Here is a 125,643-nt window from a genome sequence, read left to right as displayed (position 1 = left end):
TAATTTATTTCCTTTCCTTTCTGTATCTTAACTTCTAATCAGCAAAGGGACTTTGGGTCAGTCAAAACTGAAGAACTGAAGCCATGGCTGGGTATAATCCAGGCTTGACTTTACATAGAAATAAACCAGTGATAGTTTTGTATCCCAGATAAACAAGCCATACTTGTTAATAATGTGTGAACACAAATTAGTAGATTGAGAAGGACACCGTGCTACCGCTTTCAAAGTGTGAAATTGTGTTTATTTTTAAACTAGAGTGCTCTCTTTCTCTCACAAACATAGAGGGAAGAAAACAAGTCGCAAGAGCAACATTGAATTTATAAGCGTTCATCAGAAATCAATAGGTGTTTTTGACAGGAGCCCCTTCTTAAAACTTTGGTTTTTATTCTACCTCTGCTAGCTTTATGGGGAAATAGGAGCAGTTCCAAAACAAAACAGGCAGCCATGATGAACAGCATTGCAGCATGTTTTAAAGACTAAAAAACAAACAGCTAGTTGACTTACCTAGAGAAAGATTGTTGGATGCTGTAAATATTTGTTTTGCTTTGAAACAATGAAATGTAAGGCAGCCTCTTGTGAAAAGGAATTGGTCCAAAGGCTTTAGAACAGATTCTGATCTAATTTAGGCCATTTCAGACAGTACAGTGAAATGCAGGGGCAAAACACTAGTATTCCTTAGATCAAAATGGCAAGCACTGTGTCTTGTATTTTAAAACACCCCTCTATCTTAATATGTTGTTAAAGGAGGAAAGTGGAGTTCTGTCACTGATGAAAGTTACATTTTTAAATCAATACCCTTCCTGTGCAAATTTGCCACGTCTTAATCGAGCCTGGGAGAGGAGTGCTGGGGGCCTTGTTTATAAATTTGACAGGATGAAGTGAGATGAAAATGGTTCTTGTTAACCACTTTGCCCACTTACATTTTCAGGAAGCATATAATTAATATGTGGAGCCATGGACCAAGTTAATAAAGTAATGGACACCGGCCAGTAGGCGCCAGCGACACTTGCATGCACAATCGCTCTCCACACAGCAAAACCAGGGAGGGAAGCTTGCCAGCAACATAAGTGCTTGTGGGGCACCAAACAGATGTAGGGATTCATAGTTTATGAACTTAATCCATTCCGGAAGTCCGTTCTTAAACCAAAACCATTCTTAAACTGAGGCGCGCTTTCCCTAAGGAGGCCTCCTGCCACCGGTGCCCTTCCACCGTTCGGATTCCGTTCTTCGACCGAGTGAAGTTCTCAAACTGGGACACTATTTCCGGTTTTGCAGAGTTTGTAAACCAAATCATTCTTAAACCAAGCTGTTCTTAAACCGAGGTACCACTGTACTTCTAGAGCAGGGGTCCCCAAACTACGGCCCCCGGGCCGGATGCGGCCCAATCGGCCTTCCAATCCGGCCCGCGACGACCCCCGCCGCCCGCTGCCGCCGCCCGCTCTCGCGGTGCGCGGCGCGGCGGCGATCTAAAAAATCGGCAAAAAATCGCCGAAAATCCTTTGTGCGCATGCGTACGGGCCTCTCCCGACCCGGAAGAGGTCATTTCTGGTGCACTTCCGGGTCGGGGGAGGCCCATACGCATGCGCACAAGCGATTTTCGGCGATTTTTTCCCGCCCGTGTACGTGTGCGCATGCGCACGGGCGCGCCCTCCCCCGCCCTCCGGCCCGCTGCGCGCGCACTCCCCTGCCGTCCGGCCCACCGCGCGGTCGGCGCGCCGGGCACCGGCCCGCCGCTCGGTAAGTCTGGGGACCCCTGTTCTAGAGCCACTTTTGTCGCTTGAGGCTCAGGTGGCCCAGAGTGCCCTTCCATCAGCCTTGGCTGGTGGCCCAGCTGCACCCCTATCTGGACAGGGATACCCCAATTTCTCTTATCTGTGCTCTGGTAACTTTGGGTTAGATTAGTGCAACACATACATAGGGCTGCCTCTGAAACTTCAGCTAGTGTGGAATTGGGCTGCCCGGTTGCTCGCTGGGGCAAGACGGTTTGAGCATATTAACACCAATCCTGGCTCCAGTTTGTGAATCTCATCTGGCCTATAAAAAACTGAGGTTGCTGAACAGACTCTTGGGCCAGGGTGTTGTTGGTAGGGATATGGTTGCTGTTGGTTTTCTGTATATTTTAGATCTTGTTGTGATTTTTGTGGAGATTGTCCGTCTTGGTTGTGTAATTTTTAATGTTTATGGCTTACTGTTTATGACTATTTTTGTTCTGTCATAGTTAATGTGTGTTTTTTTATGTTGTAAGCTGCCTTGAGCATGCTTTGAACTATGGAAAGGTGGTACACAAGTAAAATTATGTCGGCATGTAACAACAACAACATCAACAACGTAGATCCCACAAGCCTGAAGTATGTCTCTTGCTGCTTTTTGTGTGTGCATTGAGTGGGCGATATCTAAAGTGAAGAAGCTATTCACAAAGCCTTTCTATTTCCTTTTCTTTCAATGTTGCAATAGCACAAACCATACTGCAATGTGCTCTACGTGGGGCTACCTTTGAAGGTGACCCGGAAACTACAACTAACCCAGAATGCGGCAGCTAGACTGGTGACTGGGAGCGGCCGCCGAGACCACATAACACCGGTCCTGAAAGACCTACATTGGCTCCCAATACATTTCCGAGCACAATTCAAAGTGTTGGTGTTGAGCTTTAAAGCCCTAAACGGCCTCGGTCCAGTATACCTGAAGGAGCGTCTCCACCCCCATCATTCTGCCCGGACACTGAGGTCCAGTGCCAAGGGCCTTCTGGCAGTTCCCTCGCTACGAGAAGCCAAGTTACAGGGAACCAGGCAGAGGGCCTTCTCGGTAGTGGCGCCCACCCTATGGAATGCCCTCCCACTAGAGGTCAAAGAGAACAACAATTGCCAGACCTTTAGAAGGCATCTCAAAGCAGCCCTGTTTAGGGAAGCTTTTAATGTTTGATGGATTTCTGTATTTTAGTGTTTTGTAGGAAGCCGCCCAGAGTGGCTGGGGGAACCCGGCCAGATGGGCGGGGTATAAATGGTAAATTATTATTATTATTCTTATGCATCAAGATGGATAGATTCCTGGAAAGAGAAGAGATCTTTTCCCATGAGGAGTTACACACTTCCTTCCTGCCTTTATTTATTTATATTTAGTGCCTTCCCTATCACATGAACCCAGGGCCTGGGGTGGACAGCTATTTGCTTCTTGTTTCCTAACATTACGTGTCATTGCAGAGACTAACTTGCTAGAGTAATGATGGCAGCATTATCATATTCCACAGGCTGACATATTGGCCGGTGGGCTTTGCGGGCAGTAGAAGAATGAATGCTTTCGGAGGAAAGTTTTTGTTGTTTTTAATGGAACGTTTTAAAGCTCCAGTCCCATGCAAACTACTGGCATGCACTTGGCAGAGCCCTCTCTTCCTATAGGCAGTCAGGGGACCAATCCTGTGCATGCCTAATCAGAAGTAAGTCCCCTTGAGTTCAATGAGCCTTACTCCCATGGAAGCAGGTACATGTTTGCAGCCACAGTCACACACACACACACACACACACACACACACACACACACACACACACCCTGGTTGCAGTACAGTGCTTCACAAAAGAATCTGGTATGGAGATCCCAATATATTAAAAATCACTGGGTAAAAATGTACCCCCATATAAAATGCATCAAATTAAAAGGATGGATTAAGGATTGCCGTGGATTGCCGTGCGTAAGCTGCTTCACAAACCAGCAGTGGGAACAAGGTGGGCAATAAATCTCATATTTTCCGTCTTCGTTGAAGATACAGCACAAATGACTCTTCTTTGGCGGTGCAATTCATCAGCCAGTTAAGCAGTGCAGTTAATGAATGGTGGTTATATAAGAATGAGGCAGAATGAGCTCCCAGAGGGAGATTCTCTGTCCTGCTTGCTTCAAAACAAAAACGCAGCATTTTCTTACTACGGTGGTAAAATTAAATCAGCGGTAGCAACTCGGTTACAATCCATGTAGTAATCTTCCCCGCTTATAGTTGCATGGAATACCCCTGTGTGCATGGTGTAGCTTGAATTCATATTTTCTGTTTAGAAGCTGATCTGCCTTCATTGTGCACAGCTGAATTGTCATTAATGAACTGTGTGGGGACAAGTGGAGTTATGTAATATGATAACTTTCATCTTTAGCTGCATGCATGAATGTTTAGCTGTTTATTGTGTAGGACAAAGAAGCGGTCATTGGTGCTATCAGTGCACACGGCACATTAGAAAGGGCATTCCTGATGAGTCCACAGTCTAAAATCACATCGTTATAGCAACTGGGACATAGCCTATGAAGCTGCATTGATGGTGAACTTTATAACTCCCAAGACATAAAAAATAGCACTATTTCCAAACATCTGTTTGTCTTCCATTATGCATGTACACATAATTGGTTGATTTGACCACTGAGGTAATGATCAATATTTTGAATAAATAGCAATATTTTGTACTTGAGTGATAAATCATTCTGGCTATATTAAAAGGGGAGTTAATTATTTCGGTATCTTCTGGTAGTTCGTGCAGGTATCCAAACATAACATTCTCCTGGTAAAGCTATAAATTCTTCAAGATGCTTCAAAAACGAAAGGCATGTACAAAATCGAAAGGCATGTACTACAAGATTATTATATCTGAACAATTCCAAAACACACCAACTATATCTGGCTGCTAACATGTTTAATATATATTATATTGCGTATTTTTTTAGTTCCCCAAATGTAGATGGCTTAATGTATTAGGTAAACAACAGTGAATGAATTAGGGAAATTGTAAAACATATGGTATTATAGTATAACATATACTAAAACAGTATACCTGAAGGAGCGTCTCCACCCCCATCATTCTGCCCGGAAACTGAGGTCCAGTGCCGAGGGCCTTCTGGCGGTTCCCTCGCTGTGAGAAGCCAAGTTACAGGGAACTAGGCAGAGGGCCTTCTCGGTAGTGGCGCCCGCCCTGTGGAATGCCCTCCCATCAGATGTCAAAGAGAAGAACAACTACCAGACTTTTAGAAGACATCTGAAGGCAGCCCTGTTTAGAGAGGCTTTTAATCTTTTAATTGATTATTTTATTCTTCTGTTGGAAGCCGCCCAGAGTGGCTGGAGAAACCCTGCCAGATGGGCGGGGTATAAATAAATTATTATTATTATTAGCAAATAGATAAGAGTTCATATATTTTGGAGTTGTCCTAACATTCAGATCAGTGAGATTTACTCCCATGTAAGTGTGTAAGCGTGCCAGATATGCTATGTGGAAGCTTGATTTTACTGTTAATTAAAAATGGTCTCATCATGAGACTCTTGAGAGTCCCATGGACTGCAAGAAGATCAAACCTATCCATTCTGAAGGAAATCAGCCCTGAGGGCTCACTGGAAGGACCGATCTTGAAGCTGAGGCTCCAATACTTTGGCCACCTCGTGAGAAGACTCCCTGGAAAAGACCCTGATGCTGGGAAAGATGGAGGGTACAAGGAGAAGGGGACGAAAGAAGGATGAGATGGTTGGACAGTGTTCTCGAAGCTACGAACATGAGTTTGACCAAACTGCGGGAGGCAGTGGAAGACAGGAGTGCCTGGCGTGCTATGATCCATGGGGTCACGAAGTTGGACACGACTAAACAACAACAACAAACAATATCATATTCCATGTGCAGCAGGATTCTTTAGAGATTTCATTTAAGGAGGAACAAGTGGTTAATGTGCACACTATAATATTAATGGTTTCCTTCTAAACCCTCTGCAAAACCCAACTTTTTGTGATATCTTTGACCCCACTTCCTAATCTTCATAACTAGTGCTAGCCCAAGACATCATCCTACTTGAAGAAAAGCCCTAATGCCACCCCCCACCGACTCCCAGTGCCAGGGCTAACATTTGCAAATTATTCCTGCACCATTCAGACATGACTTACTGTCCCCATCTATGTTCTCTTCATGGTGCTGCTGGAAGCAGGGCACATCTCTCTGCTTGTTGTGTACACACCATACATTTAAAGCACTTCCTTCACAAAAGACCATATAACACTGGTTCTAAAGGATCTTCACTGGCTCCAAGTACGTTTCTGAGCACAATTCGGAGTGTTGGTGTTGACCTTAAAGCCTTAAATGGCTTCAGCCCAGTATACCTGAAGGAGTATCTCCACCCCCATCGTTCTAGTTACAGGTAGGTAGCCGTGTTGGTCTGACGTAGTCGAAACAAAATAAAAAAAATTCTTCCAGCAGCACCTTAGAGACCAACTAAGTTTGTTATTGGTATGAGCTTTCGTGTGTACATGCACACGAAAGCTCATGCCAATGACAAACTTAGTTGGTCTTTAAGGTGCTGCTGGAAGAATTTTTTTAATATTTTGTTTCCACCCCCATCGTTCAGTCCAGCTCCAAGGGCCTTCTGGCGGTTCCCTTGCTGCGAGAAGTGAGGTTACAGGGAACCAGGCAGAGGGCCTTCTCGGTGGTGGCGCCTGCCCTGTGGAACGCCCTCCCATCAGATGTCAAGGAAATAAACAACTGACTATTAGAAGACATCTGAAGGCAGCCCTGTTTGGGGAGTTTTTAATGTTTGATATTTTACTATGTTTTATATATGCTGTAGGAGGGACGCGGGTGGCGGGTTAAACTACAGAGCCTAGGGCTTGCCGATCAGAAGTTCGGCGGTTCGAATCCCCGCGACGGGGTGAGCTCCCATTGCTTGGTCCCTGCTCCTGCCAACCTAGCAGTTCGAAAGCATGTCAAAGTGCAAGTAGATAAATAGGTACTGCTCTGGCGGGAAGGTAAACGCTGTTTCCATGCGCTGCTCTGATTCGCCAGAAGCGGCATAGTCATGCTGGCCACATGACGTGGAAGGTGTATGCCAGCTCCCTCGGCCAGTAAAGTGAGATGAGCGCTGCAACCCCAGAGTCGTCTGTGACTGGACCTAATGGTCAAGGGTCCCTTTACCTTTATATATGTTGTAAGCCGCCGAAGGTGGTTGGGGAAACCTAGCCAGATGGGTGGGATATAAATAATAAAATTATTATTATTAATAATCCTGGGAACTGTAATTTGTTAAGGGTGCTGGGAATTATAGCTGCATGAATGGGAAATTATAGCTCCCAGAATTCTTTTCATGTATGTTCTAACTGAATATGTAACTAAGATAATTATATGATCTTTCCCCCATCTACCCCTTTCCTGCCTCTGATGCGTCCCCTTGTGTTTCTATTTCTTGTAATGCCTATGAGACAAGGACCCATCACATTTATTTATTTTTAAGAAGCACCACGTACATGGCTTTATGGATTGATGTAAATCGCCCGTAACAAACATGACATTTTATAGCAACCTCTAGAGATAAGCAAAAACTGCCAGTTTTGATCCGTAATTAATTTTAATTCAAGATTCATTTTCCAGATGACACCAGTCACCTAAAAAAACAAAAGAAAAGAAAGAAAGAAAACTACTAGAGTTTGACTTAATTGCAGCGTTGGGTTGTTAGGTCCACACCGATCATTTCATCAGTGCAGATCAGGCCCTACGTGCCTTATAAGCAAGTGGGGGCCTGTACAATCTGACTCAAGCACTGTAGTGGCAGACAGAGTGAAGCTCTTGTGTGCTCCAAGAACCACTGGAAAGAAGAAGATAAATAAATAGTAATTGGTGATGTACTGGCATTTCATTTCAGATTGCCTCTCCCCCCCCCCCCCACCAATCCTTTCCCTGATTATGAGATATCCCTGAAGAAAAGCACTTTACAGCTTGCAAAACTGCAGCTAATAAATGTCAGGAGTAATATAGCAACAGCAGAACGGTATTTAAAAAGTCCCCCAAAACAGTACTCTTTCTATAGTCCCATTGATTAGAGAGCAAAAAGGGGAGAACAAGAAAAAAAGAGAGCCTAAAACTAATTTGATAGGAACTCGAACGGTGCCTGAATAATTAGCATTTAGAGAGACTGGGTCCTTTCTGTTTAATTGGGTTTGCTGAATCCATTTTAGCTGCTTGTGACTGCTGCATGGATTGAGCATCCGCAGTACTCCCCCCCCCCCCAAATGAAAGAGTAACCCTTGGAAACTAGTTGGCATGTAATGCATTTCTGTTTCGTATAATAGGATAGTCGTGCAGGACTCTGAACTGAACGCTACACATTTTCTTAGTCATTCACTAGCGGCTGAAACAACTGACTGGGATAATACCAGGCAGCTTTCGAAATTCTGTTGAGATATTAATATATTTCCAGTCATGATAAGAGAAGGAGGTCTGGCTTTCTTTGTTTGGCATTTGAAATACAAGAGCTGTTACAAATTCTGCAGCGAAATGAAGTGGGAGAAATGAGGGGAAACACCATTCCTCTTGTGTTCATAAAGTAATTAAGGCACTTGATCCGCAATTAATTTTTAACTGGGCCCATCTTTAGAACCGAGGACTGAGTAAAGGGCCAGCAATATTGGCCTCACCCGCTGACCCACTCGGATGCAAATTCAGACTGTGGCAAAAAGGGGCTTTTTAAATTCCTTTCTCCTAAATGTGAAAAGCAACAGAGACTGTCTTGTGTTAGAGCAGCCCAGAGCTGTAACTACACCTTTCTTTAAAACCTGCTACTGTTGTCTCCCCCTCTCAATCTCTTGAGGGAAAAATGATATACACCCATACCTAGCCAAGGAGATAAGTAACTATACAACCTTTAGAAGACATCTGAAGGTAGTCGTGTATAGAAAAGCTTTAAAATGCTTAATTTTGTACTATGTTTTTATATATGTTGGAAGCCACCCACCCAGAGTGGATGGGGCAACCCCAGATAGGTTGGGTATTATTATGATGGAATAAGACGTCCCTGTTTTCATCAGAGAAATGTTGGAGGGTATGCAATTCAAAGTGTAGACCCTACATGGCTTGAGGCCTTCCAGAAAATGTTCAACCTGCAGCTTCTAGATGCTGTCAGACTATAAGTCTCATAATGCCTGGCCATTGACCACACTGGATGGGACAATTGGAGTTGTCCAACAACATCTGGAAGGCCAGTTAAGGCCTGTCTGGTGCTTTTGCTAGTGCTTTTTAGGCACCAGGCCAGACGAAGGTGTGTGGGTTTATTTAGTTTTTTTGCATTTCCAGTCTTTCAGCTTCGGTTGCGATTGTTTCTGCAGTTGCCTTTTAGGGCTGTCAGCTGTTCTTTAATTGTGTGTGTTTTACACCCTGCTGTAAACAGCCCTTAAAAATTTTAATGGAAGGGAAATAAATAAAGATAATGAATTTGGGGGAGAATTCCACCAATTCCCTTCACATATGAAGTGCTTGCCTTTGCCTGTTTTAGCATGTTATGGGAAAACCTAGGAATAGTACAGTGGAACCTCGTTTTTTGAGCATCTTGGAAGCCGAACATTTTGGTTTTCAAAACCCGAAAACCCAGAAGTAGCTGCTTCTGTTTTCGAACGTGCCTTGGAAGTCAAACGGCTTCCAAGGCACGTTTCTCCATTGAAATTGCCGACCGCCCATTGCGCCTCGGTTGTTGAATGGTCTTCCGGACAACCAAAGTTCCGCTGTACTCAATTTCTAGACAACAACCGGAGCCTGGTTGGAAGCCACACCCCATAATACCAGACTGGTATGCAGACAAGTGTGTGACATGGCAGTAAAGACGCATAAATCTGCCTGCATTCATTAGGTGCGGAGAACAGGTTCATGTGATACGAGTGTATAGGCTTCCATGTTTGATTTGGACAGGGAGACAAGGGTTAAACCTCTGCTTAGCCCACTGTGACCTTGAGCCAATCACTGTTTGGATCACAAACTTCACCTGCTGCCCAGGGATTGGGTTGTTTCGCAGATAAAAGTGGGGAATAAAGTGAATACTAGGGAAAGGTCACCTGAGGTCCTAGGAACGAAATAGAGGATGTTCAAATGTGCAAATGAAATAAAATAAAAATAACAAAAACTAGTTGTGTGGTGGGAGGGGCAAGTCAGTTTAGCACCTCCTCTCATATATGGTTTGATCAGACTTAGTCTGGGAAGCCAAGCCTAGGAGAACAATCCGCCATAAGGTTAGGCAAACTAAGGCGGTCACCTCAGGCTGATGATTTTGGGTGTTGCAAAATGGCAGGAAAAAAATGGTAGTTATAATGAACAACCATTTCGCACCAGCAACCATTGGGGGGGGTCCCAATTTATGGTCCACCACAAACTACATCTGGGGATATGTGGCCCACAACAACTGAGAGCTAGAACCACAATAACTCTCCACACCTCAGATGCTTATCTGCTTAGTTCTTGATTCCTACTACTACCCTCCCCCGTTTTTACTGACATAACGATTTTGGCTATCTTTTCTGCTTCACAAGTAGAAACCTAATAAGAAGTTTAACACTTGGTCTTAAAGATGATTCATCCTTTGTAAGGGGATGGATAAATTCATATGCATGCACACACACACACACACACACACACACACACATGGTTGTATCTATTTTATGCTGTATGAGCTTATAGCTGCAATAAATTTGATCTGATCTGATCTAAACAGTTGATCATGCGCTAATGCTTTTGTTACGTTACGTTCCTATTTAGGATCGAGGCTGATCTATTTTTAAAACGATGCCTTTGTTATGTGACATATTGTTCTATTATAAAGTTGTACAATTAGCTTTTCCCCTCTACTTGCCCAGAGGAAGAATGTTGAGTCAATATGTATACACTTCTCTCAGACAAAATGATTTCATGGTGCTTTGTGTTTGTTTTTTTCCAGTCTACCTCCTTATTTCCTTCCAGCTTTTCTGGCACTGCAGTCTTTTGTTCTGAGAATACCGTTATCCCCATATATTCCAAATTTGGACTGAGAGAGTGAATGCCTTGTCTAGAGCCATCTAGTAGTTTTTGTGGATGAAAAGAAATACCGATTTTATGGTTCTCACTAATACTACACTACACCACACCGGCTCTGGGCCATAATTTATACTGTGTAGATCTGTGTTATCTCTGTGTGGTTTAGAGATGTCATTGGGTTGGAGCCAGGGCTAGTCCTACTCAGATTAAACCAATTGAAATAGACAGGGGTGACGTAGGTGCATTCATTTCAGTGGATCTCCTGAAATTCTCTGAGAAGGAGTAATTTTGGATACAACCCATGGTTGTCAAGTTTGGCATTTGTTGCCAAGTCTATGCTATGCACATCTTCTTAATCCATGTACTTTTATCCCAGTGTAGTCTGGTTTTTAATGCATGTGTAGGCAAACTAAGGTCCAGTGGCCAGATCCAGCCCAATCGCCTTCTAAATCCGGCCCACGGACAGCCTGGGAATCAGCGTGTTTTTACACGAGTAGAATGTGTCATTTTATTTAAAATGCATCTCTGGGTTATTTGTGAGGCATAGGAATTCGTTCATCCCCCCCCCCCCCCCCGGCAAAAAAATAGTCCAGCCCCCCACAAGGTCTGAGGGACAGTTGACAGGCCCCCTGCTGAAAAAGTTTGCTGACCCCTGTTTTAATATATGCATGCCATCCATATTTTGGACATGACATTTGCACATAGAGGCCTAAGCGCACAAGGCAGGATTCGACTGACCAGCTTGTGCAATGGGGCTTGGCCCACTCTCTGGTCCCTCAGAATTGGCTCTGGTGGGTCAGAACTCCCAGGGAGAGAAGCAGGCAGATCATTGCCTGTGGTAAGCTGAAATGCTTGCACAGATGGAAGAGCACAACACTGAATCTCTCCCATAGGCTGGAACTATGTGGTAATGTGATGGTGTTGTGGTGATGATTAAGAATACCACGTCCATTTGGCTGGGCCTCCCCAGCCACCCTGGATGGCTTCCAGCAGAATGTCAAACGTCAAAAACCTCCCAATACAGGGCTGCTTTCAGCTGTTCTAAAAATTGTGCAGTTCTTTATCTCCTCCTCCTCTGATGGGAGGGCGTTCCATAGGGAGGGCGCTACTGCCAAGAAGGCCGTCTGCCTGGTTCCCTGTAACTTCACTTTTCACAGTGAGGGACCCGCCAGAAGGCCCTCGGTGCTGGACCTCAGTGTTTTGACTGAATGATGGGGGTGGAGACGCTCCTTCAGGTATACTGGGCCGAGGCCGTTTAGGGCTTTAAAGTACCAACACTTGCTCATTGGTATGTTCAATGGTCTGTTCATTCCGTTTGTACAGGGTAGAGGTTGTACAACTGGAGTAGTTGTGCAACCTCCGTGTAAATGTGATGCTTATCATGGGCATCATCATGTTGCTGGCCAACATTTCTCTTCTCCTCATCCCATGTGTACATTAGAATTGTCTGCATTTTGTCTTTAGAAAGGAGATGGTTCTGTACACTGATTGAAGTGTGTAGAAGAGGGAATTTTGGCAGGTACAGTGGCACTGTCTGAAATGGAAAATTTCCACCCCACTGCTATATAGTTACAATAGTTACAACAGCTTTATCCTCCTCTGATGTTGTCATCTTTCCAGGAAGGTTTAAAACTTGGCATCTCTCCAGAAATTCACCTACAGAGTGGAGCAATAACAAAGGCACAGAAAGCTGACGATTGTAATCAAAACTTTAGATAAAATGAGATGCGATTTAGGTTTTGCATTGCAGGTTTCCAAGGTTTGCTGAAGAGTAAGAATAACCATTCTCAGCAGCAAAAAAAAAAAAAAAGCTTTGTCTTCAGAGATTTTTGCCAATGGAATAGCATGTAATTGGCATCATGAGAACAAGATAATAAATATTATTTCCCCCAAGGGCTTCTTTGTACATTGCTTCTTCAGATATGTAGATGTTTTAACTAGTATAAGTAAAATATTTAAATTTTACAACGGAATAGATACAGGACTATTTTTCTAGCAAAAAAGAGGTGTGGGAACTCACCATGAACGCCTCTCTTGTTCTCGTATAATGGCAATGGTGCCCACCTGAGAGGTGCCGGAACTGATTTCCGGTGAGTTCTGGCAGAAAAAAGCCCTGGATAAAAAGCTACGGTAGACTTAACTAGTTTATGTAAAGTGTATATCCTTGCATACCTAATGTGTGTATCCTACAAGCACAACTACTGTCGAGCTAGAATTGGTTGTGGTCTTATGCTGAGTGGACACCAAATAGCAAGTCTGTGTTGGGCACCATGCAGTGTGTGACAAGGCCCTGAACATGGCAGATGTAATGTTTTCTTCTTGAATTCTTCACATCATTTTACCCGCAGGACAGTTTCTTCTTCTTGGGCTTTTGTGATTCTTTCATCGTAGCACTGTTATTACACCTCAGGTGTTATTAACTCTTGACAGGTGTGTTTATGCGAACAAGGACCAGAACACTTATTATCAATCCAGTTATTAGCTATTCCCTTCGGGGAGCATCTCTGCACACAACGGGAACTGAAGTATTAATCGCCACCCATGGATGCAGAAAATAACTACAAGTAGGAATGTGATCAACAAAAAACAGGTGGGAAGTGCCGCCAGTATTCATTCACCTATGGATGTGTTAAGGTATGCAATGTAAGAAAACAACCTTAAACATTTAAGCAGTGCTATCTAATCCCCATTTTCTGAATCCACCACTTTGAACTAACTCTCTGCCCTCCAGTTTTCATTTCCTTTTTAAAAAATTTGTTTAGTTCCCCCCCCCCAGATTTTGAAATTTACAATTATCAAACAACCAACATAGAAAGAGAATTCCGGAAAATCTCCTGGACTTCCCTCCTCCCCTTTGTGAGTCCTTATCTTAACCTTTTCCTCCTGCATCTTGTCTATTAAACCAAAATCTATTAAATCTCCATTATAACTAAAATTCAACACTAAACTACAAGTGTTATTCCAATCCTACTAATAAATTTAATTGTTTACAATGGCTTTTAAGGTTAAATTATATATTTTCCCCGTTCCAGTTTTTCTTTCCTATGTAGCCATCGTTTGTTCATCTCTTGCTATCTACAATTCTTCGCCTTTAAAGAGCAGTCTTGTACTGAATTTAGGGGGAAGGTGTCTAATGTTGGCCTAAGACATGGTGCTTCCTTAAATGGAGCCCAGACCCACTCCCTCCCCATCCCATAAGAGGCTGCTTTATACTGAGCCAGACCATTGTTGGTCCATCTAGTTCAGTAGTACTGCAATGGATGGGTTGAATGCAGAGGAAGTGATGGGACGTACCAGCTGGGGAGCCCACCAAGGGAACCGCCAGCGGAAGAAGGCTCTGAGCCAGGGAGTTGGTAGTGGGACAATGATGAGTGGTCAGAGGGAGAAGAAGGAGCCGACTGGGAGGAGAAGGTGTGGAAGCTGAAGAGGTAGCAGGGCTTAGTGAGCAGGAAGAAGCTGTGGCAGAAGCAGGGGCTGGTGAGGAGCAGGGCCAAGAGACAGAGTGTAGGTAGGGCTGCTGAAGACTCTAGGGCAGTGGTTCCCAACAGGTGGTCCGGGGACCCCCAGGGGTCCGCGAGCTATGCCAGAGGGGTCCGCAAGATGCTATTAGAATAAAAAATATATTAAATATATTTCGTATGATAGCGTGTCAGCTTCATTTGTGCGCTACTGCGCAGGTACCCTGTCTTCTCCATTCCCCTCCCTTCTCCCTGGACTCTTATAAAAAGACTCTTAATTTGGCTCTCACTTTTTAATTTTAGGATTAGGAATTAATGGGGGTCCTTGTCACAATAGTGGCTCGATGAGGGGTCCTCGAGAAAATTTTGTTGGGAACCCCTGCTCTAGGGAGTCTCCCCTTCCTGCTGTAACCAGCTCCCCTCCCCCTCCCCCCCCCCCCGGTCTCCCAGAGCACAAAGAGGAATGAAGAGGGTGGAGCAGAGATAAACAAGACAAAGGAGCCTCAGGTTGCTGGGGAAGGACCTAGGGGAAGACCTTGTTGGGCAAAGACCTACTGGGAAGAGTTGCTGTGGTCACTAGACCTGAGCTGTTTTGGTTTCTTTGACTAAAGAGATAAATTCACTGGCACTGGGTGTTTAATGATGACCTGCTCCTGACTCCCAAAAGTTGGACTAGATGTGGCCCAATTGCCTTCTAAATCCAGCCCACAGACGGTCGGGGAATCAGCGTGTTTTTACATTAGTAGGATGTGTCCTTTTATTTAAAATGCATCTCTGGGTTATTTGTGGGGCATAGAAATGTGTTCATTTCCCCGCACCCCAAAAAAGTATAGTCTGGCCCCCCACAAGGTCTGAGGGACAGTGGACTGGCCCCCTGCTGAAAAAGTTTGCTGACCCCTGGACTAGATAATCCTCAGGTTCCCTTCCAACACTACAATTCTATGATTCTACGTCTGAGCACTTTTTGTTGTTGTTATTGTTGCTGCTCTGGAGCTTTCCCCATGAAAACCCGCTCTTTAAAGCTGAATTGGAGCAAATGGCAATCTGCAGAAAACCCAGATTAACCTCAAAAAACAAAGCTCGGACACAGAGCTTTAAAATGAGGACCCGTGCTTGGAAAATGGGGAGCAAAAGGTAATTGTGGAGAAGCCCTGAGTCGCACTGCGTCAAACTGCAGAGAATGGCAGTTACAAAACTGAACCATTCTCTATATACATTTTTTAAAAATTGCTTCGCCTACTGTTAGTTTAGTAGATTATCAAAGGTGATGAATTCTAGATACCAAGAGGTAGAAAATAATTATGATTTAGAAAGGAAGACTGGAAGACAGAGAACTAATTAAAGAGGAAGGATTCGGGGAAACTTGGTTGGAAGAGTATTGCTTAGAATTTTAAGAAATCAAAAGCTATGCAAAAGCATAACCTTGTGTCAAGGTATTTATTATTTCAGCTCTGTATATATACTGTTTAAGCCCTAAAGTTTCTAAGTGGTCTGCGACAAGATTTCAAAAAGCACATACAGTGACTAAAATCAATTAAAATTAATTGCCGAAAGAATAAACTTCCTTGCAATGTCTGCTGAAAATAGAAGGGTCTTTGTCAAGCACCTGCAGTTCAACAAGGAGAAGATCTGACTGATGACAGCCTGGAGGGAGTTTGATGGAATTAGGCCCACAATACTGTATGCATGACTTCTAGTAGATGTGAGCTCCATAGCTGAGCTGTAGAACATCACTTACAGAGACTCCCTGGAGGGTGCATTTCTTATTGGACTAGGGCAGTGTTTCCCAATTATTATTATTTTTATAAAATGTTTATTTGGTTTTTCACATTAAAATTATACAGTCACATATCCAACATACAACATGGAAACAATACTCCAAAGAATCTCCTGGACTTCCCTCCTCCCCTTTGTGGATCCTATTGTTAATCATTTCCTCCTGCATCTTTATAGTAATCCAAATCTTTTACCTCCTCATTGTCTCCAAAATTCACCATTGAACTACTAGTGTTATTCCAATCCTACCAACAATTTTAACTGTTTACAATGGTTTTTTAAGATAAATTGTAATTTCTTATTAAAACTTTGCTCTTCCTGATCTCCGATTCTTCCAGTCATTTTAGCCATTTCAGCATAATCCATCAACTTGGTCTGCCATTCTTCTCTGGTAGGGGCTTTATCTTCTATTTGTTTCCCAAACTTGGGTCTCCAACTGTTTTGGGACCACAACTCCCATGATCCCTTGCTAGCAGGACCAGTGGTCAGGGAGGACGGGAACTGTAGTTCAAAAACAGTTGGAGTCCCAAGTTTGGGAAACACTAGACTAGGGACAGAAAGGGTCATACTTCGTAGGAGACACGGGTGGCGCTGTGGTCTAAACCACTGAGCCTCTTGGGCTTGCTGATCAGAAGGTTGGTGGTTCAAATCCCTGTGACGGAGTGAGCTCCCATTGCTCTGTCCCAGCTCCTGCCGAGCTAGCAGTTCAAAAGCACACCAGTGCAAGTAGATAAATAGGTACCGCTGCAGCAGGAATATAAACAGCGTTTCTGTGAGCCCTGGTTTCTGTCACGGTGTCCCGTTGCGTCAGAAGCGGTTTAGTCCTGCTGTCTGTGGACAAATGCTGGCTCCCTCAGCCTGAAAGGAAGATGAGCACCACAATCCCAGGGGTCCTTTACATTTACCTTTTACCTTGATTTTCTCTGTGCAGGATTATTTTAATTTGTGAACGAATATTCAGATGTGGGATTCCTCACCTGCCATGTGAAGGTGTAATAGTCCAGGGATTAGGTTCAACACCTCATTGAGAATTACGGTAAGCCTGTGTTTGCACTGAGACTTGGATGCAATATTACAGGAAAGTAGGGAGTGTTCATTATTATTTCTTTTTGGAAATCACTTAGGCTCTTTGGGTGGGGCTGCTTCACAAGTCGGCTTCAGGCAAGACCTGCTTCACTTCCAGCTGGAGGGGGATCCTTGCGTCAGATTTTCAAAGCTTCAGATGTTTCCCCATTGAATGGCTATATGATGACCGCTGCTGTCAACACCAAGTAGGAGCTGCTCTGAGGGAGCACATCAGGGCTTTTTGACAGCTACTCCCAGACATGGCCCCAGAGCAGGGACTGCTCCAAAAGCTCAGGCTGCCCGTCTCAATAGCTACAAAATTCTGAAGGCAGTCTGAAGCTTCAGACTCGCCTCAATGCTTTGTGACTTAGGTTGGTGGTTTGCTCTGCTTCACTTGAATACTCCAGGTTTTTTGCCCAAAGTGGATGGACATCCCTATAGCAGAGCCACTGGCTGGGTACCAAGATTAGAGTTAGTGATGACTTTTGCAATAATCTAGACTGCACTGGAGCTGAGCTGGTTGCCAGCCGCTCAAGTTTCATGTGAGCATTGGTTACACCGAGGTTCCACTGTAGTATTCTGCAGCACACATTTCTTCCGTCATAACAAAATAAGGAACTGAACAGCAAGCGTTATTGGAGCAGACCGTTATAACTGTGCAACCCATTTCAAAGTCAGATCTGTTGAGCTACTGAAATGTGTATTCTCTTTAAATGAGGTGATGGCAATAGCCATTAACATTCATTTTTATGTTTCTAATCCCATCTCCTACCCTGATTTTGTGGAAGAGGTAGACAGGCTTCATGGTACTAATTGGGTAGTACATTATTTTTTTTTTGTAAAAGTCATACAGACAGAGAGAGAGAGAGAGAGAGAGAGAGATCATCATGCAGTGCAAAATACAATTACCACGGCTTTCTCTAACATCTGATAATAAAAATAATAATTCTTATGAACATTACCAGGTTAGCCAGAAATCCATTTCTAACCAGCAGTAAGTCCCATTTAATGGTGCTCACTCTCAGGTAAGTCAAGTTAGGATTCCACCATGATTGCATTTTTCTGCCCTCCTTACCATTTTATTGCTTGTTTGGAGAACATAGTAAGAAAAATATATATTTGTGATTTGAAGGGCATGGGATTGCTCTGTTGGAATGGCACTAAGCCGAGACCACCACAATACAAATTGCAACCACTGGGGACATGCAAATGGACGCTTGGGGGGTGGGGTGGGGTGGACAACTATCAAAAACAGTAGCAGGAATGCATATAGCAAAAGCCATCACACATGGAGTTCACCCAGCCCAGCCTGGAGAATGGGAGCCAATTACATCATTTTTGCAAAATGCCAGAGTAAGCTGAGCTGATGTGCATTGTACAAGTTGCAAATGAGAAGAAGAAAAATGAACAGGTAAACGAAACCCATCACTAATCAGATGAAATATTAATAGTTCTCTTTTGATTTTCTATGAAGTTGACAAGGGGCACTGCCTTCTCTAAATCATTACAGTGGTACCTTGGTTCCCAAACTTAATCTGTTCCGGAAGTCTGTTCCAAAACCAAAGCGTTCCAAAACCAAGGCGCGCTTTCCCATAGAAAGTAATGCAAAACGGATTAATCAATTCCAGACTTTTAAAAACAACCCCTAATACAGCAATTTAACATGAATTTTACTATCTAACGAGACCATACTGATCCATAATAATAATAATAATAATAATAATAATAATAATTTATTATTTATACCCCGCCCATCTGGCTGGGCTTCCCCTGCCACTGGGCAGCTTCCAACAAACATTAAAATACATCAAATATCACGGATTAAAAACTTTCCTAAAATGAAAGCAATAATCAATGTACTGTTCTATATAATAGAATCATAGAATCAAAGAGTTGGAAGAGACCACAAGGGCCATCCAGTCCAACCCCCTGCCAAGCAGGAAACACCATCAAAGCATTCCTGACAGATGGCTGTCAAGCCTCTGCTTAAAGACCGCCAAAGAAGGAGACTCCACCACACTCCTTTGTAGCAAATTCCACTGTCGAACAGCTCTTACTGTCAGGAAGTTCTTCCTAATGTTTAGGTGGAATCTTATTTCTTGTAGTTTGAATCCATTGCTCCGTGTCCGCTTTTCTGGAGAAGCAGAAAACAACCTATATGGCACCCTTTTATATATTTGAACATGGCTATCATATCACCCCTTAACCTTCTCTTCTCCAGGCTAAACATACCCAGCTCCCTAAGCCGTTCTTCATAAGGCATCGTTTCCAGGCCTTTGAACATTTTGATTGCCCTCCTCTGGACATGTTCCAGCTTGTCAGTATCCTTCTTGAACTGTGGTGCCCAGAACTGGACACAGTACTCCAGGTGAGGTCTGACCAGAGCAGAATACAGTGGTACTATTACTTCCCTAGATCTAGATGCTATACTCCTATTGATGCAGCCTAGAATTGCATTGGCTTTTTTAGCTGCTACATCACACTGTTGACTCATGTCAAGTTTGTGGTCTACCAAGACTCCTAGATCTAATAAATAAAACAGTACTGTAGATGATAAAAATTAAAATTATTATTTTTTCTTACCTGCACTGATCATAGTCCTTGTTTGAATGGGGGAGGGGGGCTTTTTATCCATTTCCACAGTCAATCAAACAATCAATCAGTAGCTGAACTGGGATCCACACAGTCACAAAAACAAATTAACTGAAAAAATCCTCAAAACAAAAAATGCAAAATCAATAGCAAAAACAAAAGCACCAAATATAAGCTCTAAATATCACCTCAGAACACTGCAATTGGAAACGGAAGGCTTAAATTACAAGGGGGGGATGCAAATTAGCAGCGCAACAGGAAAGACAGGGGACTAAAAACGGAGTACATTCAGCATCCGAAAAAAGTTCAAAAACCGGAACACCTACTTCTGGTTTTGCAGCATTCGGGTTCCAAATTGTTCGTGATCTAAGCTGCTCGAAAACTGAGGTACCACTGTAATACAGGTCCTAAATCTCCGAGTGGATCTGCAGTTTGAGTTCTTAACCCAGGTGTAGGGAACCTTTGACCCTTCAAATGTGGCTGAACTATCATCCCTGACCATTGGTCACGCTTGCCATGACTGACGGGAGTTGTGGTTTAGCATGATTTGGAGAGACAAATGTTCCCACTTCTGTCTTAATGGAGGCATCTCTCCAGGGGTGTCAACTTGAATAAAATACTGGAGGGTGGCAGGTAAGCCCCGCCCCGCATAATCAATCACATGATGCAACACACACATACCATTTGAATGGCAATACCCATTAACTTGGGGGGCGGACCCCTCAAATATTTTATTGGGGGAGCAGAGACCCCTCGGCCCCTAGGAGTTGGCTCCTATGAATCTCTCCAATTCTGACACGCACACACACATCACCACAAAACCACCCTACTCCGATCCAAATGTCTTCATCGAGTCATGTTGCTGTAAGAAGAAACTGGAGCCCATCAAAGATGCTATTAAGTATGTATGATCAACATAGTTAGCTGAGACTAGGGCTACCTCAGTCCAATGGAGATTTCCCCTAAATTTGAGAATTGCTGTAGAATAAAGAGAATGTTTTAGCTGCTGGCATTTGGTGAAAAGCACTTTAAATTTAGCTGAAAACAGCTGTCCTAGAGAGACTGAAAATGCCCCCCTATTAGCCAACGTGTTTATGATGTTAGCACTCTGCTTCCCAGCAACTGTGAATACATTAATAGATATATCAACAATTAAACAGTACTTAAACATTTCATTAAACAGTGTCCTTGAAACCTCGCTCCTCAATGCTTAAGTGTCATCATAAAAATTGTATAAAGCGACCTTCCCAACACCATTCCCACACCAGTCTAGTCAGATTCCTGCTGGGTTGCGAAGGTTTCTTTATTATTATTATTATTATTAAAAAATATTAAACTGCTTCCCAGGCGTAATGTCCCCTGAAGCAGTGAACAATGGGATCAAATAATGAAAACATTAACAAAAATATACACATTACATTTCCTATAACCATCAAATAAACTGTCTATGAATCCACCATCAGAGGACACAGCAAAGACAAAGGACAGCAGCAAAATGTAAAGAGCATTGGAAACAGAAGTGAAATGGCAGCCTGGGTGAAAATATTATAACTCCCTCCATTTGAGTACAAACTGAGCATGGACAAAGGCAGAGTTTTACCAGCATGTGCACACATTTAAAAAAAGGGGGGGGGGACTAGCAAGGGAAAATGGCAGAATGATTTAATAATGATTTATTTTCACTGCGATCCTGTTTCAGTGGTACCTCGGGTTACAGACACTTCAGGTTACAGACGCTTCAGGTAATAGACTCCACTGTAGAAATAGTACCTCAGGTTAAGAACTTTGCTTCAGGATGAGAACAGAAATCGTGCGGCGGCAGCAGGAGGCCCCATTAGCTAAAGTGGCGCTTCAGGTTAAGAACAGTTTCAGGTTAAGAATGGACCTCCAGAACTAATTAAGTTCTTAACCCGAGGTACCACTGTATTTATTTTGCTACCTACTTTGTTATTTCTCCTAGTGTCTAATAGGTTGCGAATATACGAAGGCTTGGATGTGGAAGCACGTAGGCAGAAGTTAACACAAAGCAATAAAGGAAAAAAGAATAACATTTAGCAGGCCCATTTAGCTTCTGTTTTGAGTTTTCCATATTGAGGCTTCGGTTTTGAGGCTTTCGCTTTCAGTTTTTGAACATTTTGGAACTTGAATGGACTTCCGGAACGGATTACATTCGAGAACTGAGGTACCACTGTATTATTATTATTATTATTATTATTATTATTATTATTATTATCTGAAACTATACCTTTGAAGCACATTCAAAGCACAGTTTGTTCATTATAACTGTGAGGAGGAAACTATAGTCTCCATAATTCCTTAAGGGTAGGAATGTGCTTTGAATGTGCTTTAAAGAATATGCACAGCCTGCATACAGTTATGTGGCTAATATTCAAATCTGAGAACTGAGGGAAATCCCCATTGTTTATAGCCCTGTCTAGTGTTTGGCTTGCATGTACTGGAACCCAGATAACAAATGTTACCAGACCAGAATTCCTTCATTTCACCTCTGTTATCTGCAAAGCCTTCTTTCATGTTCTGACATGCCAACTTCACGTCCCGTTTTCTCCTACATTTTGCACACCAACCCATCAAAACACAGTCCTCTTCCTTCTCCCCTATTCCTTAACTTTCACAGCCTTTTGGAACCTCCCCTATCCTGTAGATTCTACGTTTGTACCAAAGAAAGCACATTCGGTCATGCACTGCCCCCTGGTTTGAATGGGATAAAACCCGAGGGTAAAAAACACAAAATTTGTGCGGAAGGTGTTGTGCTTTCCCACATTCTGATAAAAGTAGAATAAGGGGGGAAATAAGAAGAAAGCTTCGAAGTGGAAGCACCGTTAGTCAGGAAATGAATAGCTGAGTCTTCTTCCCTACCAATCCTGTAAAATTTCCCATGACTCAAGATGAACACATAGGAGTAAGATACAGATATTTGCTATCAGCTCACTGTGCTTTGCTTCAGTAAATTAGCTGAACTGACGTTAGGAATGATGTAGTCTTCATTCTTGTTTTAAAACATTTACACACACACACACACACACACACACACACACACACTTATTTTAAAATGTGTATTGTGATTGCATACACATATGCAACACGGAGAACATGAAAGTACAAAAAACTTAGGTGAGATAAAAAGAATGGAGTCAGGTTACAACTTGAAAGTTAATCAGATAGCAACTTAACCACCATTTGCATATCTACCCCGAAGCTATTGAGCCACCATTCGGGAATTTTCCCCTGGATGTCCATTTTGCCTTTGAAATCCCAGTAATGTCCAGGAAAATGCAGACATACAACAGCCCTACTGTTTCAGATACAGTATTTGTCAGGAGGCAATCGTTCATTGTCCCTTATATTTGTAAAAGAAATTAATGCATGCTATATGGCAGGCATGTCCAACAGGTAGATCGTGATCTACCGGTAGATCACTGCACATCTGTGGTAGATCACTGGTAGATCAATGGCTCCCCCTGAAGAAGCTGAACAACCTAAAAATAGCTCAACATTTTACCTCCTCCCTGAAAGAAACTCAACAACTTTGACCCCAACCCCCCTGTTACGGAAATTACCCAAAATGTGCCTTCTTCCTTCCTAATAAAAGCTCAACAACTTTGACCTGAACCCCCCCCCCCAAAGGGGGTAGATCAATGCCAGTTTTTAACTCTGTGAGTAGATCGCAGTCTCTTCGGAGCTGGACACCCCTGCTATATGGCATCAAAGGAGTCCTTTACTTTTTGTCCATGGATTAACCCAGGCATCCCCAAACTTCGGCCCTCCAGATGTTTTGGACTACAATTCCCAACATCCCTGACCACTGGTCCTGTTAGCTAGGGATCATGGAGTTGTAGGCCAAAATATCTGGAGGGCCGCAGTTTGGGGATGCCTGGATTAACCGAATCTGACTGGTTACTTTTTCTGATGTTGCCTTTATCCTGTATTCAAACTATTCAATTGTTTCATTTCATTTCAAGGAAACAGATACCTTATGTTTCTTTACAGCTAGAGGAAAACATTATTCGTGAGTGTGATTTTTGGAAGGAAAGTACGAGTGAAATCACAGAATGAACCACATTCAGTTCAAAGCTAGCATGGTGATGTAAGACGCATATTAAATCAAAAATAGATGTGCCCTGCCTGAATTTGAGGATGTTTTTAGATGTCACATTGGCAGAGAGAAATCAGCTTGGGCTGTAGCCATTTGTAGAATTTCAATGTGCCAATTTCCAAAGCTGACCAGAATTTTTATTCATATAAAGTTTCTATTACAGAAATAATGAAAAGCACATTTTTATTTCCCCTCTGGAAAAATGTACTGTTTGTGGCCACAGATCTTATGTTTTGAATTAGAATTCCTCTAGTTTGCTTTCGTCCAGTCTCTGTGCATCCCAGAAAATATAAAACCAAGATAAAAGACCAGATTTTGTGTGTGCTTGAGCAAATGCGCATGCGCGCAGACACACACACAAACAGCACTCTTTTATATGCTTCCCATTTTCAACAGCAAGCTGAATTAGGATTTAATTGTTTGCTGGAATACTTGGAAGGCTTTTTGCAGTGCAATATGTTATACTAGTGTATTTCAGCCCGTTCAATAACGGGCTCTAGAAAATTCTGGGGTTCGGAGAAGCGCTTGCGCAGCGCTTCTCCGAACCCTGGGACCTGTCATTGCTGTTGGCGGCAGGGGGACAGGAACGGAGGAGGAGAAAGCGCTGCTTTCTCCTCCTCCGTTCCTCTCCCGCAGCCGCCGACAGCAAGGAGACCTCCCAGGGTTCGGAGAAGCGCTTGCGCAGCGCTTCTCCGAACCCTGGGACCTGTCATTGCTGTCGGCGGCAGGGGGACAGGAACGGAGGAGGAGAAAGCGCTGCTTTCTCCTCCTCCGTTCCTCTCCCGCAGCCGCCGACAGCAAGGAGACCTCCCAGGGTTCGGAGAAGCGCTTGCGCAGCGCTTCTCCGAACCCTGGGACCTGTCATTGCTGTCGGCGGCAGGGGGACAGGAACGGAGGAGGAGAAAGCGCTGCTTTCTCCTCCTCCGTTCCTCTCCCGCAGCCGCCGACAGCAAGGAGACCTCCCAGGGTTCGGAGAAGCGCTTGCGCAGCGCTTCTCCGAACCCTGGGACCTGTCCTTGCTGTCGGCGGCAGGGGGACAGGAACGGAGGAGCGCTTTCTCCTCCTTCCTTCCTCTCCCCCAGCCGCCGACAGGAAGGACGCGTGCACTCTCTCCCCCCCCCCACCTCCAACCGCCGCTCCTCTCACGGGCCAGGGAGGGTTGTGAGGAGGCCTTCGCCGGCCTCCACCCTCGCTTCCCTGACGTGCCCTGCAGTGAGGCAGTGTCCGGCGGGAGCGGCGGTTGGAGGAGGCAGAGGGGGGGGGAGAGTGCGCGCGCGCAGTCTCTGCTGTCCAATCCCTGTATCCCTGGGGCACATGCGCAGTACCCCAGGGACACACGGGACAGCTTGGACGCAGGGACATCTTGGACATTATTATATAGGATAGACAATAAAACATTTGACATTCCAAGGCACAGCTCTCTGGGAGTTATAAGAAGATATGTGATGAAATATTCATGGAATGGTTGCCTGGATAAAAAACGTTGCCAAGCCAAATTGATAAAACAACAACAACAGAGTGGACACCCAACTACCTCTGGGTTGATGTTCTTTTCTTATGAAAGTGTATCATTGGGATGAAAGGGTGAGCCTGATATAAGCATACTATATGCCAAGATATATAAAACACTCTGAGAAATCCTGTTATGCAATGGGAAATGACACTAGTGAGCCTTTCCAAGCTTCCATCATGTATTCTCATTTACACCCTCAAACAAGGGAAGGTTTTCATCTCCTTTATTTGATTTTGGCCAGTTTTCACGAGCCGCGTCGTTTCTAACACTTTTGCGCATTCCCCTAGAAAATGAACACTTGTATTTCTGAAATGCATATCTTTTTTGTTTGCTTAATATTATATACACCTGCTGGTATTTGCTGCAATAAGAGTGTGCAAGTTGGGGGGCGGTGGGGAAAAAAAACGGAAGGCACAACTGGGACACAGGGAGCTACTATCTGGGCAACTGGAAAACTCCTACTGGTTTGGTGCCTATGTAGTATGTTGTTGTTGTTGCTTAGTCATTTAGTCGTGTCCGACTCTTCGTGACCCAATGGACCATAGTACGGCAGGCACTCCTGTCTTCCACTGCCTCCCGCAGTTTGGTCAAACTCATGTTTGTAGCTTCAAGAACACCGTCCAGCCATCTTGTCCTCTGTCATCCCCTTCTCCTTGTGCCCTCCATCTTTCCCAACATCAGGGTCTTTCCCAGGGAGTCTTCACTTCTCATGAGTTGGCCAAAGTATTGTAGCCTCAGCTTCAGGATCTGTCCTTCCAGTGAGCACTCGGGGCCGATTTCCTTCAGAATGAATAAGTTTGATCTTCTTGGGACTCTCAAGAGTCTCCTCCAGCACCATAATTCAAAAGCATCAATTCTTCGGCGATCAGCCCTCTTTATGGTCCAGCTCTCACTTCCATACATCACTACTGGGAAAACTATAGCTTTAACTATACGGACCTTTGCCGGCAAGGTGATACCTCTGCTTTTTAAGATGTTGTCTAGGTTTGTCATTGCTTTTCTTCCAAGAAGCAGGCGTCTTTTAATTTCATGATTGCTGTTACCATCTGCAGTGATCAAGGAGCCCAGGAAAGTAAAATCTCTCACTGCCTCCATTTCTTCCCCTTCTATTTGCCAGGAGGTGCTGGGACCAGTGGCCATGATCATGTTTTTTTTTTATGTTGAGCTTCAGACCATATTTTGCACTCTCCTCTTTCACCCTCTGTTATGTACTGAGCTGAATCCTAGAACAATAGGATTCAGAATCAGCGGGAGCTACCCAATCCAACTCCAGGTGGAAGTGAATCCGCAACCTGATTGGCCTGCTGGAGCAGCCAATCAGGCGGCTGGCAGAAGTGAATCTGCTACCTGATTGGCCTGTAGGAGCAGCCAATCAGGCTGCAGGCAGAAGTCAATCCACAATATAATTGGCCCACAGGTGTAGCCCTGAAGTAGCCAATCACGCAAGGCCCATTGTGTAAATAATGTATATAAGCAGATGGTTTTGGGAAAAGAGCCATTCTTCTTCTCCTCTTCTCCTTGATGACTATGAGCTGAATAAAGAGCATGAAATTCACTCTCGACTCCGAGTACATTTCACTGGCGACGAAGGTGGGATCCTGCTGAGCTGACCGCCACCACGCACTGCACCGCAGCACCGCCACCTGCTGCACCGCTGCATCGCACCGTGCATCCAGGCTTCAGCTCCAGGACCCAAGGAACCCAGAATGGCAACCGACAGCAGCTTCTCGCCATTCAAACCAGCATCAGGAGACTGGGAAGGGTACGCCGCCCGTTTCAACTTCCTCCTGCAAGCGAAAGAAGTCACCAACGATGCCATGAAGAGGGCGACATTCTTCAGCGTCTGTGGAGAGGAGACGTTTGAAATCGCCCGGGCTCTCCTTGCACCTAGAGATGTCGCTACCGTCTCTTACAAAACAATAATGGAACGGCTGAAGGAGCACTTCTCACCACAGCCCTCGGTGGTAGCTTGCCGAAATGCCTTCTACGCAAAGCGGCAAGCCCCGGGGGAAACCATAACTGGGTTTGTGACCTCCCTCCGCCAAGCCGCCCGGCTATGCAACTTCTCAGAGTTGGAGAACATGCTTCGTGACCGCCTCGTCGGTGGCCTGAGGGACGAGATGTTGCAACGACGCCTCTACGCCAAAAAAGACCTCACGTTCCAGATTGCTCTGGAGGAAGCCCTGGCAACCGAAGCCGCCGAGAGGTCAACGCAAGAGGCACGACCGGCCCCGCCATCCCAACCGAGGGTCTACCACGATGACCTCACCGACGAATCCGAATCTGACAGGGAGGAAGTACACCGAGTACAGCGGCGCACTCAAGCAGCACACACACCACAGCAGCCTCGACGAGAAGGAGGGAACTGTGCAAGCTGCGGGGAGAACCACGAGAGGAGGACCTGTCGTTTCCGCAACGCAGAGTGCAGGCAGTGCAGAAAATTGGGACACATCGCCCGGGTGTGTCGGGCTCGACTCACCCGTCGACAAGCATCAGATGACCGACCCAGGAGCCCCAGGTCACACGGCACCATGCACCAAGGCAACTCGACGGAGATCACGGACTACCAGGTATTCCAGTTGCCCCATCCCAGCACAGAGAAAATTTATATAGAGGTACAGATAGAGGGAGCCCCATGCCGCATGGAGCTGGACACGGGTTCAACTCTATCCATAATCTCGGCCCGAACATTAAGGGAACTGTGCCCTAATGGGGGTCCCAAACTAAGGCCGGCCCCATTCACCCTCCGGGACTTCCAGAAACGTAAGGTCCCTACAATGGGGGTGGGGACCTTCAGGGTGCAATATCGAGGGCGAAAGCAACAATTGGACTTGCTGGTAGTTAAGGGCCCCTACGTTAGCTTACTGGGACTGGCATGGTTTGGACCTCTGGGGCTAGCCGTTACCGGGGTGAACCGCACTAGCTTACAAGTGGACGTGGACGCCATATGCAAAGAGTTTCCAGGGGTTTTCGATGGGGCATTGGGACGATATACAGGACCCCCCATTGCCCTACAGCTAGACCCCGCTGTACGACCCATCAGGCACAAGGCCCGCCGGGTCCCGTTCGCCCTGAAACCCCGCATAGACGAGGAATTGGACCGGCTCGTGGAGCAAGGAGTGCTGGAGCCGGTGCCCAACGCCCCCTGGGAAACTCCAATTGTCACACCCGTCAAGCCTAACGGTTCGGTCCGCATCTGTGCAGACTACAAATGCACCATAAACAAGGCTCTCACGGCCCATGCATACCCAGTGCCAGTGGTCAGCCATGTCCTCGCCACCCTGGCTGGGTCAAAAATCTTTGGCAAACTGGACTTGGCCCAAGCGTATCAACAGTTGCCTGTGGACGAAGCCACAGCAGAGGCTCAGACGATTGTGACGCACAGAGGGGCATTCAGAGTAAAGCGGCTGCAATTTGGCGTTAGCGTGGCACCAGGCATATTCCAGAATCTAATGGACTCTCTCCTTAAAGGGATTCCTGGCGTCACCCCCTTCTTCGATGATGTACTGATCGCCGGGCCCACACCAGAGGAATTTGAGGACCGCCTCCGCTCCGTCCTGCACCGTTTCCAGACGGCGGGCCTCAAGGTGAAGCGGGAAAAGTGTTTACTGGGAGTGCCGCAGGTGGACTTTCTGGGATTTAAGGTGGACGCAGAAGGGGTCCATCCAACCGGTGACAAGGTACGGGCCATTTGTGAGGCCCCAGCGCCCAAGAGCAAGCCCGAACTTCAGTCATTCTTGGGACTATTGAACTTTTACCATGCCTTTCTTCCGCATAAGGCAGCGGTAGCGGAGCCCCTACACAGACTCCTAGATAAAAGGGCCCCTTGGGTGTGGGGCCAGCGACAAAGGGCCGCATTCCAGGCAGTCAAGGACTTGCTCGTCTCGAACTCTGTCTTGGCACACTTCGACGAGAGGCTGCCAGTGGTGCTGGCATGCGACGCCTCTCCCTATGGCATCGGCGCTGTCCTGGGACACCAACTCCCGGATGGAAGAGAGGTGCCGGTGGCATACTTCTCCCAGACGCTTGCTGCAGCCGAACGAAACTACTCACAGATTGACAAGGAGGGTCTGGCAATCGTGAAGGGCGTAAAAAAATTCCATGATTTCTTGTACGGGCGGCCCTTTACCATAGTGACTGACCACAAGCCGTTGCTTGGCCTGTTTGCCCCCGAGAAGCAGACCCCCCAAGTGTTGTCTCCACGTGTCCTCAGGTGGTCAATTTTCCTTGCCGGCTACCAGTATGCACTAATCCACCGCCCTGGGAAGGCGATGGGCCACGCAGACGCCCTCAGCAGGCTACCACTACCAGAAACAGGCCCCGACCCAGCGCCTGCGCAAGAGGTTATGACCCTGGAGCTGCTTCCCGACCGACCCATTCAGGCACAAGAAGTTGCGCACCATTCCACAAAAGATAGGGTCATCTCCCGGGTCCTGGACTGGGTGTGGCGAGGATGGCCCAGCAGCAGCCCCGGGCCAGAATTCGCTGGCTACACAAACCGCAAACATGAACTGTCGGCCCACAAGGGGTGCCTGTTATGGGGAAGCAGGGTTGTTGTTCCCCAGCCCCTCCGCAAAAGGGTCCTCACAGCCCTACACGAGACACACCCAGGGGTAGTGAGGATGAAGGCCCTTGCCAGGAGTTATGTGTGGTGGCCGGGGATTGACAGAGAGATAGAGGCCTGGGTCCAACACTGCCAGACCTGCCAAGAATCCCGCCCGGATCCCCCAAGGGCCCCAGTCCAGCCCTGGGAGTCCGCCCGACATCCATGGTCACGCTTGCACGTGGACTTCGCTGGCCCCTTCCAGGGAAAAACATTCTTCATAGTGGTGGATTCCTACACCAAATGGCTGGAGGTCGCACTGGTACCGTCCACTTCTACGGCGGCAGCCATCCGGGTACTACGTAAGCTTTTTGCAACCCACGGGCTCCCTGACACCCTCGTCTCGGACAATGGAACCGCATTCACGTCAGAGGAGTTCCAGACCTTCACAGCGCAGAACGCCATCCGCCACATCCGCTCAGCACCATTCCACCCTGCCACCAATGGCCAAGCGGAGCGCATGGTGCGGACCACCAAGGACAGCCTCCGCCGCATGACACAAGGGGACTGGGAATACCGCCTTGCCGCATTTCTTCTAGCACAGCACAGCACCCCAAGCACAATGACGGGCCGGAGCCCAGCTGAACTACTAATGGGCCGGCGCCTTGCAACTAGACTGGACCGACTTCACCCCGACAGAGCTCAGGATGAGGTAGTGGTGGGGAAAGGCAGGAACCCCTGGACATTTGTGGCCCAGGACGCAGTGTACGCAAAGAATTTTGGGGCAGGCCCAGCATGGGTACCCGCCACAGTCACCAAGGTGACCGGTCCCGTGTCGTACGAGGTACTAACAGAAGGGGGGCAATGTTGGCGCCGCCACTGCGACCAGCTACGGCGACGATTCCCAGGAGGAACCCGGGAGGAGAGCGGGACAGAGGGGTCCCAAGGGGACAGCAGGGCAGTGAGGCCTGTAGAGCGAGAGGGGTGGGCAGGGGAAGCAGAAGCAGTAGGCACAGAGGGGCGCCCCGAGGCTGGAAGGACACCGGAACCAGAGCCACAACCTAGTGGTTCAGTGGCGCCAGACCAGACAGCCCCGGCACAGCCAGCAGCCTCGGAACATGAGCCAGAACCAGAACCCCTGACCAAGGAACACCCCAGGCCACAACGCACACGGAGGCGGCCAGCAGACCTTGGGGACTACGAATGCAACTTCCCGGGCAGGACTGGAACTTAGAGGGGAGGGGTGTTATGTACTGAGCTGAATCCTAGAACAATAGGATTCAGAATCAGCGGGAGCTACCCAATCCAACTCCAGGTGGAAGTGAATCCGCAACCTGATTGGCCTGCTGGAGCAGCCAATCAGGCGGCTGGCAGAAGTGAATCTGCTACCTGATTGGCCTGTAGGAGCAGCCAATCAGGCTGCAGGCAGAAGTCAATCCACAATATAATTGGCCCACAGGTGTAGCCCTGAAGTAGCCAATCACGCAAGGACCATTGTGTAAATAATGTATATAAGCAGATGGTTTTGGGAAAAGAGCCATTCTTCTTCTCCTCTTCTCCTTGATGACTATGAGCTGAATAAAGAGCATGAAATTCACTCTCGACTCCGAGTACATTTCACCCTCATTAAAAGGTTCTTTAATTCCTCACTTTCTGCCATCAAGGTTGTGTCATCTGCATATCTGAGGTTGTTGATATTTCTTCTGGCAATCTTAATTCCGCTTTGGGATTCATCTAGTCCAGCCTTTCGCATGATGAATTCTGCATATAAGTTAAATAAGCAGGGAGACAATATACAACCTTGTCGTACGCCTTTCCCTATTTTGAACCAGTCAGTTGTTCCATATCCAGTTCTAACTGTAGCTTCTTGTCCCACATAGAGATTTCTCAGGAGACAGATGAGGTGATCAGGCACTCCCATTTCTTTAAGAACTTGCCATAGTTTGCTGTGGTCGACACAGTCAAAGGCTTTTGCATAGTCAATGAAGCAGAAGTAGACGTTTTTCTGGAACTCTCTAGCTTTCTCCATAATCCAGCGCATGTTTGCTATTTGGTCTCTGGTTCCTCTGCCCTTTCGAAATCCAGCTTGCACTTCTGGGAGTTCTCGGTCCACATACTGCCTAAGCCTGCCTTGTAGAATTTTGAGCATAACCTTGCTAGCGTGTGAAATGAGCGCAATTGTGCGGTAGTTGGAGCATTCTTTGGCACTGCCCTTCTTTGGAATTGGGATGTAGACTGATCTTCTCCAATCCTCTGGCCATTGCTGAGTTTTCCAAACTTGCTGGCATATTGGGTGTAGCACCTTAACAGCATCATCTTTTAAAATTTTAAATAGTTCAGCTGGAATATCATCACTTCCACTGGCTTTGTTATTAGCAGTGCTTTCCTATGTAGTATCTCTGAGCACAATTTGACAGCTAGCACAGAGTCATAGCTCAACCCTATCCAGGTTTATCCTACCGTAAGCCTTGCTGAGTTCAATAGGACTTAGGCCCAGGATCGCTTCATTTTGTTCAGGGGTCACCAACGTGGCAACTGTGCGTCCACCAGTACCTTCTGTGAAAGGCCTTGTCCACAAACAGCTCTTTGTTTTTCCTGCTCAGTTCCTGTTTGCACTGGCTCATCATTTCCTGGGACTGCTGGAGAATTGTGGGTGAAGTGGGTGCTTTGTGGAAGAGACTCATCTGGGACTCCTGTCCGCATTCTCTCGCCTCTCTATAAAGCTGGCATACCCTCCAATATTTCTCTGGTGGAAGTAGGGACATCCCCTTCCATAATGCTAATTTTACTATTTATGCCCCACACATTTTACTGGGTTGCACCAGCCACTATGGGCAGCTTCCAACATATATAAAAACATAATAAAACATTTTTAAAAAACTGTCCATGTACAGGATTGCCTTCAGACGGCTCGGGGGTCTGATAACTCCAGACCCGTCAACATTTCTCCAATGAAAACAGGGACATCCTAAGGAAAAGTGGGACATTCCAGGATCAAATCAGAAAGCGGGACAGCTTCTCTAAATCAGGGACATCCCCGGAAAATAGAGACACTTTGAAGGTCTGAGCTGGTACCTGGACAGGGCATGAGCCAAAGGGTTTTCCTCCTGCAGCTCTCAGCTAAAAGTGAGCAGTCCGAAGATACAGTGGAGAGGACATTAACAGAGTGTCAGTCCAGACAGGATGCATATGGAAATGGAGGAGAGGAAGAAGCTAGCTACATGTTGCTTGAGAATTCAATGTTCAATGGAAATTTACTTGTGATCCCCCCCCCTCCCTCAGCTTTGGGTAGCTATGCTTACACTGTTTTTGAGCCTAGAGTCCGTTTTGATTCACAGTACTGATGTAGTGGTTTCATTAATGATACAGTACTGTTGATGATACTGTACGGTTATCTTAATCGTATTCCGTGAGTGGCAATGATATGATTTATTTTGATGTAAATGGTTCTGAGGTCACTTCTGAGTCCTGGCAAAAAGTGGCATAGGCCTATAAGCGCATTGAATAAAATACTGTAATAAATTGGACATGACTCACATTTCATGGGGTGCCAGGGTTGGAGTCTTACCCTGCTCTCCGTTCTGAACAGAAGAGAGAAACATCCCCTCACCATTTTGTGGCTCTATCTCTCTTTATGCTTTCAGGCATGGCAACCATTTTGTATTCTGCCATGGCGCTGCTGCCATTTTGTGACTGGTGCCCAAAATTCCAAATACGATCCAGTGGCCCCAATAAATTGGCACCCCCCCTATTTTGGTGTATACAAAGCTTATGCTCCTAACTCATGTGAATGTACTTGATAATTTTTTATCCTACTTATCCTCCATCATGGAACTCAAGGCGGAAAACGTTGAGTTTTTAGGCATTCTCCTCCTATTCAATCATGGACCAGACTTGGCTCTGCTTACTCAGCTTCACCAAGGTTGCCATGACAGGTGGGGAGCTTCTTGTGGATTACTCTTTAATCAAATCGGTTATGATTAAATGGGCGCAAGATGTAGGACATAATATACAATTTGAGGATTGGGAAAAATTGTGGAAAGTAGATTTAAAATTTACAGACTGTTCCCTTTTGAAGGAAAACTACATGAAAATGATGTATAGATGGTACATTACACCAGTAAAAATGGCAAAAATGTATAAAACTGGGTTAAATAAATGTTGGAAATGCAAAGAAAAAGAAGGTACTTTATCATATGTGGTGGGAATGTAGAGAAGTTTAAAAAAATGGGAAGATGATATATAATGAACTGGAAAAAAAGTTTAAAAGGACATTTGCAAAAAAATAAAAAATAAACAGAAGCTTTTTTGTTAGGGTTTTTAGGACAAGACCTGCCAAGGAAAACAAATAATCTATTTATGTAGGCTACAACAGCGGCAAGAGCAGGCACCCCCAAAGTTCGGCCCTCCAGATGTTTTGGACTACAACCCCTATCATCGCTGACCACTGGTCCTGTTAGCTAGGGATCATGGGAGTTGTAGGCCAAAACATCTGGAGGGCCGCAGTTTGGGGATGCCTGGGCAAGAGTCTTTTTAGCAAAAGGATGGAAGAATGAGGAAGTCCCAACGAAAGAACAATGACAAGAAAAACTGGTGAGTTATGTGGAACTGGCAAAGCTAACACACAAACTACGAAAAAAGGACAGTTGTGACTTTAAAGAAGAATGGGAACTTTTTACAAACTGTTTAAAAAGACAACAAAAGAATTTGGACTCCTTGGCAGGTTTTGAATAAACATTCACAATTTATTAGGAGAACATAGGATAGATAAGGTAGAGATATGTACAATTTTACAACATGCAGAGAATAACATGTGCAAATAAACCAGAGGGGGGGAGCTGAGGGAAGTCTTGGGAGGGTGGGAATGTAATTGGCTATACTGATTGATAATTTGTTTTGTTAAATTTGTTTAATAAAAAAAATTAAAGAAAGAAAGAAAGAAACTGGGCCGGCTTCTATAAATCTGGGACTGTTCCTGGAAAATAGGGACACTATGAGCCTTGTGGAACCAGCTGCTTTAAGGGCTGGAGACTGGCGACCAGCCGCCTTAGCAGTCAGAATACAACCAACATTTGTTGAGACTATAGCATCTAAAGCACACCACATCCCCCCAAAGAATCCTTAAAACTGTAGTTTGTTAAAGGTGGTGGGAATGGTAGCTTCCATGATTCTTTAGAAGGCATGAGTTTTAAATGTGCTTTAAATGTACGGTGTGTACACAGCTTTTCTTCCTGCTGAGAAGCATTTCACATTAAAAGAAACCGGATGATTTATGTTGCAATGTTTGGTAGAGACATAAGCTGATGCAGAGAAACCATTCGAGAAAGTTTACGGAGATCTTGATTGATTAACTTCTGTAGAATAATAACAGAAACCATTTGTGTTGCAATTATATCACTAACTGTGCAATAATAATTATATATACTTATGTATTTCTAAATATTTAGAACAGATCCATCAAAACCAACAGATTTAAGTCGGGGTGGAAGTGAGGAGACCATTATGATTATGCTAGCAGTGGGATTAAGTTTCCTTGGCGAAAAACTGTGAACTGGTGAGACTGAGTCAAAAGGGAGGTTACAGCAGCAACTACCCATGCAAAAGAAGATTTCATTTGAACAGTGAATCGAGGCCTCATAGCACCACAACCAACAGTAGTGGCAGTAAAACCAATAGCAAAGAAAATAACATAAGAAAGTAAGAACATACGAAGAAGCTAGATGCCTATAAGAAAGCTGAGTGATTGTTTTCGGTGCCCCTCTGATTGATGGAGACGCATTCACACGCCAATTTTGAGGTCCTGTCTTTTGTTTTGCCCTTTCAGGTGTGGCAGCCATTTTGTACTCTGCCATGCTGCTCCTGCAGCCATTTTGTGCCGAGTGCAAGTGGAGGACCTGAAAGATGGTGGCAGAACAGCCGTCATGGTCAGTAGGCTTCACATCAACTGATGCTATGCTTGAAGTCTTAACATGAAAATCAAGAGCCCTTACTTCTGTAAGGATCCAAGGCTGGCCAAATGGGAGCGTAATAATATCAGGAAAAATCGTAACTGTGGTTTGTAGCCAATGTAGCACTAGGTTAAAGTCACTTGGCAATATACTTGTTGCACCGGTGGAACATTGTTGTGTAAGGGGAAACCCAAGTACATTACTCAAAATTATTGTGCAAAAGATTGCACAAGAACCAACTGTTGCACCGGTTTCTGCTAGTGCAACTGTTAACGCTGGATTCCTTTGTTGCAGGCTATTGGGATATGGCCGCTTGAGTTACCGTGCTTTATATATACAGTACATTTAAAACATTTCTATCCCACCTTTTCATATAAAAGTTCAAGGGAGCCCTTTTCTACTGAATTGCTTCATGACGATGTTTCCTACTGGGCCAAATTCTCTCTAGAACTGGGATGGGTGAATCTTGAGATGTTGTTGGACTACTGCAACTCCCATCTGCCCCAGCCAGCACAATGGTCAAGGGATAATGCGTGTTGTAGTCCAACAAGATCGGGAGGGTCAGAGGTACCCCATCCCTAGCACAGAATATACTTTTTCAGCTTGGTAGCCAAGACCCACCTGCCTGGGTGTTGGCTGCAGCATTCTGGAAATATAATGTAGTTAGCCGGAAAGAAAGGGAGCTGAATTCTGCAGCTCACCTATAGTCAGCATAGCTCTGGAATTCCAGAGCTCAGGCTGATAACTTTCTTTAAAATGCAGGCAGGTAAAGCTAGGCTTCGTCAACCTCGGCCCTCCAGCTGTTTTGAGGCTACAATTCCCATCATCCCTGACCACTGGTCCTGCTAGCTAGGGATCATGGGAGTTGTAGGCCAAAAACATCAGGAGGGCCAAGGTTGAGAAAGCCCGGGTAAAGCATTTTTCACGCGCATAGCTGGCAGATTTGTAAGTTTGGGACAGGACTGGGTCCAAAATATAAATCCTAGTTCCACCTGTGGCAATAGCTCCAATAAAGAGGCAATTGCTGTAGGTGAATCAGGGACAATTCCTTCCTGCCCAGAATGGACATAGCTGCCAAGTTATCCCTTTGTTAAAGGGATTTTCCCTTATGCTGAATAGGCTTCCTCGCGAGAAAAGGGAAAACTTGGCAGCTATGCAGAATGGAGCAAGAATGGTAAGGGGAGATGAGACATACTTTCTCTGCCTGTGAGATTTGTCTAAACTCAGCTGGTTGGGGATACGGGGGGGGGGGGGGAGTACACCTTGTCTGTATCTCTCTGACCGGCTGCTGTGATGGTTTTGTGAAATTATGGTGGGGTGGGTTTTTTTGCCTACATGTACCCGTGGGAAGGGACGCGGGTGGCGCTGTGGGTTAAACCACAGAGCCTTAGGCTTGCCGATCAGAAGGTCGGCGGTTCGAATCCCTGCGATGGGGTGAGCTCCCGTTGCTCGGTCCCTGCTCCTGCCAACCTAGCAGTTCGAAAGCATGTCAAAGTGCAAGTAGATAAATAGGTACCGCTACAGCGGGAAGGTAAACGGCGTTTCCGTGCACTGCTCTGGTTTGCCAGAAGCGGCTTAGTCATGCTGGCCACATGACCTGGAAGCTGTACGCCGGCTCCCTCGGCCAATAAAGCGAGATGAGCGCGCAATCCCAGAGTTGGTCATGACTGGACCCTTTACCTTTACCTGTCTCAGTAAATCCTAGGATCTGTAGCTTACCCTCCACAGAGCTACAATTACCAGAAGTATTAACAAGCTACAGTTTCCAGGATTCTTTAGGTGGGAACATGTGCTTTAAATATATGGTGCCTTAGTGCAGAGGTAACCTTTATAATGGGCAAGAAGATAGGAGAAGAGTCCCTTGGTGCCTTACCCAATTGAGGCAGTTTTGGTCGGTAGGGCATGGGTGTGGCTAGGCCTCTCCAGTTTCAGCCCTGCAGCATGAGGATGGAGGGAGGGAAGGCTGGCTGTGAGTGGGTTAGGCCCTAGGCTGCAGGTGGAAAAGGAGGTGGAAAGAGTAGGATTGGTAGGTTAAAGAGACTGGTAGGCAGATCATTGCAGTCATTAAAAAGCCTGCGGAAGTTTACTTGCTGTATGCAGAGTTGGGGGAAGGCAATTAAGTTTGTGCATCACTTGTAAGTGGTTGCACCACACATATATAGTTGTGAGATTCAGCACAGCATTAATACACATAGGTTGCATTGCCAGAAATATATTCTATCAGCACAGGTTTGCCTGCTAGATGGCACCATCACTTATTTGGTGATGTTGGTCCTTAAGTGGCAACTATGACCGTTCTCATACGAAGAAACTTGACTGGTTAGTTCAAAAAGAGAATCTGCCATTAGCTTTTAACCCTTCCTAGATCCAGGACCCCAGGAATTAGAAGGGACCCACACAGGCATCATGCAGGCTAAGCCCCCCCCCCCCCCCGTACAACAGTGTAGCAGTATGTTTCTGTGTGTGAATACTGGGGGTTCAGTAGAAAGGAATGAAGGTGTCCGATCTGGCTGGAGGTGTGCATATCTGATGGGATCAGTAGGTAGATTGGGGAGGATCATCAAGCACAGGCATGTTAGGAGTGTAGGTATATAATAAAAAATACTTGTACACAGATTTCTTGCTCTAGAACAGTGTTTCTCAACCTTTTTTGGGCCACGGCACACTTGTTCCATGAAAAAAATCACGAGGCACACCACCATTAAAAAAGTTAAAAAATTAAACTCTGTGCTGCCCTATATTATAATTATGACTGTAAGAAACACTTGCCAAATATTGCTTTCCGGCGGGTCAGTACTGTGTATTGGCGGCCGCCAGGCTCGTTTGCACTGAGTTTTGGGAAAGAGGAGGAGAAATATTGCTTTCCGGCGGGTCAGTGTTGTTTATTGGCGGTTGCCAGGCACGTGACAATGCAAATCGCCCTTCTCGTCGCCGCACGTCGCGGCACACCAGCCAGCGTCTCGCAGCACACTAGTGTGCCGCGGAACAGCGGTTGAGAAACGCTGCTCTAGAAGTCATTTTAACTTCTATAAAGTAGCTTGCAGTACCTTTTTATCATCAGATGGGGTACCAACTGTTTACCTTCCTGTAGAGTGATAGCAATCTGTACTCTAGATTCTAGAAACATCCTTGCTGGATTCTTACCCTTGAAGACTGCCCACAAACTGTCCCTGGTTGAAAATGCGACAGCAGCAGGACTGTTCACTGGCATTTAGTGCTGCAAACATACTATGCCAGGACTTAAAAGAGGTTCACCGGTTATCAGTCTGCACCCAGGCCCGATTATAGTTACTGACTTTGCCTTTTAAATCCTTAAATGGCTTGAGATCGGGGTATCCAAAGGACCACCTTCTCCAATGAGGTCTACCTTGTTATGCTATCGAGACAAAATAAAAAAATTCCTTCCAGCAGCATCTGGTGACTTCTGTTTCAGTATAAGCACCTGTGACTTCTGTTCCAGTGTATCTGAAGAAGTGTGCATGCACACGAAAGCTCATACCAGTGACAAACTTAGTTGGTCTCTTAGGTGCTGCTGGAAGGAATTTTCTAAATTTTTTTTATGTTTCTTTTGTCTCAACTACGTCAGACCTCACGGCTACCTACCTGTAACTATGCTATTGAGGGGCACTTCTCTGGCCTCCTGCACCTTCTGAACAGAAGTATGTGGCTACCTGTGGGAGTGATCCTGGGGTTGATGTCGGCAAGCCGCATCAAGCCTGGCAAATAGAGCTGTCAAATATAAAAGGTTATCGTGTGCAATGCTGGCAAGCCACATTGTATGTCAGTATAGGCACACACGTATCTGTAAGTTGGGTCATTGGGACAGAGCAGGGCAGCAGGTCACCACAGGACTGGACAGAGGTGGGGAAAACAGGATGGAACTGGTTTGGGCAAGTTGTGTCAGGGGAAGCAGGTCCAAGCCAGAAAGGTTGAACCCAGGTTGGGAGGAAAACAATGGGAGGTTTGGAAAACTACCAGTAGTCACAGGATTAAGAGGAGGGGGATGTGTAAAGAGTGCACATGTGACAAGGAGGTGTCTGAGGGATACGTGAGGATCAGGCACTTCCCTTATGGAGGTAAATTTGGGTGTTGGCAGGATGTGACACGTAGGGAAGTACCACCTTTTCTGGGATGTCCTGGCTGTCATTGGAGGAAGACTGCACTGTTGGTTAATTATTTACTTTGTAACAAAATCTCAATAAAAGGGGGCTCCTGCTTCTGTTCTGGGTCTCCCCCTGGAATTTACTACCTTGTGTTGCGTCTTGTTTGCCACTCAACACTACCTATTGGAGAATGGGTACCACCACTGAAAATAACCCAACAGTGGATCTCCCTCCCAGCAGCCTTTGCTATTTAATGAGTGTCTGGCAAAGTTTGTCCTGCACTTGAGTTTTTAATGGCCTTTTTAAATTGCTTTTATGATTCTGGTGTTTCCCCTTGAATAAAATCTGTGTTTTCTTTCCTGCTTTCCCCCCTTGTCTTAGTTTCAGAGGTGTTTATTTGTTTGTAAAAAAAAAGGAAGAAAATACTTAGCAGTCTGGAGGCTTTGACAATAGGATATAAATCTTGAAAAGAGAACAACAGATGTTATGTACTAAGCTTGGATCCTAGAACAATAGACAAGTAGGATCCTGGAATGCAACAACTGATTGGCTTGCAGGAGAAGACCAATCAGGCTCCAGGAAGAAGTTAATCAGCCTATTAGGCTGGTAGGATCGTAGAATGCAACAACTGATTGGCCTGCAGAAAAAGACCAATCAGGCTCCAGCAGGGAAGCAAAATCAGCCAATCAGATGGGACTCATCGTGTAAATAATGTATATAAAAGCCTGACATTTTTTGGGGGGGGGGGCATTTCATTCACTCTTTTACAAGCTACAATAAAGAGCATGAAGTCACTACAGGACTGGGAGTATATTTGAAGAACCTTCCATTTTGGTGCAAGTTTAATAGCGAGTAGAGTTGCTTTACTGGATGAGATTTTGCATCCTGTTTCCTATGGCAAGCAGGGCATGAAAGTGGCAGCCTCCCCTCACCATCCACCTTTTCTCTTGTGAAAGTGTGGGACCCTTTTCAGGTCATTCCTGCACGTTTATTCCAAAGCAGGCCCGAGGCTCTGTTTGGCACAGCTTGCTTCCTAGCCTCTGAAAAAAAAAAACCACCACCCTGACCTAGAGCGTTGTGTGAAGTGCGTATTGGGGCTGCGGATTCCAAGACTGCTCAGTTGGTAGAGCAAGAGACTCTTGACCTCAAGATCTTGGGTTTGAGGTCCACGTAGGGCAAAAAGATTCCTGCATGGCAGGGGGTTGGACTAGATGACCCTCGCGTTCACTTCCAACCAGAGGTGTACCTAGGCTCCATTGCATTATTGGCAAGGAGCTGTATCAGCACTCCCTTTGTCCCTTGCGCCAAAATACTGGCCACCCGGAGCAGTCTGGGAAGTGGTGCCAACTTAAATAAAATGTTTGTGTGTGTGTGTAGGTAATTGATCACACCATTTGAATGGCAATGCCCATCAACTGGGAGGGGGAGCCCCCTCAAATATTTTTTTTGGGGGGGGCTGAATGGACCCCGATCCCTAGTTGACTCCTATGTGCCTGGGTACTGGTAGGCTTCTAGCCACTCTGAACAGGATGTGGTTTTAGGGCAGTGTGGCTGCATCAGGCGCTGCGCCACGCCACACCACATGGGGTGCCTTGACGATGCTATCAAAGTCTGGGGGTGCCAAATTTTAGCGTGCAGCTGAAATTTTGAGTGCCCAAAGCCGGCCACTGCTGCAAGCCAGAGCAGAGAGGTGTGATTTCTGCGCATCCCCCTGGACTGGCACCCTTGCTTGGGGGGGGGGCAACCCCTAGGTATGCTCCAGGGGTGCCAACTTGGGGGAAAAATAGTGGGGGATAGGGTGGGAAGTAAGCCCCACCTCACATAAACGAACACATGACACTATCTGAATGGGAATTCCCCTCAAATATTGTATTGGGTGAGGGGAGCGCCGAAGGGCTTAGGACAGGCATCCCCAAACTGCGGCCCTCCAGATGTTTTGGCCTACAACTCCCATGATCCCTAGCTAAAAGGACCAGTGGTCAGGGATGATGGGAATTGTAGTCCAAAACATCTGGAGGGCCGAAGTTTGGGGATGCCTGGCTTAGGAGTTGGCTCCTGTGATAAGTTGACGACGACGACTGGGCACTTATAATGGGATAATGGAACCGGCGTGAGGCGCCCAGGCGGAAGATGGTTCCGCCAAGGGCGCCCATCGCCGTGTGTGCGCTGCTGTATTATGTGCGGCATGAGGGGCCGAGGCGACGAGAGGTGTAAACCGCCACCAGGGAGGAGGAGGAGGGCCTTGCTGCCCTCTCTCTCTCTCTTTGCGAGTGTGTGTTTGGGAGAGCGGGTGATGTAAGTAGCCGCTCTCTGAGGAAGGCCAAAGAGGGCGCGTCGCTGGCGGCGCTACGGCCTGCTGCTCTGAGGAAGGAGAGGCGGCGGGAGGAGGAGGAGGAGGAGCAGGTGCCCATGCCGGCTTGCGAAAGTGCCTCCTTCCTTCTCGCAGGCGGGCTGCGGGTGCCGACGCTGCCGCGGGGCGGCGACAACCCCCCCCCGCCATTTGCCCGCCGACGGCGGCACCGGCGTTGTGTGTGCCTGACCCCTCCCGGCAGGGGAGCAGCTTAGGCTGGCGGAGAGGCTTCCCCTCCCTCGCCCCCGCCTCACAGTGGCTCCTGCCGCCGCCGCCGCTCTGAGGCGACGCAGTGCAGAGGTGCGGGCAGGTTGCTCCGGCCCGAGCCGCGGCTTCTCCTCCTCCTCCTCCTCCTCCCGCTTGGAGGGCGCGGGAGCCCCTTTCCTCCTCCCCGCGACGCCCCACGGAGTCCCCGCGCGTGGGGCCGCCGCCGCCCTTCCCTTCCCGCGGCGCCCCACCCCCGGCCATGACCGCGGCGGCGGCGGCGGAGGAGACGACGGCGTCGCAGCAGCAGCGGCTCCTGGTCTTCTCCGCGTCGCCCCCCTCTCCGCCTTCTCCTTCTCCTCCGCCGCGCCGCCTCTTCCTCTCCCCCAAGTGCTGCTGCCCCCGGCGGCTGCCGCCGGGCTCCAGGAAAGTAGCTTGATGAGTGTCCAAAGTAGCAGTGGAAGTTTGGAGGGGCCGCCATCTTGGTCCCGGCTCTCCTCCACGTCCCCACCGAGCCTGCAGGGCTGCTCCGCGGCGGCGGCGGCGGCGGCGGCGGCGACAGCAGCAGCGACGGCAGCGGCCGTGGCGGCCTCAGCGGCGGCGGCGGCCTCCCTGCTCCGCAGCGGCGCGCCGCTCAAGGAAGGTAAACAGCGAGAGACCGGGCAGGGGAAAGGTGCTTCTCGGGGCCTCTCCTCGGCCGCCGGGGGGTGGAGAGGGGAGGTGATCGGGGAGGAAGGAGGAAGATGACGGGCTCGGCGGCGGCGGCGGTGGGGGAAACGGGCCCTGGGGGAGGGAGGGGCACGGCGGCCGTGTCAGTAGCGGCAGCAGCAGCCGCCGCCTGAGGCCAGTCCCAGGCTTTGCGGGGCCGAGTGCGCGGCGAGGGCAAAGGGAGAAGAGAAGAGGCGAGACATGTCTTCCTTCTTTTCTGCATCCGACGGAGGAAGAAGGTCTGGGCGCCGCTTATCTCTTTCTCTCGACACCCCCCTCCCCAAATTACTCCCGAAGTCGGGGGGGGGGCGCCCTGAAACCTGCCCCCCAGCCTTCTCGCACAAACTCAAGCCTCCCAACCCTTAATCTGTTTTATTTATTCTTACCCAAAAAATGTCGCCTTGAATTCCTCCCACCCCCGCCGCCGTTTACAGTAGCTGCTGCTGCTGCTGGGAGGGGAGGGAGGTGGATGTTCATAATGTTTTCCTAGTTCCACGGCGAATCGATCTCTTAACATCGATCTCTTTCTCCTCTTTGTTTTTAAATGGCTTATTTTTTATTTTTAAAGATTAAAATATTTCGGAGGTTTTCTTTCCTCGGGAGATGGTTAATTCTTTCCTTCCTATTGTAAAGTGGGGTTTTATTACTGGGGTGGAAGAGAAGCGGGTGCTCCTTTTTATATATCTATCTATAGATCTATATATAAAATATAGATATGTAATTTCCTGGCTTTTCCTGGTTGGTTATGATGATGAACGTGGCTGTTTTGCTTAAAATAAAGAAGAAGGAGGAAAAAAGGGTCGAGTCGCTTTTGGCATCATGGAGGTAGGATGGTGGAAAAGAGACAAAGATCGAGGCACTTATTTGATACAAGAAAGACACTTTCTTCAGCCATTGGCTTCCGACAAAAGTGACGGAGACACGTTAAAAGCCAGTACAGAATGACTGCAACTTTCTCCTTTTCCTCCATCGCATCTTGGATGGTTACCCCCCCTCTTTCCTCCCCCTTCCTCCCACCCCTCTTGTATTAGAACGACAGTGAGCGAGAGCAGGGTGTTGTGGGTGTTTGCAGGGAATATCTGTATGAAGGTTATGTGCAAACAAGTCTTTTTTATTGTTTGTCCTTTCCTACCTCCCCCTTGTTCCTTGCATTAAACTATGTAGCCACAAGATGTAGCAATTATACAGTTTATGAAATGATTAAAGCTCTTTTATTTTATTCGAAATTATGGTTAGCGAGGGAGAGAGGGGGAACTTTCATACAACATATGGTATTCTGGAAGAATGAATATTGCATTTTCATGATTTTCAAAATGCGGTTGCCCTTTGACTGTAGTGCTTATCTCAGGGTATTGAATGGCTCTTGCCTTTTGTTTTCATTGTGGGGGGAGGCTTGGGTTCCCCTTCCCCTTTCCTTAAGCACTTGCTAGGCAGCATTAACTTTCCATATGAAAAATGTTAAGATTTTTGAGAAATTAGATGCTGCCAATCTAGAAGACACTTCACATGTCAGGAATATCATTATCAGCAAACATTCTTAAAGATTTCATTTTAAAATGCTTAGAGCCATGGAAATATATAGTAGAAGTGTTTGCTCTCTTTCTCCATTCCAGTACTCAGACTTGCATCACTCCTTGTCACTTTTGCACACGTTCCTAGATAGGAAGCTGACAATAGGAAGCTCAGATTGGCATGAAAACCTTCTAGAGGATACCTGAAATGGTTGGATACAGCATATGTTAAAAACACTGATGTGGTAGGCGTTTTGGTGTTGGCCGTTACTTTGGGAAACTTAAGCTCAAGGGAGAAGAGGCAAAGTTTTATATGTGAACCAAGTTTATTAAGCTACTTGCTTTCAGATATTGTTTAACACCAGTAGTGTGTACTACCTATTTTTTTAAAAATTACTAGGTCAGTATTTTTAGACTATGTTGTAAAAATCTGATTGGAAGTTTTTGTTAAAGCTGCTTCAAATATATGAGTAGAAAAAAATGCTCATTTTTCTGGATGCATGTGTCTAGTTCTAGTTTAGAGGTTGTATAGCAGCTAAAGTCCAGTATACGCTCTTAGATTGGGTAGAACAGATTGTCATTTATTTACTGTGCTGAGGTGTCAGTCTGTGGTTTGTTAATTCAGTTTACAAGGCCACCAAGGAATGCAATTGGTTTAATACTGGTCTAGAAAGCAAATTGGTATTTGATTTTTTTAACTCAATGGGAAGCAAGATGGTATTCAGTAAAACTGAGTATTTGTATGTCACATGAAAAGTTTAATCCAGCTTCCCACAACCTTCATTCAGCACTTGTTATAAAACTGTATGTTCTCTCGTTGTATTTGTTTTGGCTGTCTGATTTTATGTTGTAACCTCTAAAACAGAGCACCTCGAAAGAGAGAACTTTTTGCTCAACTGTATGAGAGCATGTGTAAATGTAGTGCTTTCTAGCTGTACAGTATAGTAGGGATGTAGGATCTCAAATTTTCTGCTTTCACTTTTAAAGCATCTGGAAAAATGTACCGTTATGGCAAAACATGGACAAAGATTCAGAATCTTAATATATGTGCAGATTGCTGATTTGCTAAACCAGTGTTTCGTTTGAAGTGTTTGTCATCTTAATCTAGACAGTTGTCATTTATTGGAGGGCACTAGTTCAGCCTTGTTTGGAAGATGCAAACACCTGAGAAATATTTTCATGTGTTTCTCAACAGCAGACTATCTTCTTGAAAATGAAATACTTAATAAGGTACAGAGTTAAAGATTTCCTAGTAATTGAAACTGAATTTGAAACCTTCACATTTTCAAAAGGACTGTCATTGTCTGAATTATGTGACTCCATTGTTGAATAATCTCTGAGTATGTACAACCACTGTTCAAGATGGAGTTGATTGTTGTGTAATCATGATAAAGGCAGAATAACAAAGTTCATCGTTTAGAATCTACTCTGAGTTGTCAAAAATAGATAAACTTTGTGGATCTTGTTTAATGTGCATTTTGATTAATATGGATTTTTAGCAGTATAGTTGGTGACCACCTTGTATAAAAATCTTGTGCTTGTTTAATCGGAATTAAGTCCCAATAGTTTCAGTGGGACTTCATGTTGCAAACGTAATGCAAACTTACCTGAGAGTGTCAGGTAGCTGCAAAACACTGTAAGAACTGCTATGTGTCTTACACTGGAAGTGACATCACAAGATAAGAACAGTAAGTCCCCTAGTAAGCAATAGAACATGATAGCATACTTTATGTGACATAATTTTTTTTTACATGTAAACAAATATGAAAAATAATTCTAGCGTGCTGAAGTTCAATTTTTTATGTATGTCTTGGTGCTGAGTAAGACTTCTAGCTCTATGCTTCGTGTAAGCAGACAGTGGCTAGAATTGTGTTTTACTGTTCTAAGACTTCCAAAAATTTCTTAGTACCTTGTGATGCAACTGAATGTTACTTGCTTAATTTTCAGGTAGACCTTGGTAACGGTACTTATTTCCATGTTACCAATGGAAGATGCTTATGTTCATTTACAGTAGTGTTTATATTTTTGTTTGGGTCGCCGCAGGGCAGACTATCCCATTAACTTCAATGAAAACACTACACCAGGCATCCCCAAACTTCGGCCCTCCAGATGTTTTGGACTACAGTTCCCATCTTCCCCGACCACTGGTCCTGTTAGCTAGGGATCATGGGAGTTGTAGGCCAAAACATCTGGAGGGCCAGAGTTTGGGGATGCCTGCACTACACAGTAAGCTGTAGTCATTTAAGGCTACAATCCCAAGCACACATACTATGGAGCAAGACCCGCTGAATACACAGGATTCAACTTCTGAGTAAACATGCCTAGGTTTACACTGTAAGTGTGATATGTTATCCACTGGTACTTTTTTTTATAGCCCAGTCTTATGATTTAGTTGCTGTTGAAGACAGTGCTAATATTCCTTTATTGTATGTGGTATATCTTCTGTCTTAGTAACAAATATATTCCCACTTTCTTGAGAAATGATACCAGTTCTCAAACCTGATCATAATTGGTATCTGATTATCAATGTTCTCTGTAATCCCTGCAAGCAAGACTTGGGGTGGGGTGAGAGAATGCAACAGTACCCGACTTGAAGTTACCATTGCTTTAGAGCAGAGATTTTCAAAACTGTGTCCATCAGATCCATTCAGGTATTCCATGGGAAGGTTGTAGAACAGTAGAAAATATCCACATTTGATCTCTCCCCCCACCCCACCCCCTGGACTTGAGATCAAGGCCATTCTGACTTTGGCCTAATTATCAAAGGGGGGAAAACGTCCCTAGTCTAGGTCAACTGTTTTTGTAATGCAACTGGTTTTGACAATGATGCTGGTATAGAAGGAAAAAGGTTTCCCCTTCATATTCATTGTGTTAGACCATGGTTGTTAAAATATGTATGTGCTTTGATTAGTAGAATATTAATGGTATCCTGAGACCCCTGCCAATTTTCAAGTGATCTGTGGAGGAAAAAAGTTCGAGAACTGCTGTTCCAGAGGTATTGGCCCCCTGCCTTTCTGTCTGCGAGCTGTTAAACTGCTAAGACTTAGTGGTGGTAGAAGCATGTCCCCTCTCATAACTTACTTGGTGCCTCATGTTTGGGACATGAACTTAATTCATTGCATGGGCCACTATTTCTCATGTCAAAACAAAACAATAACTTACAAAAAGGTTATATTTGGGATAAGGTGGGCTTGTGAATAAAACTCACATTGACAGAGAGGCTTAGTTTTCTAACAAGTAGATATTACATGTTTAATAACTAGTTCAGGCTCTACTTGCATAACTGTTCCAAAATACGAGAGCCAGTGTGGTGTAGTGGTTAAGAGCGGTAGACTCGTAATCTGGGGAACCGGGTTCGTGTCTCCACTCCTCCACATGCAGCTGCCGGGTGACCTTGGGCTAGTCACACTTCTCTGAAGTCTCTCAGCCCCACCCACCTCACAGGGTGTTTGTTGTGGGGGAGGAGGGGAAAGGAGATTGTTAGCCGCTTTGAGACTCCTTCGGGTAGTGATAAAGCAGGATATCAAATCCAAACTCTTCTTCTTCTTTCTTATGCCAATGATGGAAAAGAAATGGGTTCTAGAGTATGTACATAAAAATACCCTATTAAAACCGAGATGATCATTACCTTGACTTGAGGTAACTTAAATGGGGAAATAAACAAATCCTCTAGAAGTATTTTTAGATCTGTGTAGGAAGTACCCAGATTGTCCCTTTTTTTAATTAAAAAAAAAAGGAATGAGGTGAGTTTTCCCTCTGACAATGATGCTCAAGTTTCCAGAGGAAGGTCAAGTAATTTATTTTTGATTAGGTTCTAAGCAGCTGCTTTCTGCACTTAAATTAACTGCAAGAACTTGACTTTCACATTTTAATTGAAGTCTGGAATAATTATCTGATTCATACAAATCCAAAGCTCTTCTATATGATAGCCTCTCTTTATCTTATTTTGAAAACTCTTGATGCCTCAACTGTTCATGGAAAAGCTATACACCTTGAAAGCTATATTACTGTTTCTTTACTGAAATTCCAAATGTTAAAGTTGTCTGGCTTATGGTAATCAAGAAGTTTTACCTTTCCAATTCACCAAACCAAAGTGAATTGTAGCTGGCCAGGTTTACTTAACAAAACTTAGTTTGATGTAGGTCATATGTTAGTTTGCCTCGCTAGGTTTCAGCAGTGCCAAACTCATAAATGGCCTCTCCATTACAGATGCTAGTTGTTGTTGGCATCCATATTTCTCAGGAGGCAATGGAAGTGAAGTCAAACGGTTGGAAACGGGGTGAAGTCAAATTGTTGGAAAGTTGCAGTGCCTGCTTTGGCTGTAGAGACTGATACGGGAGAGCCATGTTTTGTTGCAGCTGGGGCAGATGAAAGCATCCAGCTGTGCTGCTGCAGATGCACCATGGTGTTTCTTCTCTCTGCGCTCCTCCTAGCAGTCATTCCTCATCTGGTCAATACTATGGTTACATGACATGTCAGTCTCCAGGGACTGTGATTGTCTGCAAGAGATTCATATCACCTTACAGATATTAACTCACATTGCAAAACCCTTTAGTAATTCAGTTAGGAATTATTTAGCACACTAAAACTAATGTTAAAGAAAGTATTAGTCATCAGTATTACTTTATAGTTGTTTGTGCAGGCTATAGCCCTGAGTATCATTGCTGTGTTGGTATTTCTGATAATCTGCTACTCAAATAGAGGCCTATTATGTGTAATAATAATAATAATAATAATAATAATAATAATAATAATAATAAATTTATTGCTTATACTCCGCCCATCTGGCCAGGCCTCCCCAGCCACTCTGGGTGGCTTCCAACAGGATTATTAAAAACACAACAAAACATTAAATACTTTCCTAACCCGGGCTGCCTTCAGATGTCTTCTAAAAGTCAGATAGTTGTTTATTTCCTTGCTATCTAATGGGAGGACGTTCCGCAGGGCGGGCGCCACTACTGAGAAGGCCCTCTGCCTGATTCACTGTAGCTTCACTTCTCACAGAGAGGGAACTGCCAGAAGGCCCTCAGAGTTGGACCTCAGTGTCCGGGCTGAACGATGGGGGTGGAGACATTCCTTCAGTTATACTGGGCCGAGGCCGTTTAGGGCGTTAAGGGCCCAGCACCAACACTTTGGATTGTGCTCGGAAATGTACTGGAAAATGTCCCAGTTTAGATGTCTTGGGCTTTAGGAATATGCTTTATTATGTGCTCAGATTCCCTCCTGCAGTTTCTGGTTTGTGGTAATTATAGTTTGATATCATAACTAGAACAGAAGTCACTACTTGGAAAGGATTTCCCATGTTGGTTTGGAGACAAGTTTCTGATTGCAGAACCAAAGTTTCCATGATTTGGATAGCTACTGCAGGCTACACATGACATAGGTAGCGTGGCAAGGAAGTGGAGGAAGCCAGTGTGAAATCAAAGCATGTTGCCCAACCATGGTTGTGATGTAATGTCTGAACTGAGTCAGTGGACTGGTTTGTATGTACCGTTAGGCTATGCCTAATAAAATGTGAGCTGCTCCCAAATCAAAACAAACCATGGCTTGTTCCGTAAAAACCGGGTTGGTTTTCCAGCTGCTTTTGTCTTGTGCTTTTGTAGCTTGATAATCATGTGGGTATGGTCAACCCTCATCCTAGAAAACCTTTTTAAAAATGACATTGGAAGTTACAAGGGGTAGAGAACTACCCCATAAAACTGGCGATTTAGTATAAAATTAAAAAGGGTTGTATTACACTGAAACTCGCGTAAAGTGTTATGGAATATTTTCTATGCCAAGCCAATTCAAATGTGTATTGATGTGGTAAAATGTTACAAAACGAAGCCATGCTGTGTCAAGAGGACACTTATTTGCCTCCCCTGGATAGTGTTAGCTTGAACAGCAGTACAGTATGGGCATATCTATTTTATCTCACTCAACTGGGAGGGGTAGTCAATGCCACTAAAAACGGAATGAGGATTCAAAATGACTTGTAACAGAGAGGTCTGGGCCCAAACTACCAAAATGAATTTCAATAGGGACAAATGTAAGATTCTGCACTTAGGCAGGAAGAACCAGCTGCACAGATATAAGAAGGGGACACTTGGCTTGCCAGTAGTGCATGTGAAAAGGATCTAGGGGTCTTAACTTGAATCAACAGTGTGATGCAGCAGCAAGAAAAGCTAATGTTATTCTAGGCTGCATCAGCAGAAGTATAGGTGTTCTGATCAAGGAGATAAGAGCTACCGGTATTTGATAGTGTAACAGACTTCCTCAGAAGGTAGTGGACTTGTCTTCCTTGGAGGTTTTTAAGGCAGAGGTTGGTTAGCCATGTCATGGATGCTTTAGTTGAGATTCCTGCATAGCAAGGGATTGGGCTGGATGACCCTCAGGTTCCCTTCCAACTCTACCAATTCTATGATTCTGCTATATCCTCTGAGGGAAAGGTGTGATTAATAATAAAAATGAATATAACTATGTCTGTGTCTCATTGAAACACTACCCATTTACTTAATGGTTCTCTATAGTGGTGCCTAACCACTGTAACTAAATTTTGAGGCCCTGCACAGTGACTCATTGCTTCCTTTATTCCCACTCCCTTTTGGAGGTGAGGTGGGACTCTGTCTCTCAATCAATCTCTGTCTGGCTCTTTTAATGAATCTGTAATTGACTTGTTAAAGATTTTGCAGGCTGATAAGAGATTTATGTAGGTTATGGTAGCTGCATCTGCACATCACAATTAAGCATGGTGCCTGGCCTATCATGGTTTACTATGAATGGGCAGTCTGCAGATTCTTACTGCCTGGTTGTTCTAGTTTCATTCCTTCCCTGGTGCAAGTGGGAAAAACAGAGGACAGAACTCACTGAACGAACCCTGGGGTGGTGGTGGTTCTGCTTGTGCTTTCTACCTTCTCCGCTTGCATGGATGACCCCCATGTAGCCCCTGAAACTGGCACTAGAGGGATCAGGAGAACCCCTAAAACAGCACATGGGGGGGGGAGATTGTTCTATTTGGCAAGCTGATAAGTGTTGGATTCCACCCAAAGTCTGGAAGCAACAATTAAACTGCTTCCTGTTAATATCCAGACAGCATGGTTGGTTGCTTCCTAACAAGCCATGGTTGATAACCAGCCTTGAAACCATGGTCTGTAGATTTAGGAATTCTGACTTGTTAGGAAGCAGCAAACCATGTTAATCCAGAAACCATAGTTTATTGCAGTAAGAAAGCAGAGTCATTGTCATAGGAAAAATAAAAGTGTGCTAAATATGATTATTGTATATACAGTGGTACCTGTTGTATGATTATTGTATATACAATTGGTTCCGGAAGTCTGTTCATAAACTGAAGCGTTCATAAACTGAAGCGAACTTTCCCATTGAAAGTAATGGAAAGTGAATTAATCCGTTCCAGATGGGTCCGCGGCGTTTGTAAACCGAAAATTCGTAAACCGAGGTGTTCGTAAACCGAGGTTCCACTGTATAGAGTGTAGAATCCTAGAGCTGGATGGGACCCAAAGGTCATCTAGTCCAACTTTCTGCAATGCAGGAATCTCAGCTAAAGCATCTCTGACAGATGGCCATCCAACCTCTGCTTAAAAACCTCCAAGGAAGGAGAGACCACCACCTCTCGTGGGAGTCTATTCCACTGCTGAACAGCTCTTGCTGTCAGAAAGTTTTTCCAAAAGTTTGGTCGGAATCTCCTTTCTTGAAACCTGAACCGTCTAACATACAATTATTGGTTATAGAAACTAAGTAGCATTATATATGGCTTGATAAGTTTGAAGCCTGAGAGCTGTTTTTATTGCTAGTGTATTGAAGTGATTGGGAAGAAATGCACTGTAATTCTCTGTATGAATTAAATTTCAATTTCAAGTGTGCTTGAATAATTTTCCGCTATTTTCTAGTACTGTGACTTATAAGAATTACATAGTTCAACAGCTACATACAAAATACAATGTTTATTGTCCATTTATGTCTGTTGCGATGGGATATACTACTAGTGTGCCTTTACTGTTCAGTTGTAATAATCTTTGCTGGACTGCCACAAGTGTGATACAAAGTAGTTTGAAATGTGAACAAATTAGAGCCAAGAATGTTCCTGATGCTACCGGGTACTTTGGCTAGTGTCTTTGTACCATGCATAATACAGCATACTGATGACTTATTTTTCCCCTCTGACAAATGTCCACCCAGCCATTCATTTAAAACTTACTTACTGTATGCTAGACATTGACATCGTCAGTGTAAACTAATTCACACTAAGTGACAGAATTATTGAAAGATGTCTGAAGGAACCAGTTTCAAAAAGTTCCCTAAATATGTTTTTAAGAGTGACTAATTTCTTCATGTACTGTGATTCATCAATTTTTTTGTTTAAAATCACAATTACATGTTTGTTCCTGGTGTTAAGTTGTATATAGGTTACTGTAACTTGAATGCATCCTCTGTTTTTCTTACTTTCTTACTTAGTAACATATTAAGATTTGTCATTATATAGAGCAATAACAGAAATGAAAAGGGGTTATGAATAAAAATTACATTTTGAAATTAATATATTGGCTTACATCCCAATTATTTGATCCATGAGTAGGAAAAAATGCTTTCAAATAAATTTTAAACAAAACATTGGTATCATTGGGCCTTTGGGGGTTCAACATGATGACCAGGAATAAAATGCATGTTCATATCATATCAACATCTCAGTTAACATTTCAGTCCATTACTTTGGAAAATGTTGGGACTGAAGATTCTGCTATCTCCTTGTAATACAGTTTCTTTGGGATGCATTCTGTTTGATTATCTCAACACTCTAAATGTAGTTAAATGAATACTACCCTTTTCAGCAGTTAAGTTCTTTTGCAATACATATATAGATTAGTTTGTATCACTTGCAGTTTGGATTAATATAGATCAAGTGATAAAAATTTCTCACTTTTATTTGTTATTGGGTGCTGCTTTACTTCAGCTTCATTTTTTCTTTTCAACAACATTGACCACTGCATCTTGGAAATTTCATTTTCTAGCTGAAGAAACCATTTTGCAAAGTTTTGGAGAAATATATTGGTGCTTTTGAATGTGTTCAAGTGTAGTGTGACATATTGATCAGTTTTGGGTTTAGTTTCAATTTTAAATGCTAGAATGGAGTTGTTATAATCAAGGTACTGCTTGATTATTGAAAATAATTTGTATACTTTGTTGTTCAAAATGGTGTTGGTTAGAAATAGGAGAAAAGGCTTTTAACAAGTAGAAAGAACTTGCATCCAGAATTCTTTCTTAAGTAATCTGCTACTCTTTCACTTTTGACAAATTGAGTTCTACATAACTCAAAGGCTTGCATATTCTTATACAATAAAAGCCATCAGTTTTCATATTAAAAAAATTAATATGGCAGCAATTGTTCCTATTCCCTGGAGAGAGAACCCAGTACAAAATTCCTGAATTAGAATGTGGGTTTTTTAATGTGACACTGTGAAATTTCGTCTCCCTAGGAAAGTGTAGCTTCTACAGAAAATCGTTGTCTCTAATTATTGTTATATTGCTGAATTATGGTTATTCAGTATCAGTATAATCAGGAGGGTTTGGATTCTGGTTTTGAGTTGTGTTCTACATAGCACTCTAACAGACCTAATGCTGTATCTTGTAATTGACTGATTTGGGTATCATTTTGTGTAAAATATATTTTTCTTTCTCTTTACTTGGTTTTCAGTCACTTGATGGAAGTGGTCTTTGACCCTTGGAAGCTTATGCCAAAATAAGTTTAATTTAATAATGTTGTTTAGTTAAACATTACTATTAGCTATTTAGTTTTGATTCTGCAATTTAAGTTTGTGTGTGTTTCTGTGCTCCCCAGATTATTTAGTAAGCCTGGTTCTAACTACTCAAATATTTGGTGCATCTTGAAAGAGTCAAAGGATATGACTGTCATAAAAGAACATTGTGATGTCAGCACATTAAAGTCTATTGCCCAATGTATATTTCAGTGAAGGGAATTCATCATTGTGATAGTTGTCTGCAGGTATGCTGTTTTATTGTGCTGTTAAGTTTTTCTAAAATGCAAATTCTGTAGACTAATATACATGCTAAATGCCAGCAAAGTGAGGTTAGTGTACAGCATTATTGAAGTTTATATGTTCATTTCTCAAGCTTGAAAAAGTCTAGTTCTTTCATATACTTCTGGGCCATATTGAAGTTAAACATGTTGACTAGTATTTTAAATGCTGTTTATGTAGTATCAGCTGTAGACATGCTTTATAAAGCAACACATTTCAAATAGTCCCTTGTCTTGAAGCTTACAATATGAGTGAAGCAACAGGAAGATGGGGACAAGGGTAACCGAATAGGAATAAGAATTCTTACTTTAAAACATTAGTTAGATTCTACCTGAAATACCAGAACATTGTTGCTCAATTCAGATGTAATATCAAACTGTGGTTTGTCCAGGCATGTGGGATCCCTCTTCCACTCTTGCAAGCTGGTTGCACCATAAATTGTTCTCCCTTCCTCCCTAGATGTTGTTTGCATTGTGTATGCAAACTGGATTTTGGAGGCTAGCAGTATGTAAAGTTTTCCAGTTTGGACATCATAGAAAAATGATGCTTAGTGAAAACAGAAGCAAGGGAAGGAATATTTGTATCTCTGGGGGTACTCTGGACCATGGTTGTCCAATGTGTCTCATGTGATCAGGTGTGGCTAACTGCGTGTTGCCCCAAGTTTTCAGCAAGTTAGGGCCAGTTTTGAAATTTATTGGTTCTCTACTTGTGTATGCATGCACGTGTCTCATATAATCTGTACTGATTATATGGGAATCTCTGTATTCTTGATTATTCTGGACAGTATTATGGAAGTTTTAAATAAGGAGTTCAAAATCTGAAAAGTGGTTCTCAAATTTGTGTTTTAAAAAATAAGGTTTTAAAAGGATTTGGGGTGGATAGGTCACTAGAACATTATGAAAAGCTTATGATGTGCAATTTTTTGTACGATTTCTAAAAAAAAAAGCCTATCATAATTATTTTGAGATGAATCAAAGTGTGGGTATAATATGGAATTAGTTCGTTGGCAACGTAGGCTTTGCTTTGCTGGCTATATTAGCTGCCTTGGAATGTATTGAGGCTTTCTGTAAGTTGAGCTTGGCTTAAGAATCCAAAAGTTATACTGTAGTTGGTGGCATCAATCAACAATCATTTATAAGTAAGGGGTTTTTTGCATATAAAATTTGTCTACCAGGTATCATCTAAAAAGATAAGTGTAAAAGAATAATACAGAATTTATAAACATGACCACAAGTGGCATGCAATAAGGTGTACAATTGTGTTGAGCTGTAACCTGATTGTTGTCTCATTTTAAACTTTTCTAAGAGGCAGAACTGGTCAGGAGTTTTGTAAGCTCCCTTGAATGCCATTTTGACAGAAAGGCAGGGGATAAAACAAAGTACAGTACAAATAGTAAAATATCAGTGTTAGTGGAGGCTGCCTGAACTCAGGGCCTGCTCTACTTGTTACATATTTGCAGAACAAATGCCTCAAACCAGGAACACATTAAGTTGTAAGAACACAATTTGCTTTAAAATAAAAAATCAAAAATCTGTCTGGCTTCAAATATCTCTTGGAGAATGATAAATTATTAGTGTGTTCAGATATTTATGCACATGGAACTGTGTTTAAATTATCTAGTTGGTCATTATAGGTGTGGTCATTGTAGAAGTTTGAAATATTGTTTTCCTCCTGTTGATAATAAAAAATGCGTAGTGTTTTGAATGCACAACTTAAACAAAATTTCCCTTGCTGGTTTAAATGACAAAATGAATTTAGCTGTATATGCATTTTCATTAACAATTTCCTCTCAAAAATAGTGGATATAAAAATAGAGTTTCTTTTCAGGTAGTGGTTCTACTAATGTATAATTTTTCTACTTGAGTAATAGCATCTTTGAGAGTCACATCTTTCGGTGAGATATGGATTGGCATCTGATTCCCCCCTATATTGAATTTCAGTTATGCTTCATTTTGTGAGCAGCAGTGGCATATTTTGAGCAACAACATAGTTGGATTATAGGTTTGTATTTTTACTTTATACAAATTTTTTATTCTATGCCAGAAGGACTTATAATCAAACTATCCCTTTAAATTACAGTCTTAGGAACAACAAATCCCTTGTGGTATAGCTCTAGTCTTTAAAGATCTTGTAGAAGAACTATATCAAGCAATAAATTTATAATGGTAATTTATTCCTTTATACTTCTTTGATTCCATTCAAACGAATGATATAATAAACTCTATTATATTTATATTTATTTAAGTTGAAATGAATACAATTTGGAAAAATCAAACCAGAGGCTCTGGGGGATCTACATCTACAGCTTTCAACTGCAAGACCAATTTTGTTTCTGCTGAAACATCTCTAACATCTGTACTGTTTGGAGAAATTGTAATCATCACACAATAGTGACTACCATTCATGTTTGTTTATGTTCATTTTATATGTAGTCTTAAACTGTTCACTCATAAATCACTTTTTATACATTTCCATTGCTTTAGGGAGTTCAGGTGATCTTGTTTGTTACTCATACGCTTTGCGACCTTCTCCATTGTTTTGGTTGCTTTTGGAGAATAACTTCTTAAAATAAGCCAATTGTTAGTGTAGCAGTGCCAGACCCAGACCTGTCATATATCTGTCTGTTCTATCTATCTATCTATCTATCTATCTATCTATCTATCTATCTATCTATCTATCTATCTATCTATCTATCTATCGTTGGGTAACCTTCTAGGGAAAACATCATAGAGGTAAATGTGTTGAAATGTTCACCCATCCACCACTTTTCTCCCTGCAACTCTTTCTCAAGCTCTGCTCACTTCCATTAGTAGCAGTGGGGGTTGTGAGGCAGGGGTGGAAGGGTGCAATGATTCAACATAGTGCTCACCTACTGCTTTTTTAATGGAAGTTGGGGGGCTCTCTAGTTTAGTGTCAAGTTCAGTCATGCATACAAGACACAGATCTTCTGTCAAATAGGTAGGTTCTTCTCCCCATGTCCTTCTAGATTCAGAGTGTATTTGTACCACAAAACACTTGAGGGACCCAGAACAAATCTTCCCCATACTTTCCGTATTAAGATGCTAAGGAAATGGAAGATTGTTTAAACAAGTGATTACTCAATGATTCCTTCTGTGCTCTGTCCGTGGTCCTATTTCAGTGTGAGACAAAATAGCACCCCTAAAGTGGGATCTAGCTTTAAAATGCTGGCTAGGAGCAAACTCTGTGTAGCCTTAAGCGTGCCCAACCCTCTGTCAACATGTGCTAAACACTCTTGTTCCCCTGATAGCAGGGTGGGGGGGGGAGGGGAGAACTCCTAATAAAACTTCCACAACTCTTGTTCCAGGTAATCCTCAACCTTGATGAGGTGTGAATTGCTATGTGGTGTTTCAGGGCCCCTCTGCTTAACTTATTGAAAAATAGATATTTTTTACATTTGCAGTTTTTGGAGTCAGATCTACCACAATTGGAATGACTGGGGGGGGGGAGAATGCATATAAAGGGCCTTGGTATTGGTTGCCCTGCATAATGCAGTTTAAATCTCTTAGCAGCATGCCATATCTACAGATGCTTTACCCAGAGTCCGTTCTGTCTATTTCACAGAGGAGAAGAGCATGATTGGTAGAACATCCCTCCTCCTCAATATTTAGTCTATTTCCATAATAGACTGATCACTCCCTCCCTTAGGATTATGTGCATGAGCAAAGAGACGGGGTGGGGGGAGCCTGGAGTCAGTACTGAAATGACATTAAGCATTACTTGAAATCTTGCTCATAAGGAGGAACAATTGTCATATTTTATTTAATTATTTGACCAGAATGAAGTATAATTACTCTACCATCAAAAGTCTGTAGCATCCTTGCTTTTTTCTGTTTGGGCAGCTAGATCAGAATGCAGAGCAAGACCACAAAGAAGAAAACCTCTTTACAAATGGTGGCATCTCCAGTTCATGTTCCATTGAAATATTTGGTTTGGTGGATCACTACAATTTTTACTTAATTCCAAAGTTTTTGCTGAAATGTCTTAAGTTAGATTTTAAAAACTGATAGGAAAATGCTGTGTGTTAATCCTGCTGTAAATAGTGCATGCTATATTCAGACTTGATCTTGTATATCTTGGATTTTGAGAGCCATTTTTCAGATTTTGGCAGACTGAGTTTATTTCCTTGCGGTAAATATTACTGTTGCTAAAAAACACTACCTCAGAAATGCCATTTAGCCATTCTTGCATTGTGCTGTTAACCAGCTGTATCCCTTTCAGCTACCTTTAGCACAACATCTTAATAGTATTGGTATCTTACAACATGGTTGAAAAAATCAAAGTGTTCATAATGTGCAGAGTAATTCAAGGTTTTCTATTTTTTAAACAAATATTTGCAGTGCCGCAAAATGAAATGTAGATAGTTTGTAAATCTTCAACAGAGGCAAGCTCTTTAAGATGTTAGAGTAAAACTTATGTAGGAGAATCTAAGTAAGAACTTCAGAAGCTGCAGCTAGTCAATTTTGGGGCGATAGAAGATGCTGCTTCTACAGACCAAATATGGTATTGCAATACGTACATGGGAAATATTATGTTTACAGGAAGAGATTGTCCTACATTTTTGGCAAGGACCACTGATAAAATTGAATAATCTTTTCTAATAGCCATGCAACTTAGAGGAATTTTTTTGGGGGGGGGCCACTAGAATGTCCTTTGAAAGATTGCAGTTTCAAAGTATTGCTTGTCAGATGGTATAAATTAACTTAGCCTTCTGTCTGTGTTTTGCTTTGAATTCCAAAGAGATATACTTTGATGTTGATAGGGCATCACACCTTGCTCTCTGACCTGTAGCAAGGAAATATAAATAAAGACAGAGCACAGATAATGTCTGACTTGAGTTCTTACATGTGCTAATATTTTTAGAAAAATATTTTAGGAACTAGTGTGTTCAGTCAGCTTCATATAGAGTCGTATACCACTTGCACCCCAATATGTTTAGGGAGTCCTCAGGAGCAGTTATGTCAACGTGCCTGGCTGTCATTCCACACCAAACCAAGACCTTGACAGTATTGCTGTTTCTGGATTTTTGAAAATCCCCAAAGCACATTTAGTAATACCTTTGATTTCCTAAATCTTCATGGGTGGACGACCCTAAAGGGTACCTTACACTTGCAGGGGGTGAGTTTGTAATACCCAACTTCACCAGATAATCGGACAATGACAACAGGGTTAATTCACCCCCTCCCAATACCCAGATGCCCTCCTTCACAAGGTGGCGAGGTTTCCTGGTAAGCAAAATGGAAATATTACAGGCCACATCCACTTCTCCTTCTCTGATCCTTCAATCAAGGTTGATGCCTTCTGGGCAAAGCTGAGTCAAATCTATTCAGTCCAACACTCTCAGGTCTCAGTAATACAAGCCAGATCATAGACTCATAGAACTGTAGATTTGGAAGAGACTGCAAGTGTTATCTGGTCCAACCCCTTGCTATGCAGAAGTCAAAGCTCCCTCATCCATAGTCAGCTCATGGATGAACATGGTTTTATTAGTCCCCTGGCAATAATGGATTAGCTAGTTTTGTTTGACTTGAGATGCTGTAATGCAGGGGTGTCAAACTCAAATTCATCGGGGGGCCGCATCAGCAGTTTGCTCACCCTCAAAGGGCCGGTTGTATCTGTAGGACTATGTGTCCACTCTTTATTATTATAAATTATTGTCACTGCATTCAATTATTACTGTTTTTTGTAATAATGTAAGTAATAACTAGCTCTGAAAGCAAAAACATAGTCAGAATAATGGCAAGTAGGTATTCAAATGTACAATTATTGTACAATTTATTGAAAAATGATTTTTGGTAACAGAGTAATTTTTTTAAAAAACATACAAATATTGCCAAACACTGTTTATTACACATATGGCAAACACAAGGCATTAACTTTTTTTTAAACTTTTCTGACTAGATTTTACTCGCTTGCGGGGTTCTTCTCTCCTCTTTTATAATGGGCTAATTCTTGTTTTGTTTTTGGAACCGAGAGGAAATGCCTCTTAGACATTAGCTCCCTCCCTTCTTGGGTTAGAATGGAAAAGGTGGGGGAGGACTGCAGCTGACAAATATTATCCCTCCTTGCCATCGATCGGAGAGTGTATAGATGTGAGATCTTGAGGCCGGCTGCAAAGCGGCTGCTCCCCGTTGTCTCCTAGCTCTCTCGCTCTCCCCCTCAGAGGCTCCCGGCTTGTCCTCCTCCCCTCCCTCCCTCCCTCCCTCCTTCTCTCCCTCCCTCCCTCCTCTCTCTCCCTCCCTCCCTCCCGCCTTCTTTCCATCCATCCCCGCTTGTTCTCCTCCCCTTTCCCTCTCTTTAAAATTGATTTCAAGGCGCTGCCAGCCCGATAGCAGCTGTTGAGCTCTCCAGAGGGAAAGTGAGCGATCGCTTCCCTGTCAATAGCCTCCCCACTTCTCAAACAGAAAACAATCCTCCGTGAGCTGAAACTGCCAGACCAGCCATCCCTCTCTGGTGCCAGCAGAGATCTCTTTCCCCGTCCCCAGCTCCTCAAGCCCCTTCCTTTGCATCAGCCTGCAACTCCAGCCTTGCCGCCTAACCGGACTTCTCTCGAAAGCAGCGGAAGAAAGGCAGCGGGTGAATGAGCTGATGGTACCCAGCAGCCCAAGGGTTAATCTGCCCGGGTGGGCTCCGGCTGCTTCTGAGAGCCTCCCTCCCTCCCTCCCTGCGTCTCCAGCGGCCACTAACCTTGCTCAATGGCTCAGGAAACGACCCACTCTTGCCGCCGCCATTCATTTCAGGGGGCTTTGCAGGGCGAACTCCCATGGAAATGAATGGCACTTGCGCAGTAGGGTCGATCTCTCTCTCTGTTCAGCTGGGGGGGGGCCAACAGGAACCCCCGGCACTCACGCGGCGGCGGTCTCAGTGGCTTAGGAGCCCTTTGGGCAGCGCGAACACGCTGGCTGCCCTCAGGAGCTCCGTGGCGCGCGCCGTGATGCCTCGCCGGAAGCCCAGCAAAGAGAAATTCTCCCGCTGCAGCTGGACTCCGCCCCCCTGAGCCCTATTGGCTGGCAGAGGGTATGATGCGGCGGCGGGGAGGGGCTGGTGCAGGGGGCCAACTACGCCCCCCTGCAGACGCGGGAGTCGGCCCCAGGCAGCACAGTGCGGCGGCGGCGGTGGCAGTGGCGCCAGCGGGCGGCGGGCGGGCTGCTCAGCGCCCCCTGCATTCTGGCGCTCTAGGCCACATGACGAGGTCTCGCGGGCCGCATGGCGAGGTCTCGCGGGCCGCATTTGGCCCGCGGGCCTTGGGTCTGACACCCGTGCTGTAATGACATTTACTAATGGTTTACCAGTGTATTTCCAATATATCAGTTTATTGAGATTTCATAGGACCGTGGTTGAGCCAATCTTTTATTTATTATTTTCAGTTACACCTTGCTTTTCAAATACATAATCAGGATGACTTTCAGGAAACTATTAAACACAATTGAAGCCTTAATGTATGAAATAATGTGTTGACCAAACCCGTCCTTCATCTTTGGTTGGCATGTGAAGCACTAAACTTTGCTTCAGGAAGGAAGTTAGATATTCCAAGAGGATGAAGTAACATATTTGCCCCTTAAATAAGTGACTGCAGTAGTAATGTCCCATTGCTGTTGCACTTTCATAATGCTTACCATCTCTAGCTGTGAGTACCAAGATGCAGGATGAACCCCAGTCTTGAACTTTGTGGGAAGCAATTGCAAGGCTCATGAACTGACCTTCTGTCAATGTTTGTTTGGCCTTTTGGAAGGCTGTGGGAGACAGGTTTTCATTTCAGTAGTCAAAATGTCAGCAGTTTAATAATGAGAGGTGTCTCAGGAGCTGCTTGGTTCAGGGATATTCTGAGGCAGAATGGCTTGGAGTTTATACTAGTGCTCCTTCTTACAGGAAAATGATTTTTTTATGAGCAATGATTTGTAAGTATTTCAATCAACATGAAAACAAAAGCTGCTTTGTATTGAAGTGATTCTTGGAGCAATAGTGGAAAAGCACTCATTACTGTACTATATAGGACACAGACACACAACAAAAACACACACTTGGAGCTGTTCCCAAGCAGTTCAGTGAATTTCCAGATACTATTTTTGTCAACATTTCATAGCCATCTACATCAAAAGTTGCAGAAAAGTCTAATATATGTATATGTCAATACTTGATGTGCATTTCAGAAGATGATGCAATGCAAAATATGTTGTAGTTCGTGCATGTTTAAACCTGCCGATTACCACTTTTGCTGTCCCATTAGATGGCATTTGTGAGAATGGTTTTATGTGTAGCTAGTATTTGTAGCAATCAAGCTTTGCAAATATTTTCTGAGTTCTGAAAATACATTAATAGTGTTATAATCCACCTTTGCAAAAAAAATTTTTTAAGAAAATTGCAGTAATGACCTTCGATTATTTTAAAGAACAAGGCTTTAAGACCTTCCTTAACTGCTCTGGATAACATGCCATTTGCTTATTTGCTCTAGAAAAAAACCAAAACCATACAATTTTAGAGCCTTTGTATCTCTGTGTGTGAAAGTGGGAGAATGAAACAACTGGATATGTTTTTGCCTGCTTCTCTGAATTCTAAGGGAGGTCAAATAACTTATTGATATTTATTATTGATTTTTTTTAAAGTCTCATCCGTGTGGGAATGCAGTAAGAGTTGCATAAGAGAAAAATACAGCCCCCCTACCTTGAGGAGTTTAAGGTTCTAAATTAGAGTGACCATGAAAGTTCAAGGGACAAATTTTAACTGTGTGCCAGATCTCTTGCATGGAGATTGCTCTTACGGACTGCCCTTGAAGCTAATATCACAGTCCTGTATAAAATATGCACTTCAAAGTGAAGGAGAGGAAAATATTTTTATTATAAAATCTTGGAATAGGTTTTTTCATTGTTTGGAGCTGTGTTAGAGTAAATGCTGCAGTACTTTATTACTTAGATATTACTTAGATATTTTTTTACTGTTGGAACTTGGTCACCAGCAAGTTGTCTTTTATTTGTTCTCTTTTATGTATGTTAATACCCCATGTGGCTTTGACAAAGTACAAAGTGGCAAGTATAATGCCTTCGCTAAAACTTTCATGCCCAGTAATGTACTCAGTAAGGTTATTGTTCTTATAAGTATGATTTTGAAAGTTGTGCATGATTTTTTTTTTAAAAAAAGTTTAGATATGGCTTCATTGTAGTTCTTCTGAAGTTTTAGTAAGTCTAATGGAGGCTGTTATGTCTTCTATGTTATCTCGTAAAGGGGTCAAAAACTCCGCTGGAAAATCTCGATTAAATTGTGTGAATGTATTTTGAAACAAGTCAAATTCTTCCCAACCCAGTTTCATGTGTCTTAGTGCCACTTTAGGCTACTGAGAGTTGGCGAAGATTGAGATTTATTTTTTATTTTTTGGCAAGTAACGTACCTGGGTTAGGATGGGAGCAGAGAACTAGCATGCCATATTTCTTGGTGAAATCAGCTCCCCCCGCCCATGTCTCTTTATATATACCGTATATTCTGGTAGGTGTTACCTGTGTCAAAAACAATAATAACAGAAAATAACATTGATACAGAAAACACGCTGCTTCTGATCTTTATTGCTGTTTCTAAATTATAATTCACATGTAACATTTTAAGCCGTATCGTTTTAAAAATATGAGCAGTTCTGTCTGATTGATAGTCTTCAGAGATAATGATTACAGTGGTACCTTGCTTTATGAACTTAATCTGTTCCAGAAGTCCCTTCTTAAACCAAAAACATTCTTAAACCGAGGCACACTTTCCCTAATGAGGCCTCCCGCCGCCGGTGCCCTTCCACCGTTCGGATTCCATTCTTAGACTGAGGTAAAGTTCGCAAACTGGGACACTACTTCAGGTTTTGCAGAGTTCGTAAACCGAATCGTTCGTAAACAGGACTGTTCTTAAACTGAGGTACCACTGTAGTTGCCAGTATATATCCCTTACTAGTTTTCCTTGCATAGAATTCAAATCCTGATGACATTGAACATTGAAAAATTCATTGAGTTAATAAAAATCTAGGTACAGTAATCTGGTCATATCATGTTTGAGAACCTTGAGGTTTTTTTTCCTCTCTGTGGTGCATCACTTATATCAGGTCTGCAGAAATATGGTAGCCAATCTCTGGTAGCCAACTGGTAGCCAATCTTTAGCTGCCAGTAGCTCTGTTTTTAGTACCCAACTCACTAGGGTTTCCCGTCTGTACTATTAATTATTCTTACCAGTATATAGTTCAGAGTCCAAGGTCTTTGACCTATGGGTCTCGGATGTAGGTGATGAAATGCAGTGTCTTCTCTTGATTCAGGTGTAGCTGGTCGGATGGCATAGTTGATTTGTGTATTAGTGAATACATAACGGAGGCTAGTCGAAGTGTCTTTACAAGCAAGTATAAATAAGCTGTTGTGGGTAAATGATTATGTACGAACAAACACCAGGCTAATACTGCCTGCCGCATCAAAAAAAGGCAATGTTTTCCTTGGAAGAAGTCATGTTTATTAATGTTATAAGAATGTTCATGGGATAGGAGTGAAGGCTGTATTTGAAAGGTGCTTACTTGAGGCAAATGATGGAGTTAATCAGCCCACCTGACTCTTACGTCAAAGTTTGGGGAGATCACTGTGCATTGGAGCATGGTTAGAACATGTACAAGTCATTTTCCTTAATGATTTACTCCTGTTGACTTGAGAAGGTTTCTCTTAAAAATGGAAGGAGGTTAGGTGAGAGGAGCTTTTTATCTGGATACGGTAAGGTATTTAAATACAGTTGAGACAGTATTGATCTTTTTATTGGTGCCTTGTGTTTCCATTGGCAGTGGGGATAATATATCAATGAAACGATATCCTGCTGACACCTTTATGAGTCAGCTTTGCTAATTCTTCTGATCTGCTTTCCCCCTTTAACTTGCTATTGTTGAACAGATTGAGGGAAATACTTTTTTATGATCCTTTGATTCCTGAGATGCTGCTGCTTGTATCTGGTATTAATGCAAAGTATTTTGAAGTTTGGTAATTCAGCAGATGTCAAAGGCACCAACTAAAGACTCTATGCTAATGAAACAGTCACCTAGGGGCAACTAGACATGTTGGTGGTATTCTTACGTGTTAGAATTCCAATCCCTGCAGAATTCTTTTAAAGTGGAGGGAAGAGATAGTAGTATTTGAAGCACAGAAAGGGTAGGGAGATTTCATGTGTACTGAATCCTCAGGCTTCCTGAGTGCTTCTCCCTGACATTTCTTTCTACTTACCTACCTACGTACCTACCTGGCCCAGGTCACCCAGTGAGCTTCATGGTCAAGTGGTGATTTGAACCCTGGTCTCCCATGTCCTAGTCCAGGGGTCAGAAAGGTTTACCTCGCCTGGGCAGGTTCACTTCTGCACAGATGCGATTTCCAGCGCCATGGAAGCAAGTTCCTGCTCCGCGCAGCGCTGGTTTAGCGCAGTGCGCAGGGACTCACCAAACGGGCAGCTTGGTTCGGGGGCTGTTTAAATGACCCCCGTGGGCTGCTTGTGGCCCATGAGCTGCAGGTTGCCGACCCCTGTCCTAGTCTAACACTCTAACCATTATACCACACTGGATCCCCTCTGGGGATCCGAGATAGAAAGTAATTCTATGGATTGGAAAACACTGTAGCTCACACCTGGAAATAATTTATCCAAAGGTAATGTCACATATTTCAGTTCTGGGTAGAAATTGAGAAAATGGTTCATTATGACGGTGTAGATCTCCATATTCACTCACTGATTTTAAAGAGAGGGGAAATTTACATGTCTTTTGGCACAGAAGGATGAAGAATGGAGAATTAATGCTGTAAAAAAGAATATTAGCTTGCTCTCTGGGTGTGTACATGCAGAGAAATGAAAAGAGCTAGCAAGGAAAGATACTACAACCTTGATTTTTATCAAGTCAAAGTTAGAACCAAATATTGATAATTTCAATGCAAGCTTCTGTAGTTTTATTGACAGTGGGTAGTGATTAACTGCTGGTGTGTTTAAAACATCTGTCGTTGCATTATATGAAACAAGTTTTTTATATTATACGACTCCTGATATTGTACAACAGTGAAGATACATGTAAGAGGATGAATGGGTGATATTTATAAAATTAAGCAGCTTGCTTGCCTAACGTTGAAGTGCAAAAAAATACATCTGATTGTTTTTGAACTTGTTCCCTGAGTGCTGTAAATTCAGTAGAAGGGTATGCTATAAATACTCTTAGCAGATAAATATATTCCCCCCCCCCCGGTACTCATTTGGATAAAAGTAAAATTAAATTTCAATATTTTTAGAAAGCAAAGATAAAACCTGGGCTTATTACAATTTTTCATGGCACAATCTTAGCACTGGTAGATGATATGGAAGCACAAGTCCATCCATTGGAAGAGCATATATATATTGTACTTTTCTGCTCTACATACCTGAGGCAATAAGACCTATCCCAGTACTTATTATTCATACTTTTCCTGAAACACTAAATGGCCCCCTTGGGCAATGGCGGCACAGCAATATCTAGCTATGCTTGTACTCTTAACAAAGAATATGGCAGTTCTGAGTTTATGTAACCGAATGTATTCATTACTACCGGAACTTGGTGATACTATTCAGGCTTTTTGAGAATACTCTAGAGTAGTCCAAGTTTGGTCAAGAATCAAACTGAGGAGCTGTTTGATATTATTTGTCAGTTGTCTAGTTCCACAGAAGATAATAGTTCCTGTTATTCTTTTGTTCTGCATTACTTTGCCTGCATTACTTTGGGCAGGCAACTGATACATCTTTAAACAAACAAAGCCTCTTGTAGCGTTTTAGTTAGATTCCTGAGCAACAGCACAGAGATTGGCTTGTAGATTTTATATAAACATAGCTTGCATTTACAAACTACTTCTGATGACAATGAAGCACTAAATCTAAACTCCAAACATTTTGCTTTAAATGGATTGTTGTAGATTGAGCTGCCTTGAGCTCAGATTCTAACAGCTCAGCTTAACTGGGTTGTTCGCTTGTTTTAGTCTGCTTTTCTGGATTTCAGATACAATTGTACCTTGGCTCCCGAACGCCTTGCGAGTTGAACATTTTGGCTCCTGAACGCTGCAAACCGGTGAGAGTTGCAGTGAGTGTTCCGGTTTGCAAACATTCTTTGGAACCCGAACGTCTGACGTGGCTTCCGATTGGCTGCAGGAGCTTCCTGCGCTTTGGTTTCCGAACGTTTTGGAAGTTGAACGGACTTCTGGAACGGATTCCGTTCGACTTCCGAGGTACCACTTTGCAAAAATTCATGGTTGGGCAGTGCCTTTTATTTGTACCAACCAAAGCGTAGATTAGGCTCTACTTGGTGCTATACAGATTTTTCAGCTAGAACAGTGGTCTGTTCCTCCCATTTTTGTAAATAAAAAATGCAGAAAACAAAAAAGAATTGGCTAGTTTTAAAATTAACAAAATTGCAGAGTAAACATATTACAATTATTCACTAGTTGAAGAGAGAAGGTAAGAATTAGAGTCTTATCTTCAGCAAAGTTCAGTATTCTCCAAGACACATAGACGATGCAAAGAAAGTCAGGGTATCTGTGAAAAAAATCTGGGTAATGACTGCATTCTACATTTTCAAAAATGGATCAGCTATTTTTTGTATGCCCTAGCAGCCTTTTGTGCACATTGTAACCTGTGTAGTACCTAATAGAACCTAATCTAATTAAGTCTGCTATCTTTTCCTGTACTCCATCTTTAGACTGTGACTAAATGCAGACACCATGGCTTCATTATCACAGCAGCTTTTTTACTATTTAACATCCAACTTAATGAAGAGCACTGAAGCACTTGAAAGATATCTCACTATGCTGTGACATTTTTATTGGTTCAAATGAAGGTATTGCCTGATAGAGGATTTTGGATTATTTTCTCGTGGAACAAAATGGCCTTTCTTCCTTTTTCCTTTCTGAATAGTATGTGTTAATATTCTACAAATGGTCTATGTTAGTATTGCAACTAGTAGAGAGCTGGTTCTAACTGGTCACTTTTCATGATCTGCCCTTTACTATTTCTTTTCTTTTTTGTTGCATGTGTTGAAGTAGAACAAAAGGCTGTACTGTTTTACTGCTTGGTGCTACAACTTGAAGGATTCCCACTGGTCATTAGATTTTCAGTGTGTGTTGAGCATCTAAACTTAACATGCTTTGACTTAGCATGCTTTGAAAAGTGATTACAGGACTGAAATGCTGTCTCTTCCACACTGGAATGGACTAATAGGCAGTCTTTTGGATGCCAGTAAAAAGGAAAAAACCAGGCAATTTTGGTTTAGGAGGGCGATATCCAGTGTTGACAGTGCAGTAGAAGAAAGCACTGGTAGGGCACTCAATTTTCACCAGCTTACCCTAGCTACTGTTGAACTTTGCATTGCATCCCGTACAACAGTTGCCAAATATTTTAAATCCAGAGAAGAATCTAAATTAATCGTTAAAAGCAAAAGCTTTCCCGATAAATTAAAGCTTTTCTGTTTTTAAGGGGACACTTAATTGTAATAATTTAACAAAAGCTACCAATATGACTGTGCCATTATAGAAATCTTGAAATATGAGTTTCTGGTAAATGTATGAATCTGATGACGTAAGCTGATGACTACCAAAGGTTTTGTAACAGTTGAATATGCTACTTAAGACAGACTTATAAATAAATTCATATAGGTAAACTGCTTATTTTCTTAACTAAACTTTTCTGCTTTAATAATGTAAAAGGAAACATTTATAACCATGGAATATAAAATTGTCCTGTTTGACATACTTAAGACATACATAAATGCCTTAGTTTAATGCAAGCAAAATTTCAAATATACCTGGTTGGTTTCTACTTCTTCTGTGAGTCTTGGTTTGTTGGAATTTAGTTGTCACCCAAACTTTCAGATTTTTCATCTGAGGCTTGGGCATCCACAGCAGGTATTTTGCTCTTTCTGCTGCACCTACTTCTGTCTTTTTATTCTCTCAACAAGGCAATAAGCTGCTTTTCCCCTAGTCAGTAACAGTGAATTGTGGGGAGAGGTGAAAAGGTAGACTATGAGGGAGGAGTCAGGCCAAAAAGGCAGAAGAAGCAGGATGTTCTCTTCCAGCATCTCCAAGCGAGAGCAAAGGTTACCAAAAGAAAGAAAGCAGCAATTCACAAACAGTGAAACTCCTGTACAGTATGTGTCTTATGAAGATGTCTAGGATTGATATATATATGTCAGAAAAGTAATTCTCTAATTACAATACTTATTCTTGGCTAAAGTTCATGGTTAGCTAGGAGAGAGCTTAATCGTAAGTTCAGATGGCACACTGGGTTCAGATGGCATGCTAAGCCAACCTTTCGCTCAGCACAGGGTTGAAGAAAGCAGCTGGAAGCTCCCCTCTTGCCACCCTCACATTCATGTGGTCTGGCTTACAATGTTGTGTGAACAAGTTCAGTGGCTACTAGTCAGGATAGCTGCTGCTATGACTTAGTAATCATTTTTTATATTCATTTCAAGGCAATTTGCAAACGTGCCGTGAAAACAGCGAAAATGGTTTTTTTAAAAATAATAATAGAAAAACAGTAACTAGAGAGAGGTTTAAAAACAATAAAAAATGAATGCTTAAGACAAGTTTTCATCCAGCTGGAAAAACAAAAAATGTCTTCAATTATAGAATCTTAGAATTGTAGAGTTGGAAGGGACCCCAAGGTTCATGTAGTCCAACACCTTGCAAGGCAGGAATCCTGGGTGGGCTCGAACCACCAACCTCATGGTTAAAAGTCAGGCCCATTGTGCCACTGGGGGCTCCACATTGTTTCCGGAAAGTACAGATAGTGGGCACCTCTCATATCACAACAGGGATGTTTTCCCACAAAATTGCCAGTGCATCTCCGAGACTATGGAGTGGGCCTCTTCTTGAGACGTTAAGGTGAAATTCCTGCAGAATACAATGACCTACTGGGAATATAAGGGATAAGGGGTTTTCTCAAGTAATGACTCCTGAGCTGTATAGAACCTTTTAAGTTACTACCAAAACATTGACTTTGACGCACTAGCACAGGGGTCCCCAACCTGAGGCCCCGGGGCCGGATGCGGCCCAATCGCCTTCTAAATCTGGCCCGCAGACGGTCCAGGAATCAGCATGTTTTTACATGAGTAGACTGTGTCCTTTTATTTAAAATGCATCTCTTGGTTATTTGTGGGGCCTGCATGGTGTTTCTACATGAGTAACTGTGTCCTTTTATTTAAAATGCATCTCTGGGTTATTTGTGGGGCATAGGAATTTGTTCATTCCCCCCCCCCCAAATATAGTCCGGCCCCCCACAAGGTCTGAGGGACAGTGGACAGGCCCCCTGCTGAAAAAGTTTGCTGACCCCTGATATTGGCAGCCAGTGCAAATCTCACAAGTCAGCCCTGTTTAGGTTTTTAATGTTTGATGTTTTATTCTGTTTTTAATAATTTGGTAGTCGCTCAGAGTTGGATGGGTGGGGTATAAATAATTTTTTATTATTATTATTATTATTATTATTATTATTATTATTATTATTATTATTTGTGTGCAGGTGGTAGTTTGCCCCTACAAGCAATACAGAATGCATAACATAAACTTTGCAGCATTTTTGAGGCCTAGTGGCTTTGCTTATCTTCTGAACAACATTGCTTTTGAGCATAGATATGCAGTTCTGTGTAATTTCTTTCCCAGCTTAGGATAGCATATATGGCAGGTGTATCTTGGATTGTGCTCAAGATGGGCATCTATGCAGATGGAGCACCAGTGACTTTACTTGGAAGAAATATACCCTTTTCTGAAAGAAGACTGTGTAATGTCGTACATGCAGGTCCCGCTATCTGCCCACTCAGTGTGTAGAAATTCACTTATCTGAACACAAATAATTAGGCCTAAACCTTGCTATACATCCCACTGGAAATTGTCCAGTTCCTCACTTCCTAGCTTGTTTGTGCTTTGCTGGTCAGTGACAGCCATTTTTGGGCAGAAAACATGCAGGGAGGGAGCGCGATTGGGCAAAATAGAGAGCAGGAGAGATCAGACAAATCAGTTTTCTCTTTGTTTCTTTTGCTGGTTGGCTGCAGCCATTTTAGGAAGAAACCATGGAGGGAGTGGGGACAGACATTGAGCAAATCCTGGATTAGATATATTCACATAAGGCTCCGTGGAAATCATGGACTCGTTATGTGAACTTTCACCTAATGAACAATTTCCAGGGAGCACATTGTGTTCCGTAAGTGGGAACTGCATGTACTGATTTAAAATTTAGGAATTCTAAGATTGCACGTGGTTGCAGTTACACATTCTATAACAAATGAAACGTTTTCTTCTAGGTGCAATGGATGAGCTTCATAGCCTGGATCCAAGAAGGCAGGAATTGTTAGAGGCTAGATTCACAGGAGTAGTGAGTGGAAGCACTGGGAGTACAGGAAGCTGCAGTGTTGGAGCAAAGGTAAGCAGTAATATTAGCTGTACAACATAAAGTGCTCTTTTTCAACAAGTGGTGATGATCTGCCTCACCAAGTGTATTAAGCAAAATGTCACAATGAGGTGCAAGAGAAATGCTGAAGTTCATTCAATACTTGGAGTTCCTTTTAGCAGCATCTTCTGGAAGTAGTTGCACAAGCTATTGGCTATGCCAGAACCTCTAATTATGTTCACAAGGTGACCAGAATATGCATGTAGGTGGTAGTTTCTGGAAACATAGACTCTGATACTATCTTAATATGATATAATTTCTAACTAGCTGTTTGAAACATATTATGCCAAATAGTGTTTCTGTTTCTCAACAGGCCTCAACAAATAATGAGAGTTCTAATCACAGTTTTGGAAGCTTGGGATCTCTAAGTGACAAAGAATCAGAGGTATGAAGTAGTTAAACAAGTAAACTGATACTTCTACTGTAAGATTGTTATAACTCTTTTTCACACTTATGTACAGTAGGCCTCATTTTTGAAATGTACATGCCCGTGAGATTTTCCTGAATGGTTCTACATTGAAGATTTGGAAATAACCAATATTTTAGTGTTTGTGCAGGAAGATTATAAATGCTATGCTGGTCATGTATGAGTAGATTTGGTTCTATGCAAATGGAAGGTTTGCTAACCACTTTTAATTTTCTGTTGGATAACGCTATCTGAAATATTGGGATATTGTCAATTTTTTAGTTAATGCAGATCAATTATTCATCTTTAAATTCTTTCAGTGCATAGTGGCTTCCAGAATTACAGCTGCACTATTATGTGTGGAATTTTTGGTGATGACTTCATTTCAAAGACTAATCAAATGTCTGTCTATTTTATTATGAGATTGGAGTTGATTGGTAATACCTTTTATTCTTAAGCTATGACCCTTAAATAGGACTATATACTATTTAGCAGCTGTACTGCTAAAGGTTCCTTTCAGTTCTTGAAATAGCCAATTCTGTACACCTCAGAATTTCTCCAGCTTGCTAACTTTTCTATAGGTCTATGTGAAATGACGTGTAAAACTTCTGTTGGTGAAATTCAGCTGTACGTATGTAGACACTTGCCCGTGTAATGGGACTTAACTGTCTTCTCCAACTCCCTGCAGCCTCCCTGGGTGCCTCCAAAGTCCACTCTTACGGGGCCCCAAACCCTCTAGAGCAGATATTGAGGGCACATGGAAGACTGCAAGGAGGAGGACAGGAAGGTGATGTCCTTGTTGTGTAAGCAGATGTCTGTTCTGCTAATGTACAGACAACATTGGTGTGATCAGCAAGTACCAGTTTCCTTCTGCCTATACCTACCCAAAGAGTCCCTTCAAAGGCTCTGATTGCTGTGCCATCTCAAAGTGAAGTGTAGCAGTGGCTACAAAAGGCAGGGCCTTGTCAGTGCTGGCACCTTGTTTATGATCTTTGTGGCAACAGGCGAAGAACTTTTTATTCACCCAGGCCTGGTAAACTTTAGTTTTCAAAACAAACCATAGGGGCCATATCCAGTGTTGCAGCTCCACTGGCACAAGGGCTTGAGTGTGCACAATGGAACTTCCTGTTCCTCTCTTGTCCCCTCCAGCCTTACCCCCCTGCATTGTCAAAATCAGTTCCAGATGATTGACAGACCCTCCAGATTTGGGGCAGATTTGGGGCACAAAGGAAAGAGAGAAAATGGAAATTCCTGTAGAACCTTGCTGGTGCAGCATTAAAGACAATCCTGGGTGTTTCAGTACATTTTCAGATAAACCTTTTGCCCCCTGCTCAGTAAATTGTTTTGTTCTGTGTCTGCTAATTTTTTTTTTGTTTAATTGATCTTGGTTGGTTTTAATAACTCTATTTTTAATTTTTAAATGTTGTGTGCCTCAATTTTGTAAGCTGCCTAGATATATTCACTGGTATATGTGAGCTCTAAAACTTTGAATGTGTGTGCATTCTCTTTTTCTCAAGATTGTAAAAAATTATTTGACAATAGAGCTCCTGTTAGGATGTGGTTGTAGGGTTGTAATTTCAAAAAGACAACAGCTTTCTGATTACTTGTGATTTCTCCAAAGTACTTGACTGTAAAATGTAGGTTATGCCTGGGATTCAAAGAATGGTGCAGCTATTTTCGTGGGGGGTGGGGAGTGTGCTTTTTCAAGCAGCAGCTTTCTACGTTACATGGCAACTACGCCCAAAAAGAAGGGGTTTCTAAAAAGCCGAGGACCCATCACATCATATCAGCATAAGAATTCCCACTTGACACCTATAATCCCTTGTGCATGCCTAAAAGTAGATCTTTGCATCAAATTCTTTGCATGAATGTAAAACACACATTTAGAACGATAAGTTTTTTTTTAAAAAAAAGCTTAACTCAGAAACAGGACAGACTTCATTTCTCCTTCACTTTGTCACTGTAGTTGTCAGTGCACCTAGCAATTCATCCACTTACATACATTAGATTTGGCACAACAACTTCTAGCTTGAAATGGGCTTACTTGTATTCAGGAGTGTTCCAAAACGATTGAAGGGTCATCTGTTTTCGATCACATTGTTGGATTGTGGTTGAAATGTGAAGAATTTAGAAAATGCTGTTTTGACTCAGAATTACTTAGCAGTACATTTCCCCCAAAAAAGCTATACTTGGATTTCAGCTGTATATGGGAAATAGTAATGATTTCTGCCTACTGTTTTATGAATACATTGATTCCAATGCCTTTTGGCTTCTAACTTTTCAGTGTTAGTTTTTAACTATGGTTTGGCATTGTGTGCAAATTGAGTACCGTTGGGTACTCATTTTTTTGGCCACTTCACCCCAGATGCTTGTTAAGCTATAAATACACAAGGGCATCTGTAGAATACTCATTGTTAACTCATGATTTGTTAAACGATGGCTTACCATTATGTGTAAACCTGGCCAATAAGGAAAATAATGTTAATGTGTAATTGGGAAATTGCAGTTTTGCTTTCTTTTGAAACTTGGTGGTGGTGGTTTGGAGCTTGTGTCCTAGGAAAGCAAGCGTTTACTGTAGCTTTGATCCAGAGTTATCCCATCTGTGAACGGAAATGTTCATTCTGTTCACTAAAGGGGTTGAGATCCTTTGAAGGCACAAGTAGGAGGAAGGCAGGGAGACGATTTTTGCTAATTCCCCCTTGCCACTATGAAGACTGCTCACCCAGTCCTCTGTAGCAGCTCTTGGGGGGTGCTGCTACTGCTCCCCGCCCCAATTCCCTTATTCCACCTGGAGCATCTCATGTGGAGCTTTTTGTGTGGGAATTCTCAATCCAGCTCTCTGCTCTTGTTTACATTTTTAAGAATACTTTCTAACACTACCTTGAATGTCAAATGAGAGTGTACAAAATTAATGTCTTGGATCAATTCCCACGCACAGCATACATATAAGCACAAGGCATTTCACATATTCAGAGGGGTTGCTGTTCATCCCTCCATTCTATTCTGGAGGGTCTCCTGTTTTTTTCGGGGGGGGGGGGGCAGTTATGGCAGATGATGTAGGAGTTGCTTCAGAAAGGGAGTGTGTGCAGTAGGAAGGTCATGTGACAGTTCTTTAGATCTGAGCCAGTCTTTTCTTTAGCTCATAGTTGTTACAGTCAGCTTGTAGAGGTGTTTTCAATATTTATATGCAAGCAAATTAAATAATAGAATAATATTAAAACAACCTGGTTTACTGGGGTGATAGAATGAAGTAGCTGCAGTAACTTGATGCGAGTAGGGATTTTGTACAATTCTTGAAAAAAACATTTTATGTGTCACCTTGGAGATAAGTGAAGCTGCCTATTGGTTGAGCATCTCTTTCTATGCACATTTGGGCGCAGACCTGTTGCTGGCTCCTTTTCTATGCATTAAACAGCATGATTTTGTGTCTGGCAGACTCCCGAGAAAAAACAGTTGGAACCTTCTAGAGGAAGAAAAAGGAAAGCAGAAAACCAGAGTGAAAGTAGTCAAGGTATGATATATATCATGTACAACTGATTTGTTAAAAAAATTGAATCATCTAGTAACATTTCAACTTCTTGGGAAAGAAGTCCTCCCTTTTCTGTGGGCTGTGTACAAGTCACACCGTTGCTTCGCCTTGTCAGCTGGCATCTAAGCTGCACCAAGTAAAAATTCCACTAAAAGTTGAATTTGGCTTATGTGTAATTATGGTTTTCTGCTTGCCAAATTGTAGTCTCTAGCAGCACTTTACACAAATATGGCCCTAGCAGTTAGTTTCCTTCTTGAAAAGACAGGATGGAGTCAATTTTGTAGTTATGCTGTCTTCAGCTGAACAGTCATCCATTATGGTTGTTTTAAAAACCAACATTCTTCCTTGTTGCTCTTTTCATTTCATATCATTTTCAATCTGTATGTCACTTTTCCACATTACTGATCTCGAAGCAGCTTACAACCTGTTGAAATGACAAAATATAGAACAAAAAACACTGTGCTCTTCTAGACACATTAAGAAGATAATGAAAAATTAACAAAATTCAAGAATTTACTTTCCACATAATAATACTTTTAATATTCAACAAAATTTTAGCAAACAATAACAAACTCACCCTGTCAATTACAACAAATTAATAATTGCAAGTATTGTTAGCAAAGCAAACAGCGTTTTGATTCTGTCTTAGGGCTTTTCAAACTTCTTCAAAGTAGTCTGGAAGGGACATGTGGCATGTTTTATTTTGTCTTTTGACAGACACTTGAAGGATCAACAAGTCTCTATGGATGCCAAAAATATACTATCTCAGTTTCTTTATTTGGATGGCAAAAAACTATTGGAGATGTGTTCACTTGAGAGCAAATAGAGTGTAATACAAAAATGTTTCAAAGTTGAGGCGGTCTATTAGAATTTTTAAAAATAAACTAGCATTGGAATTGATAAATAGCACTCTGTATTGCTATGAAGATTTGGAACAAGAAATAATATCTGGTTGCTTCATTTGCTTATATTTGATTCAATTGCTGACAGTAATTAGTTCATGAACACCTGTCTCGTCATTCTAAAAGGCTCCCAGCCGTCCTTTGGAAGAGAGTGTGCTTGATCCTGGAGAAAATGCTATTTTTAAATTACATTTTCTTATCTTTGTATACTTTTGTCCAGAGTACAAAAGTCAATGTGCTCAATACACATTGATACACGCACATGCAGAATGAACATGGCTGCTTGTTTAACTTTGCAGATTTGATGCTTTTAAATTAAATCCAAAAATTTCAGAAGTTGATTTGCATTGTTTAACCATAGCACAAGCTTTGAAGTGTGTTTGTGTGGGTGCTTCACCGAAATGCTGCTAAACAGAAATTGTATAATAAACTTGTACTGTATATGGCTTATTGTTCCTACTATCTGAAATAGAAGAGAAACGTATTTTAAGAGCAGTCCACAAATTAGCTTTAAGCGACTGTTTCGTTGGAGGACTTACTCTATTAGGTCTAGCGACTAATGTGTTACTTTATCAAACTTGTCTGAATGGGTTTTGCAGAGCCCTGTTTTATTTTTGTTGGAAGAAATGGTAGCTGCTGGTTAAATAAAGAGGAGTGAAGGACCATCTTGTTTTATTGTTTAGATAAATAGGCATTCCGTTCATAAACTCATTAGAGATGTGCTGTTGTACGACACACCTTAGAAGTGAGAATAGTTTGAGGGTTATAGTTGACACACAAACAGGCATACCTCCTAGTTCTTTCCTATACCTGTTTTGGACTGCTGCTGTTGTATCTTAGATTGCTATCTTGTCCATCTTCCCAGAAGATCTCAGGGTGACAGGCTCTGCTAGATGTTATTGGCATAATTTTGCACTTTACAGTGGCTTGCATCCAAGAAAAGCTTTGGACCCAGACACAATTTGCTGCCATCTCATAGAGAACACTCTCCTGGAGTGTATGATTGGTGGTTCTCCAATGCTTATTTTAGGGTGCTCACCACAATTGCTAATTCATGCTAATAATAATAATAATAATAATAATAATAATAATAATAATTCAGTAGAATGACTGGTAGACATTTGGAAAATGCTTTCTGAAAACTTCATTCCAAGCTATGGCCAAGTGGAAATTGCCGCCAGTAATGAATTTTTTATGGAAATAGGCATGAGACTAGTGCTCTGGAACAGTCTCATATTATTCTTCATGTGATAACTTTAGACAAATTTATGGTTTTAAAGAATATTTTGGAGAGGAAAGAAAGCATTTCATGATAAAAGGAAGAAGCACTACTTTTTAAAGCAGAAGCCTATGTGTGAGAGAAAGATTCTCTGTCCTTTTTTTCTGTAAATGGGAGATGGTCATAATGACTTTGAAAGCTGTCTCAAAATGTCTTGATAGGCCAGTATCAACAGCATCTTGCAAGTACAATTGATGATCCTATACTTGACCTATAAAGCAGTAAAAAATAATGTAGGCTGTCCTCTGTGTGCATTGTTGTGAAGTGTAGGATGTTATCTATACCATATTTATATGTAGAGAGTGTTCAGAAAGTTGTCTGTCTTTTCCATTCCTTGGAAATGTATCAGAGTGTTCTATGTGTGTTCAAAGAGCATATGACCACTTTGTATTTCAGTCGACGTTTGGTCAGTGGTGTTAAGGAACCAATGCACATGTTCTTAGCTTTAAACTTTTATCTTTCTGGAATTTGGGGTACCTTTATCTTCTAGATTTGTTTTCAAACTATGGTGATTGGTATTTAAGGTCTTGCGCTGAGCCATCAGGATCAAGCCACTCAGAACGGTAAATGGATATAAGTTGCTGTGTTTCCTTGTTACTACAATGGTCATACAACTGCTCAAATGTCTTTTGCTGACTAAATCAGTCCTATTAATTATTCAGCCTGTGGAATTAGGATAAGAACACAGATAAGTAGGCTCTTACTTACAAATCCTCATGCCGCAATCAATCTGCAACCATAAGGTGTTTAAAAGGCCTTGTTTACTGCAAAAAAAAACACCTAACGTGGCTACCAATGCGATCTTGTACATGTCAGCTCAGACGTAAGTTCTATTGAGTTCACTAGGACTTGGTTGGAGTTACAAGGCAATAGGATTGTGGTCCTGATTATCCAAGATTCAGCAAACATTAGTCACAAATAAGTCTGCTGAAAGCAATGGGACTTTTCAGTAGTAACAAGTATAAATCTGGAGAAATAAGGTTGGTCCGTATAGTCTTTGAAAAAGTGATTGTTCAGACATTCCTAAAAGATTAATCTAAGGAAACAAAGTACTTGCCAAGCTAACGAGAATCTGTGAGAAGCTAAAATTAAACAATACCTTACAGCCTACATATCGCACAGCAGAAATTATATGCTTTATTGTCTCTCTAATCTTTTTGATGATTTTTTTTAGGGAAAAACATTGGTGCACGTGGGCACAAAATTAGTGACTATTTTGAAGTAAGTTTATGATTTCACTATATTCTAGTTACGTTGTTTCTGTTTCATACATCAAAAGTAGCTTTTTCTGAGGAATATAAACTATTGTATTTGGTTGTTTATTTTTTATTTTGTGTATAAACATTTTTTCTTTTCTTCATCCCAAAGTGCATAAGGTAACAAACATTTATTTAATCCCTTTTTGAATGCTCTCTCAAACTATCTATATGTTGATTTACTTTGATGGGGAGAAGATGGTTGTCACTAAATCTAGTGCAGGTCTTCTAAAACTGGTAAACTGAATAAATTGGGGTGCATTTTGACTTTTTTGTACTTAAACCATACAGTTCCAGCTAGAAGTTCCAGGTAGTGTTGCTGTCCTTTCACTCTCAGGCTATGCTAATTGGAAATTTATACAGAGCTAAAACAATATGGATTTTGTGACCCAGTCATGCAGTTGCTAGTTTTCTAACATTGCTTTTGTGAAAAAGCTTCAGACATATAGTCATAACTGGAGACTAATGGAACCTAGTAGGAGATGTGACTCTACTACAATGTGCTTTTTAGAACAAATGAGCAAAAGGTGTCATCAGTAGAAAAACGGGCTGCTGCTAATATCCTCAGTTTTAGTATCATGTGTATAAATTGTCAGCAGCTTCCTTAATTTACATATTTAGACTTGATGGCATTCTGCACTATTTAATAGATTTCTCAGTTATGGGAGAATTGCACAACCTTTCTACCGTTAAATTTTGCATGCCTTTCCTGTGAAATTTGACAATCCCTGGTTTCCTAACTGTAATACTGTATACATCTTCAACAGTTTAGTTTTTTGCTTTCAAATTAATTTACTTAGAATTTCACGAAATATTGAATTAAGCAAGTTAGGAAATAAAAGTATTTCCAAAGACTTTCCCCCCTCATTTGTGCTTGTTGCTAAGCTATGCTTGCTGGTAGCTTTTCCAGGGTAGTGTCCCTCAAGAACAGGCACCCTCAAACTTTGGCCCTCCAGATGTTTTGGACTACAATTCCCATCTTACCTGACCACTGGTCCTGTTAGCTATGGATCATGGGAGTTGTAGGCCAAAACATCTGGAGGGCCGCAGTTTGGGGATGCCTGCTCAAGAAGCTATTGAGTATATATTCTATGTTAGCTGTTTCTAGAGACCCTTGATATTTTAAAATGTTTTAAATATGTATTTATTTTATTTTAATAGTATTGTTCCATTACTTTGTTTGCTGCCCCGGGTTTCTTTTAGGAGGATGGATGGGATACAAACTTAATAATGTACAAGTTGGAGATTGCTCCTGCAAAAGTGAACGCCTTTGCCTTAAATCAAAAGTTATAGTGGCAGTAATACTAAGTTTTGCTCAAGCATCAGTTAATGGGCAATTAGTTTTTATACAGAAATAAAAATGAAGAATTGTTGAGTGTTGAATTGCTGTTGTGATAAACAAGTTTGTCTCAACACACCCCATGCAAATCACTCTGAAGGGTATTGCATTTGATTACATAATCTGAATTTTGCTTAGTACCTTTCTGTTAGAATATAATTGATTCGTTCACTTTTTTCCAGTACCAAGGTGGAAATGGGTCTAGCCCAGTAAGAGGAATGCCTCCTGCGATTCGCTCTCCTCAAAATTCACATTCCGCCCCTTCTTCCGTAAGTTTACTCTGTATAATTATAAGCTTATGATTCAGAAATGTTTATGATAGTCAAAACTAATCTTACAGAGGCAGTGCTTTGATAGATTGTTCCCTTAGAACAGGGAACGTTTGACCAGGACTGATGAAATTGGAAGTGCAATATGATCTGGAGAGCCACTGTTTCCCCAACCCTGCCTTAGAACACACGCAAAAACACCAACAACCGCTTTTATTGTATTGTTACTTTTTGTTTGCCTCCCTATTGGCAGTATGCATGCATAGTACATCTTTCTGCCAGGCAGTGTGATAGGAATGTTCTGTTTCTCCTTTCTGCAGGTCCACATGTTGGGGGGCGGGGGGCGGATCCAGATCATAAATAACAGTGTAATGTTAGAAGTTATTAAATGGCCTTAATGGGGTATATCCAATGATGCTCGCATGATTGAGAAATGGATTTCTGTTTGCATGATGGGACTTCAACTCTCTGGAGCACATTTTTGTGGAGTGTGGGAGGTGTAGGGTTTAGGAGAGGAAAAAGAAGTCCCATTGGGTGAGCAGACATACCTGTATGTAGTTAAATGTTGCCCAATAAAATTATTCACAGTGTCAAACTTCCATGATTTGTCAGTTCTTATGCTTGCACTTTTTTGGAAATGATTGGCAAGAGCATTTGAACGTGGGAACAGGTTCTTACTGTCGGGTTGCCATGTTTCAAAAAGTGAAAATCCGGGTGCAAAAGTTGTTGAGATTTTCTTAGTTTTACCCAAAGTTATTGAGCTCCCCCCAGCCGCAAAATCGCAAATAAAATAAAATAAAATAAAATTCAGTGATTTCCGCCCAGACACTGTTTCCGACTGCTGTATTCCAGTTATGTCTGGGAAATTCTGGACGTATGGCAGTCCTGTCTTGCTGAGCACTGGGGTAGAATATTGCCAGAACATTTCTGGCCCCCCTCCTTATAAAATCTGAAGAGAAACCAGAGTACTCCCCTCTCCTTATCTCCTTTGAATAATATAGCCTATTAATTTTTTTTATGTGGAGAGGGACCTGCAGGTAGTCAGCTGGATTTTTGAAAATGCAGCTTGTAAGAAGGTGAAGGTCCAATCTAGAATGGTAAAATAGATTACGCACATCCAGTTGTACCCGGTTAGAGAAACGTGAGACATTTTTAAATCTCAAGTTACTATATCTCACTGAGGAGAATTTTCCCTCCCCCTCCCCCAATTCCCGGTCCTACTCCAATACTGACAAAAGCTTCAGACTTTTATCTTCTAGTAGCTGAGAAAATTGAAGCAATTCCAGTTAAATACCTCTGCACGTTTAATCTAACGAAACAATGGTGTCTTCAGTGGGTCTGGATTACTCCCCTGGTATTTCTCCCTCAATTCTGCTATAGGCAAAGCTCTTGGGAATGAAAGAAATGTTTTTCTCTTCTCCCCCTCCTCTTGCTCCTTCTTGTAACTATATAGAATCCACAGGCATGTTAAGTTTACAGAAACAAAAACAAAAAAACCCCACACAGGTTGGCTTTTTCTTTAAAATAGAGTGTTTCTTCCTACTTCTTCTTTTTACTAAAAGATAATTGAGAGGGGTTTCAGTTATGCATATTTGGAAGATTGTCAGTCCCCTTTTTCCAAACAAGTATTTCAGGACACTTCCCCCTCCCCCCATGTATTTTGGTTTGGGTTGTCTGAGGCACATCTTTCCAGGCAAAGATGCAGCGACGCCATGAGCAATTTTCTTCCCCATACATCTCCTAGGTCTCTGCGTCAGAGGTGGGAGAGAGCCGCCTTCTGCTGTGTCCCCACAAAATAGTAGGGAGAAGCAATTCATGCTTGTCCTTGGACTATTCTATTAAATTATTTCTTAGAAACCTCTAGGTAAGGTCTGCCATTGCTTAACTGTTCCCTTTCTGATACAGCAGTTAGGGAGGCTGGTGTTTTTGTGTAGCGTTGCTTCAGAAATGAAGCGTTCAAATAGGGTAGCCATATCTTGAAGAGCAAAAAAGAGGACAGCCTCAGCTGCTGTCAGCCCAAGCTTGGGTTGGCAGCGGCCGCGGCATGCAGAGCAGCTTGAGCCCAAGCCGCCGCACCCCCCCCCCCAAATAAAACCCCAGACATTTCCTTTAAAATGTAAAAATTTGCCCGGATGTACATGTTGGCCCCCCAAAAGGGAACATGTCCAGGTTTCCCCAGATGTATGGAAACTCTAACCAGCCATTACCATCTAAAGCAGGCACCCCCAAACTACGGCCCTCCAGATGTTTTGGCCTACAACTCCCATGATCCCTAGCTAACAGGACCAGTGGTCAGGGAAGATGGGAATTGTAGTCCAAAACATCTGGAGGGCCAAAGTTTGGGGATGCCTGATCTAAAGGAAGAATATTCCCTGATCATTTGTGGGGTGAAATATATTTTTCCACATACCCTGTCTCAGCTACAATCTAGTAGTTGATGCGATGTTGCCTGTTAAAACAGCTTTACCAACAAAGTGTCTCCAAGCATTTTTTTAGAAGAGCTGTTAATTTCCAATAGCTATAATTTGTAGTGAGAGTCTTTGAAATAATATTGTGTACAAAAAGTATTAGAAGATGCAACAGTGGCTCCCCTAATTGCCTTCCTCCCTGTTGTCTGGAAAGTCTCTGCAGTTGCTGAGACAAGTAACCGGTTGCTAGAATTTGGATAGTGATACAGGATAAAAGTGTTTCCATTAAGAATTAGCACCTTTACAAACACAAGTCTCAAGTCTATTGAAAAATAAATTGGTAATACCTGAGGAACTGAACCTGTCCAATGCAAAAGGGGTGAGGTGGAAGATACAGAGGTCCCTTGATTCTGTGCTGTCTCTCAGAGACCAATTTATGTTGCTGTATCCATGCAGTTGCCTTATACAACAGCCTTAGAGACTGTTTGAAATGGTATTTTCTCTGAAGGTGCATGGAATGATTTCCCCCCGTTCATTACAAAATAAATAAATTGGGGACAGTTCTGACATTGGTGGCAGAGGCAAATGGTGACTTCGTAACATTCCCTGCAGACGATATTCTCATGTACCATGAGGAAGTTTCTGTCCTCTGAGATCGGAATAGTGTAGCTTTTAGTACTGGAGAATGAAAAACCATGTGTATTCCAATTGTAGGTACTTATTCCTTGTAGTAGAAGAAATACAGTATATGGCTGGTTTTTATTCATGGTCTGGCTACAGTGGATTCCAAGCATTTCAGGTTTCAGGAGGGTGAAAGAGGACAATGTCTGGCCAGGCAATTTACTTTGTTCTTATTTCTGCTTTCCAGTTACATGTAAATCTTAAATTTTATCTGTGCATATTTAGGTTCGACAGAATAGTCCTTCTCCTACTGCATTATCTTTTGGGGACCACCCTGTTTCACAACCAAAGCAGTTGTCATTTAAAATTACTCAGGTGAGCACTCTGGATTGTACTTCTATGCTTAATGCTGAAAATACATGAAGCCATCCTATTCCATTATTCTACACACATACACATCAGTTCTGGTTTGTAACTGCTGCTTAGAAAAGGTGCTGGGTGGTTAAAACTAAACTTGAAGTATTTGTTACAGTGAAAGATTGAGAGTAATAGAAGCAAGCCATTCTTCTCTCTCTGTATTTTACACCCATTCCCACATGATCTTCCTAGGGAGATTACAAATATATATATATGGAGTACAATTTCAGGAACAGATGCTTTGGGATTTAAGGTCTCGAGATTCTGATAAATGTAAATGAAAACATCAACAAAAGTTATTATTATTAAAAATTTGTATACCGCCCTTCGTAGATCTCAGGGCAGTTCACTACATAAAAATACAAGGTAAAAAACACAAAATGCATAATAGCGAGATTCAAATGGAAAAGCAGGGTGCAGGTAACTTTTATCAAGGCTGTGTAAAGTAAAGGTAAAGGTACCCCTGACCATTAGGTCCAGTCGCAGACGACTCTGGGGTTGTGCGCTTATCTCGCTCTATAGGCCAAGGGAGCCAGCGTTTGTCCACAGACAGCTTCCGGGTCATGTGGCCAGCATGACTAAGCCGCTTCTGGCGAACCAGAGCAGCGCATGGAAACGCTGTTTACCTTCCCGTCGGAGCGGCACCTATTTATCTACTTGCACTTTGAAGTGCTTTCGAACTGCTAGGTGGGCAAGAGCTGGGACCGAACAATGGGAGCTCACCCCATTGCAGGGATTCGAACCGCCAACCTTCTGAGCAGCAAGCCCTAAGCTCTGTGGTTAAGACCACAGCGCCACCCACGCAAAAATAACACAGACTAAAAATTCACAGGAATGTAAGCTGCCTTGTGCTAATTCAGACAATTTCTTCATTTAGTTGTATTGTCCACACTGACTAGCAAGCAGCAACTGTCGAGGCTTTTAGTCAGGATTCTTTCACAGCCTTCTCTGCCTGTGGAAGGGCTCAGTTTCTAGCTCCTCCAAAGTATGTGTTCTACCACTGTAGTCCAATTGTACAGCGTTAGCTGACCTGGTGCCCTCTAGGTTTTGAACTCTAGCCCCCATCAACCAACCCCAGTCAGCAAGAAGGGCAATAGTCAGGGAACATGGGAGTTGTAGTTCAGAACATCTGGTGGGCACCACATTGGCTCTCTGCGCTGCAACTTAACAGATTCCCTTAGGTCCAGAATGCTTGTGAAGCAGCAGAAGTGTGTGCCAGGTGAGGTGGTCCTCACGCTGGTTTTCTCTTTTAACTTGCAGGACTCAAGACAGAAAGGTGGCATAGCCATTTGTGCAACCTGGCATGACAGTGACCGGTGCTGCCTCTTCTCTTGAGTCATGCATACACCCAGTTCAGCACTATCTGGATTATACAAAAGGCATATTGCTCATTTCCTTCTTCTAAGAAAGGGAAGAATTTAGAGCTGCCACTCTTCAGGCTTCTGATAGTATTTACTCTTTTGCCCTAGGGTGAATAAGTTAGTGGTAAATTAAAAGGCTTCATTCTGATGGAACTTTGATGGAATTTGATAAATATTTGCTTTCCACTTCCCTACTATTTTTTTTTTTAATGTAGACTGATCTCACAATGTTGAAATTAACTGCACTTGAAAGTAATAAAAACCAAGACCTGGAAAAGAAGGAAGGTCGTATAGACGATTTGCTCAGGGTAAGTGTGATAATGGTAAGATTAAGAGAGAAATATAGGGTTAGTTACACTGCTTTTAAAATGGCAAATTACTTGTATTGCATTTGACTTAAGCTATCAGAAAGACATATAAATGTATGATTGCCAAGATACTTATAATACTGCATCCTCCAAACTCTAGGAATCTTTTTTGGGGCTGGGGTGGGGTGGACTGATACCATATTTTTAATACCTGGGGATAGAGAAGGCACGACTTTGGGTCTATATGTATGCAATTTATAATTGACATTCCTCATTTCCTGTATTTGTGATTTGTTCATGCTAAAAAAATCTTTAGGAAAAAAGCCCTAAGAACTCAGTGGTATAGAACTGACTGAGCAAGGGGACGGGGAGATTATTAGGTTGGAAGGGGAACTGAGTAGATGGAAAAGGAGGAGGAAAGAAGCTATTTTAGTGTCCTCAGAGATGGAAGGGAGAGTTGCCCCAAAGATATGAATGGAAAAGTGAACTATTTTAATATAGCTGGGATTTGGACACAAGTGTGTCACCCAACCTAAGCTGGGGAGAACTCCAAAACAGGCCAGTGAGGACTGAGCCTGGAATGCTGTTTGTGTGTGTGTGGAATGGATGGAGAATAAATGAGAAATGGAGATGGAGGATGGAATAGGGCAGCTGAGACCCTATTCTAGAAGCATTCGGCCTTTGCAGCATTTGATCGCAGGGCCCCACTCATTACAAATACAATTTCATTTGATTCTCAGGCTAATTGTGACCTACGGCGACAAATAGACGAACAACAAAAGCTACTTGAAAAATACAAAGAAAGGTTAAACAAATGCATTTCAATGAGCAAGAAGCTTTTGATTGAAAAAGTAAGTTGGATTTTGTTATATATTTTTGTTCAGTATCCACAGCGAAGCATACTCTGTCATCCTAATCCTGTAAATCAGGTTAAACTGCAATGGCATGAGCTGCAGTTTGTGTCATTTCAGTAAAAACCTGATCCAATCAGCAGTAAGGTGGGTCAGATACCTCTGTGTCCCCCTCTTACTGTAGCAGTGCAGGAAACTGCTTCTCTGGGTTGATTCCCACACAGCAAGAGAGGGGCACTGTGTAAGGTGGGGGCAGATGCATGGATTTGTCTCATAGGTAGATCTTCCCTCCAGGATGAAATAAGTCGATGAATTAATGGATGAGAGGAGGTTGTTATGGTCATATGTAAGAAGGGGTAGAAGAACTACTACCTTGACGGTGCTGTATTTAAACACAGAAATAGATCCCTGGGTCCTGGGATCAAATTCCAAGCTGGTATGAGGGAGAGTCATGATAAAATAGGCTTAATTGGAAACTATTTAGAAAACTGGAAGAGGTTTTTTTCTTCTTCTGATGCAAAATAGAAATAGCACCCTTTCCTCGCCTCCGTTGAGAGTAGCAAACCTGTCCAGAATACAGTCTTTTTTTTCCAGGAACAGGAGGAGGCTTTAATAAAGAATGCAGAAGGTTTCAGCTTTCAGCGCTCTCGTATTTGCTTTGCTTGATACCACAAGCACAAACCAGTAAGGCACTTGCAGAGATACTCAAAGCAACCGCATTCTGCTCGGCGTTAGCAATCTCAGCTGATGTACTAACTGGGTGGGTGGTGAGCTGCTTCCCCCCCCTCCCCCAGTGCTGAAGAAAATGCAATATCCTCACAAAATAGAAGCCTTGAAGGAAGGTATCTTGGATCCTTGTGCAACAAAATAAGCGTCAGTGTTGCATTTCTTGTGGCAAAAACCCGTTGCTGAGATGGAAGGGCTCTAAAACTAACTGGTGATATTTTTGATTTCCTTAGAGCACACAAGAAAAGCTGGCAAGCAGAGAGAAGAGTATGCAAGACAGATTACGCCTTGGGCATTTTACGACAGTTCGACATGGTGCATCGTTTACCGAACAGTGGACAGATGGCTTCGCATTTCAGAATCTTGTGAAGTTAGTCAATATTGTGTTTTTAAATTGTTCGTAATTACTAGCTCCAAGGAGTGGACGTTTTTATGTAAAACTGCCGGCTTTGGGTTTACTTTTTACATACATCATGGTATTCAGGCTTTTAAAAAAAGAAGAAGAAAACAGAGGAAATCTCAAGAGTACAGTAGAGAATTGACTTAATCAGCTGTCTGTTGAATTTCTTACATTTGGTGATTTTGAAAGCAAACACATGAGTAGGTTTGCATGCATTTCTCAGTGAGTCTTGAAAAGAAAGCAGACTTTTAGAACATGGGCACTGTAGATTAATGACTCAGCTTGACCCAGGCATCTACAATTTATGAAGTGCTCTATCGGTGTGCTTATTTGCCATAAAGGAGCAGCAACAAGTAAATGAGAACCTAGTTGACTTGACTGCACTTCCACTAGCATAAAATAGGGAATAGGAGAGGGAGAGCCTGTAGTTGCTGGTAAAAAAAAGTCGCCTCAGTAACATAATTTAGCAGAGACTTGGCAGAGAATGACTGAGAAGGTGTATAGGTAGAATCGGAGTGAAGAAAAAGTAGAATTCTTGCATTTTAATTTCTTAGTTTGAATAGAAGGCTGTCATGTGTAGTCTATCTGGTTTAGTAGTAATGTTAGTAAGCCTTAGTTAAGAAGATTGCTTGGGATGCCTCTTGAAGTTGGTACCTATGTCAGAGAACCCTGATTAACTAAGTTACTACTTTGCATGTTGGATTCTACATCTTAACATGTGTCTTGCACAATTTTTTAAATAAAAAAGCCAAGCTTCTGGAACTATTGTAATTCAGTTATTTGAATGAAGAAAACATGGCTTATTATGGAGATGTGGAGGATATTTGGGGGCCTGTGACCTGTGCCAGGTCAAATTTGGCCCGCAGACTAGAGGTTCCCCATTTCTGCTTTAGGAAATCAGCTTAAATCCACAAGAGAGTTAAAACGTTTTTTTAAAAAATATATAAATTCTGAAAATCATCTTAAAACAATGCTTTGGGTTTGCAGGCAACAGGAGTGGGTAAATCAACAAAGGGAAGATATAGAGAGGCAAAGAAAACTTCTGGCAAAGCGAAAACCTCCTGCTACAAATAATTCTCAGGCGCCCTCTGCCAATTCAGAACCTAAGCAGAGGAAAAACAAAGCTGTCAATGGAGCAGAAAACGATCCGTTTGTTAGACCCAATTTACCACAATTGTAAGTTCATACTTATTTTCTAATTATGTATTGAGTATTTGTCATGTTGGTGCCACAACCACCTTTTTGTGGCCGTTCACAAAGTTGGAGAAGCTGAATCTTTCTCCCTGCTTGTAATGGTCCCGGTGTTGTGGCTTGGGGGGGTGTTCCAACGATGTCTGTCTTCCAAAAGTGTTGTTAATTGCAGGTTGCTTGTTTATCCTACAGAGCTCTATAGGGCCATTTCCGAAGCCTGCCCTCTGTGTTCTGTATTTTAGTTATGACAAGGGATGGAACTGATTTTTGTATACGATGCTCATTTTGGTTTAGAGTCGGCAAAGTGGTGTAAGATACGTAGGTGTTCCCATGAATACTAAAGCTTGGGTCCCAAACTGGTACTTGCTGAATCTAGGACATCAATAATTCAGACCCTTCTGGCATCAAGTACCCTTTCTATTTAAGAACGTCACTGTGTAATCTGTTGCTCATTCCTATAAATGCGACATGACTTTGCACTTTATTCTAAATGTTCAGTTCCACATTATTACAGAAACCTAATATCTCTTTGTCATCCTTTGTTATATAAGATGCCTTGTCATATAAGATGCCTTGTAGACCAATAGCATTTAGCACATACTGCGACATCAGCTGCATTTGATTCAAACACCAAAGAGGAGTTACGGGAATTTCACTGTTCTTTGATACCTCCCTGTATCTTTTAGGTAGGAGTGTGGATACAGTTTTGTTATCAGAACATTTTGTTCCACATTAAGCTTCCGGTCATTCAGAATGTAGCGGATTCTACAAGATGCTGGAGGAATTGGCTTTCTGTGTTATGAATCGGAAATAAAATATGTTTTTTCCCATTCAACTTTTAGTAACGTACTGTGACTTTTCGTCTGCAACTTTTGATTAAAATGGTTTGTTATCTATGGTAATTCCTGCAGGCTAACACTAGCAGAATACCATGAGCAAGAAGAAATTTTCAAGCTTAGACTAGGACATCTCAAAAAGGTATGTTTAATGGTGCATCTTTTTTCTGATCATACAGTACTGTAACCATAGACTCTACCCCATTAGTTATAGATAAGATCCAAGTAAGCTGTTTAAGACTGAAAGAACCATGCCTGTAGTTGGAGCATGCTTTGAAATACTATATAGAGCTGCTCAGATAGTCAAAGTTGTATGTCACTTTTAAACTGAAAGGTGTATGGTGATTTTGCATCGCTTGTGAAAACGTCAGTATTTTGTGTCTTGCATTATACCATGAAGAATAGCCATTCTGTTAAATGTCTAGTTTTTAATCAAAATTCCATGCTGTCATTTTGAATGAGGAAAGGAAGGTATCCATAAATTACCCTTTGGTAATGTTAACAGTTGCTATAAGAATGTGTCAGTTACATTATAAAGTTAGTAATCTGCATTTTTGGGACATACAACTACACTGTATACTCAGTACTTGTACTTAAAAACTAGCAGTGGTAAACTTATTGTTCAATTAATAAGATCAGCTTAATGGACCTTTTTTCAGAATACTGCTCCTCTTTGGACAGTGGAAGCTTGTATTTGCTAAGGAAGGCATTATGCAGCAGAACATTCTTCAGGAAAAACATTGCCATCTGTTTTGTTGCTCTTTCAACTCTTGAGAAAAATGCTATCCCATAAGAGAATAGATAAAGATTGATTTTTAAAAGTAAAACATTTGTTTCCATTCAAACTTTTTTTAAAAAAATGTAAACAACTTGTTCAGTGTGTGTGTGTGTGTGTGTGTGTGTGTGTGTGTGTGTGTGTGTGTACCTTATAGTCAATCTCTAAACTGATTGAATGTCCTCTACCAGATACATTGGCTTAAAGGCGGTTTTTCTTATTGAAAAGCCAATTTGATAATTTCTCAAATATGAAAATTTAATTCATTTGCAGATTATTGGATTTATACCACCGTTAAGAAAATATATGAAGTATAACACATAGGAAACTAGATTTAAGTCAGTTATTTTGCATGAACCAACTTGAACCCTGCATTTGTCACCCGAGGCCTTTCTCCATATGCCCCCTGTAAGGGAGGTGTGGAAAGTAACAACAAAAGAAAAGGGCTTCCCATTTCTGGAATGCTGTGCCCAAAGAGGTTCGCCTGACATCATCACCTTTTTTTTAAATAGAGTTCAGACAAAAAAAATTTTCCCCAATGGTTTTGGAGCTTAATTTTCTGCTTATCCTTTATATGCATCACCTGCCCCACATACAAATCATTTATACATATCATTTGCCTCTACATGACCAGGCAGGCACAAAGGTTTTTGAACTTGTTTAGTTATGAAACTGGTTGTGTCTTTCAGTTTGGGTACTATCCTCATTGTTGCAAGAAAAAAAAATGAAAACATCAACTAGAGGCTTTGTAGGAGGAAATATCTTGTGAATTATGTGTATGTCTTTCAATTTCTCCTTCAAATGTTGAGATCCTGAAATAAACAATTCCCTAGTTAACAGCTGAGAGAGGGATAAAAAGTAAACAAACAAACAAACCTTGAGATTTCATAAATTGTTTGTTTTGATTTTCAGGAAGAAGCTGAAATACAAGCAGAACTTGAACGTCTGGAAAGAGTTAGAAATCTTCACATACGCGAGCTGAAAAGAATAAACAATGAAGATAATTCTCAGTAAGGCACTAGATTTTTATCTTGCATTCTTACTCTTCTCAACTTCACTCGCTCTGGACTAAATGACACACAGATATCCATGCTGCAACTCTGAAAAACCTTGCTTTTATGTTAGCAGTACACTTATAACAACAACAACAACAACATAGAATGTATTTTAAGTTGAATCAGTACTGCTATGATGCAGAAATATAAAAATGAAATACTGCACTCCAGTATTTCCTTTTTTTTTGTATACACAAAAATAATTAGTATTAAATTTAAGTACTTGCCTTTCTCATTGACCAATGTTCTTGCTTCTTTTTTTAATAATAAGGTTCAAGGATCATCCTACGTTAAATGAGCGATATTTGTTACTTCATTTACTTGGTCGAGGTGGATTTAGTGAAGTATATAAGGTAATGTCCTCTTCTTGGCTGGTAATATTTTTATTTTATTTTTTTTAATGTATGCCTACCAACATAGGTGACCCTCTCTAGAACCAATTCACTGAAAAACATTTTAAACAACAAAACTATATCAACTAAAAAGTATAAAAAATAACCTCTCCAGGCTTTCCTGAACAACTAAAAACTGGTAGCAGGGTAGAAAAATATAAAAGTCAATCAATCTGTGTCCAGAGAATACCCAAACCTTTCAGCTCAAGCTTGGATTGCAAAGCGCTGTATTGGAATAAGCATAGAGAAGGCAGAATGCCTTTTCTAAGCTGGTGCCTACTTTTCTTTAAGTGACCTGTACATGCAATTGAAAACTGCATGAATTTATCTTCAGAAATCTGGGCCTCGTTTGAACGGTTTAGCGTTCCCATGGTTTAGCGTTACGAGGGAGGCTAGTTTCAAGGAAACATAGTTAAGATTAACCACAGTTTAGAGTTTGAACGACATGCTAAACTGCAGGTTATTTGAAACTGAAGCTTGGTGTCCCCTTACAGTTGTGCTGAGATGGTTGTGAAGGAGTGCTCAGCTTGCTGAAACATGTTCTCATAATGCTAAGAACATGTGGTGCCCTTGGTCTGCACATTGCATTAAACCAGACCTTGTCTATAGCTTGCCATTGGCGAGGAGAGAGCTTAACCAGTTCGGATGACACACTAAGCCAAACCTTGGCTTGGCTTACCACAGTGCAGGAGGAAGAGCAAAATGGCTGTGAGGGCCTCTCCAGGAACCCGCAATCCTGGTAAACTATAGTTTGGTTTACCTACCATACCACGTGAACCAGGCTATTAGTGTGTGCTCCTCTGCAGTCTGAATCAGTCAGAAAAGGGGTGACCAAAATGGTCAGGGCGCTGGAGCAACTCTCCTGTGAGGGATGATTACAATGGTTGGGGCTTTGAAAAGGTTGTGTCAGGAAAATATTTGAGGTCTGTAGGATTTTATGCATGCTCTTTCATAAAGATAGACGAGGATCAAGCATTACCCAGGGGAGCTGAATGATGGGAGGCACTGAACAGATAAAAAGGAAATACTACTTCATGGTGGATAGTTAAACTGTGCAATCTGCCAAGACAAGATGTGATTAAAAGGGGATTAGACAAATTGAAGGAGAATAAAGCTATCCCATCAGGATAGTTGTACACTCATTCCAGGATGCCTGTGAGTGCATTCATGTCCTGCTTTTGTTGCCTTCTCATAGACCGGGGGAGGTTACAAATCTGTAAAATTTAAATAATGTTTACCTGCTTTGAGTATTTGATCTGGAAACGATCAAGGAAAAGCTTGTGGGCCAATTAATAATAAGCAGTATTTATTCATTATGACAACTGCTTTTTAGTATTTTGAATTAGTAAATGCACGAGTACTGATCACTCTATTTGAAGTGAATGTTCAGACTAGGAGATAGTAACCAGGCCATCTCTCAATGTGTAGAAGTGATTGGGAGGGTGGTTTATTTGGCCCCAAAGGCAGATTATGTACAGTGTCCTGGTTGTTGAAATAAGCAAAAATTAGAAAGGTGCCAGACAAATTATCTGACTCTTCTGAGACCATTAACAATACAGTGGTACCTCGGTTTAAGCACACATTTGGTTCCGGAAGTCTGTACTTAACCTGAAGTGAACTTTCCCATTGAAAGTAATGGAAAGTGGATTAATCCGTTCCAGATGGGTCTGTGGGGTACTTAAACCGAGGTATGACTGTAGTATGTTCGCTCCTGAAAAGCTCCTGAGAAAACAGTCAATTAAAAATTCAAGGTTTTCCCCACTATTGGGCCAGATATGATGTATTGCACCCTCAAGCTATATTGAAATGTTAATAAATACAATTCTCTGTGGCTCGTATTTTACAAAATCTGTTTCTACTACTTTCCCCCCAACCTTCCTTACAGGCTTTTGATCTCTATGAGCAAAGATATGCTGCTGTGAAGATACACCAGCTTAACAAAAGCTGGAGAGACGAGAAAAAGGAAAACTACCATAAGTAAGCATTTCAAGAAAACACCTTTTTTTGGTCTTTGTAACAAATTAAAACTGTTCTGGTGGTTGTGATTAATTTACCTATGTCTTCTAGGCACGCCTGCAGAGAGTATAGAATACACAAAGAACTTGATCATCCAAGGATAGTAAAACTCTATGACTACTTTTCCCTGGATACAGATACGTACGTCTCTCTCTCTCTCTCTCTCTCTCTCTCTCTCTCTCTCTCTCTCTCCCTCCCTCCCTCCCTCCCTCCCTCCCTCCCCCCCCCTCTCACACACCAGTTAGAAATTAAGACCACCCTTCAGGAACATTTTTGGTTGGAGATAAGTATGATTTAAATTTCATGGTGTTTGGCTTCACTGGCTCAGTATTTTCTCTAGTATGATGTTCAGAATGCTGTGGCATTGATTATTGTTCAAGTACAGTGGTACCTTGGTTGTCAAACAGCTTGGCTCCCGAACACCGCAAACCCGGAAGTGAGTGTTCCAGTTTGTGAACGTTTTTCAGAAGCCAAATGTCCAACTCTGCTTCCGCAGCTTCCGATTGAGTGCAGGAAGCTCCTGCAGCCAATCGGAAGCCGCGCCTTGGTTTTTGAAGAAATGATTAAGTTTGACAACCAAGGTACCATTGTAGATTGTTCCTGTTTCTTTTGTAAAGTGAAAATGTGATTTCACCATTTCTGCGTTTTCCAAAAAGTTTTTGTATCCATTCCTCTCTCATCGGGACCTCTTCTTTTTTCCATTTCTGGGCAAGTAACATTCTTGCAGTTGTGGTTGCATACATAAATAAGTTTCTATACTGTTTAGGTAGTTCTACCCCTATAATTCCCAAGAGGAAAGCAAAACTTACTAGAAAAATTAAGAAATCAAGATAACAAGTTTTTATTAAAGAATGGACATGCTTATTGAATATTAACACACAATTGGAAACAGATAAAGACATTGGCAGGATTATTGTAATAACCTGCAGTTTTAAAAAGAATATAGAATTAAAATAAATAAATAGAAGGATAAGTTAATTTAGGATATACAGGAAATGATAAAACAAATTGAAGGAACTGCAGAAAGGAGGAAGTTGAATTGTTTGAAATGTTACAATTTTTGTAAAACTATTGAAATGTATACAAATGAAAACTATAAATAAAAGTTAAGTGAAAATGTGCAATTAATGCAAAGAAATGATGTTCATATTTCCATTGTATGCTTGAATAGTTAAATAACCATTGTTTCCTTATCTTAACTTTTATTTTTCCCTTTCTAGGTTTTGTACAGTATTAGAATATTGTGAAGGCAACGATTTAGATTTCTATCTCAAGCAACATAAACTAATGACAGAAAAAGAAGCTAGGTCCATTGTAATGCAAATAGTAAATGCACTGCGATATCTCAATGAGATTAAGCCACCTATAATACACTATGATCTTAAACCAGGTAAATAAGAATGGGGGGGGACATCATACATTGTATATTATATCTCTAAAACACATTCTTCTCTTAATTCTTACTAGTGTACCGCCTGCCTCTGTTTTTCTTTATTAAACCCATCTGAGTTCACATTGGCCTTGAATTTCTTTTATGGTATGAGGGCTTGGAATACAGGAGTGGTGCCTCTTTTAATCTCTGTTGTCTCTAATCCTTAACAAAAATGAGAATTTAGTTTTATCACACTGCTTCATTTAATCACACTCTTCTTTTTTCTAGCTGCACACACCTAATTCTCTCTTTTCTGCTGTTTGCTTTGAAGGCAAATTTGCACACTCTGCCCCCTCACTCCACTACTTAATGTTTTGGTTTCTACACTGAGCTGTTTCAATGGATGTCTTCCATATTCTGTATGAATTTGGCTGCAATAGGATTTCTTTGTATCTTAAGCCACTCTGTGTGCTTAAATATAATTAGAAATGGATTGAAGTAGCAATAAAACATCATATTTGAATGTGGCTTGAAGTACATATTTGATATCTGTATAATTTTATATTTGCAGCATTTAGCTCCTTGTGCCATGCGCTTGACCTCACAAGTCTTTATAAAGAGGTGCAAAACATCACATGCAATCGCATGCATGATTTGCCTTCAGTAAACCAGAAGTATAGTTAATTATTATTTTTCCTTTTGAATATGCAGGTAAATAATACTGCACACATGCCTCTTTCACACAGTTTTTGAGTCTTTTGTTCTTGTGTAGATCACTACCTAATACATTTTTTTATTCGGTAAATGAAAAAGCATTAAGGCTGCTTCAGAAGTCCAAGCTTAGCTAAGGCAAACGAGATAGTACTGGGAAAATACTGAAAGAGCCAACATTGCAGAAAACACACAAAGATCTGACGCATCTACATGGTGCAGAGTTAGCACAGTACTGTACCTTGGGTCCCGAACGCCTTGGTACTCAAGACATTTTGGCTCCCAAATGCTGCAAACCCAGAAGTGAGTGTTCCGGTTTGTGAACGTTCTTTGGAACCCGAATGTCCAACGGGGCTTCCGGGGCTTCTGATTGGCTGCAGGAGCTTCCTGCAGCAAATCAGAAGCCGTGGTTTGATTTCGGAACGGATTCCATTTGACTTCCAAGGTACGATTGTGTTATGAAAACTTGGGAAGAATTAACTTTAACCAAACTGTAGCTGTCCTTTGAAAATCTATGGCTCAAATTCTCCAAGAGATTGTTGAGACACAACTGTCTCTGCTCACAGGATGGGGCAGTTCTGTGAATATATGTGGAAGAAGGAACCATAAGCACCAACCTGAGCCCCTTGGAGGAAATCTATAGTAATAAGAAATATAATAAATGAATGAACCATAGATGTGCCTATAACTAGGGTGTTTCTGTTCTATAAAGCTATGCCATTGTCTTCATTTAAACACAATGGAAAGATTGTGAACCACAGCTGGGGGTAGGCTTGGTTATTTTAACGAACTCTGTCCCTCTTGATAGGAAACATCCTTTTGGTAGATGGAACAGCATGTGGAGAAATAAAAATTACGGACTTTGGGCTGTCTAAAATAATGGATGACGATAGCTATGGTGTGGATGGAATGGACTTAACTTCACAAGGGGCTGGGACTTACTGGTAATATTATTATTTCCCATTTGGCAAATGTATTTCTTACTTGTGTGAGAACTGTTTGTAAACCTCTGCCGACGGATGTAGTTGATGGAAAGAATGTGCTCTCGTTGGTTATTTGAGCTTATAACCTGATGGTAGAAGTCTGGATTCTACCCATGAGTGAACTGCTAGTGCAGACATAGGCAAACTCGGCCCTCCAGATGTTTTGGGACTACAGCTTTCATCATCCCTAGCTAACAGGACCAGTGGTCAGGGGTGATGGGAGTTGTAGTCCCAAAACATCTGGAGGGCCGAGTTTGCCTGTGCTAGTGCAATGGGGCTTTCCACCCATGTCCCAACAAATTGCATTTGTGGGGTCAGAAGAATCCTAAGAGCAGCATGTGGGCAGGGGCGCAAGGAGGATAGTTCTGCATGGGGAGCTGAAATGTTTCTACTCCTGGAACAATTGCTGTAGTGGTGTGTTGAATTCCTTCTATAGAATTAATCTTCTCTAATGCATGGAGATTAGTAGTTATTTAATCTTCAATTCTTTTATTAATTATTATTCTCAAGGTTTTACTGTCTGGTTTCTGACTGAGGAATGATCACCTTCATTTAGTGCGAACTTGGTGTAGTTTAACATGCAGTATTGATCACTGATGGAAGAAATGGATAGTGGCAGAAATGTAGGGGTTTTTTTTAAAAAAAAAATCTGGTACAGTAGTTAAGGTTTCTACTGGAAATATGGGAATTGTTATGTACTTTATTATTATTTTCAGAAACAGCATCTCTCCAATGTAGATAATAGTGAATGAATTGCTTCTGTTTATTGAGTTGTGGGGACGCAGGTGGCGCTGTGGGTTAAACCACAGAGCCTAGGGCTTGCCGATCAGAAGGTCGGCAGTTCGAATCCCTGCGACGGGGTGAGCTCCCGTTGCTTGGTCCCAGCTCCTGCCAACCTAGCAGTTCAAAAGCACGTCAAAGTGCAAGTAGATAAATAGGTACCGCTACAGCGGGAAGGTAAAGGGTGTTTCTGTGTGCTGCTCTGGTTCGCCAGAAGCGGCTTTGTCATGCTGGCCACATGACCTGGAAGCTGTACGCTGGCTCCCTCGGCCAATAATGCGAGATGAGCACTGCAACCCCAGAGTCAGTCACGACTGGACCTAATGGTCAGGGGTCCCTTTACCTTTTTATTGAGTTGTATATGTTTGCTTATATGTTAACCTAACTTGTCTGCTTTCAAAGGCAGCTTAAACCACACTACAGTTCAAACCACACTACAGACATCTGGTCCGAAATTCAGGCTCCCCACTCTTTTTTACTCTGATCCATAACTTCCCGGTTTGGCATACCATAATCTGTTTCACCTAAAGTGGCTAACTGTGATTTGTGCTTGCTACCCAAACCAGAATTGGAAGCCACTGTTTGAAGTGGGGTTCCAATCCTGGTTTGTGGGGTTCCAATCCTGGTTTGTAGAGCAGACACAAACCATAGCTTGTCAGTTGAGATGTAACAGCAAACAATGTTTTGCCCAAACTGGGAAGTGTTTGGAAATCAGAATGCATAAGTGAAATGGAGTCTAATGGAGCTTAACTTAACAAACAGGTTATCATGTGAATTGACCAATACCATGTAAATCTATTTTTCAAAAATTCCTAGAACAAATAAGAAACATGTGAGAAAACCACTAGATTCTTGGCAATCTGTATCTCTCATAAATACTTCCAAAAATCAGCCTGCCTCTGAAGAGGGAATCTTCTTAATGTGTCTGTTTTCAGTGACTGAGTTTCTTCTTTTCTATCAGGTATTTGCCTCCAGAGTGCTTTGTTGTGGGCAAAGAGCCACCCAAAATTTCTAACAAAGTGGATGTGTGGTCAGTTGGAGTAATCTTTTTCCAGTGTCTATATGGTCGAAAGGTAAAAACAAACGCTTAAACATAGAGTTTTCTCATGCATTTCAGTACATCTTCAACGTGGTCTTTTTGAAGGAAAAAAAAAACCATTTCTGGAAGTAGTTATGGTTCTTCAGCCTCCACCATTTGCTCTTTCCCAACAGGGAGAACTTGTTTTTAAGTGGAATAATTTTAGAATAAAAAAAGGTGGTGTTGCTTATTTCTTTTACTGATATTTGGACATTTAGCAATCACCGTCTGAACTTTTTCCTTTCTCCAGCCATTTGGTCATAACCAATCCCAACAAGATATACTTCAAGAAAATACAATATTAAAAGCCACTGAAGTACAGTTCCCAGTGAAGCCTGTTGTGAGCAATGAAGCCAAGGTAATATTCATGGACTCAAGGTATACATTCTGCTAGAATATGATGCAATCAACCTCGAGGTGGATTTTGTTTCGGGGCTAAGGTCAAAAGATAACGTTGAAGCAAATTGTAACAAAATTTGTGTTAAGGTGGTTGTTTTTTTTAATAGCACACCATATTTCAATTCATGTATGTCAATAAATAAATCTGAAAGTAAATTCAAAGTATCATTTGCATTGCGTATATATCAAATTGGTCATACTTACTATAAAATATAAGATACTAAAAGTAATAATTTCCTGAAAATCTTGCTCTTGGACTCTTTCATACATATTCTTGAATGTTTTTTTTGAGTCCTCTTACCTAAAATTACTAATTACCCATGAAAATAGACAAATTCCAGATTGTAGTAGTAGATATTTAAAGTTTCTTGACTATTTCTAAAATCAATTTTGATATTCCAGCAGGACTAAGCGGATAAAACAATTACGATAATTTCATCCTTTAGCATTTCTTAGTGCTTCTCCTTCTAGAGAGGCCAAAAGTGCTTTGAATCAGTTTCCCATACACTGCTGTCATTAATGCTATCTAATTTTAGTGTGTATTTGTCATTGTGAACTAGCAAAGACACAATCACCACGTTAGAACAATCGTTGTAAGTTCCAATGATAGATGTTGAATGCAAAATTTGAGATTCCATTAACACAAAATGTGATGCACCACATTTTTTCGCTCCATAGGACGCACCTGACCATAGGACGCACCTAGTTTTTAGAGGAGGAGAACAAGAAAAAAATATTTTGCTTTCTTGAATTGTCTTATGCTGGCCCTTGCACGGGCTCTGGGTTTGCGCGGGCTCTGGCTCTCACACTCGCTCCATAAGACGCACGGACTCTCCCCCTCCCTTTTTTTTGGGAGGGAAAAAGTGCATCTTATGGAGCAAAAATACGGTAAGTGCAGAGGATATCAGTAAATGAAAATTCTGCACCAGAAACTCTCAGCAAGTCCCATGCTCCAATTTATGCACATGAGTACTTAATTATGGGAGTAATTCTCTCCCCTCCCCAGTTACTGGTTTACTTAAATAATGCAAATATAAATATTTCCTTTTTTTTGTTGATTCCAAAAAGAAAATAGGTAAACTATTGCATGTAGATTATAATTGTGTGTCAAAAATTACCTTGCTGAATTGGGTGTGGGTGTGGGTGTGTGTCAAGTGACATCTGATCCAGTCCTCCCGCTGGGATATAAAGAGCCCCATCTGTGCACAGGAACATTCTGGTTTTCAATTCTGGCCTCAGCCCTCTTTTGCTGGATCGGACGCCATTCCACTGGGTTCTTGGACCTTCAGTAGCAATTTGTGGCAAGGAGAGGCCACTGTAGAAAAGAGTGTCAGCCAGATGCCCTGAAGAGACTCAAAAGTAAGACAGAAACAGACCACTGTCACCTGCAGTTTGGCTGGCATTTGGTAAATTGGAGGAGAACTACCGGTACCTCCTCAACATGGAGATTCTGTTCTTTACTGCTCAGGCTACTAACCATTCATAGAGCCTGTCCTTTGGATTAATCCGGTATGCTTTTAATCTGATGGTTAGCACAGCCACCTGTCAAGAAGCGGGAACTCTTTGTGCTTGGCACCCACCCACAACATCCTCTCCTTAGGAGACAGATAGACATGTGTGTGATAAATGGATAATGCCAGTTTACTCATTTGGACTTACCTCTGACTCCTGCTGTCATGCCTTTCTGGGTTTTTATTTTTAGTGTCTGAAAATTATATTCCATGCATTTCACAAGGGAAATCGTAATTGCTAATATTTTCCCTATATGTGTTAGCGAAGGATGCTAGTGAGGTATGATTCGGAGCGGACATTGAAATATATGGAGGAGCAATTTGCAAGGCATGAGCTCTCAACCGCATAGAAGGTGGGGCCTTTTGTGTAGATTGCCTGCATACTAACACACCTGCAATCATGAAACTTGCTTTAAAAAAAAACACTGTGATTCTGTGCAGCTGTCAGATTCTCCCAAATTCCAGGCCTGGTAAACCACCAGCCCCATTGCTAGAGGTTTGCTTTTGAATAACATTTTAAAAAACTATTGACTTTTTCATGAAACTTTATCTCTGCTTAGTTTGGCAAATAATCCACAGCCCTCTCCCCCCCCCCCCAAATGTTACGTTAAAGATGTAAAACTGACAATCAGGGAGGGACTGGTGGAAAGGTGAACATTAATTATTAACTAGTTACAGGTAGGTAGCCATGTTGGTCTGGCGTAGTCGAAACAAAATAATTTTTTCCCCTTCCAGTAGCACCTTAGAGACCAACTAAGTTTGTCATTGGTATGAGCTTTCGTGTGCATGCACACTTCTTCAGGTATCGTGCATGCACACGAAAGCTCATACCAATGACAAACTTAGTTGGTCTCTAAGGTGCTACTGGAAGAATTTTTTTATTATTCTTAATTTATTAAATTTGCAAATAATATAAGTAAGGTTCAACAACAGAATTTTTATCTCCCTTTTCAAAGATGCACGCTTAGAGAACAAAGCAAGAATTATACAGTGGTACCTCGGTTTATGAACATAGTTGGTTCCGGAAGTCTGTTCATAAACTGAAGCGTTCATAAACTGAAGCGAACTTTCCCATTGAAAGTAATGGAAAGTGGATTAATCCGTTCCAGACGGGTCCACGGAGTACTCAACCTGAAGCGTACTTAACCTGAAGCATGGGTGTAATTGGTTCTGGAAGTCTGTTCATAAACTGAAGTGTTCATAAACTGAAGCAAACTTTCCCATTGAAAGTAATGGAAAGTGAATTAATCTGTTCCAGATGGGTCCGCGGCGTTCGTAAACCGAAAATTCGTAAACCGAGGTGTTCGTAAACCGAGGTTCCACTGTATTGGAAGCTGGAACAATAGCACTTTCAGTTTAGTGCTAACTTTACTCCTTTAATTTGACTGTTCAGAAATGTCTGCAGTTCACAGTGGCTGCGTACATTTTCAAATAGCATTGGGCTGTTCATTTATGGTCACACGTGTCTTTGTGTAATAAAAGTTTGGGAGTGTATAAATTAACATCTCTAAGCATTCACATATTATCTCAGTGCCTGCATCTTTGCAGATTAAACAAGAATTTGAGTGTGGCACAGAATGGGGGTTCAAACTGAGAATGTCTTGTGTAAAGCCATCTGACAAATTCTGCACGAGCCAAAATCTGAACTAAATCAGAAACTTTTAGCTCATCCTTCTGACAACTGCTAGTTCACTCTGTGGTGTAAGTGGGTTATCAAATAATGAGCACATCTCCATTTTGAATCAAAATCCCACTTAACCACTTTCACTTTTATTTTTAGTTACCTTAAAGAGCTCAGATCCCTCACCAGAAGAGGTGATTCAGACCTCGTTTACTGTTAAGAGAATTTGCTCTATAATCTCCCCCCTCCCCTCTCTCCCTTTCTGCAGGCATTTATCAGACGTTGCTTGGCATACCGTAAGGAGGACCGGTTTGATGTTCATCAGCTAGCTAACGATGCTTACCTACTCCCACACATGAGAAGATCAAATTCTTCAGGAAACTTGCATATGACTGGACTGGCAGCATCTCCTACACCGCCAATATCCAGCATTATCCCCTACTGAAGCTTCTTAAACATGGAAGGCTTGCATGATATCGTCATGTAGTTTTGCTGCAACAGACTTTCATCTGAAAGCGTTGGATTAGTGTTTTGACACAAGTTTAACAAATGGCTCTTCTACAAATGTCATTTCTATGATTGGACTGGATCATGGTCTGTGAAGGGTACATTCATTTCAGACTCTCACATTGGAAACACTGAAGGACAGCATTGCCTGTTGCCTCCAAGCAGATGTACTGTGTTTTTAAGACTGAAGAAAATGCGTGTTTTCATGTTGCCGGGAGGGGAACACTGTAAATAGCCTTTTTAATACTTACCAACACTTTTGGTTGATACTGGAGAGCTCTAATAAGGGTAGTTTTTTCATTATTTGAATAAAGAAGAAAAGGAATGAAGCACGGAAGAACAGCACAGTGCCTGGACAAAAAGCTAAATAAAGAATCTTTCTTCCCAAGAAGTCAACCTTTCAAAAACCAAAGTAAAAATGAGAGACACAGCTGCGTATGTTAATTTCTTTGGATAGAAGTGATTTAGTATTCTGGGGGCTGGGGAGAAATCTTTAAAATAACTGTTACGTTGGTTGAATGACTGTATTTCCAAAGGGATAAAAATAGCATTTTAAGTAAGGTAGCAAAAGCTAGTTTGGAAACTAGTTCAATTATTTAAATGGCATTTTGATACTTAGCGGAGTTGTCAACTGATATCCGCTGCCCAGGCTTTTGAAGAGGGATCTACAAAGGCCATGTATGTAACCAAAAGCAAACAGGTCATATTCAATGTTTCTATGCAGGATAATGACAAAATTCCCTTCTAACTGTATTGTAAATTGTTGTACAGAGGTCATATTTTCAGTTTAAAAAAATTCAGCAACTTATTCCTGTACAAATGTTTAAAGTATGGCTTTTCTAATTGGATATTGTATTTTTTTTAAGTCTCATTGAAGGCGCTTTTAATTGCTGCTAAATGATGTTGCTTTTGCTTTTGCAAAAAATAAAAATAAAATAAATCAAATGACCTCCTTAAGGTGCAAGTCAACTGTACGTCCTAGAGAGACTGAAAAGTAGATAATTCATTAACAATCAAGGCATGTAAAACTGATCTGTGTTGGAACTATACAGTGCAGTTCGAGTCAGTTTCCTGAGCTGGAGCACGTTGATAATAGATGTAGAAGTTGTTTATGGTTATTCACGGTTTCTGGAAATTCTGTCTACAAGGTGGGAAGATGTTCCTCTAAAGAGATGTTTCTTGTGGCCTGTACAGATATTTTAAAATGTGAAACATTTTCTAACTGCCTTGTACGGTAGAAGCTTTTTTTCAGAATGCAGTATCTCTCCCATACAAGATTCCTTTGACTGTCACATTCATAACGCTGAATTACCTGTACGTAACTTTGTCCATGTTGCAGAAAGGAAGGCTGTATTACCCCAGGTTTTGTTTTTTTCCATTTAATATTGTACAGTTAAACTGTGGCTCTTGTTTCTGATGTTGCAAGCCATTTTGTTTTCATTGTACATAAGGATACATTAACTGTCTCTTCAAGATGCTGCTGAAATTGTAGAGAATGTAGCCAAAACAGTAATAAAATAATGACAGTTGGAATTTCAAGTAGTTCTCAAGTTATTGCTTTGGATTGTGAAGGGCATTGGCGATAGAAAATTTGTTTGTTTTCAGATCGGACCACTAAGTTCTAATCTTGGAGGCAGTCCATATATTATGTGGGAACAATGAAAAAGACACAGTACAAGTGACAAGGTCTATTATTACTTTCCCTAAGTTCTACAGTGGTGATGTGTGCAGTTTCTTACACTGAGATCTGTGCATTTCAAAGTCATTTGGGGCTGTCTGATCCCCTTGCAGCTGACATGGATGAGACCCACATCTCACATTATTGCAGTTGGGGACAGGAGTCATTTGTGCAACTTTCTTCACTTCTAAGTACTGTGTTTGCTTGGAGCCATAGAAAGAAGCCGGATGCTAGGAAATTCAGGAGAGACACAAAGGCAAAATTAAAACAGTGGCATTAGCTTCCATGAGGTGATGTCTACCAACCTGGATGGCTTTAAAAGAGGTTACACATTTACCAAGGATGAGATTCACTGGGGACTAGGCATGGTTGCTATATAGACTATCTCTGCATTGTTTGATTTCAGTGGACTTATAATTGCAATAAACTTGATAAGCCCATGCTTGAACACCAGATCTACATCTGCCTAGATCTCCCTTGCTCTAGTTCATATTGCAATTTTGATGTTTTTGAATGTGCAGAGATTATGAACCAGTCTTACTTGAAGCTGAATTAGCTCCAGGCAGGATGCACTTCAGAATGTGTTGAAGACTTTGTAATAATAGAAGCAGCAACCCCAAACATCCATTTGCCCCCTTCATTGTGTTTGTTCTTATTTTACTTACAAAACAAAAGCAGAGGGGTGGGGGTTAGAGATCTTTTAAAGATGTTTTACTTGAATTCGCCCACTAATCTTATGAAATGTGTGTGTGGTTAATCTGGAACCTACAACCTGAACAGGTAAGGATAAAAGGCAGAGCACAGCGATCATGACTAGTAGCCATTGGTAGCCATGAATTTGTCTAATCCTCCGATAGATGCCATTTCAGCCTGGCATTTTGTTTTGTTGGTTTTTATTTTCCCTATTAGACCGAGTACTTGGTCTCTCATCACTATTTGCCTCAGTTTCTCAAGCTGCCTTCCAGCAAAAGTTAGTTCAGTTTCAGTTTGAGTCTTCCTCTCTGAAGACTGACACAATAAAAATTAAAAATAATTCAGCTTCTCTGCAATCTTTTTATTCTCCTTTAGCACAGCATTAGACTCATTTATCTTCCAAGGGCCCAATCACCTCTAGCTGATCCCCTGCCACTAATATATTTAAATATTTTGTTGCTGCTGTTCTTCGAGGAGCAACATTGTGCTTTTAGACAATTCTTTCTTAGCATCCCTTATTGTCTGCTTGCATTTCTTGTGCCCAAGTTTGTGTTCCATTTTATTCCCATTTACACATGACTTCCATTTCTTGAAGGAAGACTTCTTGCCTCTAATAGCTTTCATAAATCACACTGACATCCTCTTGGCTCTGATCTGTGGGATACACTCCAGCTGAGCTTTCTATATTGTGTTTTTAAACAACTCCAAAGCATTTTGGAGTGATTTGACCAGCTTGATACTGCCTTTCAGCTTTTTACCAGTTATCCCCATTTTTTAGAGGCTGCTTCTTTCGAAGTCACATGTGACCATGTTTCATTTTCTTGGCAACTGACAATTTACTTGGCCCATTTAATTAAATATACCATTTAATTTAATAGCACTTGGTCCATATTCCCAATTTCTTCAGCTTATATCTTGCACCAAGTCCTAGTTGCTTCTCAGGATTAATGTCCAGGGTTATCAAACCTCTGGGGTTTGTTCCATGACCAACTGTTTCAAAGCACAATTGTCTAAGGTACATGGGATGCAGGTGGTGCTGTGGTCTAAACCACTGAGCCTCTTGGGCTTGCCAATCAAGGTCAGCGGTTTGAATCCCCACAACGGGGTGAGCTCCCATTGCTCTGTCCAAGCTCCTGCCAACTTAGCAGTTTGAAAGCACGCCAATGCAAGTAGATGAATAGTTACCGCTGCAGTGGGAAGGCAAACGGTGTTTCGGCGCACTCTGGCTTCCATCCCGTTGCGCCAGAAGCGGTTTAGTCCTGCTGGCCACATGACCCGGAAAGCTGTCTGTGGACCAACGCCAGCTCCCTCAGCCAGCAAGTGAGATGAGCGCCGCAACCCCATAGTCACCTTTGACTGGACTTAACCGTCCAGGGGTCCTTCACCTTTTACCTTTTAACCCGTGTAAGGTACCTATAAATGTTACCTATTTTTTTAAAAAAATATATATTTGCGTTTCTGATATAATTCCATGTCAACTAAATATGGACACAAATATTACAATAAGAAAAGAATCTCTGAACTAAAGAGGTTGCAATTTAAGATTTCCAAGAGTAAAACAAAACATTCCTTAGCCAGCTTCCTATCCTCTCCGTCCATGGTTTCTTTTATCTCCTCTCTTTCCCGCGTTTCCTTGGTTCACCCCGTCTATCATAGTACCGGTAACTATTTTTTAATGCCAGAATGTTGTGAAGAAGCTTTTGAGCTCCTCGGAGCTCACCAGGCAAGACGTTTTCTTACTTTATTTATTTATTTATTTATTTATTTATTTATTTATTTATTTTATAGCTGTCCCCATAAAATGAGTTCTCTGGGCAGCTCACAAAGAGTTCAAGAAAGAGTAGGATCTTCAGGGGTGAGGAGGAAAGAGAGAGGGGGTTCTTTTTTTTCTTTTTTTCTTTTTTGCCACAAAGCAATTCCAGCAGCATTGATGGAATTGTGGTTGCAGCCTTCTCCAAAGGCTATTGATGGCACGCAAGGCTATTGGTGAATTGTATAATGAGCTGAACTTCAAAGACTTGCTGGGACTACTGAATTTGTTCAGTATGCAAGTCCGGTATTCTGCTAACTGAAAAATGCCTGGACAGAGCATCTGTGTTTCTGCTTGCTCTGTAAGTTTATGAGTGAGAATGATCAGCTTGTTGTCAAGTGTTATGTTTTCAGGGCCTTCTATATAAGTGGTTGCTGGTTTTTTTAAGTGGTGGGGGTCTCTTTTTTAAATAAAAAAAAGTTTTAAGGATTATAATACAGTGGTACCTCAGTTTACAAACACAATTGGTTCCGGAAGTCTGTACTTAACCTGAAGCGTACTTAACCTGAAGCGAACTTTCCCATTGAAAGTAATGGAAAGTGGATTAATCCGTTCCAGACAGTCCGTGGAGTACTTAAACTGAAGCGTACTTAACCTGAAGCTTTCCCATTGAAAGTAATGGAAAGTGGATTAATCCGTTCCAGACAGGTCTGCGGAGTACTTAAACTGAAAATACTCAAACCGAGGCGTACTTAAACCGAGGTATGACTGTATTATGCATGCATGGGGTTGGGAATTGTTGGAATAACTTGCAAGGTTGCAGACATCAAGTTGTGGCTCATCAGGTATGGGGTATTGATCCATAAAGGTGCATTCTATAAAGGTATCGCAGTACCAAGCATTGTACTCTTCTCTTTAATTGTATTAACATCAGCTTTCTTAAGTAAAACAGGCTTCATAATTGGAACAATCAGCAGCTTGAGTGGCAGCTCAATTAATCAGCAGAATTGGCAGTGAAATCTCTGATTAATTAAACGCTTAACAAATTTAATACTGAAATGATGCCTTTTTAAACTAATGCTTTCCCACTCAGCAGGCTTCTGTTTGTAATTAAAGTTGTCTTTAACATAATTGGAAATGAGAACCTCCGGTAGAATTTATCTTTGGGAAAGATGATAGTAAAATGGATGTCAAAGCTGTGGTTTACCAAACAAACAAAAAAATCATAAAATACTTTTCAGATAAGACCACTTATTTTTCAGCAACCTGCAGCTGGCTGGAAAGAACTGTGTCTCTGAACATGTGCCGAGTACCTTTTCCACATTGGTGGAAAATTGCAGTCAACCTCTGTGTGTCTGGTAAGAGCGGGGAAAGCTTTTGGCTTCAAAGGCATGATTTTCATATCCCACAGATGAAGTGTGGTATAGAAATTTAATTAATAAATAAAATAAATATCTGCCATCTTGAGTCTCAACACCTCTTTTTCCATAACTTAAGTACTGTACTGCTTTGAATGTCAGTACTGAATATACCAGTTTTAAGTGCCCTGACTTGGTTAGCCAGCTAACTCACCTAGACAGAATGATCAACTTCTATAGAAAATTTATGTGATTCCACTGATGTTAACTGTGTCTGAAGTGACTTAGGTTAATTGAATATCTCAAATTTCAACTGGCTGCTTATATTTAATGTGATGCCCAATGGGAGCCAAACTAGACATGGTACACATTGCGTAGTTTGTCCTTTTGTCCCCTTTTGTGGTTAATTTTAACTTTATATTTCCAAACAGGTACTGTACAGATATGCAGCTTGGTCAAACTCATGTTCGTAGCTTCGAGAACACTGTCCAACCATCTCGTCCTCTGTCGTCCCCTTCTCCTTGTGCCCTCCATCTTTCCCAACATCAGGGTCTTTTCCAAGGATTCTTCTCTTCTCATGAGGTGGCCAAAGTATTGGAGCCTCAGCTTCACGATCTGTCCTTCCCGTGAGCACTTGGGGCTGATTTCCTTCAGAATGGAGGCTATAACCTCCTAGTTTTCAGCAAATGCACAATTCCAGAAATGGTGAGCCCATGGGCATGACCACCACATATGGTGATAGGTACCAAATTCTCCAGCATAAAAGTATAGCATTGGAACTCATTAAATACAACCATATGGTATATGTGCTATCTTTAGCATAGATTATTTGACTGGGGTCGATGCTGTTTATACAACTGATTTATTCCACAAATAAACTGGGTCAACTTCTTCAGTTTATATACCCCAATTACTCCTGTTCCCAATCACACTCCCATACCATTTAAGACCACGTACACCCCAAATTGCTGTCCAGTAATACAGTATACAGTTTGGAAATCATACCCTTTCGTTTCAGCAAAAAAAATACTGATCCAAAAGCGGCCCACTCTTTTGTGGGCTTGGTCACAATTTTAGGATGCACAAGAAAGTTGCGTGCCTGCTTCTACTGTATCCAAGCAATATTGCCTAGAATCGGTCACAGTCCTGGACTCCTCTGTGTTTCCAGCCTTTCACCAACATGTTCGTAATTTGGTTCTCTGTCATTTTCTGCATCTGCTGTGCAGCAGATGTCTTGCTTAGCACACTGGGAGCCGTCCTGTCGATTTATTCTCCATCTCCATCCACCTTCTATGCGAACTATCTAAACAGAGGGATGTTAGATAATAACATTGATTAGCTTCACACAGTGCTTCCAAGTCTCGATTGCCCCACTCTCCTCTGTCTCTTGGTTCAGTGGGAACAGAACATACGAAATGTAAAGAAGGAATAATGAATTCTGTTAAAATGTTTGCAGGTCTGTGCTTGTAAACATGCAATAATATATTCATTCAACTGTTTTCTAACTGTAAACTGTCTCTCCAGGGTGTGGCAATCATCCCATTTGCGGCTATGGAGAAGAAAGCATTATTATTATTATTTTGTGCACAAGACCTGATTTGTACATCAAACGACTCAGCAAATGGGTTTGTTTTGGAGTACCTGTCCTACCGGTATCTGCACCCTGTGCTTCCTGTGGGTCTTGGAGAAGACTGTATTCACATTACGAGAGAGACTCAAACTGAGGAAGCTTTTTCTATCCCCTAAAATCGAGGTGCTGCTTTCTATGCCCTCCAACCACTAAGCAATGCTGCTCAATTTGGGCTCTATTTAATTTCTACTTAGTGCATGATCTAGGATTTGTATTTTGAACTGGATCAGGGCATGCATGTTTGCTGCTGAAAAATCATTCTCGCCACCACCACATGTCCCCGATAGTGATGTTTCCATTAAGCTCTAGCCTGGTTCATATAAAAACGACCGTATTTTACTGAATTTTTGTTCTCTGCCTCATAACCAACCTGCGAGCTTTGTTTAGCACTGGATGGAAACGGTTGCATTTTGACTTTTACACAAAATTAAGTGTAGCATCCCTGCAGGATTAGGGCCAACCTAAGATCTGCCTCACCTAGTTGAGGGATAGCCAACATGATGTTCTCTCAGTGTCCTTGGACTTCAGCTTCCATCAGCTCTTGCCCACACGCCCAACGGTCAGGGATTATTTGAGTTACTTACTCCTGGCCTAATCTAATCGTACGATTTCTGTTTTCTGCATTGTACAATTTCTGCATCATACGATTTCTGTTTTCAACACCAAATCAGATCCCCTCCCCTCACTTTATCTCTCCCCCTACCCTACCCTCAGGTTATTTTCCAGCCATATGAAGAGTTATGTGGTCTCAAGAGCTTGCTGGCTTTTGTCAGGACAACGGGGAGAACGGAGAGGATCCCTGCGAGGAGTGTAGCTGGAATTGGGACACACTGGGGCAAGCTGGGGTTGAGGAAGAAGAGGTTGGTGTAGGACAGGCATCCCCAAACTCGACCCTCCAGCTGTTTTGGGACTACAACTCCCATCATCCCTATCTAACAGGACCAGTGGTCAGGGATGATGGGAATTGTAGTCCCAAAACAGCTGGAGGGCCGAGTTTGGGGAAGCCTGGTGTAGGAAGTACTCCCAGGGAGACAGAGGATGGCAAGGGGATGGGGTTTGGTGCACAGGAACCAGAGCAGCAGGACCCACCACTAGGGCCAGAGGGGCTCCTATTTCCACAAACACAGCAGGCTCTGAGGTGTAGGGAGCAGTGGGAGGGGTGTTCTAGGAGGCTAAGACAGGCAAGGGCCCACAGCCCAGCTCCCTAGCTGGCCAAAGTTGATGGGCCTCAGCTTGGATGTTCCAGCATCTCTGTGGGACTTAGACTTTGGATCCGTGGCTTGACCCGGGACTGGGGACTTGACCTACTGACTCGCCACCAGGTAAGCCAGGGTTTCAGGACAGTTTGGTTGCCGCTCCTAAGAAGCCCGACCATAAAGGTTTTGAAATAACCCTCGAATTGTTTAGTGCAGGAGAGGGAGGCCTGTCTGTTTGGTGTTCCTGTTGGGTACGTTCTGCATCGTAATTTTGCAATCCTGCAGCTGGAGGGCAGTTAAGATACCTGGCAAACCTTCTGACATAATGCAGCTTTGGAAAAGGATCCAAGCAAGGCGGTTTAACAAAACATGTTTAAGTAGGTACACGCATGGAAAAGTCATGATGTCATGGGGGAACCCCTGCCAACTCATGTTCAGAGATGCCTCCTTAATGCTCAGTTGGAGGTGCCTGTGGTGAAAGAAACTTTAGCAGTCTGAGGGTGGGACGTTTTTTGCTGGCATCTGTCTGTCTCAGGAGACAATGGAGGAGTGCGCCTTTGGGGGGGGGGGGTGAGGTCAGATGGTTGGAAGCTTGCAGCTCCTGTTGTGGCTGTAGAGACAAGTTTCGTTGCCGCTGGGGCACAGGAAGGCGTCCGGTTGTGCTACCATGACATTTCCTGCATTTTCAGGAGGTTGGATGACCACCGTGGCACTTTCCAACTCTACAATTCTCTGATTCCACATGGAAGGCTCACACAAAGTTCATGAGAAAAGGAGCAGGTTGTCTTCAATTAGTTGGGGTCCAATACGTATTGTTAGACAGGGAAGTCCAGGAGCTAAAGGTGCACTGGAGAAGTTGGGTGTCTTTGAAATCCCTCTTTCAGTTACAAATAACCAAGCAGTGCATACCGGGAGCAAATAGGCATGGCTGAAAGACGCTGCAAACCTGCCAGGGCTGCATCAGATTCCCAGAATGTGCCCCCCATCCTCTGCCAGCACAATATGCTTCCGCTTCCGCCAATCCAAACTCTCTTTCCAAACTGCAAAAGTGGGCTTCAAGTTGTTTCTCTGCGCCTCTCGCTCGTTGGGAGTGTGCTCCCTTTCTGAACTCTGACAGGCATCATATTTCAAAGACAGAATTTCCTAGGCCCAGGGCCTTTTCAGCATTGGCCCCGACATGGTGGAACGCTCTCTCACAGGAGAACCAGGGCCCTGCAGGATTTGTTCCGCCTGACCTTTGGGTTTTGATTTGGGCCATTTTAAAATAAGGCTGCATTTTAAAACAAATTTTAAATCTAAATTGTATTTTAATCTGCTTTTTTATCAATTATTTTTCTTTCTTTTATGTTTTATTGTAATTTTATTGATGTCAGCCGCCCTGAGCCCGGCTCTCACTGGGGAGGGCGGGGTATAAATAAAATTTTATTTATAAATAAATAAAATTACGCTTCCGAGCACAATTCAAAGTGTTGGTGCTGACCTTTAAAGCCCTAAACGGCCTTGGTCCAGTATACCCGAAGGAGCGTCTCCACCTCCATCGCTCTGCCCGGACATTGAGGTCCAGTGCCGAGGGCCTTCTGGTGGTCCCCTCGCTGCGAGAAGCCAAGTTGCAGGGAACCAGGCAGAGGGCCTTCTCGGTGGTGGCGCCTGCCCTGTGGAACGCCCTCCCATCAGATGTCAAAAAGAAAAATAACTACCAGACTTTTAGAGGACATCTGAAGGCAGCCCTGTTTAGGGAAGCTTTTAATCTTTAAGAAATTAGTGTATTCTGGGTTGGAAGCCACCCAGAGTGGCTGGGGAAACCCAGCCTGATGGGCGGGGTATAAATAATAAATTATTATTATTATTATTATTATTATTATTATTATTATTATTACTGTATCATCTTCTCTCGTTGAGGAAGCATCAACCATCATAGGCAATACTGACTGCACAGATGCATTGTCCTAAGTAAGTCTATAGTCCTGTAACATGATCTTTATCTAATTATCTTTTGAGCTTGTATAACAATGGTCCCATACGAATGCCTACATTGGCAGAGTCGCTTGTCTGGTAGTATGCAAATCTGACACCTACCCCTCTTCCAAGCACCTGCTCTCTTATAACTGGGCTACAATGAAAGCAAAACATTTCACCCATCCTTTCATGTTAGGGACCCTGGGTCTGTAAAGCCATTAAATGCCTTAATTTGCATAAATAAAACCATTTTAATATAGCAAAACAATAGATGCGTATGATGACTCGTTCTCTACAGTTATAAGAAAAATAGGCTGGGCAAAGCAGCTGCATTTAAAGGCAGTTGCATTTCAAAAAGTTAATTTCTATTGCCATTATTGATGAGACATAATAGGTGATATTAAGTGGTTCTGCAGGATATGTGGTTCTACGGGGCAATAGTGGCTTCCCTTTTATGTCATCAGTGAGGAGCCACACAATATTTAATAAAATTAATAACAAACCCTTCAGTGAGTACAGTGAGTAGTAATTAATTGGATAAGGGTAGGGGGAAATTAATTGTGCCATTAATTTATGCAAAACATTCAGCTCGGCATACATTAATTGCACAATTAATTTTATTCCTAAGCTCTTCCAATTAATTACTAAGCATGCTTGTTGAATGTTTTATTATTAATAATATTAAATATTGTGCTGCACATAATTGATAAGACAAAAGGAAAAAAAGGTAATAAAAAAAGAAATAACATAGTTGCACAGGGAGAGTTAAAGATGGGGCTGTTCTGATACAATGCCCATTGTTCTGCTGTTTTCAGTTATGTAGTGAATGCTTTTTTAGGGATAAGACCAAGGCTATATAAAAAATTCATATTTCAGGTTTCGGTCTTTCCTAACCAAATGTTTTGGACTACAAATCCTGTTATGTAAGTAAATACTACTTTTATTTATTCACAAAACAATGTGTGTGGTTGTCATTTTAAGGGGGAGAAAAGGTGCATTACCAGGGAGTCTGCCTTAAACAAATACTGGATTATTGCTTCTAGAAGGTTAAAACAACCTTGTCTTAGCTTCTAGTCTTAAGCTGCTGAACTCACTAACATGAGCAAGGAAGGATAATAAGTGTGGCTAAATTCGTTCCTACAAAGGGGCTGATGGGAGTTGTAGTCTGGAGGGCACCAAGTTAGGGAAGCCTTGCATAACAGGTTCTCTGTTCTTTCTATGGCATTTAGGCTGCAACCGTATACGCTTACCTGGGTGTAGGTCTCTATGAACTCAGTGGGGCTGATTGCATTGTTAGTCCCTTGGCTTCCAAATACAGTCAAACTTTGGTTCCCAAATGCCTCCGTTATCATACGTTTCGGCTCCTTAACGCCGAAAACAAATACTCCGGTTTCCGAATGTTTTTCGGAACTCGAACATCCGATGCTGTTTCCGCTTGAGTGCAAGAAGCTCTTGCAATCTCAGTTGTCAAACGTATCGGAAGTCAAACGGTCTTCTGAAACAGATTACGTTTGTTATGTATTGGTTTAATTTGTGTACATGAGTCTCTCTGCTAGTCCTGCTCTTGGGCGATTCAAATGGGTGCGGTGACAGTTGCTATTGGTTAACTTGTTAGCACACTTTGGGTCCTCACTCTGATAGGTTCCCGCCAAAATCTAAATGTATCCTTTCCCCAACCCCTGCTCCTGAGAGTATAAAAGGAGCTCACCCTTTCCCTCCAGTCAGTCAAGATTCCTACTGCAATAAAGAAGACTGTTCTTGTTATACTTTACTCCTAGCAGTTCCTTGCTAGTATGCTGAATCACTATTCTGAGCTGACTTCACGAAGAGCTGAAATCACACTCACGACATAACAACGTTCGACAACCAAGGTTTGACTGCACATGGTTACAAATGCCTTGGCGCAGAGTAATCCCTGCAAAGTGCAAGGGAAGGCCATCTTTGCTTAATCAACCCGTCAGATAAATTGGTATGGTATGCTTTTTAAGTATCCGGGTTAAATCTGTGGGATGCAAATGTTTACCTGTCTGTTCTGTGAAAGGAACACCACTGCTCACCTGAGGTGTGCTTGGAGGAGACTTTCAGAAGGTATCTTGTTGGAGGGTTAGGCTGATGTGGAGGAAAATCATTCCTTTTTTTAAAAAAAGTTTTTCGATACAAACATCAACTGCAAAAGACACATACAACAAAAAGCATAGAAATAAATTCAGACATGACTCATATTTTTGGTTTGGGTTTTTTTGGCAGAATTTAGGCCACAACTTTATTGATTACAAATCAAGTGAGTGGTTGCATAGGCTCTGGTTCCAAAGCTACCTAGGGTAGCGCTGACTCAGGACGCACCTTGAGTCAGCAGCCAGGTTCACACCTGGGACGGGGTCCTGACTAGCGCCAGGCCTGATTCCCCCATGTGTGCCCAGAACTCTGGTGAGGGCACACCCCACTTGGGGGAATACCAACCAGTAGTCCAATCGATTCCTTTAAGAGGAATACCCGGGGATAGGGTGGTAAGGGATCATTCCACCCTATCAGCGTGAACCAGAGCCTATCCGCCAACCTTACAAGTGTGGGATGGAACACTGGGGCAGACAAGTCACAACAGTTCCTAGAGTGTCCACTAACAGGAACTCACCTGGAGGGACACCTGACTACAGGTCAGTTCCTGTTCCCTCAGACATGCAAATGAGTTGGATTAGACAAAAGCCCTAGCCTGCAATCACTCTCTCTCTTAGCTACTTCCTCCTTCGATGGGAACACATCTCCAGAGAATCTCCAGTTAGCATGGTTCTCACTCTAGGCCTGCAGCCAAGAGTGAGACCAAATGGAGTCTTACTTTACTAAGTAGTCTCTAGATGTATATATACTTGTAACTTTTCTAAGCAAGCCTGCCTTTCTGAGATTATGCTGTAACTCAGGATGAAACTGTAAGTAAACTCTATCTTATTTTATAAACACTGTGTTGTGTATTTCTTTTAAGAGGGACAAAGGGGACCTTTGCCAGGAAGTGTAATATTGAACTATAAAGTGTAATATTGTTATAGAGATTCTAGCGAATCTAACGCACATGCTTTGCTGCGCACAAAAGGGGAATGTCACTCTGCTGATATTGGAAGCTTGCTAACACAAGCTTGGATAGGATCTATCTAATAATATATCCTAATCCACATCCCTAACATTCCCATAAAGGGTTATTACGGCCCAGGACTGCGTATTTTTGTGTACTCTTGAAGGATTGCTTTGGATTGTGATTTTGAACTGAGTAGGATTTTTTCAGTTAGAACTTCCTGGTAAGCACATGGTCTATTGTTCTCCAGTGTGCCTAGGGGATTAGCTACCCCTCCCCTCCCTCAGAGTTTACAGCACTGAGAACTCAGAGGCAGTGAAGATTATTTTGCATTTTGAGATATTTTTAGAGATTTTGATTTTGGAATTTTTGGCAAATTTTTGAATTTTGAGAAATTTTTAGAATTTTGAGATTTCAAGATGGCTTTTGCAGATTTTGATAGTGGAGTTAAGCCAGGATTCATGGCTCTAGATGATGACAATTATGTATTTTGGAAACAACGCCTGATAGCATTTTTAGATGCAAGGAATGTTTTGGATGCCATTGAAAAACCTATGCCTACTGGCACAACAGCAGAGGATTTAGCTAAGATAGCAAGTTGGAAACACATGAACAGCGAGGCCAGATACATAATTTTGAGTGGACTTCGCAACAGGCATCTAACATCAGTTAATAGCAAAGATGATGCAGCTAAAATCTTAAAAGATATTGAGCGCAGGTATGGAGCATCTACTAAGAACTCCTACAGGAATTTGATGAGCAAATTAACTGCGCTGAGGATGAATTCAAGAGAAGAATTCACTGACCATATCAGCAAATTTAGTGAAATTGTTCAGAGGATTGATCTTACTACTAAAGCCCTTGATGAAGAAACAAAGGTTTCATTTTTGATAGCATCTCTAGGACCAAGCTTCAGTTCATTCAAGAGTTGCATGGATCACAAAAAGAACCTGACTTTTGAAGAACTGATTGATCATTTGAGAGAGGAATGCAGAGATTACCTTGATTCTTCAGAAAGGAATACAGGGAGAAAGGACACTAATTATGCTTCCAAGCATTTTCAAAGGTCCAGACAAACGCCAAAGGAAATAATTTGCTTTAACTACAATTTAAAAGGGCACATGGCAAAGGAATGCCGGGCACCTAGGAATAAATCCCGCCCCTTTCCACCAAAAGGCGAAAAGAAGGGGGGGCGTGGGCGTGCAATGATATTGCAAGAAAGAAATGTAGCTTTCCAGAGCTGTGAAGGAAAGCGCAATAAGTGGCTTCTGGACAGTGCAGCAAGCAGCCATTTCTGTTATAAAAGGGAATATTTCAATGAAATAGACAATAATAAACAGTCTGAGATTGAAATTGCTGATGGAAATGTTATAAAGTCAATAGGTGCAGGATCTTTGAACTTGAATTTCAAAGTGAACAATGAGTCTTTTGATACTACAGTGAGTAATGTTAAGTATGCACCAAAGCTGAACTGTAATCTAATAAGTGTGTCTAGCTTGGACAAGAAAGGTTTTGAAATTATATTTAAAAATGGACAATGCAATGTGATAAAAGATGGTGAAGTGTTTATTCAAGCCAAACTAATCAATGATGTGTATGAGATTGATATTTCAGAGAATGAGTCTGCAAGGGTTGCACAACCCAGCAGAAAGGATCAACCAGATCTGGAACTCTGGCACAAAAGGCTTGGACACAGGGATACCAACCTTATCCTGAAAATGCAGAAGGAAAATCTGGTAAAAGGTCTACAGGTAAAGAATTGCAGTACACCAATGCCAAACTGTACAACTTGCATAACTGAAAAGGCAGTCAAGCCTTCCTTCCCACGTTGTACAGAGAAGAGAAGCACAAAAGTCATGGACACTGTTCATACTGACCTATGTGGTCCGCTGAATGTACCTTCCCTAGGAAACAATAAGTACATTCTGATATTTATAGATGACTTCTCAAGATATTGTGTTGGATATTTTCTAGAAGAAAAGAGTCAGACACCGGAATTGTTCAAACTGTACTTAAACATGGTGAAGAACAAATTCCAGAGAGCTCCTTCCACCCTAATTTCGGATAATGGTGGAGAGTTTTGCTCACGGCAGATGAAGGCCATCATGGCACAAGAAGGCATAGCACATGTAACTACAGTTGCTTACACGCCTCAACAGAACTCCATTGCTGAGAGAAAGTTTAGGTCTATTATGGAGATGACAAGGTGCATGTTAAAAGAGGCCAACTTGTCACAGAAGCTATGGGGTGAAGCGGCGAATACGGCGATTTATTTGCAAAACAGATTGCCTACAAAGGGTGCAGAACGCACACCATTTGAACTTTGGCACGGGAGAGTCCCAAGTCTGCAGCACATACGTGTGTTTGGAAGTGTCTGTTATTACCACGTGCCCAAAGAGCGCAGACACAAGCTTGACTCCAGAGCAAAAGCAGGTATCCTGGTTGGATATGCTCCTGGAGGAAAGGGATATAGAGTTCTAGATCCAAAGAGTGGCAGAGTAGACCCATACCATGTGGTTCATTTTGATGAACTAGGAAAGTTTGATACAAAGAACACTGTTATTGACTGTTCTAGAGAGTCACCAGATGAAGAGTTTATAAGTTTTCCTTTAGCACAAGGAACTGATATACCTTCTAGTGTCACAACACCCCCTACAGGCGACACCCCAGAAGACGCAGAGGTCCAGACCCCTGGCGGCACCAGAGACGAAGAGGAGGAGCTGTACGTGGACATGCCAGCATTGGAGGAGGATGAGGATGCTGATGCGGTTGCACAACCAGAGGTCAGATGCTCATCCAGAACCAACAAGGGCGTTCCGCCACTACGACTGTCCTACTTTGCAGGGTCGGCGTCTCCACCAGAACCTTCCACTTGGGAAGAGGTAGAGCAGATGCCAGCCACCGAAGCCAGTCTCTGGAGGAAAGCCGCGCAGGAGGAGATTGACGCACTGCACAAGAACAAGACCTGGACACTCACAGAATTGCCTGCTGGTAAGAAAGCAATTGGGAGCAAATGGGTGTTCAAGGTTAAAAGGGGTTCAGAAGGGGAGGTGCAACGTTACAAAGCAAGACTAGTGGCACAAGGTTTTTCACAGCAATATGGCCACGACTATGACCAAGTCTTTGCTCCGACAGTAAGATACAGTAGCGTAAGATTACTTTTAAGCATCGCAGCATCTAAAGGGATGGAGGTGAAACACATCGATATAGCTACTGCGTTTTTGCATGGGGAAATTTCTGAAGAAATTTACATGAAGCAGCCTAAAGGTTTTATAAAGCCAAATGAGGCACATTTGGTTTGCAAGCTTCAAAAGGGACTGTATGGTTTAAAACAAGCAGCCAGAGCCTGGAACTTGAAATTGCATGGAATGCTGGTGAAACTTGGGTACAAGCAAGGTGAAGCTGACAAGTGTTTGTACACTAAGCAGAGTAATGGACAATTTTCTTATATTCTTGCCTTCATTGACGACCTTTTAATCGCAACGTCAAATGACAGGGATTATAAAAATGTAGTCCAGCACCTCAACAAGGAAGTGCAAGTGAAGGAATTAGGACCAGTTGAGTATTACCTTGGGATTCAAGTGGAAAGAGAACAGGATGGTTCATTTCTACTTAATCAGAAGCAAAAGATAATTGAACTGTTGGAGAGTATGCAATTGCAGGATGCAAAACCCGTCGACACCCCGATGGCTACAGACTTCTTAAAGAACCAAGAGGATTCGAAGCTGCTGCCAAACAACACCGAGTATCGTTCAGCAATTGGTAAACTTTTGTATTTAGTTACCACATGCAGACCTGATTTAGCCAATGCAGTAGGGATTCTCAGCAGGAAAAATCGGAATATGTTGCGGCTACAGAAGCGTGCAGAGAGATTTCCTGGCTGGACCAACTCCTAACAGACTTTGGCGTGGAGAGAAAGGAACCTATAAGCCTCCTGGAGGACAACCAAAGCTGTCTAAAGCTGGCGCAGAATGAGAAGTTCCTAGCACGCTCAAAACACATTGGGGTCAGGTACCACTACGTTCGCCAGATGATACAAGATGGACTTGTCGAACTGTCGTACTGCTGCACATCGGAGATGACAGCAGACATCCTAACAAAACCCCTGCCAAGACAGAGTTTCCAGAACCTGCGTGTCAAGCTGGGACTCTTGGGTGGTTGAATAAAGTTGCTTATGTTTTGTTTTGTATGTAATGAATGTTGTGAATTGCCTGAGAAGGGGTTTGTGGGATGGAACACTGGGGCAGACAAGTCACAACAGTTCCTAGAGTGTCCACTAACAGGAACTCACCTGGAGGGACACCTGACTACAGGTCAGTTCCTGTTCCCTCAGACATGCAAATGAGTTGGATTAGACAAAAGCCCTAGCCTGCAATCACTCTCTCTCTTAGCTACTTCCTCCTTCGATGGGAACACATCTCCAGAGAATCTCCAGTTAGCATGGTTCTCACTCTAGGCCTGCAGCCAAGAGTGAGACCAAATGGAGTCTTACTTTACTAAGTAGTCTCTAGATGTATATATACTTGTAACTTTTCTAAGCAAGCCTGCCTTTCTGAGATTATGCTGTAACTCAGGATGAAACTGTAAGTAAACTCTATCTTATTTTATAAACACTGTGTTGTGTATTTCTTTTAAGAGGGACAAAGGGGACCTTTGCCAGGAAGTGTAATATTGAACTATAAAGTGTAATATTGTTATAGAGATTCTAGCGAATCTAACGCACATGCTTTGCTGCGCACAAAAGGGGAATGTCACTCTGCTGATATTGGAAGCTTGCTAACACAAGCTTGGATAGGATCTATCTAATAATATATCCTAATCCACATCCCTAACATTCCCATAACAAGTTGTGACGAATTGCTACACGGCAGGCAAAACCCAAGTGGCAACAGCCACTCCGCCAAGTGGGGAAAATTCCTGCTGTGCCCCTGTCCCAAAGACGGCATAGCAAGGTCAAGCACAAGCCCTAAGATTAGGGAGTGGTGGGTGGGTGTTCTGATGCACAAAGCTGGAGAAGAAGCTTCTCTATGGCTCGTGCAGGGGTAATGTAGGTGGTCCATATGCCTCTTTGATTGACATGCCCTTAGACCAATTGCACCCCACAGATGGACCACCAATAGAGTGTTGGGGCTGCTCCAATTGTCCCCGCCCCAACAACTAGTCCTTGTTGTCGGGCTCACTGCAATGCATGCCCTCTCTTGCAGGGAGGACCTGATTTGTGGCTCTTCCAATTTATCAAAACAAGTTTTTTTGCAACTAGTATAGCACCGTACATCTATTTATTTATTTATTGACCCTTTGAAATCTCCCACGTTTCCAGAATCAATCCTTCAGCCACCCAGGTCTCAGGCCACGAAGGACTTCTTAAATAAGCATTAGCACTTTAAAGAGACAAAACTAGATGTCACATTTGGAATGGGACACCTGTTTCTTAAAAACTCAGTATATCTGACAAGCCAGAAGTCTGCCCAGTCTTTTGGCATTATTATTTATTAGTATTAATATTAATATTAATACTATAGATGTATTATATGTCTACCCTGCCCTTCTTCCCAAAGGAGTTTTAAATTGCATTTGGGAGGCCCTTGTTAGCATGGAAAGGTGACAGCCTGCTATTTAGTATTTATAAAAGCACTTTTTATGATTCAGACCACAACAGAGGCAAAGGGTTAAACCTCCCCACAAGCCATGATTCCAATAATGCTCACCCCATCCTGCTGTGCTGGCTGTTTCATTTTTTAAAAAGCAGCAAAAACTAAGAGTATGTTTACTTTGGCCTTGTAGTGTACCTAGAAATGGACCAGGCAACAGTGCCGCTGTTGAATGAAGCACTGGCAATATATACAGTGGTACCTTGGTTCTCAAATACCTTGGTACTCAAGCAACTTGGAACCCAAACCCTGCAAGTACGGTAAGTGTTCCGGTTTGCAAACTTTTTTCCAGAAGTCGAATGTGCTCTCTTTTGAGTGTTACGCTTCCAGTTTGAGTGTTAGTCTGAAGTCTTTCAGTAGCACTTTAAAGACCAACTAAGTTATTATTTTGGTATGAGCTTTCGTGTGCATGCACACTTCTTCAGATACCTTCAGATATCTTCAGTAGCTGTGTGTTTTTGCTATTTATTTTGCATTTTTTTGTTTTTGTGGCTCTTTTTGTTTTGTTTTTGTGGCTGTGTGGAACCCAGTTCAGCTACTGATTGAGTTGTGACTGCAATACATTGTTTATTGCTTTCCTTTTATGGACCAATGGTCTCATTAGATAGTAAAATTCATGTTAAATTGCTGTTTTAGGGGTTGTTTTTTAAAGTCTGGAATGGATTAATCTGTTTTGCATTACTTTCTATGGGAAAGCGTGCCTTGGTTTTGGAACGCTTTGGTTTTGGAACGGACTTCTGGAACAGATTAAGTTTGAGAACCAAGGTACCATTGTACTCCCATCCCCTGGTCCCAGTTAGCAGTGCTAGGTTTAAAACCAATGTCAGTTACCCTGGCAGCCCCACAAATAACACATTACAGTAGTCTAACACGGAGGTTACTAAAACATAAATAACCTGAGGCTCAGTTCTCAGTCCAGCTGTGGTACGCCTAGAAATTTCTTTGGATTGTTCAGCCGTGAATGCAAATGACTGCCTGTTTCAAACAACAAGTGTTGTCAGGCGGAGGGATTTGCTTGCCAGAGGACATTGATTGACTCCTGTGACACCCCGATATGCACAACATTTCCAGAACTCCTCTCCCTATCGTTTGGATTTATAAAGCAGAACTTTCTACCCTACGAGGTAAGTTTTTAAAAAAATCTTAACAATAAGCTCTGTGCGGTGGGGGTTGAGGGAAGAAAAGGCCTCCAATATTTAGGAACTAATCCCCTTGTAAGATGGAGATTTCAATTGTCTGTTTATATAAATACCGCAGCATGTTAAACCTGGCAAATTATTCTAATTAGTGGCTTTTATGCTTTCAGCCTTTGTATCGTGGAGCGCGAGGCATTTAAAATCCATTATTTGTTTGCGCAGCAGCCGCACATGACAACACATCCCAGGGAAACAGTGCATTAATGACAGCAGGTAGACCTCCCAAGCTATTTGTTAAGGAGCCTTACTTAGCGCCATTCCACTGGCGGCTAAACAAGCTGTCTCTAAATCCCTTCAGAAATCTTATCGGTGCCCATCAAACGGGGACAGCTGTTTTGTTACTTTGCATTAGGAAGGCAAATGGCAATTCTTAATTCATTACTAATACCACAGATGCAGGAATGGAAGGGGTGGGGAGAGGCAGAGCAGAATTAGAAGAGCAAAATATTATGATGATAATAATAGTGGTGTTGTTGTTATTATTATTTATACCCCACCCATCTGGCTGGGTTGCCCCAGCCACTCTGGGCAGCTTCCGGTACATATAAAGAGATATAGTGATACCTCGGTTTTTGAGCATCTTGGAAGCCGAATGTTTCGGCTTTGGAACGCCGAAAACCTGAAAGTGATTGCTTCCGTTTTCGAACGCGCCTTGGAAGTTGAACAGCTTCCGCTGCGTGTTTTTCGATTTTCCCAATGGAAATGGCAGGTGGCCCTTTGCGCCTCGGTTGTTGAACGTTTTGGAAGTAGAACGGTCTTCCGGAACGGGTTACATTTGACAACCGAGGTTCCACTGTATTTTCGTTTCCTCAATTGCTTTATCTTTTTGCCCCTTTCCCTACTCTCCTGCATAATCAGAGGGTGCACCTATTGCTCAGCAGCTCACAGATTATCCTTAGCTCAGATCTTAAATCAAGCCCGCCTCTTCCTAAGCAGAAGGTGGGGTGTACCTCTCAGGAAAAGGACACACAATATGCCTGTAGTGAGCTTACTCTCTGAGTGACGGTTGTCATGAAGCCAAAACAGCACCTTCCCCAGACAATAGGGAGGTATCAAAGGATGCCCAGGGTTGTGTTTTGCTGATTTGAAAATAATAATAATAATAATAATAATAATAATAATAATAATAATAATAATAATAGTCTAAGGGTTTCTACTGCTGGAGCACCTTTTAAATATACAGGAAAAGTGGGAGAATCTCTGTTGCCGGGATGTGAGTTGTATGCTGATAAAGAGATCTGCCATAAACTGTACGGAGCAAAGGAATGGGGATGCAGCTTTTGAAAACAAGTAGTCAACCATAATACTGCTAAAACGTAACTAGAGTGGTAACAGAATTCCTCACTCCATTGTTAGCAATAGCCAGCTCTCTTAGTTATGAGATCTCACACGTATCTCTGGAACAGGTAGCAATATTCATTTTGTTATAGTTAAGAGGTGCATAGAAACACAAATATTCAGAAGTTTCTCTTCAGCCAGGCATTTGGCTGATGAATATTCTATAGTTGTTTAAATGTATCTACAGGAGGGGTTTATGTTGCTTTTGCTTTATTAAGTATTTTGAGTTTTCATTTTGTATGTTCGTTTTGTATGATAGCCATGTTCAAATATATAAAAGGATGTCATATAGAAGAGGGCGAAAGGTTGTTTTCTGCTGCTCCAGAGAAGCGGACACGGAGCAATGGATTCAAACTACAAGAAAGAAGATTCCACCTAAACATTAGGAAGAACTTCCTGACAGTAAGAGCTGTTCGACAGTGGAATTTGCTGCCAAGAAGTGTGGTGGAGTCTCCTTCTTTGGAGGTCTTTAAGCAGAGGCTTGACAGCCTTATGTCAAGAATGCTTTGATGGTGTTTCCTGCTTGGCAGGGGGTTGGACTGGATGGCCCTTGTGGTCTCTTCCGATTCTATGTTTATGTTGCGAACCACCCTGTGATCTTTGGCGGTATACAAATTAAAATAAAGAAGAAAAGGCCAAGGAGTAGACTGTACACAAATCTGGAGTCCCTAAGACTGTTGGATGGTGCCTTGTACGCCTCC

General features: G+C 42.3%; 1 protein-coding gene across 3 annotated transcripts; it reads left to right on the top strand.

Annotated features, from left to right (window-relative positions):
• The first annotated feature begins 42,390 nt into the window (after positions 1–42,390).
• On the top strand, positions 42,391–104,971 carry TLK1 (tousled like kinase 1). 3 transcript variants are annotated; one of them, XM_035135535.3, is made up of 21 exons: positions 42,391–43,078; positions 71,988–72,106; positions 72,447–72,518; positions 75,975–76,050; positions 79,424–79,470; positions 81,027–81,113; positions 84,428–84,517; positions 86,136–86,228; positions 86,969–87,079; positions 88,039–88,175; positions 89,193–89,381; positions 90,308–90,374; positions 91,920–92,017; positions 92,334–92,415; positions 94,340–94,431; positions 94,522–94,611; positions 95,691–95,860; positions 97,362–97,497; positions 99,278–99,389; positions 99,645–99,752; positions 103,194–104,971. In XM_035135535.3, exons 1-21 carry the CDS (start codon positions 42,874–42,876, stop codon positions 103,368–103,370), a joined length of 2,358 nt encoding a protein of 785 aa, XP_034991426.2. In that variant the 5' UTR covers positions 42,391–42,873; the 3' UTR covers positions 103,371–104,971. The 3 variants fall into 3 exon arrangements, with proteins under 3 accessions (XP_034991426.2, XP_088513499.1, XP_034991419.1); XM_088657373.1 differs by having other exon boundaries at positions 99,645–99,772; XM_035135528.3 differs by lacking the exon at positions 42,391–43,078 and adding an exon at positions 43,145–43,382.
• Positions 104,972–125,643: the final 20,672 nt, after the last annotated feature.

This window comes from Zootoca vivipara, chromosome 1 (genome assembly GCF_965207765.1).
Source record: "Zootoca vivipara chromosome 1, rZooViv2.hap1.1, whole genome shotgun sequence".
NCBI lineage: Eukaryota > Metazoa > Chordata > Lepidosauria > Squamata > Lacertidae > Zootoca > Zootoca vivipara.
The sequence above is the reverse complement of the archived record's forward strand: the minus strand, read 5'-3'. Positions and strand labels throughout refer to the sequence as shown.

Coding starts and splice junctions, on each gene's coding strand:
- TLK1 (XM_035135535.3), top strand. CDS start 42,874: ATGAGTGTCCAAAGTAGCAGTGGAAGTTTGGAGGGGCCGCCATCTTGG. Junction 43,079..71,987: donor CGGCGCGCCGCTCAAGGAAG/GTAAACAGCGAG, acceptor GTTTTCTTCTAG/GTGCAATGGATGAGCTTCAT. Junction 86,229..86,968: donor GTATAGACGATTTGCTCAGG/GTAAGTGTGATA, acceptor TTTGATTCTCAG/GCTAATTGTGACCTACGGCG.